The sequence below is a fragment of the Muntiacus reevesi genome, chromosome 2 (genome assembly GCF_963930625.1).
Source record: "Muntiacus reevesi chromosome 2, mMunRee1.1, whole genome shotgun sequence".
Classification (NCBI taxonomy): Eukaryota; Metazoa; Chordata; class Mammalia; order Artiodactyla; family Cervidae; genus Muntiacus; species Muntiacus reevesi.
The window spans coordinates 95,218,614-95,362,792 of record NC_089250.1 but is presented as its reverse complement, the minus strand read 5'-3'; the positions used below and the strand labels follow the sequence as shown (position 1 = coordinate 95,362,792).

The window sequence follows — 144,179 nt, the reverse complement described above, 5'->3', positions numbered from 1 at the left end:
ATATCCTTATCTCCAGAGTTAGGGAATTCAATACTAAGAAAGATGTATATACAATCTTTGTTACTTCTTCATTAGTCTACTACCCTAAGCACAAGCACCTTTATTAAATCCTCACAAATTATAATTTGTCTAAAAATTACATATAAACAGCCTGCTTTGGTCAGTTCATGGGTCCCATTTCTATGAGATCTCTGTGGGTACAAATTAATTTGGTTTTTTTCACCTGTTAATCTGTATTTTGTCAACTTGGGGCTTCCCAAGTGGCACAGGTGGTAAAGAGCCCACCTGCTCGTGCAGGAAATAAATGAGATGCAAGTTAATCCCTCATCATGAATATCCCCTGGAGGAAGACACAAGAACCCACTACAGTATTCTTACATGGAGAATCTCACGGACAGAGGAGCCTGGCGGGCAACAGTTAATAGGGTTGCAAATTGTCAGGCATGACTGAAGCTACTTAGCACACACGCATGTGCCAATTTAATTATTAGATCAGTCAAATGAACTCAAGGGATGTAAGGGAAATCTTTCCCTGTCTCCAGCATAGCATATTAGCAAATGCTGAATTAGGGGCCATCGTTTCTAGGGGAAATACCAAGTTAGCTTCTTGTGAGCTTCTGATCAAAATTTTTCATCAGTCTATCATAAGCTTCCTCTACTGTGTTTCTTTTTAAAGACACCTAGTTTAATATATATGGTTTATTCATTAACACTGAACTCATGGCCAACAGCTTTCTATATAACTCGTGGCTGAAGACAGCAAATCTAACACACATTATTTCCTCCCTAAGGCATCACAGCCTTCTTAGGCACTTGGGGGCCATTTAAAACAGTGAAATCATCCACAAAAAAATACAAAAAAGCAAAGCGTGAGGCACCAAACCATGAAAAGGACATGTTTTCCAGTATAGAAGCTGAAACAAAAAGGCAGAATATTGCCTTATTCTGCCTCAGCTACAAATATGGATATCAAATGACTCAACTTTTTGACACTGTGCATATCAGCCAAGGATCAAAATAGTACCACATGTCTTGATTACAAGTAAATTTTAGGAAGTAGGAAAAGTCACAAATATGGTCAATTGTATTTTATTTTACTTTTGTGAAATGAGATCTCTCTAATTTATTTAACTTGGGGTTGCACTAGGTTTTTGTTACTGTGTGTGGTTTTCCTCTAGCTGTGGTTCAGTTCAGTTCAGTTCAGTCACTCAGTCGTGTCCGACTCTTTGTGACCCCATGAACCGCAGCACGCCAGGCCTCCCTGTCCATCACCAACTCCTGGAGTTCACCCAAACTCATGTCCATCGAGTCAGTGATGCCATCCAATCATCTCATCCTCTGTCGTCCCCTTCTCCTCCTGCCCCCAATCCCTCCCAGCATCAAGGTCTTTTCCAATGAGTCAGCTCTTCGCATCAGGTGGCCAAAGTATTGGAGTTTCAGCTTCAACATCAGTCCTTCCAATGAACACCCAGGATGGATCTCCTTTAGGATGGACTGGTTGTATCTCCCTGCAGTCCAAGGGACTCTCAAGAGTCTTCTCCAACACCACAGTTCAAAAGCATCAATTCTTCAGCGCTCAGCTTTGTTTATAGTCCAACACTTACATCCATACATGACCAGTGGAAAAACCATAGCCTTGACTAGATGGAGCTTTGTTGGCAAAGCAATGTCTCTGCTTTTTAATATACTGTCTAGGTTGGTCATAACTTTCCTTCCAAGGAGTAAGTGTCTTTTAATTTCATGGCTGCAATCACCATCTGCAGTGATTTTGGAGCCCAGAAAAATAAAGTCAGCCACTGTTTCCACTGTTTCCCCATCTATTTGCCATGAAGTGATGGGACCAGATGCCATGATCTTAGTTTTTTGAATGTTGAGCTTTAAGCCAACTTTTTCACTCTCCTCGTTCACTTTCATATAAAGGCTCTTTAGTTCTTCTTCACTTTCTGCCATAAGGGTGGTGTCATCTGCATATATGAGGTTATTAATATTTCTCCCGACAATCTTGATTCCAGCTTGTGCTTCTTCCAGGCCAGTGTTTCTCATGATGTACTCTGCATATAAGTTAAATAAGCAGGGTGACAACATACAGACTTGACATACTCCTTTTCCTATTTGGAACCAGTCTGTTGTTCCATGTCCAGTTCTAACTGCTGCAGGCTTCTTATTTGCATTGCCTTCTCTTATTGTGGAACACGGGCTCTAAAGCATATGGGCTAAGAAGCTGTGATGAGATGAGGGGCTTAGTTGCCCTGCAGCATGTGGAATCTTCCCAGATTAGGGATCAAACCTATGTCCCCTTCTTTGGCGGGTGGATTCTTATCCACTGGATCACCAGGGAAGTCCCTGGTCAACTGTATTTAAATATACAGAAAAATATTGAGCATTCTGGCATGCAGGATCTAGCCTTATCAAATCTTCACATTTTGTTGCTTATATATCTAATCCTTTTTATGCTTATATTTTTTAGGAAAATAAAACATTACAGCCAAAGTTGAAGCCCTCTGTTATCTTCTCTTCCTTCCTAGAGGCAACCACTATCCTGAACTTTAGTGTTTATCATTATATATAACTTTTATATGTTTACTGCATCTACTTACTACACATGGAAGTATTCACAAGCGGTCATTGTTTTGCCTACTTTTGAACTTTATGTAAATCATAAAATATGTATTAAGTCTCTGCTACTTGTTTTCTTTCCCCTTATGTTTTTGAGAATTATCCATGTTGATAAATATTGTTCTAGAGAATTTATTTTTCTTGCTGCATAGAATGAGTTTATCTACCTTTGTGCTGATGAAGCTTTATTTCCTATGCTTTGTTCTTTCACACATCTTGCGAAGATTCTCTTTTTGTGTGCATGCCTGCTCAGTCGTGTCTGACTCTTTATGACCCCATAGACTGTGGCCCACCAGTCTCCTCTGTTCATGGAATTTTTCAGGCAAGAAAACTGAAATGGGTTGCCATTTCCTACTACAGGGGATCTTCCTGGCCTAGGGATAGAACCCGAATCTCTTGTGTCTTCTGTATTGGCAGTTGGGTTCTTAACCACTGTTCCACCTGGGAAGCCCGGATGTCTCTGTGTGTCTGCATGCAATTGTTTTCTAGAATGTATACTAAAGAATAGAATTGCAGGATTATAAGAAATGTGCCTTTTCAGGTTTATTTGTTATTACATCTCTGTCAGCAACAAATGAGAGAAGAGAGATCTCATTGCTTCCTGTTCTCACCAACACTTGCTATTGTTAGATTTAAATTTTGTTGCCAGTTTGAAGATTATGCAAGTATATCTCAGTGTGTTATTATTTTGGATTTCGCCTATTACTAGTAAGATTGAGCATGTTGTCATCTATTTATTGGCAATTTGATTTTTTATTACCGTTGAGCTGTCTGATCAATAGCTTTTGCCAGGAATTCCCTGGAGGTCCAATGGTTAGAACTTTGTGCATTCACTACTGAGGGTGTGGGTTCACTAAGATCACACAAGCCTCATAGCATGGCCAAAAATAAATAAATAGCTTTTGCCATTTTTAAGATAGCTTTTTCCTTATCCATTTGTCAGATTTGTTTATATATTCCAATACTAATTCTTTGTCAGTTTTATGAGATACAAATATCCTATCTACTACATGTAGTCTTCCATGGATCAAGTCTGACAGAATCTCTGCCATCTTGAATTTGACTTCTTTATGGTTGCCCTGGGGGTCATCATTACAGTTAGTCATAAAGGAAAAAGCGTGAAAGATGGTACTTGAAATTTTAAATTCTCAATGTGTGGTGGTGGCATTTATCACTTTCTCGTACATTCCTCTCTGGAGAACATTGTCATATGCCCACACCTAACTACAAGGGAGGTTGATATGAGCAATTTTGATGAATAGTTAGCACTCTAATAGCTTTTAACTTTCTTTCTTTCTCTCTCTCTCTCTCTTTTGTATGTCCTTTCTCTGATTTTAGTGTCAGGTTTATTATTCTCATAAAATAGTTGTGGGTTATTTCTTTGTTTTTCTATTTTTTGAAACAGTTGTATAAGACAAGCCTTATTTGTTCATTGATTGTTTGGTAGCATTTATAAATCTTTCAGACCACATGGGAGAGTTTTTAGGGGGGAACATTTTAAACTTCTGACTCAATTTGTTAAATGGTTGAACTCAGGTTTTCTACTTGTTCTTGGCAAGCTATTTTTTTCCTACAAAAAACTGTGCATTTTGTCTGAATTTTTTATTTCTTGCCATAAAATTGCTTTTAGGTGTTTATCCCTTATCTTTCTTTCCTTGCTGAATCTTACGATCTATTCCTCTGGTATTTTGCTATTTACTTTAGCACCATCCCACATGTTTGATAGGTAGATTTTTAAGTTATCATTGTTACAAATATTTGTTGATTTTTACATTTAATTAACTTCTGACCCACAATTTATTTAGAAGCTGTTTTAAATTTCTAAATATATATATTTTATTAATAATTCTCATCTAATTGAACTATGATTAGAAATCTTGTTACTGCTTATGAGTTTATGCCCTAGGGTCTTCACTGGTGGTCCAGAGGTTAAGACTCTGTGCTCCCAATGCAGGTGGCCCAGGTTCCATCCCTGGTCAGGGAACAAGATCCCACATGCTACAACTAAAGATCCCACATGCCACAACTAAGATCAAAGTTCATCTGTGCCACAACTAAGACCCAGCGCAGCCAAATAAATAAATTCAGTTCAGTTCAGTTCAGTCACTCAGTTGTGTCTGACACTTTTCGACCCCGTGGACTGTAGCACGCCAGGCCTCCCTGTCCTTCACCAACTCCCAGAGTTCACTCAAACTCATGTTCATCAAGTCAGTGATGCCATCCAACCATCTCATCCTCTGTCATCCCTTTCTCTTCCCACCTTCAATCATTCCCAGCATCAGGGTCTTTTCAAATGAGTTAGTTCCTCGAATCAGGTGGACAAAGTATTGGAGTTTCAGCTTCAGCATCAGTCCTTCCAATGAATATTCAGGACTGATCTCCTTTAGGATGGACTGGTTGGATCTTCTTGCAGTACAAGGGACTCTCAAGAGTCTTCTCCAGCACTACAGTTCAAAAGCATCAAATCTTTGGCACTCAGTTTTCTTTATAGTCCAGCTCTTATATCCATACATGACTACTGGAAAAACCATAGCTTTGACTATATGGACCTTTGTCAGCAAAGTACTGTCTTTGCTTTTTAATATGCTGTCTAGGTTTGTCATAGCTTTTCTTCCAAGGAGCAAACATCTTTTAATTTCATTGCTGCAGTCACTGGCCACAGTGATTTTGGAGCCCAAGGAAATAGACTTTGTCACTGTTTCCATTGTTTCCCCATCTATTTGACATGAAGTGATGGGACCAGATGCCACAATCTTAGTTTTTTGAATGTTGGCTTTTAAGCCAACTTTTTCACTCTCCTCTTTCACTTTCATCAAGAGTCTCTTTAGCTCTTCTTCACTTTCTGTCGTAAGTGTGGTGTCATCTGCATATCTGAGATCATTGATATTTCTCCCGGTAATCTTGTTCCAGCTTCTGCTTCATCCATCCCAGCATTTCTCATGAGGTACTTGCATATAAGTTAAATAAACAGGGTGACAATATACAGTCTTGATGTACTCCTTTCCCTGTTTGGAACCAGTCTGTTGTTTCACGTCCGGTTCTAACTGTTGCTTCCAGAACTGCATACAGATTTCTCAACACAGTTGTGGATGTGACTGGTGATACAAGTAAAGTCCGATGCTGTAAAGAGCAATATTGCGTAGCAAACTGGAATGTTAGCTCCATGAAACAACGCAAATTGGATGTGGTCAAACAGAAGATGGCAAGAATGAACATTGACATTTTAGGAGTCAGCGAACTAAAATGGACTGGAATGGGTGATTTTAACTCAGATGATCTACTACTGTGTGCAAGAATCCCATAGAAGAAATGGAGTAGCCATCATAGTCAACAAAAGAGTCTGAAATGCACTTCAGTTAAGTTCAGTCGCTCAGTTGTGTCCGACTCTTTGCTACCCACAGCACGCCAGATCTCCCTGTCCATCACCAACTCCTGGAGTCCACCCAAACCCATGTCAATTGAGTCAGTGATGCCATCTAACCTTCTCATCCTCTGTCGTCCCCTTCTCCTCCTGCCTTCAATCTTCCCCAGCATCAGGGTCTTTTCAAATGAGTAGTCAAAGTGCTGGAGTTTCAGCTTCAGCATCAGTCCTGCCAATGAACACCCAGGACTGATTTCCTTTAGGATGGACTGTTTGGATCTCCTTGCAGTCCAAGGGACTCTCAAGAGTCTTCTCCAACACCACAGTTCAAAAGCATCAATTCTTCAGCGCTCAGCTTTCTTCACAGTCCAAGTCTCACATCTATACATGACCAGTGGAAAAACCATATCCTTGACTAGATGGACCTTTGTTGACAAAGTAGTGTCTCTGCTTTTTAATATGCTATCTAGGTTGGTCATAACTTTCCTTCCAAGGAGGAAGAGTCTTTTAACTTCATGGCTGCAATCACCATCTGCAGTGATTTGGGAGCCCAGAAAAATTAAGTCAGCCACTGTTTCCACTGTTTCCCCATCTATTTGCCATGAAGTGATGGGACCAGATGCCATGATCTTAGTTTTCTGAATGTTTTTGAATGTTTTCTGAATGAATTTCTCATGAGGTACACTGCATATAAGTTAAATAAGCAGGATGACAATACACAGCCTTGACGTACTCCTTTACCTATTTGGAACCAGTCTGTTGTTCCATGTCCAGTTCTAACTGTTGCTTCCTGACGTGCATACAGGTTTCTCAAGAGGCAGGTCAGGCAGGCTGGCACTCCCATCTCTTTAAGAATTTTCCACAGTTTACTGTGATCCACACAGTCAAAGGCTTTGGCATAGTCAATAAAGCAGAAGTAGATGTTTTTCTGGAACTCTCTTGCTTTTTTGATGAGCCGGCGGATGTTGGCAATTTGATCGCTGGTTCCTCTGCCTTTTCTAAAACCAGCTTGAACATCTGGAAGTTCTTGATTCACGTATTGCTGAAGCCTGGACTGGGGAATTTTGGGCATTACTTTACTAGCATGTGAGATGTGTGCAATTGTGTGGTGGTTTGATCATTCTTTGGGATTGCCTTTCTTTGGGATTGGAATGAAAACTGACCTATTCTAGTCCTGTGGCCACTGCTGAGTTTTCCAAATTTGCTGGCATATTGAGTATAGCACTTTCACAGCATCATCTTTCAGGATTTGAAATAGCTCAACTGGAATTCCATCACCTCCACTAGCTTTGTTCATAATGTTCGTAGGAAGTTGGATGCTTCCTAGGGCCCACTTGACTTCACATTCCAGGATGTCTGGCTCTAGGTGAGTGATCATGCCATTGTGATTATCTGGGTCGTGAAGATCTTTTTTGTACAGTTCTTCTGTGTATTCTTGCCAGCTCTTCTTAATATCTTCTGCTTCTTTTAGCTCCATACCATTCTGTCCTTTATTGTGCCCATCTTTGCATGGAATGTTCCCTTGGTATCTCTAATTTTCTTAAAGAAATCCCTAGTCTTTCCCATTCTATTGTTTTCCTCTATTTCTTTGCATTGATCACTGAGGAAGGCTTTCTTATCTCTTCTTGCTGTTCTTTGGAACTCTGCATTCAAATGGGTATATCTTTCCTTTTCTCCTTTGCTTTTCACTTCTCTTCTTTTCACAGCTATTTGTAAGGCCTCCTCAGACAGCCATTTTGCTTTTTTTTTTGCATTTCCTTTTCTTGGGGATGGTCTTGATTCCTCTCTCCTGTATAATGTCACGAACCTCCATCCATAGTTCATCAGGCACTCTATCAAATCTAGTCCCTTAAATCTATTTGGATGCAATCTCACAAATGACAGAATGATTTCTGTTTGTTTCCAAGGCAAGCCGTTCAATATCACAGTAATCCAAGTCTATGCCCCAAACAATAATGCTGAACAAGCTAAAGGTGAATGGTTCTATGAAGACCTACAAGAACTTCTAGAACTAACACCCAAATAAGATGTCCTTTTCATTACAAGGGACTGGAATGCAAAAGTAGGAAGTCAAGAAATACCTGGAGTAACAGGCAAATTTGGCCTTGGAGTACAGAAGGAAGAAGGCAAAGGCTAGCAGAGTTTTGCCAAGAGAACACACTGTCAGAGCGAATACCCTTTTCCAACAACAAAAGAGAAGACTCTACCCATGGACATCACCAGATGGTCAACGCTGAAATCAGATTGATTATATTCTTTGCAGCCAAAGATGGGGAAGCTCTTTATAGTCAGCAAAAACAAGACCAGGAGCTGACTGTGTCTCAGATCATGACTCCTTATTGCCAAATTCAGACTTAAATTGAAGAAAGTAGGGAAAACCACTAGACCATTCAGGTATGACCTAAATCAAATCCCTTATGATTATACAGTGAAGTGAGAAATAGATTCAAGGGTTTAGATCAGATAGACAGAGTGCATGAAAAACTATGGATTGAAGTTTGTGACATTATACAGGAGGCAGGGATCAAAACTATCCCCAAGAAAAAGAAATGCAAAAAGGCAAAATGATTGTTTGAGGAGACCTTAGAAATAGCTGAGAAAAGAAGAGAAGTGAAAGGCAAAGGAGAAAAGGAAAGATATACCCATTTGAATGCATAGTTCCAAAGAATATCGAGGAGTGATAAGAAAGCCTTCTTCAATGCTGAATGCAAAGAAATAGAGGAAAATATTAGAATGGAAAGACTAGAGATCTCTTCAAGATTAGAGATATCAAGGGACCATTTCATGCAAAGATGGACACAATGAAGGACAGAAATGGTATGGAGCTAACAGAAGCAGAAGATATTAAGAAGAGGTGGCAAGAATACACAGAAGAACTGCACAAAAAAGATCTTCATGACCCAGATAGTCATGATGGTATGATCACTCACCTAGAGCCAGACATCCTGGAATGTGAAGTCAAGTGGGCCTTAGGAAGCATCACTATGAGCAAAGCTAGTGGAGGTGATGGAATTTCAGTTGAGCTATTTCAAATCCTGAAAGATGATGCTGTGAAAGTGCTATACTCAATATGCCAGCAAATTTGGAAAACTCAGCAGTGGCCACAGGACTGGAATAGGTCAGTTTTCATTCCAATCCCAAAGAATGATCAAACTACCACACAATTGCACACATCTCACACGCTAGTAAAGTAATGTTCAAAATTCCCCAGTCCAGGCTTCAGAATACGTGAGCCGTGAACTTCCAGATGTTCAAGCTGGTTTTAGAAAAGGCAGAGGAACCAGCGATCAAATTGCCAACATCCGCCGGCTCATCAAAAAAGCAAGAGAGTTCCAGAAAAACATCTATTTCTGTTTTATTGACTATGCCAAAGCCTTTGACTGTGTGGATTACAGTAAACTGTGGAAAATTCTGAAACAGATGGGAACACTAGACCATCTGACCTGCCTCTTGAGAAACCTGTATGCAGGTCAGGAAGAAACAGTTACAACTGCCCATGGAAATAAATAAATAAAAATACTTAAAAAGAGTATATGCCATACAATGAAGAATTTATCCCCCATTTCCAGTAGGAATTGTGTTATCAGGGAAACTAAATCATCTCAGGGCAACCAAATAATCTCAATTAATGAGAAAAGTCTCATCTTTACAAAAGAATCACCGCTAATACAGATGTAGAAGAAATGACAGAGCTAGACAAAAACCATTTTGGAACCCTTAAAGAAAAGACTACTTGAAACTGGGTCATCCATGAATGTTGAAACCATTTGGTCAAATGATGATAGAAGAGAGGATGACAACATATCCATTGCCAAATTACCACCCCACCAACTATTTTCTGGAATAAAGAAAAAGATAAACCATAGCATTGCAATAATGGAACCTGGGTGTCACCACTTTAACTCAGTGATTCATCTTAACATTCTTTTTCAGTCAACAATCAGACATGATGTGTTTCCTAATGTATTGGAATGTGAAGCACATAGAATTATTTATGAAGTGTTCTTGCTAAAAATATTTAACCTGAATATAAACAAGCTATAGACCTGAATCTAAACTAGTTTTAGACCTAAATTCTGGTTTGCAGCATACACAAAAAGTAGAGAAAAATGTTAAAACAGTATATAAAGAAGAAATTGGGCAAATCTAGAAGTGAGTTATTCTACAATCATCGTTAATATTTTAGTGACACAAAAAAAGTGTTAGGAGGGCTTTATTAAGATAAAGGAGACTAAAGAGACAAAATTAAAACTCAAATGCAAAGCAATGAGTGGTTTTTAAAATTAAATCTTACTTTGATTAAGCCAGCAGTAAATGGCATGCTGAGGACAACTGGAAAATTTTTGATATCAATAAAATATTCTATGATATTAAGGGAATTGCAGTTAATTTTATTAGGATAATAATTGTATTGTGGTTATGTAGGAAAATTATTTGGGGTGAAGCATTATGATGTCTCTATTTTATTTTATGATCAACAAATCACTTTCCTCCTTAGAAAGAAAATTATCAACAGTACTGATTTATTTCCTACAGGATAAATTTCAAACCCCTTCCTGTAGCACAGAAAAATGTTCAAACTCTGATCTCAGTTTACATCTCTAGCCACTTGCTCTCACATAGCTTATGTTTTGAAGTCACTACATCTCTCAGTTTTTTTGCCTATACCACAAGTCATTTTTTTTCTATGCAAGTTGCCTTTCTTTACCTTCTGCATGTAACTATTAAAATTGATGTCCATGTATATGTGTACATTCGCACATAAATACATGGTCACCAAAACCAATATTAAACATTTTAATGGTGTCCCATATTGGCCATTATAAATTTATAAAACACATAAAGCCAGAAGGATTCATATATATCATCGGGAAGAGGTTGGAAATCAAACTGTGAGTGGTTGTTAAAGAGGACTTAACTGTAAGGTTTCTGTATCTTTTTTTAAAAAAAAGAATACTAGAAGAAAAATGACCAAATGGTAAAACTTTGATCAATTCAGGGTGCTTAGGATGTGTACTTGCATGTATCTTTTAAAATTTTCTCTTTTTAAAAAAATTTGTGTATCTGCAGACCACATTAGTTTGAACCACAGTGCAATTATCAGTTGATAAATTCAGGCAATTTCCTTCATTTCTTTTTAGCCTGAGTTTCCTCATCTTTAACATGGGGATAATAATAGTATCTACTCCAGTAGGGTTATTGTGAGGATTAAACAAGTTAATATGTGTGAAGCACCAAAGTATTTAGCCAGTGCCTGACACAGAATAAGCACCTAATAAATATGAGATATTATGTGTTGAGACATGCTTTGTGACCTGGTTCATTGTCAGTTTTGATTAATTGTGAGCTTGAAAGGAATGCTTGTTCTATTTGTTCTAGGTGCAGGTGTATACACACACACTTGATCAAGTTTGTCAATTGTGTTCACATCTTCCATATTCTTTTCAATTTTTCATTTGCTTAATCTTTCAACAGAGAGATGTGCTGTGATCATACATCACAAATGATTGTGGATTTGTCCATTTATACTTATATTAATAATTCTTAATTATTTATAATTCTCTTTTTTAAAACTTTTTATTTTTATTTTTTTTTAAATTTTTAATTTTTTCTATTTATTTTTATTAATAGAGGCTAATTACTTTACAATATTGTAGTGGTTTTTGTCATACATTGACATGAATCAGCCATGGATTTACATGTATTCCCCATAATTCTCTTAATTTTTAATACATATATTTGAGGCTTTATTAGTAGGTACAAAAACATTGTAATTGTTAAATTTTCCCTGCTATTTGTTTCTTTGGTTATTAGGTGTCTGCTTTCTGTTATAATTTATAGCACTAACTGCCTTTTTGGTTTCTTTGAGTGGTTTATTTTAACATGGCTTCTTCCATTTTTTTTCAGTCAATTCAGTCACTCAGTCTTGTCCAACTCTTTTCGACCCCATGGACTGCAGCACGCCAGGCTTCCCTGTTCCAACTCCCTCAGCTTCCTCAAACTCATGTTCTTTGAGTTGGTGGTGCCATCCAAACATCATATCCTCTGTCATCCTCTTCTCTTCCTGCCTTCAATCTTTCCCAGCATCAGGGTCTTTTCCATTGAGTTGGTTCTTCGCATCTGGTGGCCAAGAAAGAAAGTGAAGTCTCTCAGCCGTGTCTGACTCTTTGCTATAGACTCATAGACTATAGCCTGCCAGGCTCCTCCATCCATGGGATTTTCCAGGCACGAATACTGGAGTGGGTTGCCATTTCCTTCTCCACGGCACCTTCCTGACCCAGGGATCAAACCTGGGTCTCCTGCACTGCAGGCAGACTCTTTACCATCTCAGCCACCAGGGAAACCCCAGGTGGACAAAGTATTGGAGCTTCAGCTTCAGCATCAGTCCTTCCAATGAATATTCAGGACTGATTTCCTTTAGGATCGACTGATTGGATCTCCTTGCTGTCCAAGGGACTCTCAAGAGTCTTCTCCAAAACCGCAGTTCAAAAGCATCAATTCTTTGGTGCTCAGCTTTCTTTATAGTCCAACTCTCACATCCATACATGACTACTGGAAAACCCATAGCTTTGACTAAATGGACCTTTGTTGGCAAAGTAACGTCTCTGGTTTTTAATAAGGTCTAGGTTGGTCATAACTTTCCTTCCAAGGAGTAAGCATCTTTTAACTTCATGGCTACAGTCACCACCTGCAGTGATTTTGGAGCCTAAGAAAATAAAGTCTGTCACTATTTCCATTGTTTTTCCGCCTATTTGCCATGAAGAGATGGGACCAGATGCTATGATCTTAGTTTTCTGAATGTTGAGTTTTAAGGCAATCTTTTCACTCTCCTCTTTGAACAAGAGGCTCTTTTAGTGCTGGCATGTGAGTTGAGTGCAATTGTGTGGTAGTTTGAACATTCTTTGCATTGCCTTTCTTTGGGATTGGGATGAAAACTGACTTTAACCATTCCTGTGGCCACTGCTTAGTTTTCCAAATTCCACCATTTCCAAATGGTGATCACACCACTATGGTTATCTGGGTCATGATGATCTTTTTTGTATAGTTCTTCTGTGTATTCTTGCCACCTCTTCTTAACATCTGCTTCTGTTAGGTCCATAACTTTTCTGTCCTTTATTGTGCCCATTTTTGCATGAAATGTTCCCTTGGTATCTCTAATTTTCTTGAGGAGATCTCTAGTCTTTCTCATCCTTTTGTTTCCTCTATTTCTTTGCATTGATCACTAAGAAAGGTTTTCTTATGTCTCCTTGCTATTCTTTAGAACTCTGCATTCAGATGGGTATATCTTTCCTTTCCTCCTTTGCCTTTCACTTCTGTTCTTTCCTCAGCTATTTGTAAGGCCTCCTCAAACAACCATTTTGCCTTTTTTTCCCAGGGATGGTCAGTTTTCTTTTAGTAGGTTTTAATATAATATATATTTTTTTCACTTTTTCAGTTTTTTTGAGTCTTTAGTTTTAGTTTTTTATAGTTTTATTTTTCAGTGGCTGAGTTTTCCTTTGTTTTTTTTTTTTCCAGTGTGATTATCTCTGTCTTTTTATAGGTAGAATCAGTTACAGTTATTATGCTTCTCATATTTTTGCACAAATTTCTCTAATTTTTTTGTTTATGTATGTGATTTCTATTCTGATTTTCTCTGTTCTCTTTTCTCCTTTTATTTTTAAAAATCTCCTCATGAAGTGATCAAGCTTTGCTGTTCTCTTTTATTTCCCTTGACTGATTTGAAAGTTTAAAATTCCATTTCTATTCCTTTAGTAGTTTATCTTAAATTTTTAACATGAGTTACTCTATTTAACAGAAGCATAAGTGAGTCATTATGTCTACTCTCCTATTGAACATAAAGTTTTTAGATTGCCTTAGCTCTAATTCCTCTCTACTAATTTGTTATTGCTTTCCAGGATTTTTAGTTCTCCCTTTAATAGTAACTATTGTTACATTGGTTTTTACTCCCATTATTCATTATCATTATTATTATACATTTATATAGGTGGTTATTCACTTAAACTTCCCAGTTCCTTTGCTCATGGCTCTTTCTTGTATCTTGATCCTTTCAGAAGAACATCTAGAAATTCTTCACCTGGACTTTGTTACTAGTCTGTTTTTATTTTAAAATGTCTTTAGTTGAGTCTTTTTTTTTTTTTTTTTTTTTTTTGGCTGCAGGAGCTCTTAGTTGCAGCATGTGGGATCTAGTTCCCTGACCAGGGATCAAAGCCAGACCTCATGTACTGGGAGCATGAAGTCTTAACCACCGGACCACCAAGGAAGTCCTGAGTCTTATTCTGCTTTGGCAATTCTCTCTTCAGCTATGTCAACCTGCTAAATATTGATAATTTAATTCCTTGAGGGTTTTAAAATTTAATCACTGAAAAACTGACCAAGAGGCAGTTCAGGTGTTCCTAATTGAAAGAAGATAATGCTAACAGAGTAAAAACAAAGACCAGATAAACCCCTCCATCTAAGTGTTTGGAACTAGACCGAAAGAAGGACCCTCTGCAGCCACAGAAATAACATAGTATCCTTGACTAATATGAGTGACTAGTGCTTCTTTGTCAATGATAATTCCAGTCATGCTTTAATACTCTGGCTTTTCAGATTAAAATTATCAAGATACTCAGTCACCAAATTTCCTCCACTTCTTGACAACATCTGATTCAGAACCAACCTCTGCTCTCGTAAACCCTACATATTTCTCCTAGTTCAAGCATAGGTTCTATGGTAAATCCCTCTCACAACTGTTCTGGTGTACCTTCTCCTTTGCCCCAACAAGCTGGACAAAGCGATTGTTTTTGACTACAGATGTGTTCCTGGTTAATGCGCTTTCCCTTACTATGTTTTTAACCTCTAAATGTTCTAGTTAATTATTTTGTGATTTTGACTGTTCTGTCTTCAATTTTGATTATGTCTTTTCTGTCTTATGTTTTCTATTCCTTCTTTTATGGGGCTAGTTATTTTAAACATACTTAATTTTATCCAATTCAACTCTATCCAACGCTTGTCTTTTTATTTTTTTTTTTATATATATATTTTTATTATATTTTATTTTATTAATTGGAGGCCAATTACTTCACAACATTTCAGTGGGTTTTGTCATACATTGACACGAATCAGCCATAGAGTTACACGTATTCCCCATCCCGATCCCCCCTCCCACCTCCCTCTCCACCCGACTCCTCTGGGTCCTCCCAGTGCACCAGGCCTGAGCACTCGTCTCATGCATCTCACCTGGGCTAGTGATCTGATTCACCATAGATAATATACATGCTGTTCTTTTGAAACATCCCACCCTCACCTTCTCCCACAGAGTCCAAAAGTCTGTTCTGTACTTCTGCAACACTTGTCTTTTTAAATATTTGTTTATTTATTTGGCTATACCAGGTCTTTGTTGTGGTGCGTGGGATCTTTGATCTTCATTATGGCACACGAGATCCTTAGTTGCAGCAGCTGGGATCTAGTTCCCTAACCAGGGACTGAACCTGGGATGACTGCATTGGAAGCTTGGAGTCTTAGACACTGGACCATGAGGGAAGTCCACTATCTAATACTAGTCTTAATGGAAGTTGTAGGGATAGTAATACCATCCTGTTGTTTATTATATGCTAATTTTTGTTCAAAGTGGATTATTTCTCTATGTGTTTTGTAATTTTCACTGTAACCCCATCTTCATTTTGAAACTGCTTCCAGAGTGAATTTGACTTTGTTTCTGCCAGGTTGCTCTAGGAATATTACTATCTCTATGCCAACTATTTTTTGTCAGTTTAGTTTTTTTGGTAGGATTTTACACAGAATACAAATACCTTTTTGAAGTGTGTTTGATAACATTTGACAAATGTATACATTTGCATAACTATCACCACAGGCAAGATATAGAGCCTCTCCATCACCCAGCAAGTTTCCATGCCAGCCCAACTTTTAAGATATTTGGGGTATTTCTGGACCATGTAGTAGTATGAGGTATATATGTGAAGTCCTTAACTCCATGAGGCTTGGGTCTAGATTATAAATTTTCCAAAGAGATTTTCTTGTAAACTCTGAACTCAGTTTAAGGCAGTCTTCCTTGTTACCTTCCTGTTTGCTGGTAGGAAGACTCCTCTCCGCCCCCACCCCACCACCATCCTGCAATCCAGCCTTTCAGTGTGGTGTAGCTCTTTGACAGGCTGCCACTTTATAGGTATCTTAGTTACATCTTCCTGCCTTATAAGTCCCAAGCCTATCCCTGATGGACATTAAACTCAAATATCGTGGTTAGAAAGACTCACAGTGCTACTACTCCTGTTTCAGCTACTAGGTCACTACTCTGGCTTATAGTACTCTGCCCTTCCCCGTTTTTGATTTATACATTTTAGTGAAGTATAACATGCATATAAAAAAGCATACAGATTATAAATACATAGCTCAATATCACAAGTGAATATACCTAGGTAACAAGTACCCAGATAAAGAAAAAGAAGGTTACTAGGAATTTCCTAATATTCTTTCCAACCAGTATCTCCTCCCAAGAAGAATCATTATTCTGACTTCTAACATCACAGATTAATTTTGTCTACTTTTGAATGTTATATAAATGCAATCATATAGCATATATTCTTTTGTGTCTGGTTTCCATTGCTTATCATTGTATTTCTGAAGTTCACTCATGTTGTTTCATATACTTGTAGTTTGTTTAGTTTCATTGCTGTATGTTATTTCATTGCATGAATACAACAGGATTTATATTGTAGGTGGACATTTGGTTTGTTTCCAGTTTTCCTCTTTGCTTTTGGAGCCTGGGATTTCCCTTTCTTTCTTTCAAGCTCTGCTGTGTATTTAGTAGGATTTAAAAAGCATTTCCTGCTCAGTAGTCTGGTATGATCTGTGTCAAGACATGTTTTAGGTTTTGTTGATTGCCAAATCTTCAGACATATAAGTCATATATTTCATTTTTTGTTGTTGAAATCCTTGATTCTCACCTGATTTACTTAAGCTGATGACTCACTTCTTTAGACTGCTGTTGGAAGAGATAGTCTTGATTCTTGTGACAAATAATGAATGAACAGAAATAGCAGGATACAGATGAGATATATACTTAATTTTGTAGGTTTGATCTCTTGCTTGGGTGGATTACTACATATGTAAGACTAGATAAATATTACTAAGTATAAAATATTGAAAAGGCATGTTAAAGAAAATGGTGATTGAAGGCAAACAAGAGTAAGAAGTGTGGATGTAGCTATTTTGGTACAGAATCTCTTGGCTAGTTGACACTGGGAACTTGAAATGAGAGGGAACCTCTCTTAATGGCTCAGTGCTATGTTATCAACATGTTGCCAGAAGAGCCACTCCAAAGTGGGCGTACTTTTGCCCTCCAAAAGTGATTTTTCACTAGATTAGTGTTTCTCAACTGTGGGCATTTTTCCCCGCTCAGGGAATATTTTGAAATGTCTGGAGATGTTGGGTGGCACAGTACTTGTATCTAGTGGGTAGAAGCTGGGAATGCTGCTAAACATTTTACAATTAATTCACAGGACAGCCCCTCTCCCCAGGCCCCCAATGAAGAATTTTCCAATGGACATAGAGATTATCATACTAAGTGAAGTAAACCAGACAGAGAAAGACAAATAACGTATGATATTACTTACATGGAACCTGAAAAAAAAAAAAATACAAATGGGGGGGGGGAAATTAAGAGAACAGGATTAATATTTACATACTACTATATAATCAAGGAACTATTGTATAGCACAGGGAACTGTACTCAATATTTCTTAATAATGCATAAGGGAAAAGAACCTGAAAAAGAATGCACACACACATATATAGTTATAACACATCTAATTATAGCTAAATCTCTGTTATGCATCTGAAACTACCATGATACTGTAAATCAACTATACTTCAATAAAGCAAACAAACCAAAAGAATTTTTCAGCTCACAGAGTAAATAGTGCCAAGGGTGAGAAACTCTGTTCCAGACCTAGGAACTAGTTGTTGTTCAGTCACAAAGTCATATCTGACTCTTTGCAACCCCATGGACTGCAGCATGCCAGGCTTCCCTGTCCTTCACCATCTCCTGGAGTCTGCTCAGATCCATGTCCTTTAGGTCGATAATGCCATTCAACAATCTCATCCTCTGTCGCTGCCTTCTCCTGCCCTCAATCTTCCCAGCATCAGGGTCTTCGAAAGAGGTAGCCAAAGTATTGGAGCTTCAGTTTCAGCATCAAGCCTCCCGATGAATATTCAAGGTTGATTTCCTTTAGGATGGACTCATTTGATCTCCTTGCTGTCCAAGGGACTCTCAAGAGTCTTCCCTAGCACCACAGTTCAAAAGCATCAGTTCTTCGGTGCTCAGCCTTCTTTATGGTCCAACTTTCACATCCATACATGACTACTGGAAAAACAATAGCTTTGACTCTACGGACATTTACTAGCAAAGTGATCTCTGCTTTTTAATATGCTGTCTAGGTGTGTTGTAGCTTTTCTTCCAAGGAGCCAGTGTCTTTTAATTCCATGGCTGGAGTCACCATTCTGCAGTGATTTTGGAACCCAAGAAAATAAAATCTGCCACTGTTCCCATTTTCCCCCTATCTATTTGCCATGAAGTGATGGAACCAGTTGCCATGATCTTCATTTTTTGAATGCTGAATTTTAAGCCAGCTTTTTCACTCTCCTCTCTCATCTTCATCAAGAGGCTCTTTTGTTCCTTTTTGCTTTCTGCCATTATGATGGTATTGTTGCAGGAAGGCGGACCCCTTCCAGGGCCCAAAACTGGGCTCTTGTCTAACACTTGGAAATGAATTGTCTGAGGAGACACATGTGCTGACAAAGCAAGAGATTTTATTGGGAAAGGGCACCCGGGTGGAGAGCAGGAGGGTAAGGGAACCCAGGAGAACTGCTCTGCCGCATGACTCGCAGTCTCGGGTTTTATGGGGATGGGATTCATTTCCGGGTGGTCTTTGGCCAACCATTCTAATTCAGAGTCTTTCCTGGTGGCGCACGCATCGCTCAGCCAAGATGGCTGCTAGTGAGAGGGATTCTGGGAAGTGGACGGACAGGCAGCGTCTCCTCTCGACCTTTCCCGAACTCTTCCGGCTGGTGGTGGCTTATTAGTTCCGTATTCCTTATCAGGATCTCCTGTCATGAAACAACTCATGCAAGTGGTTACTATGGTACCTGGCCAGGGTGGGCGGTTTCAATCAGTGTGCTTCCCCTAACAATATCATCTGCATATCTGAGGTTGTTGATATTTCTCCCAGAAATCTTGATTCCAGCTTGTGATTCATCCAGTCCACATTTCAAATGAAGTACTCTGCATATAAGTTAAATAAGGAGGGTGACAATATACAGCCTTAAGGACTCCTTTCCCAATTTGGAACCAGTTCATTGTTCCATGTTGATTCTAACTGTTGCTTCTTGACCTGCATACAGTTTTCTCAGGAGGCAGGTAAGGTGATCTGGTATTCTCATCTCTTTAAGAATTTACCACAGTTTGTTGTGGTCCACACAGTCAAAGGCTTTGGTGTAGACAATGAAGCAGAAGTAGTTGTTTTTCTAGAATTCTATTGCTTTTTGAAGTTCTTGTTTCACATACAGTTGAAGCTTAGCTTGAAGGATCTTGAGCATTATATTGCTAGCATGTGAAATGAGTGTAACTGTACAGTAGTTTGAACATTCGTTAGCACTGCCCTTCTTTGGGATTGAAATGAAAACTGACCTTTCCCAGTGCTGTGGTCACCTCTGAGTTTTCCAAATTTGCTGGCATATTGAGTGCAACTGTATCATCTTCTAGGATTTGAAATAGCTCAACTGGAATTCCATCACCTCCACTAGCTTTGTTGGTAGTAATGCTTCCTAAGGCCCACTTGACTTCATACTCCAGGATGTCTGGGTCTAGGTGAGTGACCACACCACTGGAGTTATCTGGGTCATTGAGACACTTTTTGTACAGTTCATCTGTTTGTTCTTACCACCTCTTCTTCACCTAAAAAGGTTTTCTTATCTCTCCTTGCTATTCTTTGGAACTCTGCATTCAGATGGGTATATTTCCCTTTTGCTTCCCTTCTTTTCTCAGCTATTTGTAAGGCCTCCTCAGACAACCATTTCACCTTTTTGCATTTCTTTTTCTTTAAGACGGTCATTTCTTCTTTTTGGTCACTGCATCCTATACAATGTTACGAACCTCAGTCCATAGTTCTTCAGGTACTCTATTAGATCTAATCCCTTGAATCTATTTGTCACTTCCACTGTATAACTGTAAGGGATTTGATTTAGGTCATACTTGAATGGCCTCATGGTTTTCCCTACTTTCTTCAATTTAAATCTGAATTTTCCAGTAAGGAGTTCATGATCTGAGCCACAGTCAGCTCCAGGTCTTTTTTTTTTTTTTTTGCTTATTGTATAGAGCTTCTCCATGTTTGGCTGCAAAGAATATAACCAATCTAATTTCAGTACTGACCATTTGGTGATGTTCATGTCAGAGTTGTCTCTTGTGTTGTTGGAAGAGGGTCTTTGCTATGAACAGTGTGTTCTCTTGGCAAAGCTTTGTTAGCCTTTGCCCTGCTTCATCTTGTACTCCAAGGCCAAACTCTCCTGTTACTCCAGTTATCTCTACTATCAGTTACCTTTCAAGAAATAATAGCACCACAGTGGCACAGTCTATGATTCTATCCAAATTCAGGCACTCTGTGAAAGCCAGGTCATATGTGGCTCACTCTAATTATTATTATTTTTTGATATGTAAGAGGTAGATTTATTTTGAGAGAAACATCTCTACAGACAGAAAATCTACAGACAGATTGTAAGCTATCTCAGAAGGCAATAGGCCACTCCAGTTGTTTTAAAAAACTGTATTGATGGGTTCTGGGGACTTGTTTGGTGGTCCAGTGGCTGGGACTGCATGTTTGATCCCTGGTAGGGAAACTAGATCTCAGAGGCCGCCCAGACCTGCTGCAGCTAAATAAATTAGGAAAAAAAAAAAACCCAACTGTAATGATAGGTTCTGCAACCACTAAGTCTATTCAGAGCTTGAGTGAAATCACTTGTATCTAATGCTAATGTAATATGTACAGCAATTTATTGTTAGACACTAAAAATTAAACAGAAATCACCAGTGATTTATGTCTATATTTTAACTTTATTATTATTTTTTAAAATTTAAAATTTTATTTATTTATTTAGGCTGGACTGGGTCTTTGCTGCAGCATGCAGATTCTTCATTGCAGTGTGTGGACTCAGTTGCATGTGGGGTCTTAGTTCCCTGTTCCCTGACTAAGGCTGGAATCTGCAGCCCCCGCACTGGAAGTGGATTCTTAACCACTAGACCACCAGGGAAGTCCCTTAATTTTATTATTGAACATTCCAAGGCCACAGAGTAAATCAGCTGAATAAATGGCACTAGACAAAGAGACGTTGTACCTTGCAATTAGACGATACATATTCTTTTTCTTTATTTTTATACTTTTGCTGCTTGCATTTTGGAGAAAGGTAAATCCTGTTATTTCTCCAATGGAACTGATGGTCTATATTTGTTTCTTCTTCCTCCAGGCAACACATACTACCATTTATTCTTCTGATTCATTTCTCCGGGAAAGCTGAAAAGAAGTTTTATAACGATATTACTGCTTTTGTAACTAGTGTTTTCATTGTAATCCTATTACTGAACCAATGTTGTGATAAATGGTCTGTTTATAAGGGGAACCACTTTTACAAGAAGTAGAAAATTAGACACGCTTCTGCTTTGCAATAACAATAAAAACCACAGTGAAAAAATATTCTCCAGCTTATTCCCATCTGTATCAGCAGGGAAGCTTTAGAAGATGACTTTCTCCCTAAGGCCTTCTAAACACAGTTACTGCCTGTGAGTACCAAGTCAAAACGCAGTTTTCCTCCAAATCCAATTCAAAACCAATCCATTTTAAGTTACGGTAACCGTGGGCCCTTTAAGAAAGTCAAGCACTTTAAACCCCACCCCTCTGGCGACTGGTAGCAGTTAAGTCCTCTCTCTGAATATAGTTGGTGATAAAGCTAAGAGAAAGGTAACTTGTCTCCTGAGTGTTTCTATGTAAGCTCTAGAGGCGGAAGCTTTAAGATACTATGGGATATGGAACAATGGAAACTTGTGAAGAATGGAAGCCAGACTGGCTCTTAAAAGATTCTATCACAGTGCTGGATAAAGTGGAAAGAATGTTAAGTCTGGGTTTCCCCCTGTGGTGCTGCTCCCCGCTAGCTTTACTCCTCCATTTCACCCAGCAAGTGAGTTTTCCAGAAGCTGTTTCCAGTTTAACGAGCTGTTTGTCTGCTCTAGCAGATTCCCAAAAGGAAAAGTCAGGGAGAAGAGCAAGTTTCAGTGAAAATTAAACTGGTGACTTCTAACAGAGTTATTTCCATTGGCTGAACGTTTCTGAGGAGCACAGTAACTCTTGTTGTTGTTCCTGCTACACCAACAGTGACTAATTCAGAAGTCCTTTTTTGTTAAAATAAAAAATAATTAGAAATTTGGGGTTTAATTGCGGTTGGCATTTTGGAGCTGGCCGCCAGAAAGCAGCCATCTTGGTAAAGGATGATGTCATTTGGAACACTTGGAGGTTTCACTTTATTCCTGGGTACCAGTTTTCATTAGCCATTGAATAACTGTAATCATTAGGCTAAATTTAGTTTTCAAGATAATGGAGGAGCTGAAATAAAAATCGTGAAATAAAGCCACTTCTTTATCCTTACTAACACATTATAAACTTTCCCCAAAGTTCAAAGTAATAGAAAAAACTTCACTCCATTTTCCCTCTATATTTTGTTTCCATCTGTTTGTTCTTCTGTTGACTAAGCTTGGGTAATAAAACGAGTCTGGTCGGTTTCATTTTCTGATTTTCATACATAAGTGAAAGCTGTTTTGTGTCAACAGTGTGAAGAGTTAAGAATCATCTCACCTGCTGGGCCAATTTCCTGTAAGCCTTTGTTTGGGAGGGGAGAAGGGGAAATGCAAGTTTTGATTTTGAATTTCTTATGCTTTAAAACTAGAACCCCGAATCGGACCACAGTAGCATAATTAATCTGTGTTAAGTTTTGACCTACTTAAGTTTTCTAGGAGTGGGCAAGATGATGGGAAAGAGAATGATGGTTATGTTGCATAGAGCAGAATGCTCTGCCTGCAGTTGCTTTGGAAAACTGGCCCTTAAAAAAAGAGATGTTTTAATCCACAAATATTGTCTTTTTTTCTTTTTGGATTAGATAAATGTTACTGTCTTAATCCTATTGCCCAACAGGTCCTGGCATTGTCTGCAAGATGCAGAGAGAAAAGAAAAAACTTGCACCTTGTTTAGACAATTGAGCGCAGGGTGGTTTATGGGGTTATTAGGAGGAGTAAAGAGGGCGGTGTGTCTCTTCTGCAGATCTTTTCTTAACGAGGTTAACCTGTGGCTCCTGTCTCGTCGTCCTCCTCCGCTCCTTGCAGGGGAACTTTCTGTTCTGTGAGCGCTATCCGAAGCTTCCCCGGCAAGCTCACTGAGAGATCCAACTCAAAGGGCTGCGTGTCTGTTTGAAACAGACAGAGGGAGACAGGAGCACACACGGTCAGCGGAAGATGGGGCCACGGAGTCGGCGGGGGCTGGACGCCCGCGCCGGGCTGACCTTTCCACGTGTACCCAGCACCTGCGAGGCTAGTGGGGCATTAGGTTTCTTTTTCCCAGGAGCGGGCGCGAGCCCGGAAGAGGCTGGGCGGCCGCGGGCTTAGGTCGGGGGGCTGGGAGGCCCTCCCTCAGAACACGTGCGGCCGGCGAGCGGCTGGTGCGGGGGCTGGCCTGGCTCTCCCGCCCCGGCCCGGCCCGGCCAGCGCCTCCCCAGCCAGCCGGCGGGCGCCAGGAGGGCGGCGGCGGGTCAGTCTCGGAGCTTTCCGCCGGCTTAGCCGAGCGGCCTAGCGAGCGCGCCAAGCCCGGCTGGAGCGAGCCCCAGTGCAATACTGCCCGAGCCCGGGCGGGGTCTCTGTTCTCTGGCAGAGGAGGTCCCTTGGCAGCGGGAAGCTCCCTCTCTTTCTCTCGCCGCCGCTCCGAGTCTGCGCCCTGGTGCCAGGCGCCCAGCTCGGCGCTCCCCGGTGCTCGCCCCGGCGCCCACTCATTCGCAGCCCAGCCTTCGCCGCCGCCGCCTCCCTGCTCCTCCTCCCGCGCGTCTCCCCAGCCCGCCGCGGCCATGGCGGACAGCGCCAGCGAGAGCGACACGGACGGGGCGGGGGGCAACAGCGGTGGCTCGGCCGCCATGCAGTCGTCTTGCTCGTCGACCTCGGGCGGCGGCGGCGGCGGCGGCGGCGGGGGAGGCGGCGGCGGTGGGAAGTCGGGGGGCATTGTCATCTCGCCGTTCCGCCTGGAGGAGCTCACCAACCGCCTGGCCTCGCTGCAGCAGGAGAACAAGGTGCTCAAGATCGAGCTGGAGACCTACAAACTCAAGTGCAAGGCGCTGCAGGAGGAGAACCGCGACCTGCGCAAAGCCAGCGTGACCATCGTGAGTGGCCCCCGGGGGGCGCCGCGGTGCTGACCTCCGCCCGCCCCTGGAGATGCTGCCTCCCGACCCGGGGCAGCCCCCGGGCTATTCTGGGCTTCCGAGGACCAGCAGCGAGCACACTCGCTGCCAAGACCCGCCGGCCCCGGAGGGTGGAGGGAGTGGGAGGTGTCCCTTCGGGGCCGCGCTGGTCTGCCCTCCCCGGGGTCCAGGCCCCTCGCGGGGTGCGGGAGGAGGCTGCTGGGACCCCCCCCCCCCCCCACACACACACCACCACGTTCCCTTGTCGCCCCTTGGGGAGGAGGCTCCTCCGGGAGGAGCTGGAAGCTGGCGGCGTGGCTGGGGGGGGGGGGGCGGGGTGGGACTTTTTTCAGTCCTAGTTTGCTTGAGGGGTGCGTCCAGATCGGGGAGTCCTAGGCTGAGGGAGAGGCAGGAAGCCGGGGCCTGTTCCGGGGACCTGGCCGAGAGTGCGGGGGGTGTGCAGCTGGGCTGGGCACTTGGTTGGCATTAGGACAGCGCTAGCTGGATCGCCCGGGGAGGGGGCGGGAGAGAGTGGCCGGGAATCCGGGAAGTGCAGTTTTTCTGGCCAGGATCGAGAGGGAAGGGCGGGTACCGGAGCTGATGCTCCCACCTCCGTTGGAAGTCCTTTCCCTGGGTGGGGGGTGGCGGCGGCTGTGTACTGCTGGGAGAATGCAGCATCTTGTACCGGCTTGGACAGAGCGAAGGGTATGAAGTCTGGACCGGCTGAATCCAGGGTGAAAGGGATCGGCTGACTCCCTCGCCGAGCAAGAGGGAGTTGTTGTTGTTGTTGTTGTTTTGGCGTGTGTTTGCTTCCTTGGCGGTGGAGTGTCTGTCTGGGGGATATTTTGGTTCGGCATCTAGATACTTGACGGGAGAACGGGCTGTCTGTTCTGTTTCCACCTGGTCCCCGGAGGCTCCTGCAAAGAGGATAAGATTAGGTGTGTAGGTCTCGCTTCTCGTGTAGCAGGCCTTTAGAAAGGCCACGATTAGCTGTGATGAGGCGAAACATAACTGGGAAAAGTACAGTGTGCTCTCACCTACTATCCCTGCCGGCTAGCCACATCATTAACATGCAGAATCCCCACACAGGCAACCCTGTTAGATCAAAACAGTTTCCCCAGCCCGGAGGAGAGAGGAAAATGTCCAGAAACCGAGGGGATCAATTGCCATAGTTAACTCCACAATAGCTGATTAGGTTGAACCTTAAGATGGAGAAGAAATCGTGAATTCGGGGGTGGATGGAAGATCACAACTCTGCAAAGGAAATGCGGCAAGTTTAGGATGCCCCTGTACCAGAAAGTCGTCAGTGGAGGACGGACTGTGTGTGTCCACGCGCCCCACCCCCCCACCCCGCCCCGTGCTGGCTCGCACTTGGGGACTGGATGGCATTATGAATTTGCTTAGAAAGCAGGTTTTCACCAAAGTTTCATTGTGATAGGCAGCCTAAATAGAAATTGATTGCTGAAAGACACCCCGCATGCTCCGATCCAGCTCTGGTGAATGGCATTGAAGCAATATTCAGACTGTCAAGTTCTTGAAGTGCCCTTTTGGTAGGATGGGGAGGAATTTGCAGAGGCAGCCACTTCCAAGCCTCTTCTGGAGCCTTCTTGGCTGAGAGAGATGTCTTTGGTGAGTGGAGGTTTGAGAAGAGGGGGAAGTTGGTGGAGGCAGTTTATTTAAGATTGGAGTTAGTAAATGAGAGGGTGAGTCTGGTCTCTTGGAGAATGTGAACCACTGAAAGTAGTGAAACTTGTATAAAATGGAATCTCTGACTTCTTGCATACTGTGGCAATTCAGGCTGTTTTTGTTTGGGAAGGAGGATGGCGGGGTGGAGAAACTCTGAAAGGGTTAGCTGTTTGACACTTGACCATATTAAAAGTAGGTCTGTAAATTGTACACAGACACATTCATTCCTGGTGTGTAAGATCACAGGCCACTGAACACTTGGCATGAAGAGTTGTGTGAGGTGGTGGCTTCATTGGAACTTCCCTCAACTAAAACTGACATCTCACCAAATACACTTTGTGAAAAGTTCTGCGACCTCACTGAGTCAAATTTTAAAATTGTTTTGGATGACAGCCTATAGGTACCAGAAGACTCTCCATTCTTTAATCTCTGATGAATATATTCAGGGAAATAAATAAAAAGTGCTTGTGGTGTATTGAGTTCCCTAATACTTGGCAGGTGTTACTCAGGCAAATGCAGAGGAGAGATTCCTTTGAGCGTTTTGTTGGAGTTGACTGACTTAGGACACAGATTGGGGTGAGTGGGTATGACCTTTAGGGTTTGTAATTTGGGAGGAAAAATGTGTGTGACTACATGAAGTAAGTCTGTGGATGTAAAGATTCCATTGAACAACACTGTGCCATAGTCTGTGTCAAGGTTAAGCTGCGTGAAACTTGCTGCTAGCAATCCAGGAAGTTTGTGAAAAGACTTAAATATTAAGTTAAGTGAAGGCCTTGGTAGATTTCTCACTAATTTTATTTGAAGAGAAGATGGTGCCAGAATCCTATATTTGTCTTCATGGCTCTTACTAGTAACTCTAATTATGATATTAACTTTAATATTTTTGAGCACAGAAGTTGATTGTAGATGTCTTTTCCTTGCTGATCATCTACACCCTGGGAAGAGAGAGGGGTTGCTTTTGGGGGCGGGGGTAGTTTTAGTTTAGCAGCAAACTTAAGCAGAAGGTACCAGGAAAATACTCCCTGCCCTTCCTCCCCTCCTCCATTATCAACATCCGCCACCTGAATGGTGCGTTTGTTACAACCTATGAACCAACATTGAAACAACATAATCACCCAAAGTCTATAGGGTTCACTCTTGGTGTGGTACATTCTATCAGTTTGGGCAAGTGTACAATGAATTGTAGCACCATGATAGTGTACAGAGCAGATCCCGTCCATAAAAATCCCCCGTGCTCAGCCTTTTCATCCCTCACTAACCCCTGGCCACCATCAATCTTTTTTCTGTCTTCCATCAGTTGAGTTGCTCAGTCATGTCCGACTCTTTGCAACCCCATGAACTGCAGCATGCCAGGCTTCCCTGTCCATCACCAACTCCTGGAGCTTGCTCAAACTCATGTCCATGGAGTCAGTGATGCCATCCAACCACCTCGTCCTTTGTCGTCCCCTTCTCCTCCTGCCTTCAATCTTTCCCAGCATCAGGGTCTTTTCCAGTGAGTCAGTTCTTTACATCAGGTGGCCAAAAGCATAGTTTTACCTTTTCCGGAAAGTCATATAGTTGGAATCATTCAATCTGTAGCCTTTTCAGATGGGCTTCTTTCACTTAGTAAGATGCATCTAAGTTTCCTCCCTGTTTCTTCCTGGCTTGGTAGCTCATTTCTTTTTTCTTTCTTGGCTGCACTGAGTCTTTGTTGCAACACATAGGCTTCTCTAGTTGAGGTACAGGCTTAGTTGCCTGCAGCATGTGGGATCTTAGTTCCCTGACCAAGGATTGAACCCACGTCCTGTGCATTGGAAGGTGGATTCTGAACCACTGGGCCACCAGGGAAGTCCCTCCTTTCTTTTTAACATTGAATGATATTTCTTTGACTATACCACAGCTTACTTATCCATTTACCTACTGAAGGACTTGGTGGCTTCCAAGTTTTGGCAGCTGTGAATGAACCTGGAGTACACTTCTGTGTGCATATTTTGGGGGTAGACAGAAGGTTTCTGCTCATTTGGGTAAGTAGGGAGGAGCTAATTGCTGGTAGTATGGTGAGAGTATCTTCATTTTGTAAAGAAACTGCCAAACTTTTTGGAGTGACTACCATTTTGCATGCCCACCAGCAGTGATGAGAGTTCCTGTTGCTCCACATCTTTGCTAGCATTTGGGTGTTATCTGTCTTGGATTTTGTCCATCCTAGTAGGTGTGTAGTGATATCTCATTATTGGGCCCTCATTTTTTAAGCCAAGTCCAAAGGCCAATAGAAGTTCTTAACCAGCAGTCATTTCTGTCTCTTTTGGTATGTAGGTGCTTATTCTAGTTAAGCTTCCCTTTTAATAAAGGACCGGTTTCATGGTCTGTGTTCTCCACATCTGTATGATAGAGGTAAACATCATCTGTGGGGAAGAATCAACTGTACAAGGCCTTTCATCCTTGTCTACAAGTGTCCACTGCCACAGCTTTCCCCTGGTGTGTTTTATTTGGGTTAGTGGTGGAATGGAATGTTTTGGGTGATTATCCGATTTCTCCCAGTAAATCAGCAGTGGAGCCAGACTGCTGATTATCAATCATAACTTCTTCTTTGGAGTGGAGAAAATAAGCAAAACAAAACAAAAATTGCTCAGTTACACTGTTGAGTAGCTTTTAGACGTTAGGCTTGATCTTTCTGACTTGTCCTGTGGGTTAAAATGTAATAGGAGATTATCTGAGTCAACATAGTGAGAGGAATCCAGGGGTCGTGGTCTCTGAGAAGATGAAATGCAATTGTGGGCAGTAATTGAATGGCTTCTAAGTTCTGGACTAGTTTCTCAAAGTATAAGCAGGGTCTTATTCCTGGATGCTAGTTCACCAAGGTGTGTTTTCTGGACCAGCTCAGATCTTTGCCATATGTTTGGTTTGGAAGTAAAGGCCCATGACAAATTACTAGAGTTTAAGTGTCTTTTTCTGTCTATAATATTAGTCTTTCATTCTAGAAGTTGAGGGAAACAGGAATACAAAGATCTTTTGAAGTTATAGCAGAAAAGCATGTTGGTATGGTATTTAGATTAGAAAACTTGGCTGTTTTAAATATCAACAGCGTAAAAAATAAATAAATAAATAAATCTCAACAGTGTAACAATTTCATTAACCAATAAAAGCTACCATATAGTTAATGTTGTGGATTTCATATTATTTACTCTGGATGCCCAATACACTATTTTCCATTTCTTAAGATTTTGTTTTTGGCAGATTATGAAGCTGTCAGATCAACATTGCCCTTATAAAAAGGTGTAGTGTGTGACTTTTTTTTTTCCTTGCTTTAATTTTTTTTTTCCCTCTTAGATTTTAGTGAAAGTACCCAACTTTAGACGCAACTTTGAGAAAAGTATGATCTCACAGTTAGGTCTGGTTATACACAAATCCAGTCTTCTTACAGAGGCTATTCTTAGATTTCTTCTGTGTGTTTCATATAAACTCTTTGTATTTGATTTTTTAAAAAGCCCTACAAAAGTGTAGAGGAGGTCCAGACAGTCTTTTCTAGTGCTTTTATTTATTTTGCTGAGGATGGGGAATAGTTCAGAGAATCTCCAATATCTGGTTTGTGGTGACTCTTGTTCAAGACCAGAGACACTGGTCTGGAGCAAAAATCTGAAGGAACTGTTGCGTGCTCACAGACTTTCAATGACTTCCATTGCCCTCTGGCTCCAGGTGAACTTTTTGTGGTTTACCAGGCTCTCTCTGATCTGGCCCCTGCTTGCTTCAGAGACACACCCCTCACATTCTCAAAGCTCTCACTCTACTGAACTGCCAGCTCCTGAATCTCAGTAGGTTTCTCTGGCTTCTCTAAGGTGTACCTCCTGCCCTTAAATGTCCTTCCCTACCTTTCACCCTATAAATCCAAGCAGACTGTACTTCCTTCTGACCTCCGTGTGCGCTAGTACTGCCTCTTTGCCAGCCACATGCTGGGTTAGTTGCCCATTCATGAGACCGCTTCCTCTCCATCTCCAGGCCCCCAGCATGTAGGTCTCCCCTTTGGGAGCAGAATTTGCCTTGTTCACTTCCATTCTTTGGTCCCTGGCATGCAGTAGACACTCAAGGGTATGTTGGGCTGACCTCAGAGGCATTAAGTGATGAGGTGTTTTTGTTTTGTTTTGTCCTGGGCGAGGGAGCCAAGACAGTCTCCAATGCTTATGCTCCTAGAGCTGCTCTCCTAACTGTGTCAACAGCAAACACCATCTTCGCCATCCTTGTGTGGATGAATGGATACACTGTATACTTTGGCGGACCACCTCAATTAGTGTATGTCCCAAACCTTTGCCTTCCTGTTATGGGTGATACTGTAGGCAACCTTGTAGCACATACCTAGGCATTCCTGATACCTTTTCACCTCTCAAAGGGGAATAGTGTCGTTGGGTTCACTTTCCAAGGGTTGTTTGAGCAAGGCTTAGAGGAGAAAGTGGCTCTGTCGGAGGGGTTCAGATTTGCCACTTCCATTTTGTTGATGGTGACAGGTCACTCCAGGCATTCCTCATAACCTTATTTAATGTTGAAATGCCCCATGGCTGCTTCTGGAAAAACAACCTGTGGGCCATCGTGGGGAGGAGGTACCAGTGCAAATAGCAGGCACCTGAAGCTCCATTTGGGGCGGTATCTGCAAACCGATTGGGGAGATTTGTTGAATCCTGGTGGATTTCCATATGTGGTTTGCAGGGTGGATTTTGGGAGGTTGATAGTGTCACACAGTGTGTACTTGCATTCTTGTTTTCTTCCTCAAATCATGCATTGCAGCATTTACTCCTAGAAATGCTAATCTGAGACTTGAGGTTCATACAGCCAGGTTGAGTAAGAAGTAAGGTCACCTTCTTTGTTCCCTCATGTACTTTGTCTCTTAGTGGGTAGGTGTTGCTTTTTGTTTTCAATCACAGGCAGTTAGTTGCTTTTACTAATAGATGGATTGAATGATCGTCAGGGCTGGTGATCTCGGGTTCAGGGTGTTCCTGCTCAGTGGTGGTTGAAATTTTCCTGACAGGGAAACGAATGCTCTGGAAAGTATTTCTAATAGTCAGGATCTTGGAGAGGTATTAACTTGCAGACTCTTCCTACCTCCTCAAGGCTATCAGATTTTCTTACCTTTTATGCTTGTCAAGTCCACAGATGTATATTTTATCCCAGTGCTCCAGCTCATAAATTGCAAATATCACTTTGTGTAGGTGTTCTCTTTTAGGGAGAACTAACAAAGGGTTAATAGTTTGATGGTTGTTTAGAATGAATTCACCCCCTTACTTATTATTCGTCCCTAGATCTGAGGCATGGAGTGCAGATTAGCACTTAAAATTCATTTTCATACTCACTTGTTTAACGCTGAGAAATTTTCACCTCTTCAGTAAGGGACAGAATGGTGTGTCATAAATACAGCCTACAACAGGCAGGATTCAACCTCCAAGTACTTGGGAACTGCTTACTGGGTTCCCAGAAGGAATGTAAAGGCTTCAGCAGGATTGCACTTGACTGGTGTTCAGCTTGGCCCTGGCTGGTTGCGGCAGGGAATTCAGAGCAGAGAGAACTGGCCTTCCCTCTCCATCACTTTGCAGCCCAGAGAGCTGTGAGGTGCGGAAATAACCAACATACAAGTGGAAGCCAGAAAGGCGGTCCAGGCTGACTGGTGCCAAGGTTCCAAGAAGGGCTGGCTTACCTTCCACCTTCCAAAATAAAGTTCATCTCTTTTGGTGAATACCTTTAAGGGAAACAATGTGTCATATTCACTCACAGTTTAATTAGCTGAGAGTTTATTTTCTAAGGCAGCGATAGAACTGTTGCTCAATTTGTCTGTGTCCAGGTGGCACTGAAAGGCTTTTTGTTTGTTTTAAATTTTCTTTTAATATGGTGATGATTGAAAAGAAATGTCAGTGATGTTTTTAATTTCATAATTTACATCTGCCCATAGACAGAAATTATCTGGGTGGTTTTTTCATCTATTCCTATTACACTCTGGGGCCCACCCACTTTCCTTACACAGACATTATTGCATGGACCAAATTTCTTAAATCTTTCATGGAAACTGTGAAAACAAAGATTTCTTAAGGTTAAAATGGATTAGAGATGCTAGTTTATGGGCAGTTGCAAACTCCGGTTTTGTAAAAAAACAGTGTTGATGGATGGGATAATCTTGCACGCATCTGTTCCAGATCAGACCAGCCTCCACGGGTGCCAGGTGTGTGTCCCGAGTGAGCGGGTTAACACCCTCCAGGGCATCTCGGGCCACTTGGGATCAGATGAGGCCATTTGGTACTGAGAAGCAGAGCTGGGATATTCAGCCAGACAGACGTAAGTCATAATTCAAAAAAGTTTTCCATAGAAGGAAAGAGGAAAGTGAAAGAATGAAAACAGCATGGACTAAGGGTGAGGTAAGGGAAGTTCTTAGAAATCTAGTACCTGCATTAAACCCTTCATGTGTTTATTTCACTAGTGAACAGAGTCTTGGGCAGTCAAGGTTTTTTAATTAGAAGAGCTAAAATAGTCCTGAGAGAAAAATTATTTGGTGTTGTAATTATAGAAAGAGCTTCTCAACTTATGAAATTATTTGCCTATAAACAATGTTTTCTTTTTTTTTTTTCCAGTTATCTTAAGTAGTTACTCATGTAATAACTTTTATTCTACTGAGATTTTTTTGTTTGGGTTTTTTTTTTTTTTTGGTTCGTCACTAGGCAGGCCTTAATTTATCTAAACAAAGACATTTGCTAAAAGTCAAAATATTGTGTCTCTGCTTCATTTAGTAACCTCTGATTATAGAAGCACAAAAATTTGAGAGAGAAAAAAATTGGCTGGTTTTAATGTCTTTGTTAACCAAAGATTACAATTTTAAGTGTATATGCTATAAAGTAGCAGTTTGGACTTCTTTCAGTCCAAGTAACTACCTGATAAGGTGCCATGTCTTTTGAAAAGCATTATTAACTGTTGCACATCATTTTAAACCTTGAGTGCATGTAGCTTATTATTTTGAAGTACTGAAGATACAATGACATTTTTTTGGTTGTAATATATACACAATGTAAGTGTTGCCCCTTGAACCATTTTTAAGTGTATGATTCAGTGACATTAGTTACATTTACAGTGTTGTGCCGCCATTACCACTATCCATTTCCAGAACTTTTTCAACATCCCAAGCAGAAACTGTTTACATTAAACAGTAACTCTTCATTTCCCTCCTACCTCCAGCCCCTGGTAACCTCTATTTCTAGTTACTTTAAACTTTTTTTTTTTTTTTTTAATTTTTAAAGAAACAATGGAGTCTGGTGTGCAAAAGCAGCTAGCTTCTTTTTCTTGTCTTGGTGTTGAAGTTGTGAATTAGGACCTAAAGCTTTAATTAAAATGCTGTTGATAGTGCTCGATTCGGCAGCACATATACTAAAATGCTGTTGATATCTTGCTCCAGCTTCAATTTTTATTGCCTCTTGGCTAATCCGTATCTGGTTCTTTTTGGCCATTTAGCCAACATATGGCACCCTAGCTCTAGGCTCCACACCATAGGTCTGAATCTGCTCTCAAGAGTGGGCACCCAGATGTGGAGAACTCGGGAGGGACTAATGCACAGGGAAGGCTTGTCTTCTGGGAAAGAGAAAGGATTTAGCCCTAGCACCTTGTAGATGATGTTTGCCATTTAAAGAAAAAAAAAATCTTATGTTTAATTTCCTTGATAGCATTTCAGATAAACCATACTTTAAGAAAGTCTGAAAAAGCAAAAAAAAAAAAAAAAAGCTTGAAATTCTTCCTTATCAGCATTGAACTACTTGCAGGTAGTTTTGTGTTGCTATGACAACTGCTTATGTTTACCCAGTGCTTACTATGGCGTGGGTGCTTATATCCTGATTTAATCCACACCACTGATGTGTAGTCTTAGAGATTTGCAAATTTACACCCAGAGACGTTCTACAACTTGCCTGAGGACCTATGGCTAGAACTGGAACTCTGACCTCAGAGTTTAAGCGCATAAACAAATTTATGAACAGTTGTGTCTTTACCCTGCTGGGGGCATTTTCCTCTTAGTTGTGTTCCCACACTGTGGCGTTCCTTCATTTAGAGTAGCCAGGGCTGCCCCGTTCTGCCGCACATTCCCAGGATGCCAGCCCAGGCCTCAGGGAGTGTTTCCAGGGTTGCAGACTCTCTGCTTTGGAAGAGAAACAACGATAGAGAGGATGCCTTCAGTGAGTGGGGTGTGCAGACTTTCTGACGGCTGGCCTCCAGTGTGGGCCTGGGTCTGCTGCACCCCTCACCCTGTCTCGTGTTACCGCGGAATGTGCCACCTCTGCTGATAGCTCTGCCATCGGGGCCCCCCTCCTCCACTCTCCTGCCTCATCCCAGGCTGGAACCAGTCTCTTTATACTTAAGTTATAACCTCTACTTAAAAATAGTCTGACGAGCACAAGAGAAGTGGATTTTTTTCAGCCACTGTATTGATCACCTGCTGTATGCCAGGCAATGCGCCCCAGATAGCAGCTGCAAGGAGAGCTGGTGGCGGGCCCCCGACTCAGGCCGGGAGAGGGCCCGCAGTCACGGAGGGCTCTCTCTCTCAGGAGGTGTTATAGAAGTGAGAACCTGAAAGATGAAGTTCATCTAGGCGCAGGCGGGAGTGGTGGAAGGAGGAGGCATTTCGTGAATGTGGGGAAAGAAAGGAAAGTGTGGGGAGGGGGGTGAGCAGGGCCTGGCTGACTCTGTTCTTGGGTCCCGTCTGGGGGCTGATGACAGAAGTGGGCAGGGAGGAGGAAACAGTTGGAACGTTTCTGGATGTTCATAATCTGCTCTGGCTGCTTAGTGGAGACATTTGTGTTTTCCTTCTAAACTACTGGAAGACAGTACTATGTTATTTGTCATCTATAAGACGACCCGTCTTATCCCATGGTAATAACAGTTAAGTACTTCGGTCTCGCTCCGTACCTGGCACGGTTCTAAAATACCGTGCCAGGCACTGTGAAAGATGAATTTCAGGGCCTCACTTGATTCTCACTGCAACCCCTTTGCTGCCTCTGATTCCCAGATGAAGAAGCAAGGTGGAGCAGCCTCAGCGTCCTGGCCTAGGGTGCAGTGAGCGGCGGGACAGTGATTTGAGCCAGGTAGTCAGTCTGTGATGGTAGCTTGCCCAGCGCATAAAACCCTGCCATTTGAAGCCTCATTTGCCTTTTTCCACAGTCTTAGCACAGCCACTGCTCAGTCAAGGTCATGGAGTTTATTTGGGGGATGTCCAAGTTTACTTTGGATAAACTCGCTAATGGAGTATAACATACAGTAAAGCAGGGGTCCCCAACTTCTCGGCCCTGGACCAGTACAGCAGCAGCATTAGATTAGAAATACAGTGCACAGTAAATGTAATGCGCTTGAATCATCCCCAGACCAACCCCTCCCCCCCAACCCCCACCACCCTGGCGCTTTGGAAAAATTGTCTTCCACGAAACCTAGTCCCTGGTGCCAAAAAGGTTGGGGACCACGGCAATAAAGTCCCCAAGCTTTGAAAGCACAAACTGATGCAGAAGTGCTCAGTGAATTTACCTGTAAATTCACCAGTGTAAATCACTACCCCACTTAAGATGCATGCTAGTATCAGCACCCCCGACACCCCCCAAAGTTCCCTTGTACTCTGTTCCACTCACCACACCCCCAAAGTGACTTGTTCTTACCTCTAACACTGAGGATTAATTTTTTGCTTCTTTTTGAACTTTATATTATAAGTAGCTTTATACAGAATGTATTTTGTGTGCGTGCAGATTCTCTGATTTCACATCCTAGTTACCACATTGACTGATATTAGACGGCATCCGTGTTACCTGTGGCAGTGGTCCTTTGCTGCAGCTGCACCATATTCCACTGTGGAATTGCCTTTAGTTTCGCTTTGCCCTTTGCGTAGCCCCACCTCCTTCCCTGGTGTTGATCACTGGACATTGGGAGGCAGCACAGGCCCTACAGAATGAGGCTTCCAGTTAGTTGAGGTTCTAGCTACATTGCTAGTTCGTTATGCTGCCCTCAGAGCCTTTGAGCCTCCATGGACTTATCTGGTAAAACCACAGTCTCTAGGGTTAATACCAGTCTTGCTTCTACCCACTGTCTTTATGAGGATCAGATGAAACAGTGCACGTCAAAGTGTTTTGATAATTTGTGAATTATTCTTGTAGAAAATGATATTAAAGATGATTTGTAAACACCCACCCCACACATGTACATACATACTTTCTCTTGTTCTCCAAAATGTGCTTCAGAATCAAAGGTGTTCTTGATAACCCTGTTTATATGTAATAGGATGGTGCAAAATTGTCTGAATTGCTGAGAGGGGCCGATCTCTCTGGAGACCTCAGGCTGGGGAGCTCTGCAGTCTGACTTCTCAGGGCCTGTGTTTTTCTGGTGCTTGGGGATGCCTGGGGGCTCGGCTCATTTCCTGGGGTTTCGGTGAGTCAGGATAAAACCCGCCTGTGTGGCTGTGCATAAGTAATGAGAGGCAATCCAGCTTCCTAAAAGATCCATTTTTTCTTATAGGCCAGTTGTCGGGCTCTTTCCATTATTTCATGAAGAAAGACCCAATGTACACCTTTGCCCAGTTTTCTGCCTTTAGCGCCGTGGGCAGCAGGCAGACAGCCTGCTTCTCTGTCGTGTGACTTTTGACCCTTTTCCATGGGGGTGTGGGTTCCAGAGGGTGGACTTTGATGGCTGAGACATGCGTTCCACTCCTGCTTAGCGGCTGCTCTGAAGCACAGAAAGCACAAGAGGACTCTTTGAAGCTGCCCGACTTTGCAGGCTCGCAGTGCCCTTGTGCTGGAGGGACCGCCCTGGGCTCCCAGGTCTGCAGTGGTCTGTGGAGGTCTGTGGTGGGACTGTTTTTCTGTCTGTTGCCTCTGGCTATCTCTGTAGCAGTAGCAATGGCAGCCTAGGGGTTTTGCAAAGGTTGAAGGAACTGCTTTTCACCAGGGTACTGTTGGGGTTTTAGTGCCCTGGTGTGAAGGCTTTTGGTTGTGATGAGAGGGGCAGGAAGACAGCCAGTGTATTTCAGCAAGTCATGAACGAGTCGGAGTAAGCCTTCTGGGAGCCAGGCATGCCCGTCCCTTCTCACCTGTCTGCTCCAGCCTAGGCTTCCTGGGGTCTCTTGGTTTCTCCCTGCCTCCTTCCCAGGCTACTTGGGGGGGCTGCCTGTCAGATTCTTTCAGGTTGAAGGAGATCAGCATTGATGACTTCGAATCCCTGATTTGTATCGTTCCTTCTTGGCCCCGTGCCTTGCAGCTCTGGGTCCTTGGAACCCAGTGGGGGATGTGAAGAGGCACCTGGAATGCGCCTGCCAGCCCACATGTGAAAGCCAGTAGGCCGCGCTGCCTCTCCTAAGTCCGGTGCATTCTTGTTCTCAAATTCCCATGGGTTCCACTGCTCCCCCTTTTCTGTTCTTGGACTTTAAGTTGATGTGTTGTAGATTAGCATCCTCCATAAGTCTGTCTGTGTGAATCATCCCTTTTTTCCTTTTATTCATTAACTCTTCTATTTTTCCACACCGGGGTTCTTGGAGACAGCTTGGTATAATGAAGACTAGGAAACCAGATAGGGTTGCCGCATTCAGCAAAAATATAAGATGAGGAGCCATGTTTAAATTTCAGGTAAATGATGAGTAGTTTTTTAGGGTATATGTGTTCCCACTATGGAACATATATGTACTAAATGGAATATATATGTACTAAAAAATTTATTTGTAGTATATCTGAAATGCAGACCTAACTGGGTGTCTTGAGATGTTAGTTTCCCAACCTGGGATGGAGCCTGACCCTCCTGCATTGGAAGGATACAGTCTTAACTGCTGGACTGTCAGGGAAGTCCCTGGGCATCTTGTATTTTACCTGGAAATCCTGAAACCCCTAATGTTTATTTATTTTTAAATCTTAAATAGGTTTTGACTTTATTTTTTTATATAAATTTATTTATCTTAATTGGAGGCTAATTACTTTACAGTATTATAAGTGATTTTGCCATACATTGACATGAATCCCCCATGGGTGTACATGTGTTCCCCATCCTGAACCCCCCTCCCACCTCCCTCCGCATTCCATCCCTCTGGGTCATTCCAGTGCACCAGCCCCAAGCACCCTGTCTCATGCATCGAACCTGGACTGGCGATTCGTTTCACATATGATAATATACCTGTTTCAGTGCCTTTCTCCCAAATCATCCCACCCTCGCCCTCTCCCACAGAGTCCAAAAGACTGTTCTATACATCTGTGTCTCTTTTGCTGCCTCGCTTATAGGGTTATCGTTACCATCTTTCTAATCTCCATATATATGCATTAGTATACTGTATTGGTGTTTTTCTTTCTGGCTTGCTTCACTCTGTATAATAGGTTTCAGTTTCATCCACCTCATTAGAACTGATTCAAATGTATTCTTTTTTTTTTTTTTCAAATATATTCTTTTTAATGGCTGAGTAATATTCCATGGTGTGTACGTACCACAGCTTTCTTATCCATTCATCTGCTGATGGACATCTAGGTTGCTTCCATGTCCTGGCTATTATAAATAGTGCTGCAGTGAACACTGGGGTACACGTGTCTCTTTCAATTCTGGTGAAACCCTAAGATTTAGAAAAAAAAAATCTCAGTTCTGCTCCTCCCTCCCTCTGTGATCACATGGCATCTTACCTGACCCCTAAGCCACCGTATCTTCTCTCAGAAGGGCTCATGGTCTCTTAGCACTCAGGTTTGAGGGATAACTGATGAGGCTCATGAAAGCCCTCAGGACACATTCAGTATCTTCCTTTTCTGCCTTTATGCAGTGACAGTGGTTTGCTTCTTGCCTATCTTCCTTTTCCTCCTCTCCTCCCCTGTGAAGCCAGCCCATTGTCCTCTCCTTTAGTGTGACCATTTTTTTTTTTTTTTTTTTTTTTTTACTGTGCCGCTGGCATGCAGGATCCTAGTTCTCCGACCAGGGATGAAACCCATGCTCCCTGCAGTGGAAGCGCAGGGTCTGAACCACTGGACTACCTAGTGTGGCTTTTTGGGTCTTCTCAGGGTATCAGCTCCTCTCCTTCCTCAAGCTGCTCTGAATTCGCTTTCACTTTTTCTGTCCTTCCTCTACCAGCTTCCTTTTTTCTTTTTTCCTGGAAGCCGACTTTGACCGTATGTCTCAAGTAGCTCCCTTTATTTGGCCGCATGTTACCAACCCTCTTGTTCAGTCCCTCCTTTCCTTCTGAGCCTATAGTGACTCAGGGAGAATGGGACCCTTTGGCCTCACTGGGAGACCAGGCAGCACTCACATATCCTTTTGGGTCGTTGGTCTTCTCCTTGGTTTGCTGAGATGGCTTATTGAGAATTCAGGGGTTGCAGGCTGGCAGGCTGCCTTTGGCCCACAGGTGAGTGGTTTGGCTTCAGATTTTGGAAAGCCCTTGGAAAGAGAGGTCTTAGGGAAGGAAAGGCATGGATGCTCTCACCTGCCTTGGGCAAACCTCCCTGTCAGCTTCCCAGGCTGATTCATTTTGTGCCCCGATGGTACTTGGGTTTGACACTGCTGAGCTCTGCTGCAGGTAATGACTGATGCAGCTAGTGTGCAGTCCTTCGTTGAGCTCTTGAAACAAAGCCACAGGGCACAGCTGGTGCAAATTTACAGATTGGAAGAGCAGAGGTGGAGAGACGTTACCTTGCCAGAGTCATTGGATTGGCAACCCAGCGCCGCAGCCCTTGTTCTGAACCACTGTGTTGTATTTCTGTGACAAGGTGCAGCTGTGAGGGTCTATGAAATTCCTTGCAGGAGCTCAGAGTAGACTAGAGCACAGTTTGCTTGTCTTTTAGATTCATAATCTCAAGTCCTTGCCCTAGATTCTATATTCTTAGGTAGTGAATCCTTAGATTCTGTCTCCTCTCAAGGATCATTCTTCTTTTTCATTTCCTGAAAACCGGGTTCACATCTTAGTGGGTGTTGAGCCACAAGACAAAGCCAAGTCAGTGATCCACAGAAGGAAGGAATTATTTGCAGCAAGTAAGGAGAACACGTGGGATCTTCCCCAAAGCAGTGACTCCCCAGTAGCAAAACTGGGGAAGTTTTAAGATAAGAGTACATGCATGTTCAGGGCTTCCCAGGTGGCTCAGAAGGTAAAGGATCTTATCTGCCTGCCAATGCAGGTGATCCAGGTTCCATCCCTGGGTCAGGAAGATCCCCTGAAGGAGGAAATGGCAACCGACTCCAGTATTCTTGCCTGAAAAATGCTATGGACAGTGCAGCCTGGCGGGCCATGGTCCATGGGGCCGCAAAGAACCAGACACAACTTAGCGACTAAACAACAACAACATTTATACTTGTCAAGGGGCTGGGGCAGAGGATTCAGTGTAGAATTGGGGCGAAGTTTAACAAGAGTCTAAGCTTTGGTTGATTCAAGTTGTGAGGGTCAGAAAAGATCAGCTTCATCATTCCATCTTCCACTGGGTTGAGGCCTTTGTTCTTGCAAAACTCAAAGATCAGTATCAGATTGTAATATATATCCCTCAAGGAGGAACTGGGATTCTGTATATCGCTGGATTGTTGTTTCTTGACTGCTTTCCCTTTGTTCCTGCTTCTCTCACTTCGCTTAAGATCTTTAATTACTGAGACCTGTTCAAGTAAGGTCCTGTGTATGGCCAGGCTTAGATCTCAGAGTGGCTTAAGCCAAAAATGGCTTCTGTTATGTTAAGAGAGCCGTGGCTGGTTCTGTTTCTCCAGGAACCCCCTACTCTTATATGCATACACTGTAAAGATGTTTCCAAGAGTTTTCTCTTTCTGTGCCTGGCTTCTTTATAAATGATTAGGTATCCTTGGCATTCATTTAAGTAAGTTGAGTTTTGGGGCACCTACTAAGTGCCAGCTATATGCTTGAGATGTCCTTTGAGGAGCGAGGCAGGGTGTAAGTAGTGAGTGAGTGCCCTGCCCTGGGTGGAGGACATCCAAAGCCCAAGAAGACTTTGTGAAGGACCTCAGAGGCTGCTAGGAGACTGGTGAGAAAGTGATGACCATAGCATGGTTGAAGAAAGATGGAACCCGTTTAGGGTCCACACAGAAAATAGACCCTGTAAAGTAGGAGGGAGAGAATTTAATCTGGGGAGTTGGTTATCCTACTGGTAGAGTCGCTGAGAATAGAACTCACCAGGAGGTACAGTGAGACAGCCCAGGGGATTGGAGCAGCAGGACACCACTCCTCTGGAGGATAAAGGGTGGAGGTGGTGTTATCAGAGCCCAGGGCAGGGGTCACTCAGAGCTGGAACCACGAGGGTCTTGAGACCAGAATGCTGCCCAAGGTGGGGAGAGGAAGGGAGAAATGCCCCCACCCTCCCTCCGTCCAGCCTCCAGCCTCTTGCCTGTGCTTTTCATTGGCTGAATTTGGCTGGAAGCCTGGAAGTCTCTGACTTGAGGGAGCAGGGAGATAAAGCCTGCAGAGGTTTCCCCCCTTCCTTGCGGAGCAGGACAAGGGCAGTGCAGGACTCTTGGGCCAGACCAATGCAGGACTGGCTCAGCAGAAATGAAAGTGCAGTGATGACGGTCGATTGGGGTGTTTGCTGAACGCTTCACAGATGACAGGATGTTGGAGGACTCGGAGGTTCTCGTTCCCTCTGGAGGAGGTGAGGGAGCGAAGGGCGTTCCAGGGAGGAGGACCTGCATGGACGAAGGCCCGGCAGCCAGAACCGCAGGCTCCACTTGCAGCGTCGCAGGCGACTCCGAGAGGCTGCAGGGGTGCCTGTGGTCTTGTTCCTGTCCCTCTTTCTTCTGCCTCAGAAGCCACTTTCCCAGAGTGCTTTCTCCCATCCATGTTCTCATTTATGACTGACGTGACTTTGACACAGGGAAAGCCTGGGTGGGCAGCTCTGCACCCCAAATATCCTTAAGACCCACTGCCTCCTTCACAGAACACACATGCTTTCACAGTGCTCACACCTAGGGTGCGTCACAAGTCCCAGACAGCAGCAGCTCAGGGCTGATGCGAGTTACCTCTGATGCCTGGGACCCATCGCGCCCCCAGGGCTCTGATGAAGATGCAGATGCTTGGGAGGAGACAGAGCTGTTCTTGTTAGTGACTTTCAGAGACTTGTCTCCGAGCCCTGAATGGCTGGCACGCAGTCATGCTGTTAGAATACGTTTCTCACATCCCCCTGCTGTGAAATTCGTTTTTTATGATGACAGAGGATATTGTTGGAACGTTATTATGGAAAATTTCCAGCATGCACAAAAGTAGACTGAACGTACAAACCACCCAGCTTCACTGGTGACCATCACGGTCAGTCTTCAAGTGGTGTCACCCGGAAATAGTTTCATTCACATCTCTGATAAGGGTTCATAACCTCTGTACGATTATCTCATTTATTAAAAAAAAAAAGTTAGTAGTATTTTTGCTAGTAAATTTATGTTTGAAAAGTCAACAGCAGAGAATTTTCTGGAATCAGATGTGTTATCCTCGCTTCCCCTCTGCTTTGAAGCTTTACCCCGTGACCCGAGGCTGCTGGCCCCAGATGGAAATCTCTTTCTCCTTAGCATGCTGACTGCAGGCTCTGGGACCTTTTACCTGCTGCCCTGTTTCTCCGTACAAGCATCTCAGTCATGCTGCCGCTGCCTCTCCTCAGGGAGGTATGTGGACTGGCTTCCTACACAGGGGTGTGAGCCTCAGGTCACCCACCATCCTTGTGTATGCAGGGTGAAAACCATGGCATGCATTTGCAGCTCTGCTGCAGGAAAATCTCGCAGTCTTCCCCTGGAAGCTTTGAGCTGGGAAGCGTCTGCCGAGCATCCTGGGAGGAATCATGCTGTACATAGCAAGGTGGGCTGGCATCGGGGGCTTCTAGAAAGTCTGGCTCAGTGTCGGGTGTGAGGCCTCTCAGGGCTCAAGAGCACCAGACAAGAAGCCGTGGGCAGTGTGTACAGGCAGATGGCTTCTGGACAGGTAAAAAACAAGCATCCTGGTGCAGAATCTGCAGCTCATGCAGCATCCACAGAACGGTTCCAACTCAGTTATTTCTCCGGACTCTCTCAGCAAAGTCTCCTCATTGGGAGCCTCACCTGAAAAATAAAGGCCTGGGGGCTCAGGGCAAATGGAAATTCCGGGCCAGGGAGGAGTGCTGGTAAGTGGAGCAGTGGGATTGCAAGGTCGTGGCCTGAGCCCCAGACAGAGGTGCTCTCCATTTGGTCAGCTCTTCATCAGAAAAGGGGAAAGAGGGATCGGGTTGTTCAGCACTTAGAAACAAGGGAAACTGATTGGAGCTTTGACAGTAGTTTGTGAAGGAGTGTGAGGTGACCAGGAGCAAGTGTTCCTTTACCAAAAGTCACCCAAATACTCGCCAGATCTCTTGTCAGCTAGGGCCAGTCCATGTGGGTAACGAAGCCTCAGTGGGGCTTGGGGCAGGATGTCCAGGCCCTTCGGTTATGTGTCTTGGAAAAGAAAGGGTGGGCGGCCCCAGCTGTTCACATCCAAGGGATGGTCCAGGTTATTTGACTCTGCTCCTATGTCAGCTAGTGTTTAAAGTGGGCCACTGACTTGGGGGGCTTGGGCCTCTGGTTACTTTCAGAGCCATTGCCCATTGTGGGGATCAGTTGACTTCTGCAGGCAATAGCCTTTCACCTTTCAGTGTGTGATTCCCAGACTTTGCTCTCCAGATAAGTCACCTGGAGAACTTCACACATCCTGAGACCTGATGTCACATCCTTCAAAGTCTGTGGCTCAGAGCCAGGCATTATTTTTGTTGTTGTTATTGTTGTTTAAGGTTCCTAGGTAAGTTCAAAGTTGCTGGACCCAGCAATAAAATCTAAAAGTATACATGTGTGTGTATATATTAATCTCATCTGAGGCTTGAGGGGAAAAAAAAATGTGTGTGTGCGTTCAGTTTTGTCCCACTCTTCTTGGCCCTATGGACTGTGGCCTGCCAGGCTCCTCTGTCCATGGCAAGAATATTCTCCAGGCAAGAATACTGGAGTGGGTTGCCATTCCCTACTTTAGGGGATCTTCCTGACCCAGGGTTTGAACCTGTATCTCTTGTGTCTCTGGCGTTGGCTGGCAGATTCTTTACCACTAGCACCACCTGGGAAGCCCTGAGAAAAAATACTGCCCCTTTAAACAGTTCTTTTGTGGTTTTTTTCCCTATTGGTTATTTTTTCTCAGCTTTATTGAAGATGGAGTTGACATAAAACATTGTGTAGGTTGAAGGTGTTGATTTGAGAGGTTTTTATTTTGCAAAATGATTAACTGCCATAGCACCAGTTAGCTGCCTGCATGGAGTCAGTCATGTAATTACCTAAAATGTTCTTTGATTTTTTTAATTGCCTTTTTTGAATAGCAGAGGCAGCTCATTATATGCTTTCTCCTTTTTTTTACACAAAAGGTGGTTAACTGAGTCTTTGTTCAGTGCCTCTCCCACTTAATTATATTTTGGAGGTTTTTTGTAACAATCCACTGACTGCTTCCTCATTCTTTTTTACAGTTGCATAGTAATCCATTGTATGACTGGCTCTTACTTTTGGGCGCCTCACTTGTTTTCAGTCTTTGGTCTCACAAACAATGTTATGATAACCTTGAACTTGGATCGTTTTCTACATGCGTAAGTATTAAGGGGATACATTGCATTTGTTAATGCTTACATACCACGTAGTGCACACTGGCCACTCTCTTAGCCCATTTTCTTGTATTGGCTGAGTCCACATGTTAGTCTGTGAGGTAACCAGTATCATTACCTCTATTTTACAGATGAGGAAACTGAGTCTTAGAGTGGGTTGGGTGATTTGCTCAAAGAGTGACAGAGTCAAAATTCACACTTAGGCAAGTTGATTGCAGAGGAGTTCCTTCACTCTGAGATACTGCCTTTCTGGGTAAACTCCCAGACGTGACACTGTGGGGTCAGATGCACTATGCATGTGTAATTTGAATAGATGTTGCCAAATTGCCTTCAACAGGTCTTATACTAATTTATTTACACTTCCATGTGCAGGGTATGAGAGAGGGTGTATGTGGCCTGTACCTCATTTTTATCAGACTTGAATTTTTGCCAGTCTGGTAGATCAAAAATATGATGTTGACATAATCTCTTTGCATTTCTCTCAAGGAGATTTGCATTTCTCTCAAGGATTTCTCTCAAGGAGAAATGGGTCAGCGTCTTTTCATATGTATGGAAGAGTATTTGGACTTCCTTTCCTGTAAATGCCTAGTTGTAGTCTTTCTCATCTGTCTCCGGGGATGTTGGTTTTCCTCTTACCCATTTTTCTCAATACTTCGTATATTACAGACAATTGCCCTTTTTTTTTTTTTTCTAATTTCTAGTTGCAAAAAAATTTCCCACTTGTCATTTATCTTTTGACTTGGCTTTGGTGGGTTTTTTTAAGCCACAGTGAAATATGTTTATGCTTTCTTAATGCCATTTTTAATCTACAGGAATTACTGTTATGATATTACGGTAAAACTACTGTATATTTATGCTTTTGGAAAAAAAGTAGGACAGATGATTGCGATTTTGTTTCAATAGTAAACAGTACATTTAAAAGGGATTCAGAAGACATCATAGAAGAAAACATGCTAGATACTTGAGTTCCATTAAACTTGAATTCATAGCTGAATAATAGAGTCACATCTACTGGTGTGCCTCATCTTTTTTTAAAAAGTTTTTATTGGAGTGTGGTTGATTTAACAGTATTCTCCACATCTTCCTCTATAGTATCACTTTATATTTCATGTAAGATCTTGAATTAGGAGAAATCCTCTTCTGTGAGAAACTGGTCAATTCCTGAGTTATGTGCATTTTGGATATTATTACTGTAGCCGTTTCCTTTCTCCAGAACCTTCTTAAATGACTTTACATCTAATTGGCATTATTTCTCTCTCCTAGTCAGTTTCAGACTGTTTATCTGGTGGTTTTATTTTACTCTGCTGTATTTTCCATTTCCCCTGCTTTAAAGAGAGCTTAGAAGCTCTGGACCTTAAATTTAATCATCTTCCATATTGACCAATTAGCAAGTCATTTTTGTTCGTCTCACAAATATTTTTGAGGATAGGCTGTGTGCCAACTACTGTACTGGGTTTTAGGAGACAGTCCTTGAGTCTTGGAGCTCATATTCTAGGGAGAATAGACATCAGACATCTAACTTTAAGTTATAGAATTAAAATTGTGATAGATGCTTTAAAAGATATGCTTGTGGTTCTCAGAGGATATGATGGGGGAACTGAACTAGTGTGGGGCAGCCCAGCAGAGTTCCCCAGAGACAATGTGTAGGCTGCCGTCCTCTGAAAGATGAGTAAAAGTTAGCTACACAGAGGATTGGTAAAACATGTTCTGGGCCTAGATAACAGGCCATGCAAAAATCCTGAAAGCAACAGCAACAGGGCGAGTTTGAGGAACTGAAAGATGTGTGATCAGAGCACGATCTGGATGTGGGCTGAGGAAGGATCTGGAAGTAGGTGGGGCCCATGTTGCCGAGGTTGACAGTCTGCCTCCTACGCATCTGAGTTTTCCTTTGAATAAACCTTGACCACTTAGTGAAATCTGTAAGATGTCCATTTGAAGAGAAGAGACCTCCTCGTTAGCTTTGTCTCCAAATTTCTGAGCTGGAGAATACCTTCAGTGTTGCTTATTGCTAATCTAATGCTTACTTTTACAGATGACAGACCAGGGAAAACCAATGACTGGTAGGAGTCCACGCTGGTAGCCAGTGTCAGAACGTGAACTTCGGTCTCCTGGTTTGTAGATGGTGTTCTTTGTACTCTGCACTTCCTCTCCCCTTAGAGAACATGTATTCTGTCTAAAAATGGAAATGTATTTTGATGTGTAGTTTTTTTCTGATTTTCATGAGAACACTTATGAAGGTATGAAAAGTAAATCCTTTAAGAAGTTCGTTGAATGACATTTATTAAAAAAACACCATGCGAAAGGGGAGACTGCCTTCTAGATGGAGGGATCTGCTGAGACTATGTACATGCCTCTAATCTCACAGCTTCTGTATATTCTTTAGTATCTAGAGTGTCTAATTCAAGTAGCAGTGCTGGCATATGTGTCTTTTAAATCAGGAATAGGTGTTTATCCCAGGGTCTGTGCCAATCTAGAACATTCTTTGGATGAATGAATTTGGCCTGCCAAAATGGCATTTTCATCCATCCTTTTTTAGTTTTTCTTCAGGACGTGTTTTTGCCAATCATTTTCATGTTTCAAAGCCCATATGTGGCAAAAAGATTTACTGCTAGTTAAGCAAACCTCCAGTTCACTGGAGGACTGAAGAAGGAATAAAGATGGGAGGACCATCAATATGTAGCAAATGTGTCCAAAAATGGGTTTTGTCCTTCCTCCCCCTGGTTCACACTTTATTATGTCCCCCTTTGAAGTTAAAAGATGAGTAAGCCTGCTCTGTGCTTTTTTTGTACAAGGGAAGGAAAAAGGGGAAGATGGTCAAGGGTGTATTCTTTCTTACATCTATGAGTCTTAGGTCCTTAGGTGGTGGAGGGCTCTTTCCTGTTCTCGGTGGGATTCCTTGACATCTTATTAATGTGTTGAGTCCTGTAATCTGCACCTTGAGTGAGTCAAAGCCTCAAGACCTTCCCTTATTGGACCCTGTACATTTATCCACCTGTAATGCAGGAGTCGCAGGAGACATAGGTTCGATTCCTGGGTGGAAAGATCCCCTGGAGGAGGAAACGACAACCCAATCCAGTATTCTTGCCTGGAGAATCCCATGGACAGAGAAGCCTGGCAGGCTACAGTCCATGGGATCACAAAGAGTCAGACACGACTTAGTGACTTAGCACACACATTTTTGTGCTGTATTTACCTCTGAAGTGTCTCATGTGCGTGTTTCAGATCTTGGCTGCTATGTGGGGAATGGAAAGGAAGTCTGGAAGAAAAGGTGGATTCAGTGATGTTAGCAATGAGGTAGGCTAGAGGCTGGCACCAGAGGGGAGGTTAAGGTGAGTGGGGAGGAACAATTAATTTTAGGGTCTTAGATAGGCAGGGGTCAGACATAGGAAAATTCCTTCCTGTTGGGATCAGCTGCCTGGGGAAGTGAGTGGAAAAGAGTCAGGTTATTTAGGAAGTGGTCTGGTCAGCAGAGGGCACAAGGAGCCTGGACATGACTTGCTTATCAAGGTAGGAAGGTAGAAAGCTGTTTTTTGTATTTTCTGCCCAAGGTTGTCAAATCTCTGCTTAAGTCTATGGATGAAGACAACCAGCAACGTCCTACTGGCATTTTTCCATTTTGTATTCTGTGTTCTTTCTTTTCTCCCTTCCATCATTAAATATTATTATTTTAAATATTACTGTCCACTTTGACTGTGCTGGGTCTTAGTTGCAACTAAGACTGCTCCGAACGCAGGAGCCCCAGGTTCGATCCCTGGTCAGGAAACTGGATCCCTCATGCCTCAGAGAAGATTGAGGCTCCCAAGTGCCACAACTAGGACCTGTCACTTGGGATCCTTGATCTTCACTGCAGCATGCAGGATCTTCAGCTGTGGCATGTGGAATCTAGTGCCCTGATCAGGGATCGAACCCAGACCACCTGCTTTGGGAGTGCAGAGTCTTAGCCGCTGGACCACCAGGAAAGTCCTGTGTCATTAACTCTTACTCACTGTTCATGCTTTGTCCCCAGGGCTGAGCTCTCTACTGTTGCGCACTTTGCGGAGGTCATCTAAGGCCCCTCTTTCACTGATAGAAAACGCACAGGCTCCTAGTTCACACTGAAAAAAACATACATGGTTTTATTATTTTTTTAAGAAAGATAGGTTTAAAAAGTTACATAGTTGGTGCTTTTAGAAATCAAGCCACATAAAAACGAAACATAGGTCCCCCCTATTGTGGACCCTAGTTTGTCCTCATAGACGTAAATGCTGTCACTAGTTTCTTAGGCAGTTTCTTAAGGGTTTTTTCTGGATATGTTTTAGACAGATGCACTTGTGGGCCTCTGTGGTCCTCCTTAAACCATACACAGAAATGGGAGCACCTTGTACATGCTGTTCTGTCTCTGGGAACAGAGATGTCTCATGAGTTCATCCCTATGGCCATAGAGCAGCCTCATTCTTATAAAGGGCTCCTCCCTATAAAGAGTTCCAGTCCATGGGGTCGCAGAGTCCAACATGACTGAATGACCGAGCACACACTCATGCATAAGGTTCCATGAAATGGGAGCTCTGTATTTCTGCAACTCTTCCTCCTTCAGTTGTTTCCAGTCGTTTGCTTTTTTACAAACAAAACCACAGTAAACATTCTTTTCTTTCATTTTTTTTTGGCACCTGTAATAATATTTGTTTATTTGGCGACACTGCACAGCTTATGGGGCTTCCCAGGTGGCACTAGTGTAAAGAACCTGCCTGCCAGTGCAGGAGACGTAAGAGACATGTGTTCAATCCCTGGGTTGGGACAATCCCCTGGAGGAGGGCGTGGCACCCCACTCCAGTATTCTTGCCTGGAGAACCCCATGGACCGAGGAGCCTGCAGGGCTACAGTGGGTGGGGTTGCAAAGAGTCGGACATGACTGAGGCAGCTTTAGCACGCTCAGCTTATGGGATCTTAGTTCCTCTACCAGGGAGTGAGCCTGGATCCATATCAGTGAAAGCCCGAGTTTTACCCACTGGACTGCCAGGAAATTCCCTACAGTAAACATTTTAAAAATATATTTGCATTAATCTTAGCAATAGTTGGTGAGTATTTATGGAATAAATATCTAGGGGTTGGAATGATAGGTTCAAGGAGTGTGTGTTCTTTTTTTTTTTAAGTAGGTTTGATTTTTTAAATTTATTTAAAATATTTGTTTGGCTATGTTGGGTCTGAGTTTCGGCATGTGGAATCTTTAGTTGCAGCATGGGGAGCCTTCTGTCTAGTTGTGGCGAGGGCTCAGTAGTTGCAGCACCCAAGCTGTCTCATTGTGGCACCCGGGCTCCAGAGCGTGCAGGCTCAGTTGCTCAGTGGCATGTGGAATCGTTCCTCGGCCAGGGATTGAACTCGCTTCCCCTGCACATCAAGGCAAATTCTTAACCCCTGGACCACCAAGGGAGTCCGAAAGAGTATGTGTTCTTTATATATATATGTATGTATGTATGTATGTAATTTCATAATTTCATATATTTACTTTTGGCTGTGCTGGGTCTTCGTTGCTGCGCAGACTTTTCTCTAGTTGCAGTGAGCAGAAGCTGCTGTAACAGTTGCAGTGTGGGCTTCTCATTTTGGTGGTTTCTCTTGTTAAGGAGCACAGGCTCAGTCGTTGTGGTGCAAGGGTGCAATGGCTTCACAGTACGTGGGATCTTCCTGGATCAGGGATCAAACCTGTGTCTTCTGCGTTGGCAGGCAAATTCTTTACCACTGAAGCACCAGGGAGGCCCGAGTTCGTGTTGTTAAATGCTCTTGTGTATTCACTTGGGCAGTTTTAAGTCATGTTTTGTTGATTGTCATCTCTCTGCACTTGTTTCTTCTTTTCTCTCTCTTGTGTGTTTTGGCCTTTTCTTTATCTCTTTCCTTTATTCTTTATTGAGTTTTGAAGGGATTGGTTTTCCTTCGAAATAACTGGCATGTTACTTACCTACCTCACCCCCAAACTTAGCACTGAAAACTCTTCTTTTGTCTCAACAACTTAGAAGTCAGTGAGAGAACAGAGATAAATTGAACACATGACTTTTATGACCAAACTCTCCTTTTACTAAGAACCTGTGAATTGGTAGATATGGAAAGTTCAAAACTGTTTAAGGAATACCACTCAAGACTTGTCACTAGTGTGACCTCCTGCTTCAAGTGACAGAAAGATGTGATGGTCTTTGTAAAATGCTAGGAAACATTAGGAAATTTGTTCAGCGTTTGAGGCTCTCTTCAGAAGTTTGAAGGTTTTGAACTCTGACATTGACATATTAAACTTTATCTGGTGTGTAGTGTGTAGAGTCAGTGGTTCAGCTTCATTTTTAAAATTTGTATTGGCATATAATTGATTTACAGTATAGATTCAGTTTCACAAAACAACTGTATTCCGATCTCCATCAGTTCAGTATCATGATAGGAATCTTAGCTCCATGTTCTCAAAAATATATTTTAGGGATTTTTAAAATGGACTTTCTCATTAAATACATAATCAATTGAATTCACTCCAAATTGTGTAAATCGAATCGTTAAAAGGAACACTTTTAATATTACGGTTTGGTTGGACAGAATTTATAATTTGAGCAACCTCTCAGTAAAACTTTCTAATTAGTTAATAGTAGTTTCCTATCATTAACTTGTGCTTACATATGTTCAGTTGACAGAAAAGGAACATGCAAAGAGTGGGAGAAGGGAATCCTGGATTTGTGAAAACAGAGCCACGTGAAGTGGAGGCTCCCGTAAAGTACTAGCGCTGCTTCTGGTATCGCTCATGACAAGTTGGGTCATCAGCTATGTCCAGGTGTGTCTGTTTTGGACCCTTTGCGAGGTGTCAGTGCTATCTGCTCACTTGGCAGTCATAAAATGGTGCATTTATCTCCCTTCCCAGTCCCTCAGCTTCACTATCGCGTTTACATTCATGGCTAAACTTCAGTCATTTGCAGAACTGATGTATTATATATTGCAAAGACTCATAGTGTGTGAACTCAAGCCTAGGATCCTGAAGGCATTGCTGGACAGAGAAATGGAGAGAGCACCGTGGGTAGTCAACTAACTTCACATGACCCTTTAGCGTCCCTGTTACTCACTGTACTCTGGGGTAACAATATATCCCATTTTTTTCTTTTTCCTGGTGAGTTACAATTTTTTTTTTTTTTTTAAATTAAAATGTAGACAGATCAGGGAATTCTCTGGCTGTCCAGTGGTTAAGATTCTGTGCTTTCACTGCTCTGGGCCCGGGATTGATCCCTGGTTGGTCCCACAAGCTGTGTGTCCAAAAAAAAAAAAAAATAGATCAGGGCAATGAACACCTTTATACTGCTCACCAATTTTTAACATAGGATTCTATCGCACAAGCCTCTCCATTCCTCCCTTCCTCTCTCTGTTTCCTTTTGCCCAACCATCTGAAAGGAGGTTTCAAATATCAGGCCGCTTCTTTCCTAAGTATTCAGTGTGCATCACCCAGGAGCAGGGACATGAGAGTGAGAATATTTTTGAGGCTGCGACCCTGTCACACTGTGTCCCCTTTCTAGGGACTCAAAGATGACACTGTTCTCTTAGGTCTTAATACCAAGTAAAGCTCTTCAGCTTTCCAGCCATACCAACTGCTAGGCTGCTAGGACAGTCAGAACTAGATTTTCAAAATGCATAGGACCTGTAGATTAGCATCTGTGTAACTTTTAACTTTATTTGACTCTTAAGACTCTCCCCCGCCGCCCCACGACCATTCATATCGCTTTTCCTTTTAAAAATCTTAGATATTTATGCAGAGAAACCCCATGAACCTGAGAGTGAATTGGTGAATAAAAATTAACTTGGGACTTCCCTGGCCATCCAGTGGTTAGGACTCAGCACTTTCTCTGCTAAGGACCCAGGTTCAATCCCTGGCCGGAAACCTTAAGATCCTGTGAGCTGCTCAGCGTGGGCCCCCACCCCTGCAAAGCTTAAATTGCCGTGTGCCCTCAGCTGGTCCCTCCCAGAGTAACAGGTCCTCATTTCCAGCCTCCTCATGCTCCTTCTGGGTCCTCAGGGCAAAGGGGGTGGAATTCCCCCCACCTAAAGTCCCACTACTTTCTTTTTTTCTTTTGAATATACTGCCTCGATGCTCATCTTAAGGGCATTCTCACCTTAAGTCTCACAGGACGTGTCACACTGCAATGCACCCACACCCACCTCTCAGAGAAATCCCCAGGCCTCACCGTCTCTGAGATAGCTCTGCCTGCTGGGGCCTGGAGTCCGCGTCCTTTGGGGGTTGCATCTGTGAGAAGTGAAGATAGTAGAAGTGTCTTGACTGTATGGGACAGACAGCAGTCACTGTGTGGTTTTGAGAATGGGGATGGGTATTACCAGAATGAGTAGAGATCGTGGAGATGGTCAGAAGGTACAAACAGCTAGAGGAGCTTGCTGAGACCTGCTGAGCAGGACGAGAGACCCAGGTTGGGGGAAGAGGAGATAAAGGGATTGCAGGGGGTTTCTGTCAGATCGTGGGGTTGATCTGCTCGGATCGTGCCAGAAGTGACCACCCTCCCTGAGTGTAGGGAGGGGACCCTGGGCAGAGACTGGATGGCAGGACATCCAGTTGGAATGCACCATGTTCTGTGCACCAGGCTGTGTGCAGGCGTCTTCTCGTGTAGCCCTCCCTGGAGCCCTATGAAGTATTTACGGATGGAAAAGTTTACGCTTAAAGAGGCTCAGAAACTGGCCTTAAAACGTGGACCTGTGCTGCCTCCAGAGTCCTAGTTAAGTGGAGGCTGCTCTGTGACATGCTGCTTCATCTTTCCCTTTAAAAACAAAAACAAAAACCTTATTTTGAAGTATAACTTAAATAATTTACACATACGCTAAATGTACAGCTTGATGAATTTTCACAGATTGAAGGTGCTTGTATAACTTTTGACCACACTGGGTCTTTGTTGTCACGTGCAGTCTTTCTCTAGTTGTGGCGTACAGGCTGGAGGGCACACTGGCTCATTGTGGCTGGGGGGCTTTAGATGCTCCACTTGCTTGTGGGATCTTAGTTCCTTGACCAGGGATCGAACCCACCATCTCGAGTGAGAGCAGAGTCGAGTCAGTTGAAAGCTGTAATTGGTAAAGAAGCAGCAGTCATTGACTCCAGCCGAGAGAGGGGATGTTAGGTATTTTGTGGGTTTCCCGGTGATCTTGTTTCGTCTCATTCTGTCGTGGTCTCAGAGTGACCTTGTTTGATGTGGATGTTCTATGAAATTGTTCAGGTCCTACAGGAGAACATTATGCCCTGGCTGTGTCGCATGGGTTTGTAATGTTGAGCTTTGGCTGTGAGCCTCAGATCAGCTCATAGATATCGGGGGCTGCAGTTTTGTTTTGTTATGTTTTTTTCTCAAGGAAAATTTCTAGGCTTTTGTTTGCCATAGATCTACACTTTATAGTATGGGTGTTCTTAACATAGGATTGACCTCTGGTAGATACTGATGCCTTAAGATACTGGATAAGAATTCTGAACAGAAAGTATATTTAGAACATTGCCCTTTGGATCCTTGTTTCCAGGCTTCTTAAGTGACTGGGTTGCCCTACGCAGACTGGTTTTTAGTGGTTTTAGGTAATCCACATGAAGTCACATGAGCCTTTGGCAGTTGCTGTCTCACACTAGACCCTTCTCTTCTTACCTATTGAGTGAGGCCAGTTATAACACTGACCCAAATTTCTTAATGGCCCTCTGTGATGTCATGTTCTGGTCTCATAATTAGATGATACCTGCTAATTTATACTGTACTTGCCTCCAAAAAGAATTCTAGGTGGCCAAAGTGATATTCCTTCCCCCTGAGCATTCCAACCACGTCTTTTCCCTTTTTTTTCTTTCCTTTCCCTTACGGCCTGGCCTAAATAAACAGTCATGATTGTGAGACAGCTCTTTACCTACAAAGAAAAAAAATTTTTCGGAAGTGGGGGTGGTTCTTCATCTGAGAAAACTACATCTAAGGATACCCCCATGGAAGTACTGAAACAATTCATTGTCTTTGTTTTAAAATGTTTTTAAATTTTTTTCATTGTTTTTTAACTTAAGGAAAAATTGAAGTGCTTTTGATGTACAATATCATGTTTCAGGTGTACAGACAGCATAGAGGTTCGCAACTTTTAAAGGTATACTCCATTTTTAGCTATTATGAAATGTTGGCTGTGTTCCCTGTGCAGTATAGTGTATCCTTGCAGCTTATTTATTTTTATACATAGTAGTTTGTGTCTCTTACTCCACTTCCCCTACCTTGGCCTTACCGCTTCCTTCTTCCCACTAGTAGCCACTAGTTCTCCATATGTGTTCTGATTGTTTTCTTTCTTTCTTTTTTTTTTTAATACTTATTTTTTTTTGGCTGTACCGGGTCTTAGTGCAGCTTGAAGGATTTCTTAGTTGTGGCATGTGGGACCTTAGTTCTCTGACCAGGGATCAAACCCAGGCCCCTTGCATTGGGAGCGTGGAGTCTTAGCCATTGGACCGCCAGGGAAGTCCCTGATGGCTTTTCAAGTAGGGAGTGAGCAGAAGTCTCTTACTTGGATGAACCCTGCCTTCTGGTTGTTCACGAAGCGATAGGGGCTTGTGTGTCACGTGGGATGCTCTTAGACTCCTGCCCTTTCACAGGGGCAAGGGACGGGGCTTGATGAGCACGTGCTTGTCTAATTTTCTTGTCTGACAGAGCATTTTGCTTCCTGATCCCTGGCCCCTCCTTTGCTGCTCCAATGCTTGTAAATGTAGCCTTATCTGTGAGCTGCAGCTGTGTATGACTTCTCATCTGGTTTTGTGGACCAGCACGGGAAACTGGCTAGGGCAAGTAGTGTGAGTTTTACCTTGCGTCATCCAGGCGGGCCATATTCAAGAAAAGGGAGGGAAAAGAGAGGAGGACTTGGAACAGTTGAGTAAGAGCCTCAAACTAATGCGAGGAGGTGAAAGAAACAAGAGGGAAGCTAGAAAGTAGATATTTGGGGAGTCGTGTGGCATTTTGTGTGCATGTTTTGATTTACTGTCTTAATTTTATTTTTGTCTAAATATATGGCTCTTCATCCCATTGAAATGCCTTGAAATGGCATCTAAATGCATAAATACCCAGATTTAGTTATGTATACTTTTCTGATATTTCAATCTCTCTATTCCTGATTTTTATTATAATACTGATTATTATACTTTTATAGTAGGTTTTACTCTGCCCTATGGCAAGTCCTGACACATCATTTTCAGTACTGTCATGGCTATTATGACTTTCCCCTTCTGTGTCACAGCCCTTAAATCCTGTGGGAGTTTTAGTTTGAGGAGAATTAACATCTTAAAAAATCTCCCATTTGTCCATTGATTAAGGTTCATATTTCTTTAAACTGCTAGTCAGGTTTTTGAAACTGTTTTCCTTCATTTAGGTTTTGCAGACTCTCCATTATTTTCCTTTTCGGGAAGGTCCCCTGGAGGAGGAAATGGCAACCCACTCCAGCAATCTCGCTTGGGAAATTCCATGGAGAGATGAGCCTGGAGGGCTACAATCCATGGGGTTGCAAAGAGTTGGACACAGCTTACACACACACACACACACACACACACACACACACACACACACACACACACACACACACACACACACACACACACACACACACACACACACACAGTTCTTATTTCTTTAACCCTCCAGTGAGGCTTTCAGAAGTGTTTTCCTTCATGTAGATTTTGCAAATTCATCATCTTTTTCTTAGGTATCTTGTTCTTGCCATTATGAATAGAAATTTTTCTATTTTACTTTGTCATAGTCAGGAATGATTTTTGTTTATGTATGTTTTTAGTGTGTTTCTCAATAATTATTGGTTGGTTCTCTTGGTTTCTAGGTGGATGACCTCTGAACATGACTCCTTTCTAGCAACTTCTAATCTTTTACTGTAGAATTAGGCCATACATTTAACTGAACATGTCAGCTCTTTGGGGCTCCCCAGGTGGCGCTAGTGGTAAAGAGCCCGCCTGCCAATACAGGAGACATAAGAGACATGGGTTTGATCCCTAGGTCAGGAAGATGCCCTGGAGGAGGGCTTGGCAACCCACTCTAGTATTCTTGCCTAAAGAATCCCATGGACAGAGGAGCCTGGCAGGCTACAGTCTATAGGGTTACAAAGAGTTGGACACGAATGAAACGACTTAGCATGTTCAGCTATTTACACCTAGTAAACAGAAGAGTGCAGCACTTTCACAGCATCATCTTTCAGGATTTGAAATAGCTCAACTGGAATTCCATCACCTCCACTAGCTTTGTTCATAGTGATGCTTTCTAAGGCCACTTGACTTCACATTCCAGGATGTCTGGTTCTAATGTAAGTGATCACACTATTGTGATTATCTGGGTTGTGAAGATCTTTTTTGTACAGTTCTTCTGTGTATTCTTGCCACCTCTTCTTAATATCTTCTGCTTCTGTTAGGTCCCTACCATTTCTGTCCTTTATTGAGCCCATCTTTGCATGAAATATTCCCTTGGTATCTCTAATTTTCTTGGAGAGATCTCTAGTATGACCAACCTAGATACCATATTAAAAGGCAAAGACATTACTTTGCCAACAAAGGTCCATCTAGTCAAGGCTATGGTTTTTCCAGTGGTCATGTATGGATGTGAGAGTTGGACTATAAAGAAAGCTGAGCACCGAAGAATTGATGCTTTTGAACTGTGGTGTTGGAGAAGACTACTGAGAGTCCCTTGGACTGCAAGGAGATCCAACCAGTCCATCCTAAAGGAGATCCGTCCTGGGTGTTCATTGGAAGGACTGATGCTGAAGCTGAAACTCGAATAGTTTGACCACCTCACGCGAAGAGTTGACTCATTGGAAAAGACCCTGATGCTGGGAGGGATTAGGGGCAGGAGGAGAAGGGGACGACAGAGGATGAGATGGCTGGATGGCATCACCGACTTGATGGACATGAGTTTGAGTAATCTCCGGGAGTTGATGATGGACAGGGAGGCCTGGCGTGCTGTGATTCATGGGGTCGCAAAGAGTCGGACACGACTGAGCGACTGAACTGACTGACTGACTGAAACAGAAGAGAGTATAGATTTCAATAATACTGGCTCTTCTTTCTTACTCCACGAACATTTCTAGGCCCTGGGTCAATCTCTCCTTCCCTTGGTTGGTTACTGATATTTCCTTGTACCTTTCTACAGGGGCATGTGTTTTTGTTTGTTTGAAACAAACATATCCCAACCATATCATAATCGAAGGAAAACTGACTTTGTCATTTCCCACTCACAAGCCTCCTTTGGAAGCTAACCTAAATGTAGGACCACCCTCCCCCCACCGTATTTCCAGTTTAATTGTGTTAAGATGTTCTGTACAGAGCTGAATAATACTGATGATAGTGGGTGTCCTTCTCTTGTTCCCACCTTCAGTGCTTCAATTGGGAGTGCTTCTAGTGCTTTATTGATGAATACGTTGTCTGACAAGAGCATTTGGGTAGAAGCCTGGACGTAGGATTTTGCTTTGTTTGGTATCTCGTGTGAGCTGAATTTTTGGTGAATGTTTTGCGTCTGTTAATATCTTAAAAATCTTAATGTAATGAAATACAGTAATACAACACTTCACATTGAACTATCTACTTGTTCTTGAGATAAACTTTACTAGGTAATATTTTTCATTTTAATGCATTGCTGTATTCATAGTCATTCTGCTAATATTTTAGTCAAGATTTCCTTACGTATATTACACAGAAATAGCCTTTGGCTTCTTTGTTGTACAGTTTTGGAAGCAGGGTCATTTTGGGCAGCTTTCCTTGATTTTTTTTTTTTTTTTTTTTTTTTTAGTTTGTATAGCATGGCAGTTATCTTTATCATAAATATTTGGTGGAACTTTATGTAAAAAAAAAATCTGGCATGGTATCTTTTCTAGATAGGAGAGACTTTAAGAAACATCAGATGATTTCATGGTGGGAAAATAGTTGGGGCAAGTAACCTATTAGGGATACAGGTGGGCATGTCACACATCAGTGATGATGCCTTTTAAAAAATGACAGGTGTGTCCACACATTCTTGTCTGAATTGAGACAAGAATGTGTGTGTGTTGTTCACACATGATTGTGGTCATGAAAATGCTCCTCAAGGCTTTTTAGTAACCACTGTTTTGTCAGGATTGCAGAATTTATCTTAGTATTTTGGTTGGAGTAAATAGTACCAGATTATGTCCACGTATCAATGTTCTTTGCATAATTATCATCAGACATATTCAGAATACCATTTGGCAGACTTGGGATGGTCAGAGCTTTCAGCTTGGTTAGTTTCAGCCAGTTCTGTGCCTGTGCAGGTCTCAAAACATCCAACTGAGTATAGGATTTCTGTTCTAGCATACTAACATGACCTATGTGTTCCTTAAAAATATTGGATTCTGCAAAATCACACACTGAAGGTATCAAGGGTTACGGGGACAATAGTGTTAAGACAGACCAGTCACTTGTCATGTAACCAGAGAACTAACCAGACAGTTTTGGTAACTTGGGAGATGTAACTTGGACTTGTGCAGTAGTTTTCAATAGATCAGCAACTTTCAAGTGAACTGCCAATGCTAGAAGTGCCCGCTGTGTGCCCAGGACTCAGCCTTTGGAGACAGAAAGATAAAAAAGGTCTTTGTCCTTGAAGTTCACCTGGACAAGAGTCTTTGAACTTCTATGGTCTTCTGACCTCTTAGTACTCCACATGTTCTTTCTTCGTCACCCCTTAGAATTTGTCTGTCTCAGGCCTTCCCTGGTTCAGGTGTGCAGGGGCCTGTTACAGTCACCCTAGATGAGCAGACCTCTGCCTATTTTCAGTATTTTCACATTTTTAGTATTTTTTTTCTGGAGGATAAACAACTACTTATTGTAGAAACTTTGAAAAACAGATTCACTGTACAAAGACTGTGTCATCAGTGCCATCCCCCAGAACCCCCTTTATTGCTCTGGGTTATGTGCTTCTATCATTTCTAGTGCATCTAAGGATTGATGTGGATCTTTTCAGCAAGCAAAATGGGGAACCCTGTTCTTCTGCTATTGAGTGCCTGTGACAGTCATCGCTTATTCTTAATTATGGTAGTGTAATTATTCCTTTGTTAGAATAAACTAGTATTTGTCAGTGCCTATATTTCCTGCTTCTGCAGTAACAGATTACACACACACATGTAGTGGTTTGGTTTAGTTGCAAAGTCATGTCCAACTCTTTGCAACCCCATGAACTATAGCCCACCATGTTTGTGGTTTGGGACAACATAAAAGCATTTTCTTACAGTTCCGTAGAAGTACAGCACAGGTCTTCCTGAGCTAAAACCAAGGTGTGGCAGGGCTGTCTTCACTTCTGGAGGTTCAAGAGAATCCATTTCTGCTTGGTCCCACTTGTAGAGGCTGCCTCTGTTCTTTGACTGGTGGTTCCTCCTCCGTGTTCCAAGCCAGCAGTGGCAGGATAGGTCCCTCTCACTTGGCCACACTCTAACCTCTTCTCTGCCTCTATTTACCATTTTAAAGGACCCTTGTGATTACACCGATCTCACTCAGATATCCTAGGATAACCTCCTTATTTTAAGGTCAGATGATTAGCAACCTGGATTCCATCTCTTCCCTTAATTCCCCTTTGCCATGTAAGTTACATATTCACAAACTCTGGGATTTAGGATATCTGTATCTTTGGGGCAGGGCGGGAGGCATTATTCTGCCCTTGCTTGTCTCCTGTGGTTGATGAATTGGTTGTTTGCGTTAGTGTGGATGACAACTCAGTGAACACCTTCATATGTCCATTTCTGTGTATCTCTGGTTAATCCATGGGCCACCTTTCTGTAAATGGAGTATTTCAAAGTGATCATTTTCATACTCTTGACCAAAAAAAAAAAAAATCAGAGTATTAAAACTCCAGTCTTGATTGGGTAGGAGAACAGGAGGCAAGTTTAGTGCGAAAGAGAAATTTTCAGAGCTGGGAGGAGATCATTTTGTCCCTCTGTTGCATCCCACTTAGAGTGTATGGTTCTGTTTCTCATTAGAGCTTTATTGTATTCCCTGTGGCTTCTGACATATGTTAGACACGTTTATTTGGTATCTATTTGCTAAATAAACAAGTAAGGAAGTTACACACACACACACACACACACACACACACACACTTCACCATTAAATTCCTTTTTTTCACTCCGTTCTTTTCTAATATTAAATCCTAGTAGATAATCTGATTACTTACTAAGCATGGTTAATTCTTCAGTGTTTTGGACACTGCCAGCTGTTTTGTGTTTAAATGTAGTACTGTCTCAACATCATGGAAATGGGGGACGGACGTTGGTTCTCATACCAGGCATGTACTTGGATGATTTTAATTGTTCTGTTTTGCAATTTTTTTTTGCCACACTGTGAAGAATCCAGAATCTTAGTTCCCTGACCAGGGATCAAACCTGTGCCCCTTGTAGTGGAAGCGCTGAGTCCTAACCACTGGACTGCCAGGCACTTCCCCTGTTTTGCTCATTTTAAAGGCTAAGCATGTGTCCTGTGTTCTCATTCCCTCCTTCTTTTTTCTTCCTTTTTTAATACAAAAAGTTTATTACAAGAACTCCACAAATTTATTTAAATACCAGTTGTCAGAAAGAACGAATGACACCAAGTGTTACTTTGATATAGTCAGAATAAAACAATGCTTCAAATGACCCTTACACAGCCCTTTTTCCTTGGGACCAGATGTCTTTGAGAATTAAGGCTTTTGGGTGGGAGGAATGAATGTGTCTTCATTTCCCAGGGCTGCCATAACAAAGTACCGCAAACTTGGTGGCCTAAAGCTGCAGAAATTTGGGACTTCTCTGGCGGTCCAGTGGTTAAGAGTCTACCTTCCAGTGCAGAGGACACAGGTTCAAACCCTGGCCAGGGAACTGCCACATGCTGCAGGGTACAAGCCTGCATGCAGTGAAGACCCAATGCAGCCAAAATGAAAAAAACCAAAAACGCAAAATGACAGAAATGTATTCTCGCACTGTTCTGGAGGCTAACAGCCTGAAGTCAAAGCACTGGCAGGGCTGTGCTCCCCCGGAAGCCTTGAGGGAGGATCCTTCTTGCCTCTGCCAGGTTCCGGTAGTTCCAGGCGTTCCTGGGCTTGCAGCTGGCAGCATTTCAGTCTCTGCCTCCGCAGTCACATGGCGTTGTCCCTATGCGTCTGTGTTTCCCCTTCTTGCAAGGACACCAGTCATGTTGGATGAGGGCCCATCCTAATGACCTCATCTTAATTTCATTACATCTGCAAAGCCCCTATTTCCAAATAAGGCCACACTCACAGGTACCATGGGGTTAGGCCTTCAGTGTATCTTTTTGTGGTGGGGGGGTACACTTTTCAACTCATAACTGGGTGGGCTATGGAAAGTCACACTGAGCATCTGCCACATATAGCACACCTCCTCCATTGGGTTGGAACATGGTCCATCATCAAACGCACAAGCAGGCAAGAGCAGCCCACTCGAGGGCTCATAATAAAGCTGCAAGCAGCCTCATGTGCTGTTGGGTCAGGCTTCACCACCAAATGAACACAGATCAGGCTGGTTGACTTCCTGCCCAATGGGTACAGCTTTTGATTTTCAAAATCTCTTGGATTTGGATCGACTACCCAGTCGATCCTTGATTCCTAACAGCGGGTTAGTGAGCTTTCTGGGCACTTCTGTCAAGGGAGAGTTACTAAACATGGACTAACTTTTTTTTTTTTTTCCTCTTTCCCTATCTGGAAAGTGACTCAACCCCAGGTATCAAGAAGCTGACTTAGTTTGACCACCATGTCCAACCAGAATAGAAACTTTATTCTGAAAATTAATCCCTTGCTCAATGTTAAACCTTCTGTCTCCCTCACAGCAAAGCAGAGACTCTCCAGACACCAACAACCCCCAAGTCACAAAGCCAGGCTTCTGTTTAACAAAAGCATGGTGCCTCTCCCCTCTCCAGAGGGGTCGGTGTCCACAGAACATCAACACAGAAGCCAAACCCCTAGCTACCTTAGAAGAAGCAAGCAGAGCATGAGTGGGAAGTCAGCTGGCTACCACCTCCCTGCCAGCAACAGCAGAGGAAACAGACACAGCTTTGTAGCTGTGAAAGTAGGAAGCAGTTTGCTTACATCCCCATATCGTAACTGCTTACTGAAAGCTGCTAGAAGGAACATCCATCCCGAGCAGCATTAGACATTGCTGAAGCATGTTCATTGTAGCAGTCCTTAGGGCAGAAGTATTGAAAACATCTGGAATGTCAGGGAGATGCTTATCAGTGAGATGGGACATTCGTGACATCAGAAATCTTCAGAGGAACATTTAGTCACAAAGAATACTTACAATATAGTAAGTGTGGTGACGGGACACAGAATACCTATGTGGTGAAGTAAAAGTCACTCAGTCGTGTCCAACTCTTTGTGACCCCATGGACTATACAGTTCATGGAATTCTCCAGGCCAGAATACTGGAGTGGGTAGCCTTTCCCTTCTCCAGGGGATCTTCCCAACCCAGGAATCGAACCAGGGTCTCCTGCATTGTAGGTGGATTCTTGACCAGCTGAGCTATCAAGGAAGCCCTATAACATGAACCAGTTTTTATCAAATGTGTAAGCATGGTCTAACAGGGTTGGATAACAATGCTTTTTGTAATAGACTGCTTATTTACTTCAGAGTCTTCTGCTTCTCTGCAATAAACCTGTTCTTTCTCTTTTCTTTCCCCTCCTCCCAACTAAGTTCCTTGGTCCAGGGGCCTGCTATCTTTGCAGGAAAAATTGTATTCTCTTACATTCGTCACAGCACTATCATCATTGTGGCCAGGTATCAGCTGAGTTTGGGGGATGTCATAGGAATTACTGTTCCAAGCAGAATGCCCAGTACCCCCAGGGCAGGATGGTGATGGAGGAAGAGAACCTCATGGGGAGGAGGGATATTTGACTCTGGTTCTTGCTTCCCTACTGAGCAGCCCAATTGCGTGGCCTCAGTTCCTCCCATGACAACAGGTTTTCCCCAGAGTCCCTCTTGAGTAGGTGACTGTTTTGTCTCCGCTGCTGTGTCATAAAGGATTATCTCGCATTTTACAGAGGGGGAGTGTCGGCTTAGGGGAGAAGGAAGCTTGCTGAGGTTCATTAGACATTAACAGCAAAGCCAGGACCAGTTCTGAGGTCTTCCAAGGGCTGCCGCAGTGTCCATTCTTCTGCTCCTGGTTTGCCAACTGGACTGCTGGCCAGAACCTCTGGGCCCCCCTCTCAGAGCTGGCCCAGAGTGCCGGGGAAGGGGCTGGACAGTAGTAGTTTTGACTACCTTTACAGTATTGTAGTGGTTTTTGCCATACATTGACATGAATCAGCCATGGATTTACATGTGTTCCCCATCCTGATCCCCTGATGATTCAGTGATGCTAGTGCGATCTTGGGCTTCCCCGGTGACTCATATGGTAAAGAATTCGCCTGCAGTGTGGGAGACCTGTGTTCGATTCCTGAGTTGGGAAGATCCCCTGGGGGAGGGCATGGCAACCCACTCCTGTATTCTTGCCTGAAGAATCCCCATGGACAGAGGAGCCTGGCAGGGTACAGTCCATGGACTTGCAAAGAGTTGGACACGACTGAGCTACTAAGCGCAATGCAGTCTTGGTACTGGATTTTGGGACTCCTTTGCCTGCAAGGCAGTCCCTGCCAGGGGTGTGTGTGTGTGTGTACATACACATATACAAATGCAAGATGAGTATTTATTTTTATAGTACTTGAATTCATAGTATGTATAAGGCGATGCTCTCAGACTAATGGATGTTGTATGACAAATTAGTCGCCTAACAACTCTGGAGGCACTTTTAACATTTCTGGGGTGCAGTTTTATTAATTTTTAAAATATTTACAGTGATGTGGATGTGTCATATTTAGATACATTTATATAATACACTTTTATAATTTATACTTTTTATTAAATGAGTGCATTTTACATATCCTTGTTAAAAGCCTTCGTTCATGGGATCATAATGCTTATGCTGTAGCTTTCTGTCTTTTTAATTTGGGGGAGATTTTCTAAACTTAGACCTGCCTCTCCTCTCATACTGATGAGTTTTCATTTCAGAAATTGTGTTAGTTACAGTAGATGCTAAACTGCTGAAAGGGAGACACCCCCCCGCCTCACAACTTCGGTGGCTCTGAGTGTCTTTTGCTCCCACTTAACAGCCCAGGGCTCCATGAGGTGGTTCCCTTGCCAGTGGGGAATGGTGAGGAGGGTGGTAAACCTGGCCTCTGGGGTGGAGCCAGCTCCTGTCTGCCAGGCCTGGTTCCAGCCTGTGGGAAGCAGACGTGAGCCTGGATGACACCTCTTCCCTTTTTAAGGATGTGCCGCCAGAGTTATTGCCTGCCACTTGCATTTGCCTCCCGTTGGCCAGAAATGAGTCTCATGGCAGCACCTAGCTGGCGGGGAGGCTGGGAGGTGTAGTCCAGCTGGGTGGACACGTGTTCAGCTCTTATGTGGGAGACGCTGTTAGCACGAGGAGGAAGGAGAGTGCCTGCGGGCGGTCCATCACTTACTGTCGGGTGCAGCATGAGCATGGTCAGTACCGATGATGGGGGACAGGATGGAAGTCAGAGCTACCAAGCACAGGCTACAGTTTGGCAGCGACAGGGTCTGTGAGAGCTGACGTTGGGTCGTGAAAAGCTGGAAAGGGTCTGGAGAAACTGGACTGTGGGCTCCTCCAAGAGCAGTGATAATGCCTCCATCATTTGTTCTGTCCTGAGAACCTTTCCTAATGCTTTGACCATGAGCTAGCCAACCGAGGAGGGGAGGGAGAAAAGGCCCAAAGAGGAAGAGGAGGATTTTCCTGCCTGTAAGTGTGTGTGCCTGTTGATCCAGCGTCTGAGCCTTTGCCCTCTACCAGGTGAGGTTCTCTGAGCCCACGTCAGGTCCCAGCAGACCCAGCCCTGCCTCATATGCCCATGCTGTAGTGTGGAGTGACAGGGTGGTAAACAAGCAAGGGAAGAGAAAAAGAAGTTCCCGTGGGTCCTCTGCTGAAAAGAAAGCAAGGCCATGGGGTGGCAGACGGCTTAGGGCTGACTCTAAGTTTGGTGTAGAGCCAGCCTCTTTGGGAGATGGGAAATGACAGGTGGCCAACCTGCCGTGGGTCAGAGGGTCTAGCGTCCAACTCCCGCCACAGGAATCGTGACCATGGCCTGGGTGGGAATAGGTCTGCTGGTTGGCCCATGTATTGTGAGCTTGGGCAAAAGATGCAGGCAGGGGCTTCATCACAGGTGGGAGGGCTGGTGTATCATGGGAGGAAATCACTATTTCTGAGGGTGGTGAGAAGCCTTTGGAGAGCTTGAAGCAGGGCGGTGAAGTGATTAGTTTTCTGCCTCTGATACCACTATGGATGCTGGCTGGAGTGTAGATTGTATGAAAACAAGAGTGGAAGAATCAGCAGGGCCAGCCAGGTGGCTGTTGTAATCATGAAGAGAACTAGTGGTGGTGGCTGCCCCTTAGATAATGAGGAGAAAGGAACATTCTGGGTCTGTTTCAGTTAGAAATGGTGCTTTCTGATAGACTGCATGGGCACATAGCAGGGAAGAAAAGAAAAACCAAGGTCCACTCAAGAGACGTGTTTGGTTTGTTTGAGGTGCCTCAATGATCTCCATTGTCTGGAGATAGGGGGAGATTTTTCTGGCTAAGTGGTCTCAGGTCCACCTTAGGTTGCACTTAAATTCAGGTCTTTGGTTTATAGCTTATATCACTGCACTGAGATCATTAGAGCACAGTAGGTGTGAGGTGTGCTCTGTTCTATGGCTCCCTGTGGCTTTGGAAAGATGAAAGGGCATTCTTTTTATTTTATTTAAAAATTGTTTTAATTAGTTTTTATTGGAGTATAGTGTTAGTTTCTACCATATAGCAAAATGAATCAGCTGTATGTGTATATATATATATATATATATATATATAAGCCCTCATTTTTAGATTTCCTGCCCATTTAGGTCACTACAGAGCAGGGGATTCTTTTAAATAAAGGGTTGTCAAGGGTCCCCAACACCACCCTCTGGTTTGATGGGAGAACTCATGGGACTCAAAATCTAATCATACTTGTGGCTAAGATTTATTACAGTGCAAGGCCTTAAAGCAAAATCAGCAGAGGAGAAAAGTATACGGAGTGAAGTCCAGGGGAAACCAGGCACGAGTTTCCAGGAGTTTTCTCCTGGGAGAGCTAATCGGGATGTACTCAATCCCCCAGCAGCAAGGAAATGCTGTGAAATGCTGTCTCATCAGAGACACAGCACTGACGCTTTTTACTGGGGACTGGTCCCATAGGTACCCTCTGCTTAACATACACCAAAATTTTAGACTCCTTAAGGAAAGCAGGTGTTCGTCACAAACCAGTTCTTTTTAAAATTTGTTAATTTATTTATGGCTACACCAAGTCTTCATTGCTGTGCATGGGCTTTCTCTAGTTGCAGCACACGGAAGCTACTCTTTAGTTAAAATACACAGGTTTCTCATTGTCATTGCTTGTTGTGGAGCACAGGCTCTAGAGCGTGTGATCTCAGGAGTTGTGATGCATGGGCTTAGTTTAAACTCCCCTGCACGTGGAATCTTTCTGGACCAGGGATGGCATCTCTGTCCCGTGCATTAGCAGGCAGATTCTTAACCACTGGACCACCAGGAAAGTCCCACAGACCATTTTGTTTGAAAAATTTTGACACATAGAGCCACTTTCATGAACCTGATGGGAACTCACCCCAAATCCAAGTTCTCAGTCACCAGCCCAGGGCTACCTTTGCAAACAGTCTTCCAGAGGATAGAAGTTCAGCCTGCCACATTAACTCTTTTCTACACAGCATGTGACTTTTCTTATCCTGCAGTTCTTCCTTGTAGACTTGAATCCATATCCTCGTTGACCTGCTTAAGGCAGACCTGTCCCCCTAGTCTCCTTGACATGTCTTTCCATAGCCCTGAAAACTACCCTTTTTTCACTATCCGAAGGAGGAGGAGAGAAGAGCTTCCTGTCAACACCCAGAAGCGATACATAAACGTACACATGACGCGTGTACCACCAGTTTATATGGGGTCTCCTTCTTGTAGCAGCAATGGCAGCAGTAGCCAAAAGTGGCTCTTTTGCAGTTCTTAAAGATCACCTGTCACTGGCCTAACATTCTGTAACCTTGTTCAGGCAAGGAGATTACAGGGTATCTCCTCCCAAAGGTGAACTGCTCTGTGATGCTCAGGCAGTGTGTGACAGTGCGGATGATGTTGGTTTTAGTAGTTAGTGGGTTTGGCTTCTGGAGCTGGGTTGCTTCTACATCTCTCCAACCAGTGGAAGGCATTGTTCTTGGATAGTAGGGTCCATAGAAGGACTAGGCGCTTTGGAACTAGTCCAGGATTGAGGATTGACTTGTAACCCTGATATTTAGTAGTTTGGATCATTGGGCAAGTTGCTTGACCATTCTCAGCTCCTGTTTCCACTTGTATGATGTAGGGCTGAAATGGTGGAGGCCAAGGTGTGGATGAGATAGGAAAGAGCCTGCTGCAGTGCCAGAAATATAATCCGTGCTTCACCATTGCGTGCTGTTACCATTTATTATTGAAAGAGAGTCCATAGAGTTAAGTATTCATTTATAAATATATATACAAACACACTTATATATGTATATAATATAAAATTTGTATCATCATATATGATTATGCTCCTCATTCAACAGGTGTATGGGTGCTCATGTACCAGGCCATTTCTTCTGTTACCATAGTGGATAAAATACAATCTCATTTTAAACCCCTTGGTTCTTGAAGCCTGTTTTATATGACCAAGATTATTCTGAGGCCAGTTGCTAAAAGTATGGGTTAATTATGTTGTGCGTGTGTATTAGTCACTCTGTTGTGTTCAACTCTTTGCGACCCCACGGACTGGAGCACACCAGGCTCCTCTGTCTGTTAAATTCTCCAGGCAAGAATACTGGAGTGGGTAGCCATTTCCTTCTCCAGGGGAACTTACCAACCCAGGGACTGAACCCAGGTCTCATGTATTGCACGCAAACTCTTTACCGTCTGAACCACTCAATCTCATTTTAAATTCCTTGGTTCTTCAGGCTATTTTATAGAGCTAAGAGTATTCCAAAGCCAACTGCTAAATGTATGCATTACCTATGTTACTTTTCTTTAATTGCTGGAAGGATTATGTATCCCTTCAGGGCAGGGGCAATGTCTGTGGTATTCACTGCCATGTCCACATAGAGCTTACTGTGTAGGAGACGCCATGTCATGAGTGTTGGATTACATTTTAACAATCTGATGACTGTAGTTTGCTTTTACTTGTCGGCGGTTCTGGTTGGGAGTTTATTAATGGGGGAAGAGGAGCTTCTAGAAGTAGCGTTGTGGCTGACCACTGCTGTGTCACAACAGTGGGGACACGGTTCGAAACTCAGGGTTCCTGTACACTACAAGATCTGGGAAATGTTGCAGTAGGAGATAAAAAAAATTTTGAGAGACAAAACATGAGAAAATAATGCCAAAGAAACTTTTGGAAAACTATCTTGGACAGCAATCTTTTGCCAAAGAAGGGGCAAGGATGAGTATGGTGTTGTACCCCTAAACCTGAACTTTTAAGAGAGAGCCACTTGGAAACCAGATAGGGTGGCCAGATTTGGCAAAAACAAACACAGGATTTGTTTTTTTATTTTTGGTCACACCCCTTGGCTTGCAGGATCTTAGTTCCCAGATCAGGGATTGAACCCAAGTCCCTGGAATGAAAGTGCCGGGTCCTAACCATTGGACAGTCAAGCAGTTCCCTCAAGTCTTTCATTGGATTGGTTATGTGATATTCTCAGGTTGTATAGAAGTCATCATCTTTTTAGATATTCTCACTCTCTTTCTGTTTCCTATTTTTTCCCTAGTCTTATAATTAGCTGTACGTGAAATCTTTTCATTTTCCTTCCTGTATCTATTGATATCTTCCACATTTTTGGTCCTCTTGTTTGTGCATGTTTTAGGTAAAATTATTTTATGGTTTATGAGAATTTGGAGGTCTGGAGCCATTGCTTATCGTGGCAGCAGGGCAGTTAGTGTCTGTGTGGAATTGTCAACAGTCTCTGTTAACTGACTGCCAGTGTTTGTGTCCTTGGTATGTGATTTTTGTTTGGGAGCTTCCACCTTTACTTTCTCTACTTCTCTGTTTCTCTATTTTACTTAACCATTTTTTGCTAGACATCTTTTTTTATTATTTTATTTCTTTATTGGGCTGCACTGGGTCTTAGTTACAGCCCTTGGGATCTTTAGTTGTGGTATGTGGAATCTAGTTCCTTGACCAGGGATCAAATCCAGGCCCCAAGCATCAGGAGCACGGAGTCTTAACCAATGGGCCACCAGGGAAATCCCTAGACGTCTTTTTATGACAATACATGCAAACCATGTTTTGTTTTTGTTTTTTTAATTCTTCCACTATATATTTTTTTTCTCTGCCACAACTGTGTCCATTTTTCCTTTTTTCTTTTTAAAATTTTGATTGGAGTATAGTTGCTTTACAATATTTTGCCAATTTCTTCTGTACACCAAAGTGAATCAGCTAAATGTATACATACATGCCCTCTTTTTTTGAATTGCCTTCCCATTTAGGTCCTCACAAAATGTTGAGTTGAGTTCCCTGTGCTGTACATTAGGTTCTCATTAGTTATCTGTTTTTTAGTGTGTATATATGTCAATCCCAATCCGCCAATTCATCCTAATCCTTCATTCCCCCTTGGTGTCTGTGTGTTTGTTCTCCATGTCTGTGTCTTTATTTATGCTTTTGTAAATAGGTTCATCGCCCCTTTTAGCTAAATTGAAGTGAGATTCCCTAAGACTTCACTGTTTTCTCATGAATCATCCTGTACATCCCCCCTGTTCAAGCTCTCCTACTAAATGTCTCTCGAGTGCTTACTCATGCAAGGTATGAGGATGATAAGCTCTTGATGTGAATTTATCTTCATAACCAAGTTGGAGGGAGGTGCCATTATTTTCACTTTCTAGAGGAGATTATAATGGCCCAGAGAGGTCCCGTGACTCGGCTGGGGTTACACAGCTGGGGGTGGGCATAGGCACCTTATAAACCAGGCAGCCTGACTCCAGAGTCTGATAGTGGGTATGCACTGTCCCCCTCTTCTACCCCAAGCCATGCTCTACAAAGTTTGGCCTATGGACGTGTTCTGTTTGTCACTGGCCCAAGGGGAGATAAATTCTTAACCCATAATCTACTGTAAACATTTAGTAACTTCCCTAGCAATTTCTGATTGCTCTGTATCCCAGCAGGTGACCAGGGTGCTTATCTTCCTGAACGGGGCATGGACCAGTTTGAGTGTTGTTGAATTCACGGGGCGAAGCATGTCTGTAGAGCTGTTTCTGCTCATGTCCAGTAGGACAGGCACGGAGGGATGTGTTGTCCTCTGCGAACTGGTGGAAGGGCTGGTCTTTCACTAAGCTGGTTTGAGAAGCCTTGCAGCTTGATGAAACTGGTTAACCATTAAGGTCCTTTTTAATATCAAGATTCTCTGAGTTCTTGTCCTGAAAGTCCCCTTTGTTGCTGTTTCCGCCCTTGGCCTGCAGTCCTGGAACAATGGCCTGGGCACAGCGTCGGGCAGCACAGCACGCTTGTGAGGGCTAATAATGACTCCATTCTGGCCCTTGTGTGCTTACTGATCTGCTGACAGTACTGGGAAGATAAATAATATAAATGCTTTCATCGATCAGCTATTAATTGCTTTTACTGTGGGCCGGTACACAGTGTGCGGAGGAAGCACGAGATAACCTGGTGCTTCTGTGGCCTAAATAGAGGATTGTAATTCTCAGGCATGTAATTGACATCACTTCCTTAGTTCTTCTAATGGAAGAATCACAGGTGTGGGCCTTGGGCTTGTCGCGCGTCCTCCCTGTCACCCACCACTGCAGTGTGTGTGTTAGTCACTCGGGCTTGTCTGACTCTTTGTGACCCATGGACTGTAGCTCGCCAGGCCCTCTGTCCATGAATTCTCCAGGCAAGAATACCATAATGGGTTGCCGTTCCCTTCTCCTGGGGATCTACTGGCACTTAAAACATTAGCCAGTGCAGGACCACGGCAGGATAGTAGTCTGTTCTGATAAACCCGTGGGTATGACCGACGTCCAGGTTAATCTTGTAAGAGGTGCCAGCCCTCTGTCATGAGCTCCACTGAATGCCGAGCATCTCCGAGAACAATTGATACAGGCAATGGTGTACCTCACAAATGAGAGCAGAGAGAGAACATAGTGTTACTCAGTTTCCTGGCTTGGTATTGGTTTCTGCCATCCTGACAATTTGGTTTCAGATGCCTTTTCAAACTGAGGTGTTAAGATTGTTAAAATTTGAATTGTAAGTTGCTAAGCAACAGAATAATAAATTTAAATAATTAGAATAATATGTGTAAATAGGTTCCTAAATTTAAGGAATTTAAACAATTAAAATAATAAATACCAGCCTGCTTGAATTCTTAAAAATTAGAGCTTCAAGGTGTTTTTTAAATTGGAGGATAACTGGTTTATAATGATGTCTTCTTTTCTGCAGTACAACATGAATCAGCCATAAGTATGTGTGTGTGTGTATCCCCCTCCCTCCCAACCCCCAAGGTATCTTAGCATTATGATTTTTTGTTATTAAAGTAAACAACATTCAAATTAAAGGTAATTTCTAAAACAGTTGCAAAATCTTGGTAGGCACTTGAGCTTTCTCTTCATTATATCCTTTACCTGCGCCTGCTGTCAGATAGATAAATGCCTGTATTTTTTTTTTTTTTTTCGCTTTGGGAACCATCCTTTTCTTACTCTTGACAGATGATGAGTTGCATCATCTTACGTAATTTTGGTCCTGGTGCTTGGACTTTCTTGCCAACGGTAAGTGCTCTTGTTGAGAGTTTTCAAATTCTCCTTTCTGTATTAACCCTTGATCTCCAGAATATGACTGATGGAGGACAGAAGCACTAAGCAATCACAGGGGAATCTCCTGTCAGATTTGTGCCCTGCTCATAATAGCAGTGGGTCACATTGATTCCTTTTTTTTTTTTTTTAAATATTATTTTATTAGTTGGAGGCCAATCACTTTACAACATTTCAGTGGGTTTTGTCATACATTGACATGAATCAGCCATATAGTTACACGTATTCCCCATCCCGATCCCCCCTCCCACCTCCCTCCCCAACAATGATTCCTTATCAGCAGAAAATTGTGCTCATCTAGAGTGTGGTTGCCTAAATAAATATGTGGTTACTCAGGAGAAAATAACTGTTTTCTAAGAATTTTTTGATGGATGTTTGTTTTTCCCAGTTTGTTGTTTACTTGCTAAGTCGTGTCTGACTCTTTGCAACCCCATGGACTGGAGCTCACCAGGCTCCTCTGTCCATGGGATTCTCCAAGCAAGAATACTGGAGTGGGTTGCCATTTTTTCCCAAAGGCCTTGGTAAATTGCTCCTGTGTCTCCCCTACCCGTCCCTTTCTTGTTTTCCATTTTTTTTTTTTTTTAATCAGACTTTTGTAGAGTGAGTAAAGAATGATGGAGACTGAGACTTGCTTTGTACTCTGTATACTCCTCACTTCAGCAGAAGTCAAGTGAACCCTGCTGGGTGGGGGGCAAAGTAGCAGACACCAATAAGTGAGTAAGGTAATGCTGGCATTCACTCAGCCTCTGAACAGAGCAGTTAGAACCTTATCGAATGTGAACATATAATCACATTTTTAAAATAGAAGTATAGTTGTTGCACAATATTATGTAAATTACAAAGTGTACAATATTGTGATTAACAATTTTTAAAAGTTTATTTATAGTTATTATAAAGTATTGGCTATATTCTCCATGTTGTACAATATGTCCTTGTAGCTTATTTTATGCCTGATTGTACCTCTTCCTTCCTTCCCTCTGTAGTCGCTCTCTCCACTGGTAACCACTCGTTTTTTCTCTATATCTGTAATCACAGATTTTTTTATTTCCCCCAGATTTTTGCAGTCTTCAACTCTACAAACACATGCAAAACAAAATTTGTAATTGTTTGGCTCATATTTTCTTTTGAGAGTTTAGGGAGTTATAAGGTAACCTTGATTGATTTTTTTTAGTTTTGAGAATAGAGTTTGATTTTAGAATTTGGATGTGTTTAGGTATGCTGAGATTTTCAAGCATTTCAGATAAAAGGGAAATAGCTTGATAAAACTGAGGTTTTTATGTCAGCCTGTTTTATCTCTGTCCACCTGTCCAACCCCAAGTTCCTTGCAAATAGCACATGCCCTATTTTGCTCCTAGGCTGTGGTCTACCTAGCTCTTGGCTTCTTTGGGGGAGATAAATTGGAAAAGTGATTGCTTTTACAGCCTAAATGAAAAGACCTGTTTTGGAATGTGTGTGCGTGCATACGTGCTAAGTCACTTCAGGCATGTTCAACTCTTTGTGACCCTGTGCACTGTAACCTGCCAGGCTCTTCTTTCCATTGGATTCTCCAGGCAAGAATACTGGAGTCGGTTGCCATTTCCTCCTCCAGGGGATCTTCCCCACCCAGAGATCGAATGTCTATCTCTCTCTTACATCTCCTGCATTGGCAAACAGGTTCTTTACCACTAACGCTACCTGGGAAGCCTGTTTTGGACTTAAGGGGAAGAGAAAGCCAGGATTTGAGATGAAGATTGAGAAGATAATGCCTAAAATAGGGGGGAAAGCTGCAGGGAAAATCCAAATGGATGCATCTTGCTTGTCTGGGATGCATGGCACCTCCTGTGATGATCATGTTTACTCATGGTCATCGGTACACTATAGCTGAGTTTTTAAACAATTTTCTCTGGAGCCATGTTGGATATAGCACCCTGTCTTTTCCGCTCATTTGTGAGTTAATTCCTAAAAATGCTCTGTGGCCAGTTGGAGAAAGGGTGAACTAGTTTTATGTTTGCGGGACCTGGAGTCTTATCCCCCAGATAGGTGTTTTTCCTCTGTGTGTTTAGATGCTGTGGGAAGCAGAAAAACAGTCCCCAATGCAAAAACTTAGTGAAACGAGGTCTGTGTCAGGCCTGGTTAATCCCTTGTTAAGTTAGATAGACTTTAACCAGCCTCTGTAGAACAGTTCCTGATGTTGTGGGTGGGTCCTTGGAGTGGCTTTTTCTATTTCTATTATTCTGCTTCTATTGCCTAGAAATAAGTGGCTATTCTAAAATGGTGACAAGTTTTGTTGGCTAAAGCCTGGGTCTCTCATGACCATCACTTACTTTGGAAGGCACTTGCAGAACAGACCTAACTTGCCCCCAGTCTTTTTTATTTTTTAAACTTTTAGGGCCTGGCCTCTTATTTTCAGCTTCTCACTTCTAGGTCCCTGTGCAAAGGGAGTGCTAGTCTGCTGGGCCTTGGAGCCTGGTTCTCTGTTCCTGGACTCTGGGTAGATTTGCCAGTCATCTAAGCAGAGAATGCCAGGTAACACACAAGAAGTTGAGTCTGATCTGATAATGAAATGAGTTTACGGTAAACATCCTTTTGAAATCTAAGTGCAGAGTCACCTGCAAAGGCATTACAGTTCCCCTCTCTACCTTTCTGTCCTGTTCCTTTTAGAATAATCAAAGTTCAAATCATATAGAACTTTGTCAGTCAAAACCAGAAAAACAGGTAACTCAGATTGCGGGCTTGGATGTGTGTGTCATATATGCCCGAAAGAAATGCTTTGGATTCCTGCCCAGTGCACTAGGATGAGATCTGGAAGTCTGAGAGTTTTGAAGCCCAGTTGGGGGTCAGTTTAAAGGGGAGAGGAAGTACCAGTCCCGGGCTGTGCTCCCTTGACCTCTGGGTAAAGAGCACAACCTTGAGAAGCGCTGCTGAATTACAGAGTGTGTAAGGGAACCCTGGGAACCTCCGGCCTGCTCCCCGGGTGCGCTTGGCTGCTCATAAAACCTTATTAGCTGAGTGATCTGTTCTTTGCTGCTCACCTCTCCCGGCCTATGCCAGATGGTGTCTTAAAGAACTGGAGTGCCATACCTCCTCCCCAAGCTTCCATTTTCTATGTAGCTCTTTTTTCAGTCTTAGTACTACATACACGTGACTTTCTTGGGTCGATTTGCTTGGCAGGCAGTTCCAGGCACTGGCGTCCTTCCTGCCTGTGGTGGGGAGCAGGGAGGATGAACTCCCCAGAAACCAGGGCTCTCCAGGTGGGGGTGGCAATCCCAGCCAGCCCAGCCTGGCGAGTTGGGAGTGGCTGTCGGACCTTTTACAATAAAAGGTGGCGATTGTTTCAGGTAGGTGCCCTTTCTTCTCTTGCCCTCTGGCTGTCTTGTATAAGTGACAGGTGTGGGAGACTTGGAATTGCTGCAGTTCTTTTCCTTCCTGGACTTGGCAGATGAAATAGGACTGCGTTACTGGGGACTCATGCATCAAAATGTTGCAGCTTAAAAGGTACTTTGAAGAGAGCTGAGTCCATTTGGAACAAGCCCCCATTTTCTGAAAAAATTAGTTTCCTGCAAGGATGACTAGGTTTTTCTGTTTATTCTGTTAAAACACAAGTGGAGGGAGGAATCTATGGGAGAATATTTTCATCTCCACTGAATGATGCCTGACTCCCTTTTCTTCTGTTTTTAACATTTAGTAATGCCTGTACTTGCCCTCACCTCCAAAAAATTCCCAGTAGGGAAATAAATAAGTGAAAAATGACACTCCTCTCATCCATCCTTATCTTTCATCCCCTGGACTCTTTGCAACAACTATTTTTTAGCTGTTTGCTATTATTTCCTTCCAATAAATATTTAATGAACATTTAAATTAATCTGTGTCTATCTGTATTGCTTTTCAAATTGCATATCCAAACCCTTTCAGTAACATCTTGAAGAGGTGACATGATTTTACTTTTGGTAAACGGTACTTCTTTCCTTCAGTAAAAGATGTTACCTAGGTGTTTTAACTCTGAACCCTTCGAATGAGGAGACTTGAGAGTTGTCTTGAATTGATACGCATACCCCAGCATTGGACCCGTCTGCCGTATGAGAAGGAGCTTTCTGTATTCTGGTGATTGATTTGGGATAGCTTCTAAAGACTGCAAACCATCTTTATTAATTTCTTTGAAATATCCCTTTAATAGGGTTTGCCTGGTGGCTCAGACAGTAAAGAATCTGCCTGCAATGCAGGAGACCTGGGTTCGACCCATGGGTTGGGAAGATCCCTGGAAAAGGGAATAGCTACCCACTCCAGTATTTTTGCCTGGAGAATCCCATGGACAGAGGAGCCTAGCAGGCTACAATCCAAGGGGTCACAAAGAGTCAGACAGAACTGAGCGACTGACAACTATCCGTTTAAGACAATAGTACCGGGAGTCCCTTTGGGGTAACAGGTTTACTTTTATGGTTGCTACTCAATTCCTCTGTTTTTGTCATCTTGGGGTATATTGGTTCACAGTTAAAAATTGAGCTCTAATTAAAATGGGCGCCCTCTCTGAAAATAAGAACCATATTTCAATTAGTAAATTCCTATTTGCTTAACGTATTTTTGTTTTCTTTTGTTTTTCTCTTTTTTTGAAAATTTTAACAGCAAGCCCGGGCTGAGCAGGAAGAAGAATTCATAAGTAACACTTTATTCAAGAAAATTCAAGCTTTGCAGAAGGAGAAAGAAACCCTTGCTGTAAATTACGAGAAGGAAGAAGAGTTCCTCACTAATGAGCTCTCCAGAAAATTGATGCAGGTAAATTACCTTTTCTCCCCTCTTATCTTCCCTGCCTGTTTTCTTCTCTAGGGGAAAAAAAAAAATGACTTTGATCTAGCACTTTGCTTGAAACATTTGCTGATGAGGTCGTAGCTAAAATTCTTTAGAAATTAAAATACCTAAGTGAAGGTGGCAGCAGTATAATACTCAAGACTGTGGTTCCCAGATCATCTGCTTAGGTGAGGTAAGATTTTATACCCTGACCATTTCAAGAAATTGCTGATGAGCCTGAGGCCTTAGCACAGGAGTCAATGATGTATGCAGTATTTTGGGATTATGAGAGTTAATGCCAAATGTGAGATTTCTTTCTCCTTTTATGTTGAATCTATAATGAATATGTGGACAATTTTGGCAACCAGAAGTGGGTCTTTTGTACTAATATATGAAGATACAAAGGGAAATGCCACTTTGAGGGGAGAAAAATATATGTATCTGTGATAGTTAAAATTATGCACAATCATTTGTGTTCAGATGGGTGAGTAATATGTTACTGAACAAATAACAAATGTTTTAATATTAATCACTAGTAGTGTATAGAAGACAGCACACACAACATACAGAAATTTTTATTTTTCTTGTTAGATTGTTCTACCTTCCCCTCCTGTTTGTTTTCTTTTCCTCTCCTTGAAGCTTACTAGTAAATTACAAAAGTAAGATTTGTTTACGGCAAATATCATGCAGGTTACTTAGTATGAACTTGAGAACAAGTGGGACATGGAGTTTTCATTGTTTAGCACAACATTTCCAAAATAGTGAATAGGTATAAAATTATCCAAAGAGAACCATTATTGGTATTTTTTTCAGATGGCTGTAAAAGATAGAAATCTTTCCTTGTATTTTTCATTCACTGGCATTACTAATGATTTTACGCATTAATTTGATCAAAATATGTATTCTAAAGAGATTATAGCAAAAGGATATTTGAAGCCTAAAAAACCTTCCTAAATTCTTCTCTTACCTTCTAACATATCAAGTGTTGGAAGAAGAGATCAGAAACTTTAGTGTTAAGACCATGCAATGGTCCATCTTTTTATTCTTGTTTTCATACCTAATTACTGAATAAAGATACCACTATAATCTTGGACAAAATTTGATTTATATGGTAGCTGTTGGAATGTGAAGGATAGAGATCCTCAGTCAGTATTATCTAGCAGAGATTTATGGTGGAATTTCTGTGTTGAAATGTTTTCTTTATTCCTGTGCATTCTGATTTAGAGAAAAAAATGAGGTAGAAGATTAGTTTGACTTTTGACTCTATCACACCTTGGCTGCATTAGACTAATTATTCTGCATGTTGCTTCCAGAACTGTAAGGATATGATTATGGCTTCCTTTTCTGATTTTAGTGTGTAATCAGATGCCCTAGTTTTTAACACTTTGAGAAACATTTTTTTGTTTTCAACTTGCATAGTCATTGGTATTTGGAATCTTTGATTTAAGTACATTATAAAGCAGTCAATATCCTAGCCAGATCATGCTTTTTTTTTCTCTAGAAAGACTCATTTTCATCGTGGGTTGTTCTGTAATATGTAGTTTAAACTAGCCTCTCATTAGCTTATTATCGTGACCCACCTACTTTCCAAGGACATTGATGTCCCTTAAAGCAAGCTAGTGGATAGAATGAACGCCTAAGAGCCATGTGCAACAGAAAAAGAGGTTAATTATAGTAATATACTTCACATAAGAAGGTTTGAACTTAAAATTTAAGCTCTGAACGTCCTATAAGTAAAGCTGTAACTTGGAGAAATGTAGATTTTTGGTTTTTTTCTTTTTTCCAAAATTATTTTTTCAGATTATTATTTTTTCCAGATTATTTTTTCAGAATTCTTACATTAAAAGAAATAGTTTTACTTGGTCAGGAGAAAAATTTTCTTATATTAAAAACTTAAATTTCTTGAGGGGCATGGATCTTTCTAAAGAGACTGGGTAATACATTAATACAAACTGGACAGTGCAAGACAGTGTTACCCAAAGTAGTTTGTAATGTGGAGCCGTGGTCTTTACATGACTGGGTCTTATGTTCATCCTCAGTCAAAACAAAGTGTTCAGTATGAGGATGTAAGTCTGTTGATTGGGGAGTTCTAGGTGGGTCTGTAGCTCATTAGTGATCCCACTTGTAGAACCTGGGCAAATGGATGGTCAACACTCTGAGACATAAATCCTAGCTTGGTTCCTAGGTTGTTTTTTTTAATTTATTTATTTTTTTTGGTTCCTAGGTTTTATTTTCATGTATTATATGTATACATATATATATATATATATAGAGAGAGAGAGAGTGTGTGCGCACTTAGTGTCTCAGTCGTGTCCGGCTCTTTGTGACCCTTTGAACTGTAGCCCACCAGGCTCCTCTGTCCGTGGGAGTTTTTAGGCAAGAATACTGGAGTGGGTTACCATTTTCTCCTCCAGGGTATCTTCCCAACCCAGGGACTGAACCCATGTCTCCTGTGTCTCCTGCATTGCAGGCAGATTCTTTACCCACAGAGTCATCAGGGAAGCCCTATATATGGGAATTCCATATGTATATATAGTAATAAAATGCAGGAGCCTCTGGTTTGAGTTCTGGGTTGGGAAAATCCGCTGGAGAAGGGATAGGCTATCCACTCCAGTACCCTTGGGCTTCCCTCATAGCTCAGCTGGTAAAGAATCCACCTGTAATGTGGGAGACCTGGGTTCAATTCCTGGGTTGGGAAGATCCCCTGGAGAAGGGAATGGCTCCCTACTCCAGTATTCTAGCCTGGAAAATTCCATGGACTGCACAGTCCATGGGGTCGCAAAGAGTGGGACACGACTGAGCAACTTTCACAAAAGTAAATATAACATAACATAAAATTTGCCATTGCAGCCATTTTTGAGAGTATCATTCACTGGCCATAAGTACACTCACATTGTTGTACAACCATCCCCACCACCCATCCCCAAGAATTTTTTCAAACTGAAGCTGAATCCATAAGAAATAACCCCTTATCCCACGCTCCTGGTTCTTTCTAAGACTTTTGAAAAGACACGAATGGCAGGTAGTGTGAGGTTGAGGTCTCTGGCAAGTTCCAGAGCTGTGCCCACTGTGACATGATCGGTGATCCCTTACTTTAGACACCAGGGATCAGCTGCACGCCACTTTGTGATAAATCTCTGTACCTGTGGCCAGATGGAAGGCTCTTGTATAACCGCTGGAAAGAAGGGCTGTAGGCCCACTGTACCCATCCCCCAGGCTTTCCTGAAGGATTTCAGCCAGTCCTTTGTTGCAGTCTCACATTTTCTGCCACCCAGTGTGGTAGAACTAATCTCCCATCTGGAAGATTTTTAGAGTAATTGGTACCAATAGACTTTTCCAACTGTGTAATTACTTTAGTATGACTCTCTAGGATGCTTGCTTCTGGATAAGAACTTGTTATGATAGCCTACTAAGAGAAACCGTGCTGCCGGTGACACTGATGGACAGAGGAGTAAATTGACCTGTTCACCAGGGAAGTGTTTAACATTTTTCACCCAGAGGCCACTTAGAGGCTATTTATGGAGCAATTTTGGTTTTGTTGCTTGGCTGTGGCTGTTGTCTTTGATAGTGAGTGTTGCTTTTATGTGCATTTCAAAGGAATTCTTTGGTCTTGAGAACAAAATGAGATTATTACTATAAAGGAGATACCTCCCTTCCCATCTGCTATGATACAGATGGTATCAAATACCTTTAAAAACTGAATCAAATGTATTTAAGTAGATGAATAGAAACCCCTTTGCCCTGTTAAAAGATCATGTTTGGAAGAGAGGTTGAACACACCTCCAAGTATGTTAATCCTGTCTGAAGCAAACAAAGACACATGCACAAAACAGCATGTAGTTTTTCTCCTTTATTTTTGTGTATATCTGCTAGATAGATACCTTGGTTTTGCAAAACCTCTTGTCTGAAAAATCTGATTGTTTCTGAGCCTGGACCTTGGGATCAATGACTTGACTGGTAAGAACTGTCCTAAAAAGGAGCCTTCTTGTCTAATGCCAAGCCTACGCTAGAACTAAATTCAGTTCTGGAATGCCTTGAAGAGATGTTTGTTGCTTAATCATAATTTGTGATTAAAATGTGTAAGGACTGTTTTGTGATCAAATTCTTCATCAGAATTTGATTCCTAATATCTATGCTAGGAAAAAAAAAAGTCTAAAAGACTGTTCTCTGAAATGCTGGCTGTAATTACACTTGGGTGCTGAGCTTAGGGATGTGAATTTTCTTGTGCTCCTTTCCTTCTCAGTTTGTAGAAGCAACATGCATTACTTTTGTAATTAGAAAATATCTTACTTCCTAAGAAGAAAATTTTAAAAATACCTATTTTGTCCTTATGTTTTGAAACCTCCAGCTGTATCGCTGAACTTGAGAGCTCACAGTCTTGCAGCTGTAACCAAACTAGACTGGGGTCTGTTTGCCTGATATGCAGCAAAGCTGGTCCACTTACGGGGCTGTGGTGAAAGAAAGTACAGTGTTTACTGCAGGGCGCCAAACAAGGAGAATGGGCAGCTCGTGCTCAAAAGACATGAGCTCCTTGATGGTTTTTCAGGAAGGGTTTTGAGAGACATTGAGGGGAGAGAGACACAGGGTGCGTGATCAGCTCATGCACAATTCTCTGATGGGGTGATGATGAGGAAATAGTGATGTTTCGGGAACCTCAGCCATCAGTTTTCTGGTTCCAACCAGTCTGGGGTTTATGTGTACTGGTGGTCAGCATGCAGCAAACTTCTTCCACCTAGTGGGGGTTTTAGTATCTGCACAACAACTCAAGGACATGGCTCAGGATATTATTTATAGCCCGGAGGAGGAAATAAAATAAAGGTCCTTGTTGTATGGCTTAACTGTTATTATATTGTCTTGCTTGACTATTTTCTCACTTCTCTAATTAAATCTGCTCTGTAACCAAAGAGCAAATTTAAAGCTTTTCTACAAACAAGAGGCAGGGGCCAAGGCGGGGGCAGGTGTAAGATGGAGATCTGTCCCTGGGGTGGTCCTGCAGGGTCTTACTTAGTTTCACTATCATAATTGCTTCTGCTTATCATGTACTGCATAGACTGCAGTGCACTGGAGCCCCTTGCAAAGGCAGGCTCGTTGCAAAGTCAGGAAGATTCTGGACTACCCAGATTGTTCATTTAGAGCTAGCATAAACAAAATGCTCTTGTGATTGGCTTAACTGTCTTGTCAGCTGTGATACGATTCATTCCACTGGCTGCTCTTTAAAAAAAAAAAACCAAAAACAAAAAACCCTAATTCCTCTGGCTAACAGTTAAGCACCAGTCCCAAATGGAAGACCTGTTGTTGCTGAGATGGATAGTGATTTTAGTCCCTGTGGATTTTCTCACTTGCTTTTATGTAACCCCAAGGCATCAGGTTCACTTCCTGCTCTTGGGAAGCCCTGTTCAATTGTTGCCTACACTTTTCTCCACCAATACTGCTGCCAAAAGTTAAATGAATATTTTTTGTTTCTTTATTTTAAAGCCTGAAACAGGACTGAGATAGGAATACCGAGTATTATATAGCTCAGTGAATGTTTTCACTCTAATCCAATTTTCAAATTTTAGACCTTAAAATAACAAATAAGTTTGTAGTCTTGTACTGTAGAGTCACTTTTGAAATTGGATCTGGTCCTCAGAAAACAATGCCACGGTAGCTATTAATATAATAGAAATGATTGTACTCATTCCCTTACTGGGGAGACACATTTTTCTTATTAATGATGGAAAGCACTTAAGAACAAAAGTTTTCTGGATCTCTTCTTAAGTGGCATGACTTATTGTTACTATTATTGACTTGGTCCCTGAGGTGAGAACGCCTCCGGGAATTAAAGCAGTTGCAGTTTCCTAGCATCTGTGGAAAGATGATATATGGAGGGAAGGAAGGAAGTTGTGGGCAAAAACCACTGCTGAAGCCGCCATTGTCAAGCGATACAGAGCTGAGATGTTCACAAGGCTGTTCTGTAATAGATTATTCTTCCATCTGTGTTCGCACAGGAATGAAACTTAGAGTAAGGCTTGGAACAACTCCCTGAATCTGCCTGTTGACCTAGACAAAGGCTTACATTCAGGTACCTCCTCTTCCCCGTCCCTTCAAGGCTGTGTCTGTGGAGGGTGAGGGCAGGCTTGTCCGCAGGCACTAGAAGTGCGCGTAGATGCCCAATTCTCTTCTCAAGCCTATATGCCAGAATCTGAGGCTGCCTTCTTTTACTCCAAGTTCTCAAGTCACTAAGATGGCAGTGCAGTGATCTTGTTTGTTTAGGCAGCAGAATCACATGTCAGGGTGATAAATATGTATGAAACCCTGTTTAGTTCATTTTAAAGGCACCGAGGCAAACACTGCTGTCACATCCATTCAGGTGAAGACTTGTTCTCCCGTGGCAGGGGAGAAGAGACCTTGAAATATGTTCTTCATTAAGCTGCCTCGACCAGTGGCCCTCTTGGCTTTTAGTTTTTCCGGGCTATTAATGCCAAGCAGAAAAATGGGCTATCACCTAATAGCTAACAGAACATTTGGGACAAAGTTGAGTTGTGTTTTCTTTGTTGTTGTTGTTGTTCTCGTTGTTGTTTTTCACTCCACATTGTCTGACTCTCAGCTGTGTGTGTTCTTTGTTTCTTTTCATGGAACAGGGGGCTTATACATTGTGTTCACGATACATCTGCACAGGGCTTCTGGGATGTGTTTATTGCATTTTAAATGCCACAACCACCAGAGGCCAAATTATAAGGCAGAATTTTCCTGTTAGCAGCATGCCAGAAATCTCTCAGTCCAACGTAATTTGCATTATGATTAGAAAATACAATAAACTTGAGGCAGTTCTTTTAGTCTTCACAGATCACTGAGTTTTTTCCCAAAGTGTTTGTAGTATGTTACCATTATGGCTGGAGTTAATGCTCCAGCTTGGACTCCCCAAATTGTAAGAGCAAGGGTCAGGGCTTAGAAGCTTTTCAGACTGACTTCTTTGACAAAATATGGAGAAATGCAGGTAGAAAGTAAAAGTAGGAGAAGGAAATGAAAGATAATGAGATGAAGCTGGAGTGAGAAGTTGCTTTTACTCACTAGAGTAGGGGTAAGTAAGCATTGTTATTTCTAGTTGAAAAGGTGAACCTTGGAGATTGAAAGATACTTGGCTGCACCATAGATGGACTTGAACTATCACTGGAAATGCTGTGCAGATGATTTTAAAACTTTGCAGTTACAAATGTTGCAGTGTTTTGCATTTCTTGGGTAATTTTTTTTTTTTCATTTTAAAAAGTTTAGTCAGCCCAGTTAGTAGTTACCTTAAAATACAGAGATATATCCTACTACTAATTATCTTTACTTTCCTTTCTTTTTTTTTTTTTTAATTTATGATAAGTTCTCAGCTTAGAATAAATTCTTTCTTTGGGTTAAATATTCTCTACTCCTCAAAGAAGAAAGGGTTAATTTTTACAAAATGGATTTTTTTTCCCCCCCCGAGTTGACTCCAGAGCCTCAAGAATTCCTTTATCTTATTCATGGAGCATCTTTTTTAAACCTTCCTCCTAACTAGATTTTTTTCAAAGGTGTTAACCCTTTAAGCAGCATGATGCTATTAGGAATCAAATGTAAGAAGGTCAGACTTAGCCCCTGAGGTATTCTAAGTGGGCAGGAAGCCTCATGTACTGGAGCCCTCCACTCAGGTGAGAGGTTGTCCTCACTGTTGAGGATGCTGACGAGAAAATAACATCCAGAAAATAATTTATTTTCTGGAAGGGCCTACCAATTTTCCTTGCAAAAGTTAAGTATACTTTTCCCCTTTTTGAAAATCACAAATAGATAATTCAGGCAAGCTTCACTGAAGATAAGTGGAAGAATTAACAAGATCATGATGAACTGTTGGGGGGCGATCTGGGGAAGGTGGAAATTGAGAGGAGACCCAGCACCCAAGGCTCCCCTTTTCCTGAGCACATTTGCTATTTATTTGTTACAGAACAGCTAAGAAGCTGAATTGTGCTTTTGGCAGTTGTATAGAGCTGGGGTTTTAGAAGTCAGATCCCAGGGTTGGCCAAAGGTGGGGACAAAGATAAATCACCCCCACTTTAATCTGGAATCATGAAGAGCTATACCATCAGAAAAGAGTGAACCTTTTTTTTTTTTTTTGCTTCATTTGGATGAATCAGAGAACACAGAACTTTGGTTTTGGATTAAGGCAGACTGTGCTCATCCCAGCCTGAAGGAGGAGTGTAAATGATGCTGAGCGTGTGTGGGAGGCGTCTGTGGGAGGCGCCCCAAAGTTGCAGAAATTTGGAGGAAACGGCTTCAGGTACTCTAGGCAGAGGATACAGCGTGGTCAGGACGGTGGGCTTGGGGTGCAGTGGTGACCAGCAGGACTTGGGGTCTGGAAGCCCCTGGATCAGAGTGGTCTCCAGATGTGTTTGCCCAGTGTGATGGGTTTCTTTTTTCTTTTTTTTCGATGTGGACGATTTTTTTTTTTTAAGTCTTTGTTGAATTTGTTACGATATTGCTTCTGGTTTATGTTTTGCTTTTTTGGTCATGAGGCATGTGGTCTTTAGCTCCCTGACCAGGGACCAAACCTACACCCCCTGAGTTGGAAGGTGCAGCCTTAACCGCTGGACTGCCAGGTCAGTCCCTTCAGTTTTTAAAATGTGGGGTTTTCTTTTTTTTTCCCCTCCAGGAAAAGAGTCTTTAGAAAAAGACATGGGCTGTGCCTTTACTCATAGTTACCACCCCTCTCTGTGCTGAGATTCATCATCGTTTGCTAGGTGCCTGGACCCTGAAGGTGTTTGTGTGTGCAAACCTTAGACTCTCACTTGGGCTGAGTGTGAAAGTGTGGGGAGCGTGCGTGGGGACTGGATCGAAGGTGGACTTGAACATCATACCGGTGAGTTCGGGCTTACTCTGCAGGAATGAGGGAGCCATTCTAAGGTTTTGAGCAGGGTGTTGTATGAATAGAAAACTCTACTAGTTTAGTTGAGCAGGATCTCCACTGGACCTGGGGTATCGATTAGAAGCTTTGGCAGTGGCCCAGTGAAGAGGAGTAAAAGACTTGAACCAGAGCGCAGAAAGCGCAGGGTGCGTCGGACAGCTGTTCTGGGGCTGACTCAGTGCCGTTTGGTAACTGATGAGATGCGAGGTATTGACTGAGAATGACAGTGCCAGTAACAGGAGCGGGAAGGAGGTGGGCTCAAGTGTGGGCCCGGGAGGCGTTTAGTGGTGATGCACTGAATTGAAGGTGGGAGGTTGACTTTCTGCTCAGCAGAGCTGTTCAGATTGCTTTAGAGACTCAGTGTTGGGAGAGACGCAATGTTTTTTCAAAGCCCATGTTAACTGCTTGGAACAGTAAGTCCCCTACACATGAACCTCTAAGCTGCAAACTTTAAAAGATGTGAATGGTTGTTCCCTTGTCCATTCGTGTAAGTTAGTTCACATGTCTAGCGTACATTGCCACACGCATGCTTCCTCTACAAGTGGTTGTGCTTAGTGTACTTGCTGTACACTTCTGTATAGAGTACAATGTCTTTATTTCAAGACAAAGATGTCGGGAAGCAAGGCTAAAAGCAGCGCTATATAGCTGATTGTGTTAGTCAGGTACCTAGGCTTACTTGGTCAAATTGAACTTAAGAACACGCTCTTGGGACGAAACTTGTTCATATGTAGAGGGCTTACTGTGTTAATTACATGACAATTATTTTTGGCAGTCCAATGACTTAATGTAGTCACTATCCTATGGTGGCCTTTACTTGGTTCAGTGCAGATGACTCTAGTTCTTGGTAGTTGTTAATAAATGAGGGATGTTGGTTGCAAAACTTCAGGTCATACAGAGAATGGTTTGCATTGACTAGTGTAGACAGAACTGGGGGCATCTTGGGTTTATCTTCAAGTTGAATCAAAAAAGCCAAGTCCAGGGCTGGTGGCAAGACCGCGTGCCTCCCTTGGCTCTGGGTGGACTAGCAACAGGCCCAGACTTGCAAACACGCTTCACCAAGCCTGGGATTTGGCAAACCTGCTGCATGCTGGGTGGGTGGGCTGGCTTAGCAGCCAACCTCCACGTGTACCTGCAGTGGTTCCTGTACCTGCTGGAGAAGGTTTTGCCCGAAATAAGAGCCATTCACTGAAGAAGAGTTTTTGAATCTCTGATATAAGAAGCCTGGTTCACTGAAGTGGCTCCAGAAAACTTTGGAAATTATGAGAAAGACAACAATTATTGATAATTCAATGATGCTTAAGGCTAGTCTGTGTTAGATCAACTTAAAGCTCTACTCATGTTTTTTAATGGGCTGGAAATTGGCTTTGGGACTTCATATGTGAGTGGATACAATGAGAAAATGCTCACATTTGAGTGCTTAGAATTTTCCAGGTTTGTAGTTGTGTTTTTGCATATGGCTTTTTCACTTATGTTAATATATTTTTCATGCTGAATCCCAGGGAACAAATCTTTATTTATATAACCCTAATTCCATTGTAAATGTGCTGCTTGTGGATCATCAGTTATGTAATTTCCATTGTACAAGGTTTCTTGTTGTTAATGTTACAATATATTGCACGGTTAAGAGTTCTAAAGCTCTTCCATAATCTGTGAGATTGACTTTGTAAGAAGTATATTTACAGAAAATGCTGATTCTGACAACAAATTTTAATCTACCTAAGCATTTTACTTTAGATATATTAAAGGCAAACAAATGAGTTTTTTTTCAAACACACTAATAGAATTTACTTGCCTATTTACTTCTCAGTTTGAATGATTTTTGTTCCACTTCAGGATCTCTGACCTGATTAGTAAGATTAAGAAATGCCCAAGACATTAAGACCTCTGATTAGAAATTTAAAATCATGTCTTAAATTTTACGCCCATGTTGAAGATGCTACTCAGAAATGAAACTGGAGTTTAGTTTTTCTGATAGGTCCTGAAAAGTAAAAGTGAAAGTGTTAGACGCTCAGTCTGACTCTTTGTGAGCCCATGGACTATAGCCCACCAGGCTCCTCTGTCCATGGGATTCTTCAGGCAAGAATACTGGAGTGGGTAGCCATTCACTTCTCCAGGGAATCTTCCCAACCAAAGGATCCAACCTGGGTCTCCTCCACTGAAGGCAGATTCTTTACCACTGAGCCACCAGGAAATCATCTACAGGCAGGTGGAGGGAATTCCCTAGCAGTCCAGTGGTTAGGGCTTCATGCTTCCACTGCATGGGGCATGGGTTCTGTCCTTGGTTGGGGAACTAAAATCCTGTATGCTGTGAGGTGCAACCAAATAAAAAAACTAAAAAAAAAAAAGATGGATTCAGGGTGTTGGTTCAAGTCCTGTTGGGGCCAAATAGCTTGAATTTACTTCGTATCTGTTTGAAACAAATAATTTCTAAAATTTTCTCAGGTGCACTGTTATGAGGAAAACTCTATGGCTATTAATTGCTCAATATTTCTTTCTCTACCCTCTCTTCTTGCCCATCTCAACTCTCTTCATGATTGTTCTGGGGAGTTGTTTCTGTATTTCTTGCTGTATTTCTCTTTTTATTGGTGGTTTCTTGGTTCCAAGGAAGAACCAGATTTTCTGTTTCTAGTGTTCTGTTTGGAACACTAACTCTGTGCCCTGCCCTTAAATTGCCTGTCATCCGAGAGATGGCAGAACAAAACAGGCAGCAAAGCTGTTTGTTCCAGGTCTGTCTTTGGGGGATGTTGAAAACTGTGAGTCTTTGGCTGAGTTATATCTCAGGATGGCTTGATATTTTCCAAATGGTTCGTATAACCCAGGGACCTCGCCTGAGTTCTGGTAATGACAGCTTCACCATCACATTTTCCTTTGTGTATAGCTCTTGAAAGGAAAAAGCCTTTTAAAATTGAGGGCTTTTATAAGGTGGGATGCATGAGTCAAGTGCTCGGGCCTGGTGCACTGGGAGGACCCTGAGGAGTCGGGTGGAGAGGGAGGTGGGAGGGGGGATCGGGATGGGGAATACGTGTAACTCTATGGCTGATTCGTGTCAATGTATGACAAAACCCACTGAAATGTTGTGAAGTGATTGGCCTCCAACTAATAAAATAATATTAAAAAAAATAATAATAAAATAAAATAAAATTGAGGGCTTTTATAGATTTCATTACTAGCTGAATCAGTATTCTTAAAGGAAATACCTTACCAGTTATTGACAGTGTTAGACCATCTGTCCGTATATGAGTCTTTTCCTCTAGGACAATGAGAAACTTACCTTTGCTCAGATTAATATTCTGTGACAAATTGCTGCCTGGGTCTGGGGGAGAGATTTTTTGACATTAAATTGCATCCTTTGTTGTTTTGGGCTTCCCTGGCAGCTCAGACGGTAAAGAATCCACCTGCAATGCAGGAGACCCAGGTTTGATCCCTGGGTTGGGAAGATCCCCTGGCCAGTATTCTTGCCTGGAGAATTCCATGGACAGAGGAGACTGGCAGGCTACGGTCCATGGGGTCGCAAAGAGTCAGACACAACTAAGCACTGAACACTTTCTCTTTATTGTTTTAATTTACTTAAGAGCACAAGCATAACACTAAAAAAAAGAAGGAGGCTCTTTGAAATAAAAGTGGCAGCAGTTGAAAACATATTGGAGAGACTTCCCTGGTAGTCCAGTGGTTAAAAATCCACCCTGCACTGCAGGGGACACAGGTTCAATCCGTGGTCAGGGAACTAAGATTCCACAAGCTGTGGAGCTACTAAGCCCGTGTGCCGCAACTAGAGAATCCTTGTGCAGTGAAAAATCATGCATGATGCAGCAAAGATCCTGCGTGCCACAAGTAAGAATGACACAGCCAAGTAAATGGATAAAATATTTTTAAAAACATATTGGAAGAAAACACATCTAATATTTAAAGAAAACTATGCAAAAGATTTAAAAGTTTTAAGACAAAAGTTCATTTTTCTAAAACCAGTAGATATCATTTAAGCTTAGCATTCATAAACTATTTTAGGGCAAAGATAATGTCTTAACTATAGATTTCACTCCCTTCTGCCTCAACTGTGCGGATGGAAGACACACCATACAGGTAATTTTTATAGAATGCAAGAGTCAGATGAAGATGTACTTGTTGTGCTATTTTTTTCCCTTATAACTGATGCTTGTTCCATTGGGGGTCTTTGTGTCTGAAAGGCTGAGAACTGTTCTCAGTCTCTGACCGTTCCTCTTAGTTCTTTTAATTACTGCTTGATCTTCCGGAACCTGAATTTTAATGGGCTAGTTAAAAATAGACTTGTCTCTGTGAGCACCTCTTCACATCTGCTTGCTTTCTGAGTCCTTGTAAGGTTGACCAGCCTTTTAGGAGTTGCATATAAAAAACAGTTAGAGGAAAACCAGCATCTGTTTAGTCACTATTTCCCGTGTTGAAAGACGATGTCAGGTTTTGAACATTTTTGTTTTCTTCTTAAACACCAAGCATGGTACTTTCATAGCAATGGAAATTGTTTCAAGTGAGGAGATGATTAAGTATAACTTTTGAGGCTTTTAGGTCCACGAGCGCTCTCTCATGCAGTGCACCCTCTGCGGGTTCACAAAGAGACAGCTTTTCCTGGGCAAGCATCTGTGACTCACTGTTCTCTGTATTTAGTCATTTAACCTTCTGAACGCCAGGCGAGCACTAGGCACTTGTGTATGGAAGAGTGTCTAGCCAGCCCCTCAGAGGCTTGCTCAGGATCTGGTAGGAGAACTCTGGTTTAGCATTTAGAGCATGGTTTGGGCCCCAGGCTCTGCCACGTTCCAGCTGAATTACCTTGGTCTGGTAACCTGTTTTATCACATTAGATATGGGGGTTGTCATGCCTGCCTAACACGAGCCTGGTACGCAGTGCCTGCCTGAAGAAATGGTTTTGGAGCTAGAATTAGGGAGCATTGATCATCTTAGACCTCAAAATCAAACTGTGTGCTTCATTGTTTTTAATAACTTTCGCTTAATTTGCCTGTGGTTCTGAAAATATCAGGCCCTGTGGCTCATTCCTATTAACCCCTACTATGAATCAATAGCCCCTCCCAGCTGAGAACATTGGAAATAAGGCACAGTGATTGATGAGAACCCCAGTTGTTGTGTGTCCCCTGAATTTCTTTTATTCTCTTTTGGTTTTGAAGTTTGGAGTACATTTTTTTAAGATTTCTTTTGCAATGGCACCATAACCTTATCTTTTAATTGCATTAATAAGAGGCTTTCCCTCTTGGTTTTCAGAAAAGATGTAGAAGGTGTGAGGTTGGTCTCATTATAAGAAGTTAATTTTTTATTTTTTTGCCAAGTATGCTTACTAGTACACTTGTAAACAGCATTCAGAATACTTTGCCAGGTATTTTTTGTGATTGTAACTTCTCTTCCCTCTCTACACCCATTGTATGAATGCAAGTAACTGTAATTCATTTAATAAAAACACAGTTGCAAATTTTCTATTTTTTAAATAATTTCTATGGCCAAGGTATAAAAATTTTCAAGTCTCCTAGGGTTATATATATTCTGAAAAGTACATTTCCTTCCTTTCCTCACCCCCAGTTCTTCCCTATAGAGACAACCACTTACATGTTCTTCAAAATTGAAATTGGTGTTTAATCATGGTTTGATGCTCTGATATACATATATACACATACACATATATGTGTATGTATGCACACACACATATATATGTATACATACATACAGACAAATGCCTCTGATTATGCACTATAATTTTTGGTTGTAAGTTAGAGAAATCAGAAGCAGGTTACTAGGTGTACATTTGGATATATGGGCAGAAATGAGTAAGGTAACTTTTATGATGACCTCCTATACTTGGTTTAACCAGCTTTTAGAGCCAGCATTATCATGGCTTTTGAGTGTCTTGATTTCTACATCTGTGTTTTTTTTTTTTCATTTTCCAGTTGCAGCATGAGAAAGCTGAACTAGAACAACATCTTGAGCAGGAGCAGGAATTCCAGGTCAACAAACTGATGAAGAAAATTAAAAAACTGGAGAATGATACCATTTCTAAACAGCTTACCTTAGAACAGGTAAAAATATATGGTTCTCTCTCTGTATCCTTAATTAGGATAGTTCTTTTTTTTTTTTTCCCTCATATCATCAACTGTTCTTTCAAATTTTAAAAGGTCCTGTGGAATATCAGTGAAAATCATTTTTCAACTTTTTCTTCACACAGTGGGGACTTCCTATCTGAAGTATGCATTGACAGTTCTGCATAGCACCTCCTTACTCTCTGATGTTGTTTTGTTCTTTTTAACCACAACTAATAAGGTTTCAAGAGATATGTTGTGATGTACTGATTTATAGGCAGGAAATGTTAGGTTCCTTTTGCAAAAGAGGGAAGAATATGTTTTGAACCACAGGATCACTTCTGTGAAAGTTCCTGAGACAGTGGGACTGTGGAGCAAAAAGTTCTCTTTCAAGCATTCTTCAGAACAATTAGCATTTTTGTCTTTGAATTATTCGCAACCTTGTATGAACCTTGTCTTTTCCCACCTAGATGTGTTGATACAGGTATGGAGTCCTAGACTCAGCCACTCATCCTGGTTTAGCCACTAATTAGTTTTGTGACCTTGCATTAATTTCATTAACTTCAGCGGGGTCCAAGTTTTCCATGTGTAAACAAGAGAAGCATAAGCTCCAATCAGGAGTGGGAAGCTTAGAAAGGAAGGGTGGAAGGTAGCAGTGCACAGTCCATTTGTCCATCACCCTTGGTAGACATTAGTATTTGCCTTAGGAGGCCAGGCTGGTCCTTGTCTGCCAACCCAGAATCTGCCCACCGTTATCGGTCCTGACGGGTGGGTGTGTCAGACCGAAGTTCCTGTTGTCTCTGGCCTAAGTGCTCCTGATGCTCTTCCCATGCCAATTTATTTTCCTGAAGTTGGAAGAGACCAACCGTAGTGTACTGCTACCTGGTTTCCAGGTAGATTCAGTATATTGACATTTTCTAGCTCTTTGTGATTTGGATCCCAATCATCATTTTGATGATTTGGCCAAGGCTTCTGTGCAAAGTTGTCTGATTTATCCCAACTTTAACGTCTTTCATATGTGGATCTTAGTCCGTGCTAACTGGTTTTTGAATCACCCTCAGGACCATTCTCATTTCATCACTGTACTTGAGACTGAATCGTTGTGGAATTATCAGGTGTAAGAGAAAGTGAGGGTTTATTTTAAACTAGTTGTACTGACTTTTATTTTTTTGTATTATTCTTCTATCTACCTATATCAAAGGATGGGTTATGGTGTTTTCCAAGATTTTGAATAATGGCCTTGAAATTTTTTTTCAATTCCTTCTAGGTTAAAGAACAAACAAGTTCCATTTCCACGGGCTGGCTATTTTAAAAAAACCCAGAGTAATCTAGTCCTACTGTTCCTCTTTGGAATTCAGGTGCAGTTTCCAAATTTAGAAGACTCCTCCACCTCTCACAGCTTACAAACATCTTGTTCCGAAGTTCTCCTGTTTAATTTCCAGGATAGACAGTAGCCAGTTCCATTCACATTAGTTTTTAAAATTCTTGTGTAAGCCCCTAACATCCCACAAACTTGTTATTGGTAATTGTTGATCAAGATGTGACCAAGTGGAATTCTCACCCTGGTTGGTATTGTGAGAACTTTACTTGGTCAATACCTTCTCTGTGATGGCTCTCAGTAATGGAAGCAGCTTCTACCTTGTATTTGCTCTTAGATTCCAGAGGAGACTTTGGAACCGTGACCCCCAAAGTTTAACTCTGGCCACAAGGTGGAGGTAGTGGCCTAGAGTCAGAAAGAGAAGGGAGAGAGGATGGATGGCTTCCCGGTGTTAAGGCTCATTGGAAACTTTACTGACTAAATGCTTTTAAAACTAGGCATGAGGCATACCTTCTCCCCAGTTAATGACTTAGTCCACTGTAAGACTTATGTCAGACCTCAACACTAAAGAAATGGATTTCCACAATGGAACATGTGCAATGTACATGTTTACATGTACTTACATGTAAACTTTAAAGTAAAACTTTACAATTGAAGTCCTAAACTGGAAACTTAACTTCAGATGTGGGATGAAGTGAAAAAAAGTGAAAGTGTTTGTGGGATATAAAGTCTCCATTTTATTTTTTTAATTAAAAAATTTTTTTTATTGGAGTGTTGATTTACAATGTTGTGTTTCGGGTATACAGGTCTGTGTTTCAGATATACAGCAAAGTTATACATACACATATATCCACTCTTCTTTAGAGTGTTTTCCCATAGAGATCATTACATCAAGTCCTTGTTTTAATTAAGATGGAGAAATGTAACATCATCATAAAACATTGTCCCCTTTCTTTTGGGTGTGTCTAGGATGATTAAATGTTGGGGATTTCACTGTATTTTGTTTAGCTACAAGTAATGTTAGTCTGTGTTTGGAGAGAACGATTATGTTCTACAGTAGAAACAAACCTCTTCTCTGTTTTCATGGATATGCTCTGACCCTCTTTTGTGGCCATTTGGGATTGTCATCTGTATTATAATATTTACTATATATGTCATAGTCTGTATAATATAATATATCCTGTATTAAAGTTACTATAAGAAGAACCAACACAGGTATTATATTACTCATTTTGAGAATATATATGTGGTACATGCCTTTGCTCTTCTCTCTGACAACACATTTTTAGAACTGAAAGCTATTTGAAGGCATTTATCCTTTGGGTCTGGTGCCTTAGCACTGCTTTGTTGGAGGAGTTTAAATTAATAAAGTGTGGATCTGGACAGGTTACTGGAGAGCTGTCATTTGCACTTCAAAAGGCACCATGGGGTCGGGTTGGTTCAGGGCACGGGTAATGGACTTGGATAGACCCAAGCCCAGCCTTGCAGGAGCAAGGATATGTGAGGAGACAGAAATGGGAAAGCTACGCAGTAAAAAGTGGATAGAGGTTCTGCATGGAGTAGGGGTGCTGAGAATACAGAAAAGATGGTGAAGACGTAAAGCTGAATCCCTCCTCTTAGTTTCCGGGCAGGGGGAGAGACGGTTTCGGCGGTCTGCATGTGTGGTGTCTTGGAGGTGCGTGTCTTGCAGAGGCAGCCACGTAGCCGTACTACGACTCTTGCAGGCCTCAGTGTTGGGAGGTGCCCAGCGGTTCCTTCAGCCACTAGCCAGCATCAGGTGACTGCAGAGGTTTGAGGAGACCCCGGCTTCCAGGGGCAACGCCCCCTTCTCCCAGTGTCCATCACCATATATAATTTTATCCTAGAAGCAAGGCTTTAGAACGAATTTCAATCCTCAGCACGAAATTTTTTGTTGTTCTATTTATCTATCTGTTGATGGCTGCACAGGGTCTTCTTGCTGCGTGGGCTTTCTCTAGTCGAGGGGAGCAGGGGCTGCTCAGTCGCAGTATGCAGGCTTCTCATTGCAGTGGCTTTTCTTCTTGTAGCACTTGGGTTCAGTAGTTGTGAATTAGTTACTTCACGGCATGTAGAATCTTCCCGAACCATGGGTTGAACCTGTGTCCCCTGCATTGAAAGGGGGATTCTTAATTACTATACTATCAGGGAAGTCCAGCTTTTTTTTTGTTCAATTTTTTAAAAAGGTTATAAGGAAACATTTAGCGTATTTTAAGTTCTACAAAGAGGAAAGGAACACTGTCGCTTTCTAGCTCTGAGTACAATGGTTCTGGGTTAAGAATAGAAGACAGCCTATCTGCCTTACTTGTCTAGCAGGTAATACAAGCCAGCTGACGTCACAATCAGTCCACATACAATTCTGATGCTGCTTATTTTTAGTAGCTGCAATGACTAATTCTAACAGATCATCTGTTGTCCTTGTGACTTAGCTAATTGAGTGGCTAGTAGCTTGTGTTCAGGTCTGCATTATTGATTGGTTGATTTTTTTTTTTTTTTATGTTGGAATAAGATAGCTCCTCAGTTCATGGGTAATGTGGGCATACTGGCTTTTGTTAGAATTCCATGCATCCTGGCGGCTGCCCTGGAAGGCTCTGTTGCAGTAGCTCTGAGGAGCTCTGGCTGGCTTCGGAGAACAACCATGTTCCATGAGCCTTCATTTGCATTAAGGAGAGGAAACCTGGGGCTTCTGCTGCCAGTACAGGAGACGCAGGTTTGATCTCTGGTTGGGGAAAATCCCCTGCAGAAGGGAATGGCAACCCACTCCAGTATTCTTGCCTGGAGAATCCCATGGACACAGAAACCTGGCGGGCTACGGTCCACGGGGTCGCAGAGTCAGACACGACTGAAGCGACTTAGCACACACACGCGTGTGCACAGAGGAAACATAGTGACCCCTATGCATCATTTAAAGTTTGATTTCACAGACTCATCTCAAATTATGGAAGTCTTAAACTTTTTTTAATGATAAGACTGATCCATTGTGCTTTCAAGAAGATGTGGAAAACCTAAACATGAAACTACAAACATGAAAAAACATCACCTAGACTACAGTCCCCCACTCCAACAACTGCTCTTCATATTTTTTCATCATCTTCCTTACCTTTGTCTTTTTCCTCCAACAATAGTGTTGTGAACAATATATACTGTTGTTTGACACTTGTAATAACACTAATAATAATGTGTCTAACAATAGTAGAGAAAATTAGAGATACCAAGGGAACAAACATTTCATGCAAAGATGGGCACAGTAAAGGACAGAAATGGTATGGACCTAACAGAAGCAGAAGATATTAAGAAGGCAAGGATACACAGAAGAACTGTACAAAAAAGATCTTCACAACCCAGATAATCATGATGGTGTGATCACTTACCTAGAGCCAGACACCCTGGAATGTGAAGTCAAGTGGGCCTTAGGAAGCATCACTATGAACAAAGCTAGTGGAGGTGATGGAATTCCAGCTGAGCTCTTTCAAATCCTAAAAGATGATGCTGTGAAAGTGCTGCACTCAACATGCCAGCAAATTTGGAAAACTCAACAGAGGCCAAAGGACTGGAAAAGGTCAGTTTTCATTTCAATCCCAAAGAAAGGCAATCCCAAAGAATGATCAAACTACTGCACAATTGCCCTCATCTCACATGCTAGCAAAGTAATGCTCAAAATTCTCCAAGCCAGGCTTCAACAGTACGTGAACCGTGAACTTCCAGATGTTCAAGCTGGATTTTAAAAAGGCAGAGGAACCAGAGATCAAATTGTCAACATCCATTGGGTCACCAAAAAAAGCAGAAGATTTCCAGAAAAACATCTGCTTCTGCTTTATTGACTACACCAAAGGCTTTGACTGTGTGGATCACAGCAAACTGTGGAAAGTTCTTAAAGAGATGGGAATACCAGACCACCTGATCTGCCTCCTGAGAAATCTGTATGCAGGTCAAGAAGCAACGGTTAGAACTGGACATGGAACAACAGACTGGCTCCAAATTGGACAAGAAGTATGTCAAGGCTGTGTATTTTCACCCTGCTTATTTAACTTCTGTGCAAAGTGCATCATGTGGAATGCTGGACTGGATGAAGCACAAGCAGGAATCAAGATCGCTGAGAGAAATACCAACAACTTCAGATACGCAGATGACTCCACCCTTATGGCAGAAAGTGAAGAGGAACTGAAGAGCCTCTTGATGAAAGTGAAAGAGGAGAGTGAAAAAGTTGGCTTAAAAGTGAACATTCAACTAAGAATATGGCATCCAGTCCCATCACTTCATGGCAAATAGATGGGGTAACAGTGGAAACAGTGAGAGATTTTATTTATGGGGATCTAGAATCACTGCATTAGTGACTGCAGCCATGGAATTAAAAGACGCTTGCTCCTTGGAAGAAAATCTATGACCAACCTAGACAACATATTGAAAAGTAGAGACATTACTTTGCCAACAAAGGTCCATCTAGTCAAAGCTATGGTTTTTCCATTAGTCATGTGTGGATGTTAGAGTTGAACTATAAAGAAAGCAGAGCACTGAAGAAATGATGCTTTTGAACTGTGGTGTTGGAAAAGATCCTTGAGAGTCCCTTGGACTGCAAGGAGATCAATCCAGTCAATCGTAAAGGAAGTCAGTCCTGAATATTCATTGAAAGGACTGCTGCTGAAGCTGAAACTCCAATACTTTGGCCACCTGATGGGAAGAACTGACTGATTGGAAAAGACCCTGATGCTGGGAACGAGTGAAGGCAGGAGGAGAAGGGGACGACAGAGGGTGAGATGGCATCACCAACTAGATGGACATGAATTTGAGCAAACTCCAGAGTTGGTGATGGACAGGGAGGCCTGGCGTGGAGTCCATGGGGTGACAAAGAGTCTGACATAACTAAGCAACTGAACTGAATAATACTGTATTGTAATTTGTTGCCCTTCTTTTAATTTTGTAAAGTAAAATGTTACAACCTGTGTCTGCACAGTTTAGACAAGGTACACAGCCAGACGTAATCACAGTAAACCCTGAAGTCAGCTTGATGGGAATTTGTAGCAAATCCTTGAAGATGTGTGGGTCACCTGAAGCTCAAGTACAGACATCCTTTGCTGTGTTTTGCTTACTCATTTCAGTCATGTCAGACTCTTGTGACCCTATGGACTGTAGCCTGCCAGGCTCTTCTTTCTGTCCATGGGATTCTCCAGGTAAGTATAGTGGAATGGATTGCCATGCCCTCCTCCAGGGGATCTTCCCAACCCAGGGATCAAACCCAGGTCTCCCACGTTGCAGGCGATTCTTTACTGTCTGAGCCACCAGGGAAGCCCTACCTGCTGCTTTTCAGGGAGAGGTGGAGAAAAGCCTCGGAGCATACTGGAGTGTAAGTGAGAGTTTGTACCTTGGTAGTAAACGAACCAGGGGCAATAGTAGGTGGTACTCAAGGAGCTTCAGCAGGCTCTTTTCAGTTGATGTGTAATTGAGGAGCTGTCAGAGTGTGATGAAGCCAGCTGAGGGGCCTCCCCTCCACACCTGTGAGAGCAGACACTGAGCTCTGTCAGGAACACAGGTTAAGTTCCTCTGCAGGATATGAAATGAAAGAAGTCCTTCCTTAGGCCTTGTTTCAACTAAGTACCAAGACTGTGTTCCATCTTCTTAGGTATTATTTTGAAGCACCAAGATAACATTTGCCTTGTGCCTCAGTTTGAACAGATGATGGCAGGGACAAAATTAAAAATGAGTTTTCTTTATAAAGAAAGAGGTACCTCACCATGATCCAACCATGTATGTTCCTGGTCACGCACTGGTGGTAAAGACTTTGCCTGTGAAATTGTAGGTCATGGGTGTGCTGCGTAGAGCAAGGGCAACAGAATCCAGAGGTACTGTACTGAGACTTTCTAGTTGCTTGTAATTAGAATGTATAAAGTCAGTTCTTTTTAACTTTAAACTTTTTATTTTGATTGGGGTAGTGCCGATGAATAATGTTGTGGTACTTTTAGATGAACAGTGAAGGGATTCAACCATATATATACATATATTCATTCTCCCCCAAACCCTCCTCCCATCCAGGATGGCACATGACATTGAGCAGAGCTCCATGTGCTATACAATGGGTCTTTGTTGGTTATCCATCTTAAATACAGCAGTGTGTGCATGACCTTCCCAAAGTCCCTAACTATTCCTTCCCTCTGGCAACCATAAGTTCATTTCATGAAGTCCATTGGAAAAAAAAAAAAAAACAAGAATTTGGTGGGTAACTTAGAAAAGGTATTTTCCTTAGCTAAACATATGTGGCAAATGAGTGAATGGCTAAATCCTACATCTGTATGTTACCCACCACTTCCTAATTAATCCCTCCCCCCACCTTCCTTCTTTAGTAATGATAAGTTTCCTATGTCTGTGAGTCTGTTTTTATAAATAAGTTGATTTGTATCCTTTTTGAATTCCACATGATACTTGATATTTGTCTCTCACAGAGGCTTATTTTAGACGATGAGCTGAAGGTAGCCCCTGATGTGACAGTGTATTTGCAGCATGCATGGTGGTATGTGTTCTTTCCCAAAGATTCCTCCAGTGTGCTCTTGATGTAGGAAAAAAAACCTGTATACCCAAGACTTTGAAACTTGCTTGCTTTCCACTGATGGTAATTATTTGGTAAAAGAGTCCCCTAGAATTATGAACCCATTATGCAAATTTGTATAATATTGCACTGATATCAAAGTGATGGAAACTTAAGTCTGGAAACCATATAAATATGACTAATTATATGTGTATCTGTTTCATAAAAGACCTTCATTTTTCAATATCATTGAACAAAAGCAAGATTTATTGAGCTGGTAAACTATGAAAGTGTCACTTTTCATATATTAAATATTAATAAGGTATTACTATTGTCCTGAAGTTCTACCCATTTCAATGAGTATAGATCCCGTTTTTGAGAAGAAAAAACTTACAAGCTATAGGTAAAGAAGGTCAATAACTCAAGGCTCTCTGGAAGATTCTCAGTCTTCCAGATAACTAGCTGAGCCTTCAGTATAATTTCTCCTCTTAGAGTGTATGAATTCATTCTGTTTTAGGTATGTGAATTAATATCCAAAATTAGGAAATTGTTAATTTTTAAGATTGACTGTCTTCCCGTTTTTTTGTTATAAGCACAGTAAATGTTCATTAAAAAATTGTGTGGGGCGGACTTCCCTGGTGGTCTGGTGGTTAAGAATCTGTCTGCCAATACAGGGGATGCGGATTCGATCCCTGGGTGGGGAACTAAGGAACGTGCCATAAGGCAGCCAAGCCTGTGAGTTGCAACTAGGAAGCCCCAAGCAGCCAAAATACATAAATACTTTTAAAAATTGTGTGGGAGCAGGAAAACATATGAAGATAAATTACCACCAGTACTTTGACCCAAGGGCCAACCCTATTTATCTTGCTATTCTTTGTGATTGTTTTGTGTGTCTTTTTATCAGTGTGTATATTTTTTCTGTTCTTTATTTTTTTGGCCATACTGCACAGCATGTAGGATCCCCTGGCCAGGGACCATACCTGGGCCCTCAGCAACATAGTGGAGTCCTAACCACTGGACCACAAGGGAATTCCCTTCTCTGTATATTTCTGGTGCACATAGAACAGGCAGTTGTCATTGGCTGCCTGTTCTGGGAAGAGCTGTCATGGGCTGCCTTCCAAAATTGGGTTTTTAAGACAAATGTTTGGAGTTCAAAATATATTTTCATATAGGAATGATGGTAATTTGTGGTCAGACTAAAACTTTTCAAAGTAGATTGAAACGATACACTAAAACCTTTCAAAATTCTGTAGTTGAGCACATGGTCATGCTAAAGTTCTCATCAGGCTTTTTTGCCAAGTATCCCTTTCCCTGACCTCTGTGAGCATCCTGGTTCCCTGTAAGTGGGAAAATGCTCCATTGAGAGAGAAGGTGTGGTAATGTTGGAGCTGTCTCTTGGCTGCCCCCTGCTTTCTCTGCTTTTTGGGTAGTGAGTGTCTGCCCACTGAGAAGACACAGCCAGAAAGGGGAGCCAGCTCTACTTTTATACACTAAGTTTATCCATTAAAGAAGTTATTTATTTGGGAAACATAATAAGAACTCTTGGTGCAATGTTAATTAACTTGCAACGGGAGGAAGAGCTACTGAAGACGAGTAAGGAGTTCGGCTGACAGTCCATTGACCTGACTTAATTACGAAGCAACTCTTCAAATGAATGTTCTACAAATCAGCTGTATCCACTGGTGCTGAGTGCTGGCAGACAGTGTAGTCAGCAGGGGCTTGGGTTTGCCTGAGAATTTGATGTTTGGTAATGGAAGAGTGGGTACCTGTGGCAGGAACACTGAATTTAAAAGGAGATAGGGAAGACTATTACAGATGGGATCAGCATTGCAGAAGCAATGAATGCAGCACTGAGCTGTTGTTTCTATTCCAGTAAGAATTTCTGACTCAGTACCCTGTCAGTTTAACACACACTGTCAGATTTGAGGGTTGTTTGATATCAGGGCAATGCAACTCTGAAAATCTACTTAGGTCTGAAACAGCAGTACTGGTTTATACTCTTTGGCTATAAATAAATAGGCTGTGGGATTATACGGACAGGAGATGGAAGGGCAGTGCTGATAAAGGACTTCGGGAGGTTCTGAAGTTCTTCAGGTGACTACCAGCTATCAATTTACTGCCCACTTCAGTGAACCAAGGCCTCCAGAGGGTGAAACTTGGGTTTCTACTAACAGGCTTCCCAGGTGGCACTAATGATAAGGAACCTGCCTGCCAATGAGGAGATATAAGAGACATGGATTCAGTCTCTGGGTCTGGAAGATCCCCTGGAGGAGGACATAGCAACCCACTCCAGTATTCTTGCCTGGAGAATCCCATGGACAGGGGAGCCTGGCAGGCTATAGTCCATAGGGTCGCAAAGAGTTGGACACAACTGAAGTGACTTCACACACACACACACACACACACACACAGAGTCACACATAGCTCTACTAACTGGTACCAAAAAGCTGAGATTCATGTTTCAACTTCTGTTTTTCCTGCTTCCATATCTGTTCCTGCATACTCTCGGACTCACTAAGGTACCCCCTGCTCCACTACTTCCAAGAATACATTGGATAATTTACCCCAAATCCTATTTGCCCCTCCAGATGCTCTGAACTTGCTGGTTAGATGGGACCCAGCTTCTTTGGTCACCATGGTGACTGATCCCCATTCCTATGCTGGCAGCATCACTTTTGCTGAATCAGTGGTTCCTCAGCTCTCAAATGAAAGAGTGGATTTAGATGATTTCTTTTGCTGCTTCTGTTTTTAAAAATCTCAACTGAACTAGTGCAGACTGAGACAAGTGCTATCTTGAGATTGACAGAGAATGATAGAATGGGTGGCCCTGGAAGGGACCTCAGATGTCTTCAAGGCCAGCCTTCTCATTTCATAGATGAGGGCAGGTTGCGTGCGTGCATTCTGAGTCACTTCAGTCGTGTCCAACTCTGTGATCCCATAGACCATAGCCCTCCAGGCTCCTCTGTCTATGGGATTCTCCAGGCAAGAATACTTGGAGTGGGTTGCCATGCTCTCTTCCAGGGGGTCTTCCCCAACCAGGGATCAAACCTGGCTCTCTTATGTCTCCTGCATTGGCAGGTGGGTTCTTTACCACTAGCACCACCTGGGAAGCCTGAGGACAGGTTAGTACCTCCTCAAAACCACATGCCGAGTCAGTCATATGTGGGTAAAGACAGCTTTGTCTTGATTTTGTTTTTTGGAGTTGTATATTTGCATGGTGCATGATTACTCTAAAAATAAGCCGTTGGGCATTATTTTCTCTACTAGTCATCTCTACTACAAAACGATGCCTTGCTTGAATTTTTTCTTCTCTACCAAGTACCCCTTGTCATGTTTTAGTTAAACATGGCAATAGGGTCCTTAAAGGGTAAATGACTTGGCATTTCTTTAAATAAACAACTGTGCATTGTATCATTCCTTCAAACCTTGGCCCAAAATGTGGTCAGAGGGTCACAAAGCTTCATAGGAGTTCTGTGAGGTGTTCCTGGGTTTCTCCTCCTTGCAGGGAAAGGAGCTGTTTAATATTTTGAGTTTTTGTGCATTAGCTAACTCCTGGCTTCACTGCACAGGACTCTTCCATCATAGTCTGATTCTTGTCCCTTTGCCCATGCAAAGAAAATTCAGTGAGGCTATGTTTTCTGTTGACTCTGTGATCTTGGCTTATTGACTGGTGAAGTAAGGTATGTCTGCCTCGGTTGCTGTAAAAGGCTACATTTTGTCCATGGAATTGGTCTCACCTTATGTCTACATAGGGGTCTTTGCTCAGTGAGGAGCTTGCCTCTCACCTGCTAAAGAAGTGTGAACTCTGATATTAATACCTGGACAACTGTGTAGCTGTGCAATCAAAAATAATCTGTTACGTCAGTGGTTAAAAAGATAAATTCCAGTTGGGTGAAGAGACAGCATGGGGGCAGTAACATAATATTCCCCACCTTTTAAAAAATGATTTCTGTTAAAATTAGTTAATATCCCAAGCAAATAGACAAGTATACAAAACATGATACCATACATTTCCTTCTTCCTGGTGCTGTGAACTCTGTTTATCATGGCACTTTCTGTCCCCATCACCAGCCCTCTTTTTCTTCCTCTCTCTCTCTCTACTAAAACATATAAATGGTTTCTTTTAATGTCTTCACCACTACTAGAATGTATTGGGCTGGCCAGTAAGTTCATTTGGGTTTCCCACAAGCTGTAATGGAAAAACCTGAATGAGGTCTCCAGAGGTCAGACCTTTCTGATTCCTCAGTTCTCTGCTACCTCCCTATTAACCTGTGTCTGGTGTTGGTCTGAGTATTTGCATGTTGCTCTGTGTTGGCTCAAACAGTGTAGAATCCGCCTGCAATGTGGGAGACCCGGGTTTGATCCCTAGGTCAGGAAGATCCCCTGGAGAAGGGAATGGCAACCCATTCCAATATTCTTGCCTGGAGAGTCCCATGGACAGACTGGCGGGCTACAGTCCATGAGGTCGCAAAGAGTCAGACAGGACTGAGCGACTTAACACTTTCACTTTCTAAGTTAATAGATTAAATTAATTGCTTCCCCAATTGCTTCTTTTTATGAAGTAGAATGCAATGTGGGGTTCCCTCTGCAATCATTTGCCTTCCCCTGAATCACATTTACCTTCTGCCCCACCTCCCCAGAAGTAACCAGTATTGTGAATGTGGTGTTTATCCTTTTCGCACATGTTTTTATGTCTTAGGCCATATTTCTATGTACCCATTAACCACTTGGCAGAATGGTCTTCAGTGTTGGGAGTTATTTCCGTAAATGGAAGTGTAACCTTTCTGGTTTAATGTTGAGATGCATGCAGGACTAGGGAGACAAACCCACTTATGTCCTGGGACAACTGGCAACAAACTCTCCTCAAACCCTCTTTAAGGAAGACTTTCCATGTGCCTGGAGTAACTGCTGAAGCAACCACTGTGATCCACAGTTAAGCTTTAACATCAAAGAATGAACGTATCTCAGTTTTCTCAATTAAAGTTTAAGAATTAAATGCACTTAACGTGTCTGTGCCAGAAAACTGACCATTTCTTTGCAGTTTTCTCCATGGAAAGGGATCATAGTGTTTCAATCAAAAAATCTAATTAACAAAGTTTAAGTGGCCTACAATTCTCAGTAAAACTTCTTTCTTTTCCTTCAGTTGAGACGGGAGAAGATTGACCTTGAAAATACTTTGGAACAAGAACAGGAAGCACTTGTGAACCGTCTCTGGAAGAGGATGGATAAACTTGAAGCTGAAAAGCGGTTTGTTGAGTCTTGCTGTTCAGTGTAGTGTATGTAAATGTGTGTGTGTGTTGGGAGTGGGGTTGGGGGACCGTGCTGAATGTGACCAGGGAGTAACAGTGGGACATTTTAATGCCTTGGTGGATGCACGCTGTTTTAATTTGACAAATGGGGAAAATGTTGATAGCCTATCCTCCTGAAAGTAGGGGAAACCACTAGACCATTCAGGTATGACCTAAATAAAATCCCTTACAATTATACAGTAGAAGTGACAAATAGATTCAAGGGATTAGATCTGATAGAGTGCCTGAAGAACTATAGACTGAAGTTTGTGACATTGTACAGGAGGCAGTGATCAAGACCATCCCCAAGAAAAAGGAATGCAAAAAGGCAAAATAGCTGTCTGAGGAGGCCTTACAAATAGCTGTGAAAAGAAGAGACACTAAAGGCAAAGGAGAAAAGGAAAGATATACCCATCAGAATGCAGAGTTCCAAAGAATAGCAAGGAGAGATAAGAAAGCCTTCCTCAGTGATCAATGCAAAGAAATAGAGGAAAACAATAGAATGGGAAAGACTAGAGATCTCTTCAAGAAAATTAGAGTTACCAAGGGAACATTTCATGCAAAGATGGGCACAATAAAAGATAGAAATTGTATGAACCTAACAGAAGCAGAAGATATTAAGAAGAGGTGGCAAGAATAGACAGAAGAACTGTACAAAAAAGATCTTCATGAGCCAGATAACCACAATGGTGTGATCACTCACCTTGAACCAGACATCCTGGAATGTGAAGTCAAGTGGGCCTTAGGAAGCATCACTACGAACAAAGCTACTGGAGGTAATGGGATTCCCGCTGAGCTCTTTCAAATCCTGAAGCATGATGCTGTGAAAGTGCTGCACTCAATATACCAGCAAATTTGGAAGACTCAGCAGTGGCCAAAGGACTGGAAAAGGTCAGTTTTCATTCCAATCCCAAAGAAAGGCAATGCCAAAGAATGTTCAAACTGCCATGCAGTTGCATTCATCTCATATGCAAAATAATGCTCAAAATTCTCCAAGTGAGGCTTCAACAGTACGTGAACCGTGAACTTCCAGATGTTCAAGCTGGATTTGGAAAAGGCAGAGGAACCAGAGATCAAATTAGAAAGCAAGAGAGTTCCAGAAAAACATCTACTTCTGCTTTATTGACTATGCCAAAGCCTTTGACTGTGTGGATCACAGCAAACTGGAAAATTCTTAAAGAGATGGGAATACAAGACCACCTGATCTGCCTCCTGAGAAATCTGTATTCAGATCAAGAGGTGGCAGTTAGAACTGGACATGGGGCAAGAGACTGGTTCCAAATTGGGAAAGGAATATGTCAAGGCTGTATATTGTCACCCTGCTTATTTAACTTCTAGGCAGAGTACATCATGCGAAATGCCAGGCTGGATGAAGCACAAGCTGAAATCAAGATTGCTGGGAGAAATATCTATAACCTCAGATACACAGATGACACTACACTTATAGCAGAAAGTGAAGAACAACTAAAGAGCCTCTTATTGAAAGTGAAAGAGGAGAGTGGAAAAGTTGGCTTAAAAGTCAACATTCAAAAAACTAAGATCATGGCATCTGGTCCCTTCTTCATGGGTCCCACTTCATGGCAAATTGATGGGGGAACAATGGAAACAGTGAGAATCTTTATTTTGGGGAGCTTTAAAGTCACTGCAGATGGTGACTGCAGCCTTGGAGTTAAAATGACGCTTACTCCTTGGAATTGGAAGAAAAGCTATGACCAACCTAGACAGCGTATTAAAAAGCAGAGACGTTACTTTGCCAACAAAGGTCTGTCTAGTCAAAGCTATGGTTTTTCCAGTGGTCATGGATGGATGTGAGAGTTGGAGTATAAAGAAAACTGAGGGCCAAAGAATTGATGCTTTTGAACTGTGGTGTTAGAGAAGATCCTTGAGAGTCCCTTGGACTGCAAGGAGATCAATCCAGTCAATTGTAAAGGACGTCAGTCCTGAATATTCATTGAAAGGACTGATGCTGAAGCTGAAACTCCAGTACTTTGGCCACCTGGTGGGAAGAACTGACTGATTGGAAAAGACCCTGATGCTGGACAAGATTGAAGGCAGGTGGAGACGGGAGTGAGAGAGGATGAGATTGTTGGATGGCATCACCAACTCGATGGACATGAGTTTGAACAAGCACTGGGAGTTGGTGATGGACAGGAAAGCCTGGTGTGCCACAGTCCATGGGGTCACAAAGAGTTGGACATGACTGAGCAACAAAACTGAACTATCCTCCTGTTGGTCCATCTTTATACTCCCCTCTTACTGTCCTGGTAGAATTTCTTTTCATTTGATGTTGGAGGCTATGAAGAAATTAGTTAAGGAGCTAATTGTCCACCCCTGAATTGTTCTGAAGGATAACTGCAGTTGCAACTTTTTACCTTATTGAACTGTCTTCCCTAGTTATTTTCTGAAGTGCTTAGGATGTGTGCTGTGTACCATGACTGATCATATATCTCTAGAGCATACTTCATTAGGAAGACTGAGATTTTAATAGCAAGTGATCATCTTTGTGTTTTAAGACTTACTGTAGATAAAGTGTATAAAACTTTGTTTTTTAATAGACTTACTTGTACATATTTAAGGCTAGTGTTTTTACTGTTAAATGTATGTACATGGATATGAAAAACTCAGCAACACATGTAATCTTGAATCTCTTTGTGCAAGAACTGGGGTGGGAGTGCTTCCCTGGTGGTCCAGTGGTTAAGACTCTGAGCTCGCAATGCAGCATGCATGAGTTCAATCCCTGGTTGGGGAACTAAGATCCTACATGTTGTGCCACACAATCCCCCACCAAAAAAAGGTCTGGTGGGGCCCTTAGATTTAAGCACTGTGGGTGGAGCAGGGCTAATGGCAGGGAATTTCTGTAGATGCAATGTATGTTTGAGTATAGAAAGGAAACTTGTTGAAAATATTCATTCACCTACTTCACCAGGAACTTTTGTTTACTGATCAGAAATATTTGCCATAAATATTTCGTTTGGATGAATAACCATAGAATGAATTCATCTCAAGATCCGCGAAACAGATTCTTGTGTGGGTTGTATGTTAGTCGCTCAGTTGTGTCTGACTCTTTGCGGCCCATGGACTGTAGCCCGCCAGGCTCCTCTGTTCATCCAGTTCTCTAGGCAAGAATACTAGAGTGAGTTGCCATGCCCTTCTCCAGGGAATCTTCCACAGGGTTTAAAAAAATGCAGATCCAAGGTGTACCTATATGGAATTATTCAAGCAGTAGTTGAATCAGTTATGTTTTGTCTTATTATAGTAGTACTAACAAATTGAATCATGAAAAGTTATTTCATCTAATAGATGGAGAGACCATTACAATATTTAACCAACTAGTTTTCTCAGCAAAGGATAAACTCAAAGGTAAAAACCAATCTAAACCAAAAACTTCCCAGCAGTTTATAAAAAGGAGGCAGATACAGGGCAAGAGAAGAGACACAGAAGTACAGAACAGACTTTTGAACTCTGTGGGAGAAGGTGAGGGTGGGATGTTTCGAAAGAACAGCATGTATATTATCTATGGTGAAACAGACCACCAGCCCAGGTGGGATGCATGTCAAGTGCTCGGGCCTGGTGCACTGGGAAGACCCAGAGGAATCGGGTGGAGAGGGAGGTGGGATGGGGGACCGGGATGGGGAATACGTGTAACTCTATGGCTGATTCATATCAATGTATGACAAAACCCACTGAAAAATAAAAAATAAAAAAATAATAATAATAAATAAATAATAAATAAATAAATAAATAAAAAGGAGGCAGAGAAGTCTATTGCCAGTCAATCTTTCTTTGAAGAAAGCAGTGGAAGGTTTTATATATATAAATACCAGATTATTGCATGGAACTTTATGAAATGGTCATTTTGTCAAATATTAGAGCTTTACATACTTCAGACTAAAAATAATTGGTAGAGAGGGTGGCACCACCACTTATTAACCCAGTACATTTTTTTTTGTCTTGTCTTTATCTCTTTTAACTTATGCTGTGGCCAGAAACAAAGGGCCTTCCATCCAGTTAGCCTTGCCCTCAAAAGTGTTTTTTCTTTTTCAAAATATTTATTTTTTAGTTTATTTGACTGTACCAAGTCTTAGTTGTAGCAAGCAGGATCTTTAGTTGCATATGGGATCTAGTTCCCTGACCAGGGATCGGACCTGGGCCCCCTGCATTGCGAGTGCAGAGTCTTAGCCACTGTACCAGGGATATCTCAGGATTGGTTTTTCAGGAGGGGAGTTGAGAAGTGTGTCTGTCTATTTGACACAACTCTCCAAAGAGATTCATGATCTATAGTTCTTAAGTTTCAACTAAAAGCACTGAGGGGAAACTCCTCCAGGATCTCATTCCCTCATGCCCAGCATGTGGACCATTTAGTCAGCAAATCATCCTGAGTTCCCAGGGTATGCCCGGCATGGTAATCAGAAGCCAGTGTTAGAGATTTTTTACGTAAAGCTTAATTACCAGCGGCCATTTAACAGGAAGAAAGGGAAGGTGGATTCTTCAGCTTTGTCCTTTGACTTGGCTGTCAAGTAAGGGCGATTGAAAATTGCTGGAAAATGGGCAGAGGAGTTAAACAATTTAGTGAATTTTGGTGATTAATATGAGCATGCTATTAAAACAAACCTCCCAACTAGAATGTGTTGTTTTGTCTTTATTTTTCAATTACTAAGAATTTGTTTGTGTATTTTTAAAATAGATTTTGGTGAGCATCAAATCAGTGTTTTATCTTGTAAAGACAAACTGTTTTTCATTATTGGATTTTTCTTTTCAATGAAGAATCCTGCAGGAGAAATTAGACCAGCCGGTGTCTGCTCCCCCATCGCCTAGAGACATCTCCATGGAGATCGACTCTCCAGAAAACATGATGCGACACATCAGGTTTTTAAAGAATGAAGTGGAGAGGCTGAAGAAGCAACTGAGAGCTGCCCAGTTACAGCGTACGTAGCCTTGCTGTCACTGGCCATCTGTCCACAGAAGTAATCCACTTACCAAGGAGAGAGTTTTATTAAATGCATGTATTTCCCATTGAATTTGTATAAATTAAATTCATATTGTGTTTCATTTCCAGTACATAATTATGTGTCTGTCACCCTGGAATAGTTTATTTAAAAAAAAAAAACATAACAGGGCAGGGCAAATAGTTAAGGATACTAGAAAATCACATAATTTCAGGAGGGTCCAGGACCAGAGGCACTATTTCTTTTCTTTTAATTAATTTTATTTTTTTTTTCTTTTAATTAATTTTAATTGGAATATAGTTGATGAACAGTGTGTTAGTTTCTGTTATACAGCAAGCAGAGTGAATGAGTTATCAGATACCTACTTACATCTATCAGTTATCAGTTATCCATATCCACTCTGTTTTTGGATTCTTTTCCCATATTGGTCATTACAGAATATTGAATAGAGAGTTTCCTGTGCTAAGCAGTAGGTCCCCATTAGTCATCTGTTTTATATCAGATGTAGTAATATACCTCACCAGCTCCCTGGTGTCGTCTCTTAGATGGGGCTAACAGAGGGATGCTGGAGACCCCAGTGTACTTTGGGAGCATTAATGCAAAGAAGAGTATTTATCTTCTTTGCTACCAGAATTGGGTCTCAGCTAATAGTTGTTCATGGTACTTGACGAATTAATGCTTTTGAAGTATATTCTTTTTATTTTTGGAAAGCTAAGGAACTAATTTCTGGATACATGATTGGTCACTGTGTATTTGCTCGCATTTCTCCTCTTTCAGTTTTTAGACTGTTCAAATTTATTTGAATAGATAATGCAGTACAAAGTATGCAGGGAAAAAATAAGTCACTTTCACCCCTGACCCCCAGCCCCCCAATTTTTACAATTAGCACAATTTTAATATAGTCCTCAGATGTGTGTGTGTGTAGACTTCTTTTATATAAATAGTAGCACAGTGAACGTACCTTTTTTGCATTTTTCTCTTTTCACTTACTATCTCTTGCAATTTTTCCCCTGCTGATACATACAGAACTGCCTTACGCTCCCTTTTAAAGTCTGTTCAGGGTTTGATTGTATGGATATGCTGTAGCTTATTTAACTCATCCCTTATCAACAGACCCAGTTGAGCTTCCATGCGCTACCATAGAGACCATCTCTGTACACATATTTTGATACCTGTGTAAAAATACCTTCAGGGTAAACTCCAGAGCATGGATTTGCTGAGTCAGATGAAATGCACATTTAAAATTTCAGTGATTCTTATCTTTATGTTTTCTTCTCTGAAGTGTATTGCAAGCTCTAGTTCAGTACTGTGTCTGGGATGGGACATCAAGGTCATCTTAGGAACCTTTAAGAAATACAGCGTGTTAGGTGTCCTATTGCCTGCTGTTAACAAATGAGCACAAACTTGGTCATTTATTTTATTTTATTTCCAACAAAAGATCTCACATATTTATTAGTAAGATAAAGTACTAGCTGAGAAACACAACAGGAGAACCAGCCATTCCATCTCTTCTATGGAACACATGTGGGCTGTTCAGACAGTGGTTGTGTGGTTAAGATGCAAGCGATATGGTAGGATGAAAGTGACCTTGACACAGTATAAATATGTGTGATTCATGTGTGAGGCTCCTTAGACCCAGCTTGGTTCTTCTCCTACGTCTTCTCTTGGAATTGTACCTGATTTCTTCTCGTATGTCTTCTCTTGGAATTGTACCTGGTTTTATTACCAGTTTTCATTCAAATCCATTGGGGAGGGGGGCAATTCTGCTTTTTTTTTTTCTTGGCCAGGAATCACTTGACCCAGAAAGTCTTGTGAGAAGAAAGATGTGGCAAGGGGCAAATTCAACCACACTTAAGATGGTGAAGAAAAAAAAAGAGACAGACTCACTGATTTAAAACAATACCAATTTATTATGTTGCAGTTTTTGGAGGTCTGGGTTCAAAATAGGTTCACTGGGCTAAAATCAAGGTGTCAGCAGGGATTGTTTCCTTATAAGAGGCTTGAAAGGAGAAACTGTTTGCTTGCCTTCTTCAGCTTTTGAAGGCGTCTGCATTCTTTGGCTCATGACTCCTCCTCTGCATGGGTACCACTCGCACCTCTGCCACCCATGTCACATCTTTTCACTCTGACCCTCCTGCCTTCCCCTTAAGCACCCTGGGGCTGCTTCGGACCCACCCAGATAATCCAGGATGAGTTCCCATTTCAGGGTCCTTAACCTCACCGTGGCCACAGGCTTCAGAGATTAGGGTGTGGACATCTGTAGAAGGCCACCATCCTGTCTAACCCCATATAGGCTTCTGGGCTTACTCTAGGGGTGGAGCCTTGTCCTCTATTTTTTTTAAATAAAGGCCATTCTGATCATGTACCCCAGTTTGAGAATCACCATGGATGTGTATTCTGTGGAAACAAGTCAAAGAGTTCTCAAGTATTAGTTGTTTTAGGTTTGGGTGTTTTTTGAGTTTTTGCTGTGTTGGACAGACAAAGGTCTGTCCCCTTTCTGAAATCTTTCCAGTGCTATTTTTCTTTCTTGTGTATACTTGCCTTGTTGTTCCCCAGACAATGTTTTTGGAAGAAATTTGGGAAGGGTATCTTATTTCCTCTACTTCCTTCCTACTGCAATGTTTGTCTCTGGAGACGCTGTGGATATCAACAGAGGCATCTGTAAATGCTGTTTGGATTTTGTGAGGACAGGGAAAGCTGACCTGAAGTAGCTGCGTGTGGCTCCTAGCTGCTCACAGTTGGTTTAGGTTGGGTTTAGAGGATGAGTTCATGAGACTGTCCTCACCCACCTGCATCTGCCTCCTTAGGTTGTATAATCTAGTCCCCTTTGAAAGCTCCGAGGGCACTTGGGCCTTATCCCGTAAGTCAGGCTGAGTCTGAGCTTGAACCTCTCTCCAAATGTCTCTCAACTCTGGTTGAACGTTAGAAGCCTCAGGGGAGTTTTCCTAGACCAGTGGAGAGGCTTCATCCTCGTGGATTTTAATTTCATTGGTTTGGAAGAGATCTGGGCAGAAGTATTTTCTTACCGTAAACTTGAAAGGGAATGCAGAAGGTACAGGCTTTGGGACTTCCCTGGTGATCCAGTGTTTAGGCTGCTGCCAGTGCTGGGGACATGGGCTCAATTCCTCGTCCAGGAATTAAGATCCCACACACCAGCCAAAAAAAAAAGGTACAAGCCACCTTGGGATCATATAGGAACCATCTTTTGGGAGACTGGCAATCACTTTCAGTTGACACTATTTTTGACTGAATTTGTGAGGTGGCTGAAGATGGCGGAAGTATAAGCTATGACTTCAAAGCCTTAGGGAGCTCAGTGTGGGAGAAAGAGGATGACTCCTGAGAGTAAATGAACTGTTAGTCGCTCAGTCATGTCCGACTCTTTGCAACCCCATGAACTGTAGTCAGCCAGGCTCCTCTGTCCATGGAATTTCCCAGGCAAGAATACTGGAATGGGTTGCCATTTCCTTCTCCAAGGGATCTTCCTGACCCAGGGACTGAACCCAGGTCTCCTACATTGCAGGTAGATTCTTTACCATCTGAGCCACCAGGGAAGCCCCGAGAGTAAATCCAGCCCTGTGAAGTCGGATGTAGTGATCTGCCGGTAGAGGGCAGCCAAGCGATGCCACGGTCCCAGCCATCTGTGCCTGGGTCTGTCACACCCGGAGGCTGTGGGCCTCTGCCTTCTCTGTGCCTCTGGCTTCTGGGTTAATTGCCAAACCGCCAGGCAGTCTTTTCAGCCATTGCTCCTGGTGACTGATGTTCTTGTCTATAGCTTATTGTTTAAGGATCCCCCTGCTGGTTTCCCCAGATGCTAAAGGATTGCCGTTTTTCTTTGAAAGACAGGGTTTCCTCTTAAATAATTATTCTCAAAGCCTCATGAATCCTCAGTTCTCTCCTATTTATGGGAAAGAAAGGCAGCTTGCCCTGACAGCTGCCCGTCTCGTTCTAGAAACACTAAAGATTCCAAGAGGCTGATAGAGTACTTCCTGTAGAGCAAGTGAAAAATTCTGCCTGCCCCCAAACATATTTGGGATGAAATACCTTTAATCATTTATATTAAAAGTGTACTTTGTAAATATTTTCCCAGCATGCCTTCAATTAAGGAGATTTTTGCATCTGGATTAGACAGCAGGGTTTCTGGTTAGATTGAAAACAGCCGAGAGATTTAGCGTTTAGTGTGCATAATAGTGTGTAATAATTTGGGTGTTTTCATTTGAATTTCTAAAATAAGGATTTTCAAAAACTTGGATGCATTCTGTCATGATGGTCTCTTGGAAGTCATTGAGTACTTATCAAAAGTCATTATTTGCTAAAAATGCCAGACCTCCATTGAGTTATATAAAACTGGAACTCATTTGGTAGACTTGGAAGTCGAAATAGGGTCAGTTTATGGGAGAGAAATTGTCAGTGTAGCAGTTACCACCTTCCTTCCTTCTTAAATTTGGACCAGACAGATAATATGGGGTAGTATCCTGTCGGGCTATCTCTTAAATGTGGTCACGGCCGCTCTAAACTTGTAAGTACTTTTCAGAAAAGAGAAGTAGATGGAGATTGTACTTTTCCCAAGTTCCTTGCCTGAGATAGGGGAAAATGAAGGAGCCAAGAAAATGGGTAGACACTGAGGTTTGTATGAAGGTTATTTTTGTTACTTAGTAACAACATATTCTGTCTGGAGTAAACCAGGAAAGGGGGGAGGTCTGTCTAGGGTAAACCAGGAAAGGGCAGAGGGTCATGTTTTACCTTTGGTTGCAGGGATGTCACAGAATCCTGCAGAGGTACTCCGGAGGGCAGACAGCTCAGCAGAAGGGGATTCCAAAGCCCCAGGAAGGTGTTGGTTTGACATTTCAGATTCCTCCAAGAGATAATCTGGCTGGTTCAGCCTGAGTCTATAGTGTCTAGCCCTGCAGCCGAATAGTTCTGACTGCCCCACATACGGAGCAGCTCCCGAGGAAGGGGTACTTGTCATCAGCAAGAGCCATCCCAAGTACCTGGCTGCACGTAGGTCTTGATTTGCTGTCTGCCTCCAAAACACTGTGCGACAGTTAGGAGACAGTAACACATACACCAAAAATTAGACTGATTGGAAATGTTGATCACATAGTGCTTACTATGTCAGTTTCTGGTTTTGTACAAAGATTTGTAACTGTCACCTAGCTCATTGAGTACACTGGTTCTCCATGTGCAACCCTCTCCCCGCCACCCCCACCACCACCACTCGCACTGGGGGTGTGCTAACAAGTGTGGTCTCTGGGTGTGTTCGCATAGATGACCTGCCCCACTGTGTCTGGTGTTGGCAGGCAGCAGAAGTGGTGCCTGGAGGGGAGCCCATGGGCTGAATTTATTTCCCTATCCGGACCCCTTCCCCTCTCCCACCCAGCAAGGTAGTGAGAGCTCTGGTAACCACTCAGGCCAGACATAGCTCCAGCGTGTCTTCCTCTGCATAGAGCACTTTAGAAGGCGAGGAAGTGGGATTGATGCTGCCTAACCCTTCACTGCTTTTCACGTTTTTTTTCTAAGTGCAGATCATTGGTCAGCCTTGGTACTTGGGATAAACTTGAAATCCAGGTGTCATCTGTGTGTGGGGAGTGAGAACGGCTGTCTTGTTCTTGGTCTGTGGCACAGAGGCTGGACCAGCCCTGTCTTTTTAAGAGCAGACTATGACTGCATGGATCTTGGTTTAATCGAGAACTCTGACTTTTCAGATTCCGAGAAAATGGCGCAGTATTTGGAGGAGGAACGTCACATGAGAGAGGAGAACCTGAGGCTGCAGAGGAAGCTGCAGAGGGAAATGGAGAGAAGAGAGGCCCTCTGTCGACAGCTCTCCGAGAGCGAGTCCAGCTTAGAGATGGATGATGAAAGGTGCGTGTGTGTCCCACAAACCTCCTGAGAACAACAGCAACAAAAACCAGCCTCCAGCCCCGCTTCACCTCCTATGAGATGTGGTAGGAGATGGCTAGAACGTTTATTTATTGTCATGATGAATGCTGTCACCTCAAAGTGGATGCCGAGAATGGGATAAATGAAGAAGATTGACCATCCTCCTTAAACACAGAAAGATGAAGAAAATGACCTTTGCCAAATCACTGATAGGAGAGAAATGGGGCAGGTCATGTGTAGAGAGGCAGCATCGACATGTGTTGAATTCATCTGATCCTATGTCATGTCTCTTTAGAGCATGGGTGATTGTTATTTAGTTGCTAAGTCATGTCTGACTCTTTAGCGACCCCATGGACTATAGCCTGCCAGGATTCTCTGTTCATTGGATTTCCCAGGCAAGGATACTGGAGTGGGTTGCCATTTCCTTCTCCTGGGAACCTTCCTGACCCAGGGATTGAACCCGCGTCTCCTCCTTTTGCTACTACTGAGCCTCTGGGGAAGCCCTTAGAGTATGGGTGGGAACATCTTAGTTCACAGAAAAGATGAGCAGGCCATGCATGGTACAGCCTGAGAAAGCAAATGTGTCCAGGGGGTGAAAGAATCTGCCAGAGATAGGCGAAAGTTTTTGAAAGCCAGAGGTTTTGCTTTAACACACTTGGTGACTTTTCAGCCTTTCTGCAGCTACTTTTCAAAAACAAAACAAATACATTTATCTGCCCAGGCCTCAATATCAAGACCCCTCATTGTCCCACTGAGAAATGGGTTGGAATAAGAGAGTCATCCTTTGGTTAGCTAGACAGATTTTTCCTTTGCTTCCCTACCCGCCCTCCTGTTCTGTACTTTGAAGAGAGGTGATTGTTAAGACAACCACCATCTGACAGGACTGGGCAGCCAGTCTCTGACCAGGGTCTGCCAACGGCTGTGAAGACTTACACTTACTGTTGACACCAGAGCGCGTTGTTTGAACACAGGTGGCAGTTCTAGCAGATCAGCACTCCACTTCTCTTACTGAACAGATCCAGAGGGCTAACAGGCGTTCTGATTAATTCACTGTGGGCAGTGATCGTGTTATCATTTCATAAAAAATGTATGATTTTTTATAATGAAGATCTACTTTTATCATTTAAAACATTTTAATAAAAATAGACTTAAATCTGTTTTTAAAACTATCTTCCTTGTTTGAGAAGAATGAAAGTGAGTCTTTTTTCCTCAGAAGTTTATATTCTAAAATTATCATCCTTAACTCTGAATTTCACTGATCTGTTTCTGACAGTGTCTCATTCTTCCTGAAATTCTTATCCTCTGAAAACCTTTTTGACCAAGAACATCAGCTAGAATATTAGTTAGCTTACTACTTTATCAACTACCTGAAGAAATGGAGCAGAGTGTGTGTTAATATACACAACACAGGGCCCTGTGCTTGATTGTTTTTTTTAATTGGAGTATAATTGCTGTATATTGTTGTTAGTTTCTACTGTATAGCTAAGTGAATCAGCTGTTTGTATACATATATCCCCTCTTTTTTGAATTTTGAATATGAAGCACTGAAGGACAAGCTCTCTGACTACGGTGACAACACTAAGGCCACTTCAGGCTTCTGGACAAAAATTGTTTTTTCCCCAGAATTGGTATTTACTGCAGAAGGTTTGCCTTGCTTACTTTCTTTTTTTTTTTGACTTGTCCAGTGTACATGGTAGCATCAGGAACGAGGTTTGACTCCTAGCCCCACTCTCCCACTCTTTTTTTATTTAATGTTGGAGGATAGTTGATTTACAATGTTGTATTTGTTTCAGGTATACAGCAAAGTGATTTAGTTACACAAATCCAGATATCTGGGCTTCCCTGGTGACTCAGATGGTAAACAATCTGCCTGCAATGTAGGAGACCTGGGTTCAGTCCCTGGATTAGGAAGATTCTCCTGGAGAAGGGGATGGCTACTCACTCCAGTATTCTTACCTGGAGAATTTCATGGACAGCAGGGCCTGGTGGGCTACAGTCCATGGGATTGCAGAGAGTCAAGACAAGATTGAGCGGCTAACACATATTCATCTATCTATTCTTTTCCATATTCTTTTCCCATATAGGTTAATGTAGAATATTGAATGTAGTTCCCTGTGCTATGCAGTAGGTCCTTGTTACCTTTTTTAGGTTGATTATCAGGAGTCAAGTACAGCTGCCCAATAAAGACGTCTGCTGTCCCTAGTGGGGATAGTATCACATTTGGGAGAAAGAAAATAGACACTTGAGACTTACATATGTTGAATTCCTTAAAGACCAAGAAGTGGTCTTAGTAGCCTTGCTGGCTGCAGAATCACAGGGTGTCTGGTCTCGCAGCGCCATGGTGGGCCACGCTAAGAGAGCAGGGAGAACTGGTGGTGGGTATCTCACTGACAGGTGCACGCCAGACTTGGGAGCCTTGTTTTCTTCGAGTTTACTAAACCTGCATAGAAGTAACTGTGTTCAAGATCCTTATGTGAACTGATTAAACGTCAGGGCTGAGATCGCCTCTAGGGTAGACATGTCTGCACGTGTTCCTTCCTTTGGCTGGAAAGCCTGGGAAGGATCACTTATTAGAGAGTTCCTCAAGCAGAAATTCGCCCTTGTCAGCTCTCTGTGCTTATTCACCAAGTGAGGTCTAATGTGATTTCTAAATCCAGGGAGAAGTCTGACGTGCACTGTGCGACCTGCTGAGGTACTCACCCGAGTGTTTTTTTTTACATCCCGCATTCAAACATGTGACTATTAAGCAAGGCCTGCCTTGTAAACAATTGACATCCACTTCAGGGAACCACGTACCTTTAATTTGATGACATACATCTCAGAGGGCTTGTTTGGCTTGGTCTTTCAAGTAACAATTCACATGTAGCCATTATAGCATTTACATGTAGCCACTGAGCCCCATTGGTAGCTCAGACCTTAAAGAATCTGCCTACAATCTGGGAGACCTGGATGTGATCCCTGGATTGGGAAGGTCCCCCTGGAGAAGGAAATGGCAGCTCACTCTAGTATTCTTGCCTGGAGAATCCCATGGACAGAGGAGCCTGGCAGGAGTCGCAAAGAGTCCGACACGACTGAGCAACTAACCATACACACACACAACACACGCTTACAACATGGAGTGTTGTAAGTCCATGGAGTCGCAAAGAGTCCGACACGACTGAGCAACTAACCATACACACACACAACACACGCTTACAACATGGAGTGTTGTAAGTCCATGGAGTCGCAAAGAGTCCAACATGACTGAGCACTTAACGTACGCACACACAGCACACAGTTACAACATGCTTGTGTCTCGTTCTTGGGACAGGGGGAGTGAACGCCTACGTAACTGTTCTGTGATGGAGAAAAGCCTGGTCCTCTCTGTGATGCTGGTGTCATCAGGCCTCCATCCTGAGTAGAGACGCCCTGGATTCCCTCACCCATGCCCCTGCAGAGAGAGCTGTGCCAGGCAGTGCAGCAGCGTGGCTCTGGCGACTGTTTTGTACATGTGCATCGCTACAGCGACACTTTCTGAACATGCAGGAATTCTACCTCACGATGCGAACGTCTGACATTTTCTCAGGGGAGCTTTCTGAGGAACTGCTGGGATGCAGGCGGTGCTAACCATGTCATCCTGCCTCTTAGGTATTTTAATGAGATGTCTGCACAAGGATTAAGACCTCGCACTGTGTCCAGCCCGATCCCTTACACACCTTCTCCCAGTTCAAGCCGGCCAATATCACCTGGTGAGTATGTGTTCTCAGCTGCTTCTGTGACTCATTTCTGCTGTATTTATTAGGTACCCCTGAATACGTTCCCTCCCAGCATACAAAAAGTCTTGTAAACAGAGAGGGGTCAAGTGTTGTCCAGAAACATTAAAAAAAAATGATCAATACCATCACAACAGAGTCTTTGCTTCAGATTTTTAAGCACAAATATTGTAATGCCAGCTGCTGGTTTTCTTGTTTTTCTGGAACTAAAAAAATGTAATTTAACTCTAAAAAACCTTTGTGAAAAGACTACCTTTGACTATGATTTTGGGTGCCAATGAATTGACAAGAACCTTGGATAGATTTTTCTGAGATGCATTATAGTTTATTATGGGTTCTCTCATTATGTTCTATATTCACCATCTCCTTTTTTATCCTCAAAATAATTAATGCAGGTGTCATATTAAAATTGAGGGAGAAGTGATGTGGCTCTGCTCAAAGGCAGATTTGTCTTCATCTGACCCCAAAAAAACTCTCTCCCCAGGGTCCCTGGCTCTACACCCGCACAGCATGGGACTCTCCGGGCAGGAGGGCAAATTAATGATCCAGCAGGGAAGAAAGAGGAAGGCGGGAGGGAGGGCAGTGAGTGGAGGGAGGGAAGAGAAGGTCGCCGGCCAAGGGCTTGTGTCTTATGACTGAAGTGGCCAGGCTGCTCTTCTGTGCTTGCTGGTAAACAGGTTTTCAACAGAGCTGGGGGAAAAGTTGGGGCGGGGGGGGGGCTGGAGGGGCAGCTTCACGGCAGAATAAAGTAAGGTGATAGCTTAAAAGGGTGGCAGCAATAAAGGTTTTGTGGTCTGGGACAGTGAAACAGCTTCACGTTAGGGTGTCATCTCATTTTGTCAGTTGTAATAACGGGACACCAAGGATGGATGCCCTTCAGGTTGACAGAGGAGAAGTGCTGCAGCCATGCAGGTGGCTGAGGAGAGCAGGAGGCAGAAACGGCTTGGTTCTGTGAATTTAGGATCCAGCCCAGCACTATGCTGCTATGACTTTTTGTAAGACGGGTCACACTTTTTGGTTTTTGTCTGTCTGTTTTTGCCCAAGCCACGTGGCATGCAGAATCTTAGTTCCCTGACTAGGGATCGAACTCATGTCGCCTGCAGTGGAACTGCAGAGTCTTAACCATTGGCCCACCAAGGACATCTCTAGAAGGGTCATTTTTTAAAAGCCCAACACAAAGTGTGGCAACTTTTGTCCACTTGGGGCTGGCACGCTCTCTCCGGCATCTGACAGGGTGAAGAGGGACTGTTTGCAAATCAAAAGGACTTTCTGTTGTGGATCTTCAGCACAATCATCACTTGTCCTTGCCCCAAAGGATGTTCCTGAGTCTGTTTCTCCTGCTCTGCAATGGCCTTGAGATCTTTCCAGAAGCTTCTCTCCTGAGCTGCCTCTCAGGTTTCCCCAAAGAGCATTTGGGTTTCACTACCAGGAGGATAAAGGTTTTCTTTGCTTTCTGATTTATTGATGGGGAAGAAAGTCGTGAGTTAGGAAGAAGCAAGAAAGAGGAAGGCTTTTATATCTCATAATGATGCTGATTCATGTTAAGTATAATTTAATGTTCTCTTTGATTGATTTAAACCTAAATGCATGTGATTTTTAATTCATTAAATGTAGTTTTGTGGTCACTGAAGAAATAAAAAACAAGAGTGAGACCTTGGTTGGGAATATTAACTTCTATGGTAACAAATACTCTGCAAGATTTATTGCACGCATAGAATTTTGGCTTTTGCTGCCCCTGTTGCTATAATGTGGGGCTTCCTTGTATAGACAAGCCAGTTGGTTATCCATTAATACTACATCATAGTAAGTAACAACTAGAGATTTTTTTCTTTTTAAATTTCAGCCAGCTTTAGTGAGAACATTTGTACCATCTTTGAAATTCTAGAATATCATCAAAGTAGATTATAAACTCCTTTTGGCAGTGAAATTACTCCTATTCTCTCTAGTCCATTGCATGCATAATATATGAGCAATATCTGAATTTTTGAGTTTTCTTTTCACTTTATTTTTTAATTGAAAGAATTTGCGATCCTCAATATTATGAATATCTAATCACTTCTTTAGTGGAACTGTGCTGTTTGTATAGTTTTCATTTCCATTTTAAGTATTTTGGCTCTTCTTCCCTTACCATTTCTGGTTAACATTGGCAGTCTTGTATTTTCACTAACTTGTTGGAATATTTTGAGGGCTATCTCACAACTTGATTGAAAGGAACGTTTCCCAGAACTTACAAAAAATTCTTGCTTATATGTGGACTTATACATGTGGATTATATAGAGTATTATTTTTTCCAGCAGATTTTTTGAAGTTGTTCACTATTTTATATAGCCTAAGAAAAAGCCATTCCCAATTAGCACGTTTTCATGTGCCTACATCAGGCATGAGAAATAATGAAGTTTTTAAAAGGATCTATACCACACTAGCAACAAGCATAACTGCTGCCCCTATCTTGGTTTCTAATTCCATTCTCCAGTTAAAAGAACTGAGGCTCTTTGGAGGAATGTATGTTTCTGGAGCCTGGGGTAGGGAATATATGAGATGAATGTGGACATTCCAGTAATGCCAACAAAGTAAGGAGAAGCGCAAAAAACACAAAGATGAGGATAGTTCCAAGAGACGCAGGAGCTAGCTGAAAGGGTTCCCAAAGGCCAAAGCTGGAACATTTGAACGATAAATAGTGTAATAGTAGATTGTAACCCAAACAGAAAACAAATATTCATCAGTTCACACTGATCTAAATAAATAAGTAAATAAACAGGGAGGAGAGATAAATCTCTCATTACAGAGGAATTCCAAATAATTGATGTAGATACTCTATCCTCATGGAAGTGGAACTAGCTCCCTGATCTCTAAATGTGGACTGCAGATGAGGGTTTGCAGAGAATACGGTGTGAGAAGGAAGGGGAAAGAGTACCTTTATATGGAGAAACTTCACAGGTACTGCCTCAGCCAGGAGATCAAGGTCAACATCGACAGTGGTCAGTCATGTTTGTAGCATGTACCCTTGATACGAGGGCTTCCCAGGTGGCACTAGCGGTGAAGAACCCAGCTGCCAATGCAGGAGACATAAGAGATGCAGGTTCAATCCTTGGATCAGGAAGATCCCCTGCAGGAGGGCATGGCAAGCCACTCTGGTATTCTCGCCTGGAGAATCCCATGGACAGAGGAGTCTGGTGGGCTACAGTCCATAGGGTCGCAGAGAATCAGACACAACTGAAGCGACTTAGCACACACACCCTTGATATGATGTGATGAGAAGAGCCCTTTACCTCTGCGGTCTTCCTCCCCAAAGCCCATCACCCCACGTGGAAAATGTCAGACAGCAGCGGGACACTCTCTGATCAGTACACCTTAATACTGATGAGGTCATAACAAACAAGGAAATTTGAGGAACTATCTCAGCCAAGAGGTGCCTAGTGAGACATGACAACTATGCATAGAACATGGTATCCTAAATGGATTCCTGAAACAGGAAGAGGGCAATAGGGAAAACCTCAGGAAATCCAGATAATGTATGAACCTGAGTTAGTAGTAATGTATCAACGATGGTTTATTAGTTGTGACAAAAGTACCACAGTGGCATAAAAAGTTAATAATAGGGAATCTGTTGGAATTCCCCAGCAATCCAGTGGTTAGGACTGCACGCTTTCAATTCCAAGGTCATGGGTTCAGTCCCTGATTGAGGAACTGCTGCTGCTGCTAAGTCGCTTCAGTCGTGTCTGAATCTGTGCAACCCCATAGACGGCAGCCCACCAGGCTCCCCCGTCCCTGGGATTCTCCAGGCACAAAAACTGGAGTGGGTTGCCATTTCCTTCTCCAATGCATGAAAGTGAAAAGTGAAAGTGAAGTTGCTCAGTCGTGTCCGACTCTTAGTGACCCTATGGACTACAGCCTACCAGGCTCCTCTGTCCATGGGATTTTTCAGGCAAGAGTACTGGAGTGGGGTGCTAAGATCCTACAAATCATGTGGTGTGATCAAATAATGATAATACGGAATCCGAGTGTGTGAAGTGCAGAAACTCTCTATACTTATTTTTGCCACTTTTCTGTAAACCAAAAACTATTCTAAAATAAGAACTCTATTTTAAAGCTACTAAATAGATAAGATCACCTACTCATGGAAGGTAGAGGGAGAAGAGAAAAGACCTCCCTTCTGATCCAGAAGTGACTGTAATATTTAGAGGTCATGTATAGAAGGAAACTTGGTGAAGGAGATTGGGAAGTTGCTCCCAGAGATGAGGAAGGAAAACCAGTATCTGATATCACTGAGGTGAAGACAAAGCCTTTCAGCAAGAAGGGAGGGGTCAGCTCTGTCCCTCATTGCCGCAGGGTCAGTTGCAATAAAGAGCAGAGAGTAGCAGTGCATCTGGCAGCACAGAAACGCTGCCTACTGTGGCAAGAGCAGCCTTGATGGAGTGACGAGGACAGAGCCAGATCAGGGAAAGCCAAAGAAGAAATCATATCTCTAGTGCATGAATGTTCACAGAGACGGTGTTTTCATGAATGACTTGTAGAACTAAAATAATCTCCAAAGGAACAGAATCTTCAAACTTTTGCCTTTTGTTTGGTTCTATGGTGGCTGGTTTTGGTTTTTTGTTTTTTTTTTTTTTTCCTTTAGCAGAGGTGTATTAGAGGGAATTTGGGGGCAGTTGGAAGAAGCAGAAATATTCATAAAACCATCCAGAATCCTTACATCCAAAGTCAGTGTTAATATTTTAGTGTTTTCAAGTGTCGATTTTGCTTAGTGGTATTTTGTCATGAATTGCTTTTAATGAATCATTTTTTTAAAATTCACAATCTTGAGCTAGTGGACAATGAAATAAATCTTAAAATTTTTACTCTAGGCAATGCATTTCTGTAGTAGAGCAAGAGCAATTTATTCCAACAATAACTTCGTAAAGCCACAGTATTCTGTTTAGGAGGCATTTTCTATTTAGGATTTTTGGGGGAATTTTATCCTTTATTGTATTTCTGGACCTGAGGGTCAGATGTATGATGATTATAACTTAGGAGAAAAAGAAAATGTGTAAGACTTGGTCTCTGGCCTCTAATGCTTATGAACAACAACAGGGCCTAAGGAAACATAAAAAATAAGATACTATTAATGCAAGGCCAAATATAATGAGTTTTATGTATTTTATATCCCCTAAAATGTTAAGCTGTGGTGCATCCATACTCAATGACATATTACCCAGCACTAAAAAGAAATTAACTTGATATACACAATAACTCGGAAGGATCATAAGGGCATTGTGATGAATGAAAAACTAATCTCAAAGGATTGTATACTGTATAATTTTGTATCTATTAATATAGCATGCTCAAAGTGAGAAAATTACAGTGATGGAAAACAGATCAGTCCTTGCCAGGGGTTAGGATTAAAGAGAGGGCATAACAGTTAAAGGGACAACACAAAGAAGTTTGCTTGTGGTTTTGCAATGATTCTCTGTGCTGATTGTGGTGATAATTACTTGGATCAGCACAAGTGATAAAATTACACCTGTACGTGTACACACACACACACACACACACACACACAAACACACACACACACACACACACAGTGAGTTTGTATCTTAGTCACTTGTTTTGGGCCAATGTCAATTTTCTGTTTTTGACAATGTGCTGTGGTTATATAAGATATCACTGAGGGAAGCTGGGTGAAGTGTAGACAGAGATCCTGTAGTATTTTTGCAACTTCTTATGAATCATAAACTATTTCAAACTAAGAATTTATGATAAAACTAGAAGGTATAAGATAAAATAAACTAATTTCAAAGGAGAGAGAGCTACCAGCTTAGAGAGCTTTTGAGATGAGCCTAGAAGGAGAGGTTGTTGTTGTTCAGTTGCTAAGCTGTGCCCAACTCTTTGTGACCCTGTGGACTGCAGCCCAGGCTTCCCTATCCGTCACTATGTCCCGGAGTTTGCTCAAACTCATGTCCATTGAGTCGGTGATACCCTCCAACCATCTTGTCCTCTGTCATCCCCTTCTGTCTTCAGTCTTTTCCAGCATCAGGGTTTTTTCCAATGAGTCGGCTCTTTACAGCAGGTGACCAAAGTACTGGAGCTTCAGCATCTGTCCTTCCAATGAATATTCAGGATTGATTTCCTTTAGGATTGACTAGTTTGATCACCTTGATGTCCCAGGGATTCTTAAGAGCCTTCTCCAGCACCACAGTTTGAAAACATCAATTCAGGAAGTGGTTAAATATCTGTTTCTTTGGGGAGGAACATTGGGATATATAGGGCTTTTTGTTTTCTTCATTTAATATCCTGAAGTTGCCAAGTTTTCAGTGATGGCTTTTTGTTTGCCTTTATGGCTACAAAAAACACAGTGGTTTTGTCTTGTTATTATTGGTGTATCTTTTGACACTTTCCCTTTTCTTGCATCTGGTTTTTACCCCTTCATTCTATTTTTTCCACTTTACTCTTATTTCTTCTCCTGTCTTCTACTTTTGTATTGTCCCAGTTGTACTCCTCTCAAGCCTTGACTTTTTTTTTTTAGTGGAGATAAGAACACTTAACATGAAATCTATCCTCTTAACACCTTTTTAACTGTTCTGTACAGTATTGTTTAATAGGTACAATGTTGTGCAGCATATCTCTGTAACTTATTCTTCTTATAAAATTGAAACGTTTTATCCATCAAATAATAATTCCCCCATTTCCTCTATCCCCACCCACTGTCAACCACCATCCTGTTCTCTGCTTCTGTGAGTTTGACCTAGATCCTTTATGTATGTATTGTCATGCAGTATCCATCCTTCTGTGACTGGCTTATATTAGTTAACATAATGTCTTCCAGGTTCATCCATGTTCTTTTAAAAGAAAAAAGAATAAAAAGCATTTTCTTCTTTTTGAAGGCTGAATAATATTCCATTGTATGTTTATACCATGTTCTCTTTATCCACTCATCTGTTGATGAACTTTTAGGTTGTTTCTATGTCTTGGCTACTGTGAATAGTGTTGCAATGAACCTGTGGGTGCAAATTTCTTTTCAAGATCCTGTTTTCAATTCTTTTGGATAAATACCCTGAAGTGGGATTGCTAGATCATTTATGGTAGTTCTATTTCTAATTTTTGAGGAAGCTCCATAATGCTTTCCATAGCGTTTGCGCCAATTTACATTCATTCCCATCAGCAGTGCATGGGGTTCCCTTTTCTCCACATCCTTGCCAACCTTTAGAAATGTTTATTTTTATTTTTTATAATAGCTCTCCTAACAGATGTAAGATCATATCCTGTTGTGGTTTTGATTTGCTTTTCACTGATGATTAATGATGTTGAGCATCTTTTCATGTGTCTATTGGCCATCTGTTTGCCTTCTTTGGAAAAGTGTCTGCTGAGGTTCTCTGCCCATTTTTTATCAGGTTATTTGTTTATTTGCTTTTGCATTGGATGAGTTCCTTACATATTTTGGATATTATTCCCTTATCTAATACATGATTTATAAATATTTTCTCCCATTCCATAGGTTACCTTTGTGTCGATTATTTCCTTTGCTGAGCAGAAGCTTTTTAGTATGCTCTAGTCCCATTTGGCTATTTTTGCTTTTGTGGCTGTGTTTTTGGTGTCATATCTAAGAAATCATTGCCAAGACCAATGTCATAAAGCTTTCCCCTGTGTTTTCTTATAGGAGTTTTATGGTTTCGGGTTGTATGTGTGAGTCGTTCATTCATTTTGAGTTGATTTCTGTGTGTGGTGTAAGTTAGGGCTCCAGTTTCATTCTTTTTGCATGTGAATGTCCAATTTCCCAGCACCATTTGTTGACGAGACCACCCTTTTACCATTGAATATTCCTGGCACCTTCGTTGAAATCATCTGACCATTTATGCGTGGACTTATATCTGAACTGTCTTGTCTGTTATAGGGTTTCACTTTTATATCCTTTGTTATCCATCCATCAGGCCATTTGGTGAACCCATCACTCCTCTTATTCGTTTGCATTTTTGTGGATGAATAAGAACTTCTACTTTTTTTTTTATTTTGCCTCAAGGCATGTGGGATCTTAGTTCCCTAACCAGGGATTGAACCTGTGCCCCCTCCATTAGCAGCATGGAGTCTTGACCACTAGACTACCAGGAACTTCCCTATTTTTAAGCCTCCTAGATGCTTAAGACACCAGAGAGTTGAGTCCAGAGTAATACTCACAAGTTGTTGTTATATTTCAGGTCTCTCATATGCAAGTCACACAGTTGGTTTCACGCCACCAACTTCACTGACACGAGCCGGAATGTCTTATTACAATTCCCCAGGTCTTCATGTGCAGCATATGGGAGCATCCCATGGTATCACAGTAAGTATCCATGCAGGAAGCAGCACTTTATGTCTGATGGTGACAGCGACTGATATAGCGACATGGGAGCTGGTATTGATGCCCTTGGAACTTTACCTTTCTTATTCCTTCACTTCATCTTAAACTTCTAGATTTCTCCCAACAATTCAATGCCGCATTCTGGTGTTGAAACTAAAATCCTTCTCAGGAGGCAAAATCTTGACCTTCACTTTCTTTGAAAAATTGCCCTTCATGAAATGTAGTTTGCACTCTGGCCACTGCTGTGATTGAACTCTAGCCAGCTCCTTGCCATAGTGAATTTTTGTTGGTTGCCATCACAACTAAAAGTGTTTATTGTCTGCATCTTCACAGTTCGCTGACCCTCAATATTCTTCCTGAAATTAGATTCATTTCTAGTTTCATCCAGAATTTTCTTTCCTGAAATTAGAAGTAACCTTATATGTATCTGGTTCGGGCCCTACTCAGCCAAGTGTTTTCTTTAGAGCTGGTTATGTAGTTGAATAAGAGGCTTGTTGGAAATGTCACTAATAGAGGTTTGAGAACAGGGTAGAATGGAGGATGTTCCCAGTGAGGGAATCTTGAAAAGAAGAACCCTATTCTTAAAAAAAAAAAAAAAAGGTGTGTAAAGCTGTTTTGCTGGTTTGATGAGCTTTACATAAAAGCAGGAACATTTTTGGTTGAGCCATAGCTTTCAGGATATCGAAAACTTGTTTGAGGGATGGAAGGAACTGGAGACACACAACAGAGAGAAAAAATTTAAGGGAAGGATGTGACAGCTGTTTTTTCATTTTCGGACAGTCTCATTGAAGGACCCAAGTGCAGTCGTTTGGTCAATGCACATTTCATAGTGATTTTGTGTAGCCTTTTCATAGGTGTCAATGCACACTCTTACCTTGTTGAAGTTTTCATGGTGAGTTTGAAAATCACTGGGGACGGACAAGGACATGGCCAGTGCTTTGTCTCCATGGGTCCGCTTCTGGACAGCCTTAGCCCCAAGTCAGGCTGGGTTAGGGGTGAGCCTGTATGCCTGGTCTGACCTGCTGTTCCTGTCCTCTCTACAGAGGCCTTCACCACGGAGAAGCAACAGTCCTGACAAATTCAAACGGCCCACGCCGCCTCCGTCTCCCAACACACAGACCCCTGTCCAGCCGCCGCCACCACCACCTCCGCCACCCATGCAGCCCGCGGTCCCCTCGGCAGCCACCTCGCAGCCTGCCCCCTCGCAACATTCGGTGCACCCCTCCTCCCAGCCTTAACGCATGTGCTTAGTCCAGACCCTACGTGGGGACTCGTTCATACAGTGGAGCCGTCGACTCGCCGCCAAAGGCTTCCTTCCCTGGCATATTCGGATCTGACTTATTTGCACTGAGGTTATCTAGGCTTCACTATTCATTGTGTTGTAAATGTGTGTCGGAAACGCAGCCAGTGTTGTGGGTCTACAACACTAAACAGACGACTTTTTTCCATCGGTGTTCTACTTGAATCTACATGTGCGTCCATTCCCTGGCTGGGACCTCGGCTTTTCGACTCTTTGGTAGTTATGCAGCAGTGTGCAATTTTTCGCTTGGCCCCCAGAGCTTCATTTTCCTGGCTTTTAGGTTTGTAAAATAAAAAGGGATCTCTTTTTTATATTTTTTTCCATGAATTTGCAGAAGATTACTGAGCTGTTGTTACTCTTCCCCACCCCCCACTATAATGGTGTTTACCAAGCATACCAATAATTCAGCACTACAGTTCAGACCTTTGAAAATCTAGCTCTCAGTATAGAACAGAAAGTTAGCTGGATCAGTGCCCAAGATCATGTTTAATATAGCCTTCTAGCAGATACACTTTGTATGGGGTATGTTCAGTATATCTCAACACCCACTTCTCTTGTAAAAAAGGTCACCTAAAGTATTGGCTCACATGGCTGTATCTTTTCCATATACATGGGATGGATAATTATTGTGTATCTAGGTGTGATTCTGTCTTTATCCTTGATGTTAACCTACCCACACTGGCCCCCTCTCCTGTGAGTTGCTAACTACCCACCAGTGGTTGCGATGGCTGATATGAACGTGCCGTGTGATTTCTGCTGCCAAAGGCAGTGTGATTGTAACAAAAACAGCTATTTTGCCTTTCCATTCTTTACTTGTGTTCCCCTAAAATAGAGTTCGAACAGATATTTTAAAGGTGCAAAAATACTATTAGAAAATACTATTTGAAATGAACATTATAGGAATACCTTGGCATAATGGCCACAAAATACTTTATCTCTTAGCAGGAAAGAGCTGTAGAGGCAAGTAGCACATTAGCCTTGAGGACTGCTTATTTTACCCAGTAAAAACAAGTGCAGTGTTCAAAGAAGTATATCCTGAATGCGTTATTTTCATTCATTCAGCACAAATAAATTGTTTGGTTTCACTTAAAGTGGAACACTGTGAGTCACTCTTTTCTTAACACTTGGAACACCTTTATTTTGACTTTTCAACAGTTACTGTTTTGTACTTTGGTAGTAAAGTGATTTTTACCACCTGTGTTTGCATATTTATATATGCTCTGGATGGAAATAACTTACTAGAGAATGTATATTTTATGATGAGAATGTGTATCTGTTGGATATAATCAGAGAACTGAAAATTAATTTATCCGTAATTTTTAAGAGTCCCTGTTTTGTGACTACCACCTCTCATAGCTAGCTCTTTACTGAACACACTCCTAAGTATAAGGAACCGTAACATTGTAGATACTTAATATTGTACAGTAGAGAAACGTCCATTTTTTGCCTTCAAATGCATATTTAAGAGTTACAGAATGAGAAAAAGTCTCGTTGGCTAATAGTGTTTGACTAGCATCTTAAGAACTTGAGAGTAAAAGCAACAATAGGATTTTTTTTTTAGCTCTTTCAGTTTCCACCCCCAAACTGAGAGCATTGCTTCTCAATTGTTTGAAAGAAATCATAAGTCTATATAAATTTTATTTATAATGTGTAATATACATAATCATAGTTCAGTTCTCAAATATGGGGAAGAAGTTTGGCATTTGATTATTGAGGCTTGAGGTTTTTAATTCAGTCCAATGGGGTCCTGTCTAACCTGGGGATTTCACCAATGGCTCACTGTCCCTCCTGACACCTGGCCATTTTGAGGAATTCTGAGAGCAGGCAAACAGGTGTTTCCTGCATGGTACAGTTCTCAGTTTTTCTTATAGGAGAAATATGGTCTGTGTTTACAAGAATTTTCTACAAGATTGTAGGTTTCAGTGCTGTTGGATAGAGGGTCTTGCACTTAAACAAGAGAGAGAGTCTAAAGTGTAATGATCTTCCCTCTGCTTGCTAGCAATTTAGTGATCTCCTGAAAGCACAGAAGTTAAAGCATTGTCCTATGGTGACTGAAAAAGCACTTGGAGGAGCAAACAGTTCTGATAAATGCCTTCTAGAGACAGGTTCTTAACATTCAGATTTCTATAGGAAGGTGATGCCAGTTTCCCTAGACTAGTCATTTCATTGCAAAATAACACACAGCTCCTTCAAACAGCACTTTTTCACTATGAATCTGTTGCCTCTCCCAGTGGACATTCTGGATTGATAGAACAAACACTACTCTTTTGAACTGATGCCGTTTCGGGTCCCGTTTGAGTGTTTTATAACCCTGTGGGGAGCCTGTCACGCTTGGGCGGAACCTGCTAGGGCAGCTCCTTGGCAGTTGTTTAACCCCCAAGGACCCCAGAGATTTCCACCTCAAGCCCACAGAGCCAAAACAAAAGCCTCCTTGCCCACAGGAAGCTGACATACCTGGGGCATGTCTTTTGGGGGCTGAATGCAGTTTCTGCTATTCCTGTTGCCCACCCAGGACTGACTCCCAGAAGCCTTGGAAGGCAGGTGGGAGCCACAGCAGGTTCAATAGCTTCGTTTTCCTGTCTCACTGACAGAGACCCTTGGCTATCACTGTGCTGCTAATAGAATAAGTACTTGTCGCCAGATGACCATGCCTTTTCTACAAAACCAAATTACTTTCCCTAACACCTGATGCCTCTCTGGGCTCTGAACTGCTCTCTGTCATCCAGCATGCTGGCATTCTAGACAGACTTACAGTGATGTGGCAGATGGTGGAAGTATTTAAGATTTGATTTAGCTCACTCCTTTGTTCATTGAAAGGAGTTTGAAATTTTGAGCTCCTGAGAGCCTGACCACAACCATGGAATGAATGTGTGACCAGAATGTGGCTTTGACACCAAGTGCTGCTGCTGCCCCTTTGTAATTGGCTTCTCACTGATTTGACCAGAAATAATGGATAATGTGAATTTTTGTTAACTGTTCAATTGTAGAAAGATAGAATATGTTATCGCCCTTTGTTAGGTAGACATGAACTTTTCCTGCACGAAGCCTTGCTTGTAGAGGATGCCCTTACAATAAGGCAAGAAAAAGCATAGTAATTTGTGCTTGGAGAGCTCACTATTTTTATCTTATCAATACAGAAGAAGTAATTTCTGCATAACTTGATTCTTCTATCTAGTACTTGTATTATAGGTAACCAACACTGATAACTTTGTAGTGATGACTACCAAAGAAATGCATAGTAAAACAACCTTTTATTTCCAAATTACAAAAGAGCCAGCCATTGACGCTGCTATGTGAGTTCCATGCTCAAGAGCCATTGTAAGAGATTAAGGGGTTTTAGGTTTTGGGGTTTTGTTTTGGTTTTGCATTTTTGTTGTTGTTAGGTTTTTTTTTTTTTAAGTTTCTTTCCTTTTTCTTTCTCTCTCTCTTTCTTTTTTCTTTTTTGGATAAAACACACACAGCTGTTAGTATAAAATTATAGGGAGCATGTTCCAGAGTGCTCAGCAGTTGTGGTTAACTGCCAAGCCCTGGTTGCCTCTTGCTAGGCAATGGAAGGAACCTTCTGTTCATGATAGTGTGGATGATGTGTGTGTGCAAGCGTGTGTGTGTGTGCATTCATGCCTTAATTCGGGTTACTGCTCAACTTTAGTTCTTGACCTAGTCTGCACTGTCATCTAGATTGTATTGTACATCTCGATCTGAACTTCATCCTGGCAAAAACAAAGTTGCAGGCACAACAGTTTGAGAATGCATTCTTCCAGCAGAGTGTTGGATCAGGTTGACCCTGAGCCTTCTTTGGACTTTATTTGGAACTAGGCATGGAAAGCAAAAGTGGACTGTCCTAAGGAAAGACATCAACAAGGAAGAGAAGAGAGCCAAGTGCTAGCATGTCTTTGGCCTCTGCGTATCTGTGCACACTGTATGTTGTTCATAATAGCTTGTCTACAACTTGACTAGGTTGGAGTTCTGCTAATAGTGGCAATCTTGACATTTCTTGGTCAGAATTTAGAGAGATGTAAGACTTCCAATTAATGTCTTATTTACTTCTTTATGTTGATTAGCCTTTGATACATGTGCTAAATCAGAAACCTAAATAAAGATAATTTTTTAAAATGAATCTCTTGAGCCTCATACCCTATCTCTTTCTTTCTGGTCTTTGAGTCAGAAAATGAATATTGTCTCCCTGTGGCTCCTGATAGACATTTGTCTTGGATTCTGAATACTGAAGGCTACCTTAGAAAGTGAGCTTAAGAAGAGGAAACAAAAGAGACTGGTACTACTCTGTTTCTTAATCAGGATGCTGGTTATCTGAATGTACTGAGGTTTTGAGAGTACATTGAACTGTGAGTTTATGATCTGTGCACTGTACCATATACATGTTGTATTTCACTTGAAAACCATAAACCTGGAGATTATGAAAAGGAAAGGACAACCACACTCATTCTCAAAATGTTACCTATAAACAATTAGATACATATATATACACACACACACACGTGCTAAGTAGCTTCAGTTGTGTCCGACTCTTTTCGACCCTATGGACTATAGCCTACAAAAGTGATCAGTATACTGCGAGCAAGGATTTGAGTGGGTGTGGCTCCATAGTACCTTTCTCTTCCTCAGGAAGATAAAATTTCTGATCTCAGCAAGAGTGAGGAATGAGGAATCTGCATTGTTCGGCTCCCTGCATTGTAAGTGGAGAGATGGGTATCCTGAGTCCAAGCAGCCTACTCCGTTAGGGAACCTTTGCAGCACTATGAGCACATAACCTCGTTCTGTAATTTCACTACACACACACACACACACACACACACACACACACAAAATATATGTACTCAGTCCCTTCAGTCGTGTCCAACTCTTTGCAACCTCATGAACTATAGCCTTCCAGTCTCCTCTGTCCATAGTATTTTCCTGGCAAGAATACTGGAGTGGGTTGCCATGCCCTCCTCCAGGGGATTTTCCCAATCCAGGGATTGAATCTGTGTCTCTTAAATCTTCTGCATATAAGGTTGGCAGGCAGGTTCTTTACCACTAGCACCACCTGGGAATCCCATATACATGTACACACACATACATAGTCAGGATTGGGAAAATACATTTGGTATATATTCTTAAATCCATCTGTAGGGTTTTCTCTTCCTAGTTGTAGGAAGCATAACTTTAGGATCAGTTCTATGTTTGAGTACCAGTTCCTTCACTGGCTCAGATGATAAAGAATCTGCCTGCAATACAGGAGACTCAAGTTCAATCCCTGGGTTGGGAAGATCCCCTAAAGAAGGAAATGGCTACCCACTTCAGTATTCTTGCCTAGGGACCTATAGTCCACGGGGTTGCAAAGGGTCAGACACGACTGAGTGACTAAGCAAAAATGATAAGTGTTTTCGATTTGATTCGTCATTTGATGAGTTAACAAAAACCTTCTTGTGGAAGTGAGGTTTTAGTTGTAACTTGAAAATATTGACCAAGAAATTACTCAAGACCTCTGAATTCAGGACTTGGCTTCAATTGCCAGCTTAAGTTTTCTAATCTGCATGTTGGAAATAGCCATTCTTACTTCAGGTAGAATTTGAAGAAAATGGGATTTCAAGCAGAGTACTTTAACAACATGTAAGTTATAAAGTTTAAGCTGTATGTGCACTTCTTTTTTTCACATGGGGCGTCTAAAATCAAAATAGTTGGTTTAGAAACTTTTTTGGTGTTTATGTAAAAGTCTATAGGTAAATCTGGGCCCTTTAATGTATAAGCTATTTGAATTAAAAAATACTTGGGGAAATACAGTTGTTTTCAGTGACTAATGTATTAATACAATTCAGACCCAAACTTTTAAACATTTTCCTTAGAAATAGAGGAAGAAGTCAGTGCTTGGTAAATACTTATTGTTAAGTGGCTAAGTCGTGTCCGACTGTTTGTGACCCTGTGGACTGCAGCATACCAGGCTTCCCTGTCCTTCACTCTCCCGGAATTTGCTCAAACTCATGTCTGTTGAGTTGGTGATACCATCCAACCACCTCATCCTCTGCCACTCCCTTCTCCTACTGCCCTCAGTGTTTCCCAGCATTAGGGTCTTTCCCAATGAGTCGGCTCTTCACATCAGGCGGCCAAAGTATTGGAGTGTCAGCTTCAGCATCAGTCTTTCCAATGAATATTCAGGACTGATTTCCTTTACGATTGACTGGTTTGCTGTCCAAAGGACTCTGAAGGTATGGTTTGTGTCAAATGTTTATGTCAACATGAAACATTGAGTTTCTGTCCTTTAAAACTTACCTGTCTTTCATATCTCCCCTAATTCTGTATTACATTGAATTCTTTTGAACTAAATGTATTTAGCTCTTTTTCTAAAGATCTTATTTTCTGATACCCTACTAATGATTGAGTGCAACTTTTAAAGACTACTAATTATCCTAAGGAATTCCCTAGTAGCTCAACCAGTAAAGAATCTGCCTGCAATGCATGAGACCCCGGTTTGATTCCTGGGTCCAGAAGATCCACTGGAGAAGGGATAGGCTATCCACTCCAGTATTCTTGGGCTTCCCCAGTGGCTCAGCTGGTAAAGAATCTGCCTACAATGAGGGAGACCTGGGTTCAATCCCTGAGTTGGGAAGATGCCCTGGAGAAGGAAACAGCTATCCACTCCAGTATTCTGACCTGGAGAATGCCATGGACTAGTTCATGGGGTTGCAAAGAGTTGAACATGACTGAGTGACTCACTTTCAATTAGCCCAAAAAGATCTTAGTCGTTAATCTGAAGATTTTTCATATTAAAAATCAAGAAAGAAAAAAACAGACTCAGAAGTGAAACAGATGATAGAATTAGTAGACAAGAATGTGAATGAAAACAGCCATTATAAACATTCTTCACATGTTCTGGAAGGATTACATGAGCATGATGAAGAAAATGAAACATATAAAAAAGATTCCAATTGAACTTCTAGAGAAAAAAATACAGTATCTGAAATACGTAAAGCAACAAAAACTTGTCTTAACTCTTTTGTGGGGTCGTGTTTGTGCTCTTTAAATGTTCCTTTGAGAGGCAACTGCTGAAATTCAAGTTTAAGTCCAGTTAACCTACTTTTCTTCCACCCCTCTCCCCTGGGATGGCTTTGTCTGGGTGCTGGTTAAATGCTTTGGGGAAATTATTAACCTTGGGAACTACCTGACTACTGCTCTTCATCACTTTAATGCTGGGCATGAAACTTCAGATTTACCATAGTGAGGTGGAGTAAAAAGTGTGCTGTGAGTTCAGATCTGATCTAAATTCAGTTTTCTGGGTTTTGGCTTCCTCACCTGTAAAATAATAATGAGAATGTATTACCAAACCCAAGCTCATGCTTCTTACCAAACAACAGACCAGTGAATCAAGAGACAAGGTGTTGGGGCAAGGAACAGCAACTTTATCTGGAAAGCCAGAAAACTGAGAAGATGGTGGACTCATGTCCCAAACAACCATTTTACCCGAGATAGAAAGGGATGGATGTGGGGAGGGGGGCTTGGTTGGTTGTTGCAAACTATTTGGTGTCAGAATCCTTTGTTCTTGTAGCTGTCCGTGTAGGTCAGGTCACTCTGTTCCTGTAAACCTCCAACAACACAAATATTCTCTATTCTGCAACTTTTTATCTCTGTATGATGAGAAAAGTGTTATATCTTTAAAGTTCAGAGTCTTGAGAATGGGCTTTCCTATATATTTCAGGCTGTAGATGGCATTATTTTTACAGAAGATGGAGAACCAGCCTGAGTAAGCATAGGCAACAGAGCCCAACGGTTTGAGCTAAAGGAATAGACTCAATGTAGAGTCAGATTTGTTCTCTGTTACAAATGAAATTGTTGGGATCCAGTGAACATTGTTAAAACTTGGGAGAATATGAGTCTTCATGTTGTCACTTCTTAACTGTTTCTAGTATTTCATTCATTCTTGTAGTTGTTCAGTCACTCAGTTGTGTCCGAATCTTTGTGACCCCAGGGACTGTAGCATGCCAGGCTTTCCTGTCCTTCTCTGGTGGCCCAGTGGTTAGGGCTCTGCGCTTCCACTGCAGGGGGCCCTGGGTTTCAATCCCTTGTCTGGAAACTAAGATCCTGCTTGCCGCATGGTGCAGTCAAAGGGGGAAAAAAAAGTTGAGCCATAATTTAATCCATTTAAGGCCTTTTGAAGATAAAACTAGGGTTCAGCTGACAGGGTATTTTCAGTCTTCCACAGAGTCTTGTGTTCCCAGCTCCTCACTGATGTTCTAAAGAACACAAGATGAAATTTGTGCCATGTGCTGAAGCCTCGGCAGATGACCCTATTTCTCCAGACAACAGAACTGTAATCTGTGTTGGAATAACCTTCCGAGAATGTCCTTTGTCTCTCTTCACACCATCTCCCAAGACCCAGCAGCAGTTTTCTCTCTGATCAGTAGATCATTTTCGTGATCTACCTGGAAGTTCCCTTCTTCCCCTTTATATCTGGTCACCTCCTTCCACCACCACTGGGCAGCTACTGATTTGTTTTGTGTCCCTATGACGGCCACCCCATGTTTGATGAGAGGTGCTGGAAAAATGTGTGGGGGATCTCAGTAGAATGAGGTGGGCCAGGAATTGTGACGCATTGCATCAGGTCTGCTACAGGTGGCCTGGGGGCTAAATACCTCTAACCGCCTGGTCCCACCACTTCATGGCAAGTAGATGAGGGAAAAGTGAAAACAGTGACCAATTTTATTTTCTTGGGCTCCAAAATCACTGGGGACAGTGACTATAGCCACAAAATTAGAAGATGCTAACCCCTTGGAAGGAAAGCTATGACAAACCTAGACAGAGTATTTAAAAGTGGACACATCACTTTGCCGACAAAGGTCCAAATAGTCAAAACTATGGTTTTTCCAGTAGTCATGCACAGATGTGAGAGTTGGACCATAAAAAAGGCTGAGCACTGGAGAACTGATGCTTTTGAATTGTGCTAGAGAAGACTCTTTAGAGTCCCTTAGACTGCAAGGAGATCAAACCAGTCAATCATAAAAGAAATCAGTCCTGAATATTCATTGAAAGGACTGATACTGAAGTTGAAGCTCCAATACTTTGGCCACCTGATGCATAAAGCAGACTCATTGGAAAAGACCCTGATGCTGGGAAATATTGAAGGCAAGAGGAGAAGGGGAATGACAGAAGATGATATGGTTGGATGGCATCACTGACTCAGTGTACATAAGTTTGAGGAAATTCCAGGAGATAATGAAGTACAGAACAGAGGAGTCTGGTGTGCTGCAGTTCATGGGGTCACAAAGAGTTAGTTGGACATGACTTAGAGAATGAACAGCAACAAAAATCATTTGATTTGGCCCAAGTACACAAGAAAAACATTTTTCCCCCCAAAGTGGAGAGATGTAATATGTTTTTTAAAAAATGTTTATTTGGTTGCCCCAGGTTTTAGTTGTGGCAAGCAGGAAACCCAGGACCCCTGCATTGGGAGCATGGAGTCTTAGCCACTGAGCCAACAGGGAAGTCCCTGTAATATGTTTTATTTTCCTTTTTTCTCTTTCTCCGCAGCTTCATTGAAAAAAAACTGACCCTTGTGCTCGCTTCAGCAGCACATATACGAAAAATAACTGACCCATCACATGGTGTAAGTTTAATATGTATTGTGTAATGATGACCACAATAAGGTTGGTGAACACATCTGTTACCTTACATAGTTACTTACAGTTTATGAAATTTGGAATACCTTTGGATTTACAATAAGGGAGATTTTTCTTTTTAAAAAAATTCAGATTTCTAATTACTCAAAAAAATAAGAGCTCAGCAGGCCCTCGCCCCTCCATTGCTCAGTCAGCCTGGCTGAGCAGAAGCTATGCCCAGGGTGCAGAGAACATCTGCCCCTTCAGAGCCATGGTGGGCCCTGCAGGCTTTGAGCTTCTGAGCCCCTGGCATAGGGTCCTCGAGGAATGAAGGCTAGAGCTTGTGTGTGTGCATGAGAAAGAAAGGAGGGGGAAGAGTAGGAGAGTGAATGAAAAGTGAAAATTGAAGCCCTGTTTGGAGAGAGGCTTACACCAGAAGCTCCCAGCAGAAGTCCAGCTAATAAGAAGGTGGTTTGTAGATGCACAGTGGACTTCAGAAAATTAGTCTTTTATTTATTTATGTATTTTTGGCTGCACTGGATCTTCGTCATGGTGTGCAAGCTCTCTAGTTGCAGTGCATGGACTCAGTAGTTGGAGCAGGCAGGCATGTTACCCTGTAATATGTGGGATCTTTGTTTCCTGGCCAGGGATCGAATCCATGTCCCCTACGTTGGAAAGTGGATTCTCTACCACTGGGCCAACAAGGAAGTCTTAGGAAGTCAGTCTTTCTTGTGAGCCTCATAGGGAAGGTTGGCCAGGATTTGAGAAGATATGAAAGTATTCCTGGATTCTGTTAGTTGTGGTGTCATCTAATTTGCCCCTTGCTCTCTCCAAATACAACAGACAGCATGGTTTCACCAGGCTGAGGAGGAGGATGTGCCCATGGATGGAGAACTGTAGAGAAGATGAGTCAGAAAGGGATGTTGAAAAGTATAACTGTCTGCCTTCTGGGAGAATAAGCCTTGGTTTGTATTGCTTACTAATGGTCATCGTGTAAATTGTCCCCACCGTGGCTGATTTCAAGTCAGCAATATGAAGTCACTAAACTTAGAGAGAGAGGTACAATAGTAACACCATTTTATGGTATTTCTATTGTACAGATATATTAGGGGTAACTAACCCTAAATACGTAACAATAGTAAAATTATGCTGAAGCTGAAGCTCCAGTACTTTGGCCACCTGATGCAAAGAGCCGACTCCTTGGAAAAGACCCTGATGCTGGGAAAGGTTGAGGACAGGAGGAGGAGAAGGGGGTGACAGAGGATGAGAGGGCTGGATGGCATTACTGGGTCAAGAGACATGAGTTTGAGCAAACTCTGGGAGAGAATGAAGGACCCAGAAGCCTGGCGTGCTGCAGTCCATGGGGTTACAGAGTTGGACATGACTCAGCAACTGAACAACAACAAATAGTGAAATAGAGTAAAATAATTAGGAAGTGGGGTGGTTTAAGTATTTGTTACCTATGTGTTTTTTTTAACCTATGAGTTTTGTGGTTTGGGGGGTCATAGGGCACCTTAGTTCCCCCACCAGGGATTGAATCCATGCCCTCTGCAGTGGGAACACGGAGTCCTAAGTACTGGACCACAGGGAAGTCCCTTAACCTGTATTTTTAATACAATCTTTTAAATTATCTTAAATAATTTTATTCTAATAGTGTCTGTGGTTAACCACCAGCTCACAAAATTCCTGGCAGTTTAACAGTCAACTCTCTTGAGACTTTTGAGCTTGCTCTATGATACCTCTGGGCCAAAGGTCAAAGGAAGCTCCTGTGTCAGAGGCCTCTCGTGTTTACAAGTCCCATTGCAAGGGGTGATGGAAGAGGAAATGATTTATTTGGGGGCTCTCAAACCCCAAGCACAGGTGCAAGCACCAAGCAAAGCTGGATCTGGACTTGGCAGAGGACAAAAGGTTGAGGGTGAGACTCCCTTTGGGATCTTAAGGCAGCTGCGGCAGCTGCCCTTGTGGGAAAGATCCCAAGATTAGGCCCAGGCACACTGGCCTCAGTCACACTCAGGTGGCAGTCTCTGCAGTCAGTTTTCCCTGCACTCTGCCTTTACCTTCCCTCCCCACCATCCTAAGTTTCAACAGGGACGGGAGGTTGGAACTTCATTCTGCTGAAGCAGGGATGTTACCAGAGGTGCGGAGGAGCTCTGTAGGGGCTATGGGCTGTCCCTCAGCTCTACTGAAGACTGGCCTCCCCTTGTCCTGTTCCTCTCTGTCTCGGTCAGACTATAAACTGAGCACCACACGTAAAATTTAAATAACTTGCCCAGGGCTTCCCTGATGGCTCCGTGGTAAAGAATCTTCCTGCCAGTGCAGAAGACATGGGTTCGATCCATGCTCTGCAACAAGAGAAGGCACTGCCATGACCAAGCACTGCAACAAAGAGACCATGCACCGCCTCGCTCACGGCAACTAGAGACAAGCAGTGCAGACTCAGCACAGCCAAAAATAAATAAGTAAAAATTGTTAAAAATGAATAACTTGCCCAGAATCACACAGTAAGTGGCAAGGCCGGACCGTCTGGCTCCAGAGCATGCAATCTTCACCATTTGATGGAAAAGAAATGTGGTAATTGAGTGGGTGTATCATTACCAATGACAAGAAATTCCAGAGCAGTGGTCTTTGCAGCTGCTAAAAATCCTTGGAGAGTTGTTGGGAATATGAGAGCAGAGAAGTGGGGTTGGGGTTGGGGATGTTGGTTCACATTGGAGTGAAGGGAAGCCTATGAACATTGTTTGGTACCCCATTCATCTGTTTGGTTTTGAGGGGGTAGAGGGAACTGGGCTCTCAGAAACAAATAGACCTCCTCTCTCCACTTCCAGTAGAGCACCCAAGAGACCAAGGCCACCTACACCTTAACCACTCGGCCATCACAGCCGCCCAAGGCCACCTAGATCAAAGGAGAAGTGGATCGAACACCCCCTGGATAGTTGATATTAAAGGATTATTGTTAATTTTGTTTTCCTTTTTAAAATTTTTTATTAGAGTACAGTTGCTTTACAATGTTGTATTAGTTTCTGCTGAGCAACAAAGTGAATCATCCACATGCATACATATATCCTCTCTTTTTTAGGTTTTCTTCCTATATTGTTGATTTCTTTTCCAGCTGTGATAATGGTATTATAGCTATTTCCCTCTTTTAAAAAAAAGTTTTTATTTTAGCTGATGACGATTTCCTGTAGAACCTGGGTCCCAGATCCATGAGAAATAACAGGACCCTGGAATGAAGGTGCTGGAGAGGGCCACAGAAACAGAACTCCATCCAGGAAGCATTCCAGATTCACCAGGAGACCTTTCTCAGGGCTTTGGATGGGTTGTTTACTTGGGAGAGCTTTGCCCTGAAACATTAAGTTTAGAGCCTTACCTGGCAGAGCCATCAGAGATAGGGTTGCCTAAGAGGTCACAAAGTATAACTGCAAAAGGGCAGAATTCCAAGCAACAGAAGGTGCAGTTTAGAGATAGACTAACTCTTGCCTGACTCATGACTTCATGGAAGTTCCTAAATCTCTCTATAATTTTCCTTTTTTGTTTTCTATTTCTTATTTTTGTGTAAGATGCATTCATCCTATTTCTTATCTGTAAATATTTCTAAAAGATCTGTGTCTTTTAGAAGTTCATACATAACTTACTGATGCAATGATATGATATTTGGGGTTCTCTTTAAAATGGTTCATGGGGGTCAGGCAGGTCGATGTGTGTATAGATAAAAAGGATGGGGAGGATACTGAATTAGGTGATGGATACCTGAGAGTTTGTTACACTATACTCTTGTATGTTTCAGATTTTCTTAGTAAATTTTTCAGAAATACAAGGGAGGGGATCAAGAGATTTTAAGGATGGAAAGGGGGAAGGGTATCTCAGGAAAGACAATGCTAGAGATGCCACCATAGAAATTTCTAATTTTTGCAGGAAGGCAGGAGTATTCTGTACCCCACCTTTCAATGTGAGAAACCTGGGGGGAAGTTGCTCTGAACTGAGTGTGAGTTTCTGGGTTTGGGACTTGTGGACTCTGGGCAACTGGCTTGGAGTGACTGATAACATATTGGAAATTCATCGCACAAGAATGTCCTCTTCTTTTTCCCGTTTTGTTCTCATATTCATATTTCCACAGAAAGCAGGGCTGGCTGGTGTGGTAGGGCTTCTCTTTTGCTTGAGAAAGGCCACTGCTTGCAGGTGTCCTGTGGAGTTCTCATTTTTTCGGTCGAGATGTAAGGCTGCTGTCATTACGTTTGGGGTTGGCCTTATGGAACTTTGGTACCATAAGAGGGTTGGATAAATTCATGTAGTTTGGGAGTCCTGAAGAAAGCACATTTGTAATGAGGTTCCTAAAGAGACAATCTGTACCTGAGTATTGAGTGAGACTCCCATTAGAACACCTGAGCTTGTGACTAGATTAGGGGAAGGAAATTGTTAGGGGAAGCACACTGATTGAAACCACCCACCCTGGCCGGGCACCATAGTAACCATTTGCATGAGTTGTTTTATGACAGGAGATCCTGATAAAAAATACAGAACTAATAAGCCACCACCAAAGGGAAGAGCTCCGGAAAGGTTGAAAGGAGACACCACGTGTCCGTCCACTTCCCAGAATCCCTCTCGCTAGCATCCCTCTTGGCTCAGCGTGCACCACCAGGAAAGAGTCTGATTTAGAGTGATTGGCCAAAGACCACCCGGAAACTAATCCCATCACCATAAAACCCGAGACTGTGAGCCACGTGGCAGAGCAGTTCTCTTGGGTTCCCTACCCTCCTGCTCTCCACCCAGGTGCCCTTTCCCAATAAAATCTCTTGCTTTGTCAGCACATGTGTCTCCTCGGACAATTCATTTCCAAGTGTTAGACGAGAGCCCAGTTTTGGGCCCTGGAAGGGGTCCCCCTTCCTGCACCAAATGGCGACTCTGGTGGGGACTCTTCTTCGCTGCAACTGACATCCTGACCACTCGGGGTACTCAGGGGCCAGCTTGCCTACCAACGGACCAGACCCAGCGGCCGCAACTGGGACCCTTTTGTCCCTGGTCTCCTCCTGACGCGGACAACTGGCCAGAGTGCCCCGACCGG

At 42.4% G+C, this 144,179-nt stretch overlaps 1 protein-coding gene across 1 annotated transcript; it reads left to right on the top strand.

The window, feature by feature from the left end:
* The first annotated feature begins 23,744 nt into the window (after positions 1 to 23,744).
* Positions 23,745 to 131,140, top strand: CCDC6 (coiled-coil domain containing 6). Its single transcript, XM_065922388.1, has 9 exons — positions 23,745 to 24,433; positions 77,094 to 77,243; positions 92,078 to 92,206; positions 105,200 to 105,303; positions 110,109 to 110,269; positions 115,993 to 116,149; positions 119,795 to 119,895; positions 128,091 to 128,215; positions 129,277 to 131,140. Exons 1-9 carry the CDS (start codon positions 24,125 to 24,127, stop codon positions 129,469 to 129,471), a joined length of 1,431 nt encoding a protein of 476 aa, XP_065778460.1. The 5' UTR covers positions 23,745 to 24,124; the 3' UTR covers positions 129,472 to 131,140.
* Positions 131,141 to 144,179: the final 13,039 nt, after the last annotated feature.

Excerpts from the sequence above, each read along its gene's own strand:
- CCDC6 (XM_065922388.1), top strand. The coding sequence starts at position 24,125 with ATGGCGGACAGCGCCAGCGAGAGCGACACGGACGGGGCGGGGGGCAAC. Across the intron at positions 77,244-92,077 it reads TCTCCAGAAAATTGATGCAG|TTGCAGCATGAGAAAGCTGA; the intron begins GTAAATTACCTT and ends TTCATTTTCCAG. Across the intron at positions 92,207-105,199 it reads AACAGCTTACCTTAGAACAG|TTGAGACGGGAGAAGATTGA; the intron begins GTAAAAATATAT and ends CTTTTCCTTCAG.